The 128244-nt window shown below is 43.5% G+C and overlaps 7 protein-coding genes across 9 annotated transcripts; 5 read left to right on the forward strand and 2 right to left on the reverse strand.

The window, feature by feature from the left end:
• The first annotated feature begins 331 nt into the window (after positions 1–331).
• On the forward strand, positions 332–3567 carry LOC133919882 (soluble inorganic pyrophosphatase 6, chloroplastic-like). Its single transcript, XM_062364431.1, has 5 exons — positions 332–906; positions 2370–2470; positions 2559–2740; positions 3125–3223; positions 3307–3567. The coding sequence occupies exons 1-5, from the start codon at positions 524–526 to the stop codon at positions 3397–3399; spliced, it is 858 nt and encodes a 285-aa protein (XP_062220415.1). The 5' UTR covers positions 332–523; the 3' UTR covers positions 3400–3567.
• Positions 3568–10981: 7414 nt separating this feature from the next.
• Positions 10982–24530, reverse strand: LOC133919884 (uncharacterized). The gene is made up of 19 exons (XM_062364432.1): positions 22901–24530; positions 20752–20837; positions 20294–20662; positions 20115–20198; positions 19591–20034; positions 18959–19025; positions 17400–17595; positions 17136–17239; positions 16787–16996; positions 16255–16508; positions 15947–16171; positions 15656–15877; positions 15529–15582; positions 15279–15344; positions 15050–15187; positions 14826–14879; positions 13407–13466; positions 12163–12522; positions 10982–12085 (listed from the first exon to the last, which is right to left on the reverse strand). The coding sequence occupies exons 1-19, from the start codon at positions 24234–24236 to the stop codon at positions 11921–11923; spliced, it is 4494 nt and encodes a 1497-aa protein (XP_062220416.1). The 5' UTR covers positions 24237–24530; the 3' UTR covers positions 10982–11920.
• An 11974-nt stretch (positions 24531–36504) lies between these two features.
• LOC133919885 (auxin-induced protein 15A-like) lies at positions 36505–37231 on the forward strand. Its single transcript, XM_062364433.1, has one exon. It carries the CDS (start codon positions 36677–36679, stop codon positions 37034–37036), a length of 360 nt encoding a protein of 119 aa, XP_062220417.1. The 5' UTR covers positions 36505–36676; the 3' UTR covers positions 37037–37231.
• An 18868-nt stretch (positions 37232–56099) lies between these two features.
• On the forward strand, positions 56100–56930 carry LOC133919886 (auxin-induced protein 15A-like). The gene has a single exon (XM_062364434.1). The coding sequence runs from the start codon at positions 56325–56327 to the stop codon at positions 56685–56687; it is 363 nt and encodes a 120-aa protein (XP_062220418.1). The 5' UTR covers positions 56100–56324; the 3' UTR covers positions 56688–56930.
• Positions 56931–62753: 5823 nt separating this feature from the next.
• LOC133917730 (lysM domain-containing GPI-anchored protein LYP6-like) lies at positions 62754–66261 on the reverse strand. The gene is made up of 5 exons (XM_062361593.1): positions 65422–66261; positions 64188–64305; positions 63926–64087; positions 63811–63842; positions 62754–63279 (listed from the first exon to the last, which is right to left on the reverse strand). Exons 1-5 carry the CDS (start codon positions 66098–66100, stop codon positions 63005–63007), a joined length of 1266 nt encoding a protein of 421 aa, XP_062217577.1. The 5' UTR covers positions 66101–66261; the 3' UTR covers positions 62754–63004.
• Positions 66262–94910: 28649 nt separating this feature from the next.
• LOC133919890 (uncharacterized) lies at positions 94911–99561 on the forward strand. 2 transcript variants are annotated; one of them, XM_062364438.1, is made up of 3 exons: positions 94911–95437; positions 98275–98349; positions 99180–99561. In XM_062364438.1, exons 1-2 carry the CDS (start codon positions 95042–95044, stop codon positions 98320–98322), a joined length of 444 nt encoding a protein of 147 aa, XP_062220422.1. In that variant the 5' UTR covers positions 94911–95041; the 3' UTR covers positions 98323–98349; positions 99180–99561. The 2 variants fall into 2 exon arrangements, with proteins under 2 accessions (XP_062220422.1, XP_062220423.1); XM_062364439.1 differs by lacking the exon at positions 98275–98349 and having other exon boundaries at positions 94915–95437.
• Positions 99562–108471: 8910 nt separating this feature from the next.
• LOC133919887 (mitogen-activated protein kinase kinase kinase 1a-like) lies at positions 108472–113706 on the forward strand. Of its 2 annotated transcripts, XR_009909977.1 has the most exons (10): positions 108472–109621; positions 110323–110407; positions 110539–110601; positions 110824–110981; positions 111351–111426; positions 111510–111569; positions 112136–112240; positions 112687–112897; positions 113039–113128; positions 113227–113706. XR_009909977.1 is itself a non-coding variant. In XM_062364436.1 (9 exons), the coding sequence occupies exons 1-8, from the start codon at positions 108777–108779 to the stop codon at positions 112855–112857; spliced, it is 1563 nt and encodes a 520-aa protein (XP_062220420.1). In that variant the 5' UTR covers positions 108472–108776; the 3' UTR covers positions 112858–112897; positions 113039–113706. The 2 variants fall into 2 exon arrangements, 1 of the variants encoding a protein (XP_062220420.1); XM_062364436.1 differs by having other exon boundaries at positions 113039–113706.
• Positions 113707–128244: the final 14538 nt, after the last annotated feature.

A 128244-nucleotide genomic window follows, 5' to 3' on the forward strand; every position in this document is an offset into this window, starting at 1 on the left:
AAACCCGAAGCCCATTCCATTGAATCCCGAGGTCCATTCCACCACAGGCCCTGAAAGCCTCTCATGACATTGTCGGCCTCCACCAGCGCAACCGCTACACCTGACCACGCGGGCCCTGCCTGCCACGCCCAGGGCGCCGTTGCCAGGCCACCCAACCGCACGCCATAGCCGCACCGTCGCAGATCTAGATTTGGCCACAACTGCTCATGTGTCGGGAGCAATACAGAGATTAATTTTACACCCGATAAATATTTCGGAGCAAGTTAGATTTGTTGTCTCGGATTTCTTAGCTAGTTCTCGCTCTATCCCGTCTTAACCCGACGGGTTGCCACACCTACCAATCTCTACTGTCCACGAGTGCGTTCTGCCACAGCAGGTGGGCCCCACCTGGTCAGCCACCACGAGAGGGTAGCCCCAGAAATCCTTCGCTTCGTCATCCGCAGTCCCGACTCCCAGTGGCCGCCGCCACCTCTTCCTCCTCCCGCTCCGCCTTCACAACCACCAACCCCGGCGACCCGCGCAGATGGCGACGGCGGCCACGGCATCCGCGACGGCGGTGACCTGCTTCACCCGCCTTGCGGGCGCGGGCCTCCGGCGCAGCCGCCTGCCCACCCACGTCCGCTTCCAGCGCCGGGGTCTCACCACCACCGCGCTCCTCAGGACCGCCGAGCTCCGGCCCAAGGAGCAGGGCCAGTCCGAGACCCTCGACTACCGCGTGTTCCTCGTCGACGGCGGGGGCCGGAAGGTGTCGCCGTGGCACGACGTGCCGCTGCGCGCCGGCGATGGGGTGTTCCACTTCGTCGTCGAGATCCCCAAGGAGAGCAGCGCCAAGATGGAGGTTGCCACCGACGAGGCATTTACGCCCATCAAGCAGGACACCAAGAAGGGCAACCTCCGATACTACCCGTAAGGACTGTGAACCGAGGAAAAATTGGTTTACAAATGTGTAGTTCACGTCTCCTCCTCTTTTCTCTCTCGCATCGTTCCTGTCAAAATTGCAACATAAAACATGTAGATCGAGGACAAAATATCAGTCGAGTTCATCGGAAACAATACAATCCTGTAGTTTCGTTGGAAAGTTAGCATTCTTAGAATACACTAGCGGTCCTTGAACTTGCCCCCACGATGTCATTCAAGTCCCTGAACTCTTAAAGTGCTGATATGGGTCCCTAAACTTGATATGTGTTCCTAAACTTATTAAGTGTCACTCGAGGAGGTCCAAATCACCCTAATCAGCATAAACACACAGTCTAGATCCAACATGGGCAGGTACACACTGATTAGGGAGATTTGGACATCGAGCGACACACTTAACAGGATCCAGATCTGTATTTTAAGAGTTTATGGACCTAGATGACACTAGCGGACTGGTTTAAGGACTGTTGTTGCGCTTTACTCTTCTAAGAATTTAGAATGGAGTAGATTAGAGACTGGTAATACTTTTGCTTAATGTATTCGGTAAAAAAATTGTTTCTTAATGTTGTTCGCAAGAAGGAGAAAATTTTCCTGTTTATAGGATGGCAATTTGAGGGAAATGCGTATATCATACAGAAAAGGAGGACACTGTGCCCATAAAATGCAATTGGTGAAATTGCACTTTGTGAAGAAAAACTTTTGCAGTGCATCCTTAATGAGAGAATGGTAGTTGTTTCCATGCAGAGAAACGTATGCTTTTTTATTCTTTATGGCAGACTGTTGATTCCAAATCTTAGTGGTTATTTGGATGAAGAATTTTAGAATCAGTTTAGTTAAAACATGTTTTATTGCGAGTTTTAATAAAATTGGTTTTATTTTGTTAGTCCGTTAGGATCCTAAATAGTGAATGCCTTGTTTGGTGGAAAGTGGGTGTTAATAGTCCCTTGTTCAGTTTTGTGAATAACAACTGAAAATGATTTTTCATAAAACTCATTATTTTGAGTTTTGGGGAAAATAAGAAATAATTATCCACGTTTTATATTTAAACATATAAGGGTTTTGACAGTTAGTTGCAAAGTTTATTTAGTGAAAACCAGTTTTTGTGAAACTAACAATCCAAACAACCTTTAGTGTTCTTCATGGAACTCCTTTACAACTGGATGCTGCATTGATTCAACTCTTAATATTTTAATCTCTATTGAAGTATTTTAGGTGTTTTTCTTGATTCAAACAGTCTTAGGCTGTTCTATTATGCTTCAACTCGACTCCTTTCCGTTATTTTGGGATAGTACACATACTTATTAAAATGATCCATTTTTGAACTTTATAGTTGATATCAAGCTTCAACTGAGAAACTTGCACTCTTTTTAGCATTTAGCAATGCAGTTGAGTGTACACTGTTATTGGCCCTGTCAACATTGCATGGCTCTATTTGACAATATCTTTTACATCAGGTACAATATTAATTGGAACTATGGGTTATTTCCTCAAACATGGGAGGACCCAACTTCTGCAAATTCCGATGTTGAAGGAGCATTTGGAGATAATGATCCTGGTAGTGAATGTTTCCATTTGTTATTTTTGACAAGCATGGTTTTTTATGTTGACTCTAAATCTTTCTTTCATATTGCCTTCTTTTCCAGTTGATGTTGTTGAGATTGGTGAAAGTCGTGCTAATATTGGGGATGTTCTTAAGGTGAAACCATTGGCAGCTTTAGCAATGATTGATGAGGGGGAGCTTGACTGGAAAATAGTGGCCATTTCATTGGATGACCCCAGAGCATCTCTTGTGAATGATGTGGATGATGTTGAGAAACATTTTCCGGTATGGCTGCTGTCCTTGTCTCTCATTTAGCATTTGTCCTTGGTTCTCCTTTTGGTTTCCATTGCCAATCTCCTGGGTGGTAAGTGGGACATTTTCTTGTTATGTCACTGTTGTTACCTTTTACCGGGACCTCTAGGTAAATAGTTTAAAAGCAAATCCTAGCAAATTTACTTTACATTCATGGCACTGTAAAATAGGTAATAATACCTGTATAATGATAAATCTGGATATGGTCTTGAAGCTTTTTCCTGGGTGGTTGTTTGGTTTCTCTTGAAAAACCATAATAGCATCCAGATCAATTGCAGTCTGTGCTACAAAATTTGCTGGTGCAATTAATTTCCACTTCTCACATTTGTTTTGAACATCTTTACAATAACTACTCAGGGGACACTGACTGCCATCAGAGATTGGTTCAGAGACTACAAGATACCGGATGGAAAGCCTGCCAACAGATTTGGCCTTGGCAACAAGCCCACAAGCAAGGTAAGCCTGAACTCCACTTCTTCAGTTAGCCTGAAGCACAGGGGATATTTTTGCAATCTCATGGTATCCTTTGTCTGAACTAGGAATATGCCCTGAAGGTCATACTGGAGACCAACGAATCATGGGAGAAATTGGTGAAAAGGAATATCCCTGCTGGAGAGCTCTCGTTAGCCTAATCTTTGGTCCAGGGGAAGCCACCTCATTCTTTGAATCGCTGTATTAAGCATGTCTTTTTATGTGCTATAAGCATGCTTCTTCATTTGCAGACCTTTCTGCGAACTGTGTAACAGGAATAATCTTGTGGAGTGAATAATGATTCTGGAGCGAGTTCACCAGAACGAGAAGGAATGTTCTTGAGCGATGATCTTGTAACAGCAAGTTTTCCAAAATGGAAAAAAATCATTTTTAGGTAGTTGGAACGATTAAGCTGAGCTAAGTCAGTTTCAAGATATTAGTCATTTACCACAACGTTATACAGCATTGTAGTGCTGGATTCATACACTTCAGAATTAACATCACATTTACAGAAGTTGCCAAATCTTCCAAGATCTAAGAGACTTTGGAGCGCAAGAATTCCACATGAGTTTTGCATGGAACATTTAGGGCCTGTTTGGTTGCTCCTCTCGCCATCATGCCTGAGCAAAAATCTTGCCTGCACAGGCATGAGGGACTTGCCTGATCAAGTAGGGTGTAGGAGAGGGGGTGTTTGGTTGGAACAAATGCCTGAGTAACGAGTGCTTGTCGACGGCGATAGAGGAGAGAGTGGGAGAGAGAATGGAGGAGCCTGAGAGGTGGCGCGAACGGGCTCGGGAGGGCACCACCACCTTCAGCATGTGACGATGAACTTGGCCATGGGCTCCTCGGTTGACAGACCAGATTGAAACTCAGACGGTAGCGAGGAATGGTGGCTCGGTGGTGCATTGCTCTAGTGGAGGTCCTGATCGGTAACGGGTCAGAGCGAAATGGAGGTGCGTCCTAGCTTTAGTGGGTCGTGGGGGAGCTCCTCGCGGTCTTGGCTTGGGCAGGGAGGTGCTGGAGTGGGCTGGCAACGTCGAGGTGCTCCATGGCGGGCAGTGGAGCTCGACGGCGAGGAATTCGTTGACCATGGCTCTGTTCATAGGGGAGATGGGCTAGCAAAACATTAAAAGGGTACGCAAAGAAGCTTAGAAGGTGTGTGTCGAAGGGATTTGCCGAAGACTCACGGATTCGGGAGAAGTTGACAGTGGAAGGGAGCTCGGTCGGCGGCCAGACTTGAGGTAGATGGCACTCGATCTCGGTCCCCATGGCAAGCAAGACGGAGCTGGGGCCGGGAATAGAACTAAGACCTCTGGAGGAATCTTTCTGTGTTTACGGCTTCGACGGGGAGGGATGGTGGGAGAGAGGACGATGACTTAGGCGCGAGCATGAGTGAGACGCGTGAGCTCAGGTGCTTGATTTCAAACGCATGAGCCTGAGCTTGGTGTCTGAGCAGGCGTGGACCTCAGGGCACCAACCAAACGCTTCTAGGGAGCTCCCAGGCATCCACTCAGGCTAAGCAAAGTCGATGAGTGGAGTAACCAAACACTCCCTTAACTCGTGTGAGGTTCTGAAGAAATTCAGTCCAAAGGGACCAAAACAGGGCCTAAACATAGAGAAACTGTAGCAATAGTGACGCAATCTTGAACCTGAAGTACCTGACACAATCATAAATGATTCCACTTGATTGCGATGCAACGAGCAATGTAGGATGTACAGTTACAGCAGGTCCTGGTCACTTGGCAGCCGATTGCAGATAGGTTCGATCGACCGGTCCACATATGCCCCTCTCACCAACTTGTGCCTGCAGAATGTACGTTGGTCAGTAACAGCTCTGTTCATGGCAGTGATTGAACAAAGCCAAAGTGATAATGTTTGCGGTCACTTATAAGTTATTCCATATATTTGGTTATGACATGCCAAAATTAGAAAAAGTATATTTTAAAAAAGGGATAAATGCAAAAACCCCCCCAAAAGTCACTTGGATTTTGACTTTCCCCCCCAAAAGTTGTTTTGTTGCAAAAAACCCCCCAAATGTTTGATTTTGTTGCAAAAACACCCCCAAAAATTCAAATTTTTTTTAAAAAAATCACAAAAAATTCTAAAAAAAACTAGAGACAATTATAAGAACTTTTGTGAAATTTGTTTTAAAAAATAATATCCTTTGCATCATATTTCATGGAGAGTAAGTTTGAAAAAAAAGAAAAACTTGCAACTCATTTATTAATTCGAGTTAAATGCATAGTTAATTATTTACTAATCCAAAAATCATGAAACAAAATTTTCTAGTCTTCTTACATGATCCTCTATCTTGTAAAAATACATGAAATCTTGAATTAGTTATTGTAACGTGCAGAATTGAGTAAATGTGTTACAGATAGATTAATTCATAACTAATCCATAACACCCCAAAAATTAGTGAAACCACTTTTATTAGTTTACTTAAACAATTATTTGTGTAGGAAAAATAATGGTAGACATGAAAAAGTTAAAATAACATGAGTTAATAAATGAGTTGCACATTTATCTTTTTTTTTCCAAACTTCCTCTCCATGAAATATGATGCAAAGGATATTATTTTTGAAAACAAATTTCACAGAAGGTCTTAGAATTGTCTTTAGTTTTTTTTAGAATTTTTGAATGATTTTTTTAGTTTTTTAAATTTTTAGGGGGTTTTTTGCAACAAAGTCAAACTTTTAGGGGGTTTTTTGCAACAAAATAACTTTTGGGGGGGAAAGTCAAAATCCAAGTGACTTTTGGGGGGGGTTTTGCAGTTTTCCCTTTAAAAAAAGAACACCAAAAGTGCCTCAAATCCCCAGCCAAATCCCTAAAGAGAAGGTCATGGCCGCGTCTAGAAAAAGGCTTTGAGATGTGACGAGGGACAACGCAACGGACATCGGAAGTGAGACAGGACGGGCAGTGATCTGATGATCTGATCCGTGCGTGCTTTTGCGCGTAAAAGACGGTGCTTGCCTCCATGGCTGTGTCGTACACAGGCTGCTGCGTTTTTTCTCGACGCGCTGTAGCGATGGCTTTCGGCCGCGTGCGACGACTTGGGGTCGCGTCGCACGCTGCCGGCCTGACCTGTGCGGTGTTTCTATCTTTAAAAGATGGTAATTATTATTGAGATGACATATAGTTCATCTTAAATCTATTAATGTAAAGTAGAGTGACGAATAAGATGTCACCCTAAGGTCACTGGATGGTAAAAAAGAACTAGCCGGATTGGCTTGCTACACTACGCCTATTTATATTACAGTGCAAATGGAGGTACAAAGTAAAAAGTTACATGTATAACTAATTGAATAGTAGCACAACATATAGGTGTATTATCTAAAATTATTTTATAGAAAATAGGTAGCACAGCAAGGATTAATAGAAATACTAAATTCAAAAATTCGTTCGAATCATTGTACTGATCAAACAAAGTGGTGCATGCACACTTTTTTTTTTTCTTAACAGTCAACTGACGCATGTTATCATTGTTGATGTTTCTCTCCAGTAAAATGTTGGGTTCAGAACTGGATTTCAATTCTAGAGGAAGAAAACACAAATGAATAAATCACATGAAGGATCAGGAAACTGCATCCGCCTCATCCTCTCATACGCATCAAGCATCATTTAGCACAGGCAACAAATCCAAATTACACAATAATTGAAGCCTTGCAAGAGTGGTTCGGAGCTCTAGGCAACTCCATTCAGGGAGAATTTTCTTGACCTAACAACTTAGTTTACAATTCAATCCAAATATCCATATGAGTTGATCTCTGTATGATTGTAGCTCATTTTACACTTGAAGTTGTTGCTGAAGTTAAACAGGTCAAACCCATGAGAACCTTATCTACCGATCAACAGGCAAGCCAAACATCTTTAGGAATATTTTTTGGATTAACCTTTTAAGCAACTAAGAAAAATATGCATCATTTTTTGTATTGCATTTCTGTAACATAACAAAAACTATCAAATGAATTTAGAATATTGTAAGTTGACAGGCTGAACTCACCCAAATTTTTCTTAATACAAATTGAGATTCCTTTCCGGTTCTAAAAAAGAGGAAGAAGCTTGCAAAACAATGGAAGGAGGGTGAGTAAACCTAGTGGTTAAGTCTGGGGTGGAAAATTTACAGGAAAAACAACATTTTGATCAGGAAATACTTACAATTGACAAATAAGTATTATTACATGTTGACAGAAGCATGACATATACAAATAATAAGTATCATCCAAAGGGAATAACTACAAAAATCACTGTCAGCGACAGAACTGTGAGACTTAGTGTAGAAAAAAAATGGAAGCATGAATTTCAATATTCTTGCATCCTCAGTGGATTGGATTGGCCTAAAGAAGTATCATTTTGATCAAGATGAGTATTATTACATATTGACAGAAGCATGACATATACAAATAATAAGTATCATTCAAAGGGAATAACTATAAAAATTACTGTCAGCAACAGAACTGTGAAACTTAGTGTAGAAAAAAAATATTGAAGCATGAATTTTAATATTCTTGGATCCTCAATGGACATGTATTTCTTTCAACAGAAATATATATTGTAAAGATGTAAATCTGCTTCAGATGGTTGGATGCTAACCTGGTGACTCTCAAAAAATCCCAAACAGGCAGTAGTTTTGCAGGTTCCAATAAGGCATTAACCTGACGCACACAATCTCACATATGAAAAGAACTATAGTTGACAGTTCACACTACTTCAATTGCTTCAGGACTCAAAAGTAGTAATGAATTGTGGCAAAGAAGAAGGACATCCCAGTTTCAAGCGGAATTTAGATGCTACGGTCTTCAGAATTATGGTAATGTCTTGATAGATTAAAGACATTGATTCAGGGCAAACCATCAGGCAGGGATTTTACTATGCAGTATGTTGTGAACACGTCTAGCACTAAAAATGGACAGCTGAAGTTGGAGTGAGATCATATGTTATGTACATGTATCTTAAGCACTGTCAAGCTTAATGCCTAGCAATACATGTGGATTTTCCCCCCCTTATTTTGACACAGAAGGGGAAATGTAAATGTTATGTACAGCTGAAGTTGGCATGAGGAAAATGGAGGCTAACCTTTTATGCTTCTTCAGGCTATTTCTTTGGAGCTAGCTACGGAGGCCGAACTTCACGGAGGCTACGCAGGAAGAGTCTCCAGAGCAGCTACGGAGGCCCAACCTTTTATGCTTCTTTATGCTTCTTCCAGCTACTCGGCTTGATGGCGCCTACGCGGCAGGAGCTCCCAGGCCGGGTCGATGAAGGGCTTCCGTCGGCGTGCAGCTGCTCGGCGCGGGCGTGCAGCTGCTCGGCTTGATGCAGCAGGAACTCCCACCGGGTCGACGAACGCCAGCATCAGCTGCTCGGCTTGATGCGGCAGGAGCTCCCACCGGGTGGACGAACGCCGGCATCAGCTACTCGGTTTGATGCGGCAGGAGCTCCCACCGGGTCGACGAACGCCGGCGTCAGCTGCTCGGCTTGATGCGGCAGGAGCTCCCAACGGGTGGACGAACGCCAGCATCAGCTGCTCGGTTTGATGCGGCAGGAGCTCCCACCGGGTCGACGAACGCCTGCCTACAGATACTCGGCTTGATGCGGTAGGAGCTCCCCGAAGTTCTTCCGTTGGCGTTGCTTCCGCTGGCGTGCAGCTGCTCGGCTTCCAGATCGATGAACGGCTTCCCCCGGCGTCCAGTTGCACGGCTTAATGCCGTCTACACGGGGAAAACTCGGAGGTCGGGTCGATGAAGGTGGACGGCAGAGTTGGTCCGGTGGGGAGGGGGGGATGGAGAAGAAGAGTGTGGAAGCTCAGGTGGGGAGGGGCTCTCTGCTTTTTTTTTTCTTTTTTGCTGCCTTGGAATCGCTGGTGGGGAAAATATCTGGTTGGAAGCGTCGGTGCGGGAACACGTGCTAGCAATCCATGCTGGTCTTTCCATCCGACGGTTTGTTGCGCGACGTACAGCGATAAACAGTTAACTACATGAATTGGAACGCTGAGAGGCCGAGGATTCTTGGCCTGATAATATATGTTATAGATGCCCCGTGCCCCGAAGGTTCAGTCGGTAGGTATTTCTGTTTCTGCCGGGTACGTGGATTGAGCCCTTGCCTTTGTACGGCCAAAAATGGGCAGAGAAAGTGCGGCTTGTTTTCCGGTCTCTTGACTGTTCCTCGCCTGTTATGGCACGCGGATGCTGCCGTGTACTCGTACTGATAACGAGCTTTATTTGTACGGACAAAGTCTGAGCTTTTCGTTACGTACACAGGCTGCCGGCATGACAATCAACCGTGAGAGAGCGCCAAGATGCAAGCTGCTGGCTAGGACGATATCTCCCTTCGGGACGTTTATAGTCATCAGTTACGTACACTGTTCTATGAGGACAGGGAAACATTTCATGTCGGAAAACGAGTGTTCCACGATCGGAAGGACAGGAGGAGGTCGTGTATGTCCTTAGAAGGTGAGCAATGCTATACTACAGCGTACAAAGGCCTAACGTACAAGTAAAAAAGACACGTTTACGAGAATCTGAGGAAAATTAATTCGCATCGCACGCAAAGTACATCGCCTGTCTAAAAATTGTTGGGCCTGGCAAGAATATCTGATTCAATCACAGGAGCCGACGCTATACGGTGAAAAGTCTGCATGCAGTTGACTGTGAGTAGTACAGTAATGGCCCTCTGTTGAGTCTATTGCAATCTCAGCACTCAGCAGCGTAGTAGCATCCAACCATCTAAAAAGAACTAATAACAACAATCACCGCAGCTTGCACACGCAACTGTTAACAACAATCGCCAGCGCAGAACTTACAACAATAAAATATGGTACCTTCAAGTCCTGACGATGAACAATTAAAAATAGGGATAAATGCAAAACCCCCCCCAAAAGTCACTTGAATTTTGACTTTCCCCCCCAAAAGTTGTTTTGTTGCAAAAAACCCCCCAAATGTTTGATTTTGTTCCAAAAACACCCCCAAAAATTCAAAAAATTTTTAAAAAAATCACAAAAAATTCTTAAAAAAACTAGAGACAATTATAAGACCTTTTGTGCAATTTGTTTTCAAAAATAATATCCTTTGCATCATATTTCATGGAGAGTAAGTTTGAAAAAAAAGAAAAACGTGCAACTCATTTGTTAATTCGAGTTAAATGCATAGTTAATTATTTACTAATCCAAAAATCATGAAACAAAATTTTTTAGTCTTCTTAGATGATCCTCTATCTTGTAAAAATATATGAAATCTTGAAATAGTTATTGTAACGTGCAGGATTGAGTAAATGTGTTGCAGATAGATTAATTCATAACTAATCCATAACACCCCCAAAATTAGTGAAACCACTTTTATTAGTTTACTTAAACAATTATTTGTGTAGAAAAAATAATGGTAGACATGACAAAGTTAAAATAACATGAGTTAATAAATGAGCTACACATTTTTCTTTTTTTTCCAAACTTCCTCTCCATTAAATATGATGCAAAGGATATTATTTTTGAAAACAAATTTCACAGAAGGTCTTAGAATTGTCTCTAGTTTTTTTTAGATTTTTTTTATGATTTTTTTATTCTTTTGAATTTTTAGGGGGTTTTTTGCAACAAAGTCAAACTTTTGGGGGGTTTTTTGCAACAAAACAACTTTTGGGGGGGAAAGTCAAAATTCAAGTGACTTTTGGGGGGTTTTTTGCAGTTTTCCCTTAAAAATATGTACTAAACACGTGCTTTCCAGTTCAATCAAAACAAATGAAAATACGAACCAATACAGTCTGAACAATTGTTTGAATTGCCTGTGCGGCTACTGCCGACAGTACGCAATCAACATTGCACATAAAAATGCTTAACCAAGGTTACAATCTGGACGGCAAGCAGAAAAGGCCTGTCTCAGATCAATATCTTTGAATCCACATGTAAGATCAAAAATTAACTACCATACCTTACTCAACCTAAGAATTTACAGGTAAACTTCCCCATTGCTGTTATCTTGACATCTACAAAATCAGATAATCTTTTGAACATGTAAAGAGACCACTATTTCCCAAAAGAAAAGAAAAAGAAACTCTCAGCAATCTGCTAGATAATGCCTCAGCCTGTACGATACCGCTTATCACTAGCAGAACTAGCTACCAAACAGTAGTAGCTGGACCTTAATTTTGGGCAGTCTCCATCCCTACCACTAACATGGATCAAGCAAACGCTTCTGTCCAAATGCTGTGGTCAACACCACTGCAGTTTGTCGTGACCCATGCTAATAGACCAAGTAACTTTTCTTGTGCAACCAAAAAGGATTGGTATTTTTTTCCTTCTGCATAACTAAACTAACATTTGGAAATGGAAAGAATGTACAGAGCAATTTTACAAAACCTGCGCCCTAAACAACATTCCATATATACTGTTGACAGGCTCTCTTTTGTATAGCCCAGGCAGGTGAATCCACCCATATTGCCATTCGTCCAAGTTACCTGGGCAGGGGCTAACCTTCTTGTTGAGCGGTGCCACACCATACATTCATTCAAAATAACTCAGTCTGCACCATTGTACAACTTGGGTCCAAAAAGATCACTGCTTGTCTGTAATCCTTGCGGCAATAGCACTGGCCGACCCCGCATGCCGCTCGTGGTTTTCAGATGTGAAGACCAAGCTTGCAAATGTTTTTTTGGCCTTCCAATGAGAGAAATGAACCAGCTTGATCTCAACTGATCCTATCCACCAGGCTCTTGTGGATTATGGGCCTGTGTATTTCTATTCGATGGCTTCTCTTTAGATAAAGAGTCCCGAGGAACATAAACATATCCCTTAGGAAGGCGTTGGTTCTGTGTCGAAGCTTGATCAGATGTCATAACAAGCTCCTTTTGAAACGATTCCCTCTGTTGCATAGTTATGTGCTCCAAAGATTAGCATGGTGTGGGAAAAAAATAAAAACCTGAAAAGAAAAGGTACACACCTTATCTTTTGTCTTCTCTCCTCCTAGTTTTTGTGAGGCAGTAGCTAGTCTCTGCGGAAGTTGCTTACCAGCATGTGATCCCCTCTCACCCAACTTGCGTTTGAATGATATCAATGTTCTCGAGCTATCAGCAGTGTTTCTCTCAGCATCTCTGTTATTCAAAGAAAACCTTATGGTCTTTTTCCCAGAAATAGTACTATCCACTGTGACATCATCAGATCTTTGCACGGTTCCACTGTATGATTTGTTATTAACTGAAGTAGTGGCAGATTCTGAACTTGCTCCAGATGCAAGATAGGAGAAAACAACAGTGTCCTTTGTTTTGGCAAGTATGTCATGATCACACAGAACGGTCTCTCTCTGACATAATACACAACACAGTATTAGGCCATGAAGTCAGATAGAAGTATGTTGACTGAAACATCAAGTTCAATCTGATAAAAAAAAACATAATTTAACATATCCCAGTTCAACCAGTAAGTTCAGATTAACAGTTATCACTAGCTTTAGTTTCCAGAGTCCAGACCCTGCATGATTGAGCACAGGAAACAACAACACGCAGCAACCACCTCCTGAACCATACATAACATCAAAACCTGTCTGGATTTACTGTATATAGTTATAAAATGATGTAATGACCAATCCAAAACTGACCCAACGACCAGTTATGTTTATTTTAAACAATGAACCATTAATGACTGCGGAATTAGCTGCATTGTTATAAAAAGAAGCATGTGCCAGATATTGCAAACCTCACAAGGTGCCAGCTACTAGATGCTGAGAATCTAGTAGTGGTATCAGGATGTCAGTAGCTGGGTTACGAAAATAAATTGGGTAAATGTGAATTTGATTGTCATAATCGTTGTGGGTATTGGGGCAAAGACAAAAGGAAAGCCGGCAGGAGAGGATGCCGCTACTTCCTTTTGTCCTTACTCCAATTCTCCCTAATTAAACTAAGCACCTCTGATTAGTCAAAGGTTCAAAGGGTGGTTGATAGTTATCCCATTCCGTGTTCTTCACAACATGAAATAAATATATAAAAACACCACACAAGGAGAAGGTTGCTAATTGTCAAATAAAACAAAACAAGGAGAAAAATGAATACACTATATCCCAATGGGGTATTTCTAATTCAAGCACGAGTGTCATATATGACTGTTATGTAAAGGTGGATAGGTAAAAGTAGCATGCTGATGTAGTTTTTGAGGCACCACATAAGTAGTAGAATTTCCAGCTAAACATACCTTCACCTTCTCTCTCTTAATTATCCTCTCACACAACAGACGCAACTTTTCCAATTGAACCTGCAAAAAGATGAAATAATTTAAAAGAATTAAAAGAAAACAAAAGGGTGTCCTCTGAAAAACAAAAGTTTTACTAATGACACTTAGTTATTTACACCTAACATATATGTCCCACAAGTGAGCAAAGTGTATCGATATGCAAGAATCATGCAGACAGTAAACAGAAATGAACTGATTTACATGATGCACCGCCCCCAAAAGGTACATATATACAGCCTACACATTTTATATGTCACTGCACTCCATGATAAAATAAGAAAAGATAGTAAAAAAGGAATAAGTAATTCCACAGTAACCAATAGTTCCCAGGCTGGCAACAAGAACAGATCAAGATTCAGAGAAATGATTTAACAGCTATATTCAGCTAAATAGTATACTAATGTAAAATACAGCACAACACTGATTCGATGTTAGAAAGTTACAAGAAGCACATTGAATCCAAGGCTCCAACACATCCTTCAATGAGTGAATTAAAATAGACAGTTGTCCTTTAGCTAAATTCATCATGATGACCACAGGAGGGATCCTACTCCTGGCTCTATTTTTCATATAAATATGGAATTTGTCTTACGTATGTTGTGTATATTGTGTTTTCCACCTTGTGTAGGGTGCTTCGTGTAAATGTCACCTTGTACATCTAGCTCCTTGGGCTCTTTGCAATACAAGCTTGCTCATTTAGTGACAGACATAATTCATGTCTATCAATTTATTTTGTGCATCTACTATTTACTTCTTAAATAACTAAGTAATAAATACCAAAGAAACACTGATATGTCATGATGGCAAGAATACGGCACTCGTGGTGACACAAACCACTCTGCACAACAATTACTAGCCAGCAAAAGCAAACAAACTTTTAGGATTATCCTTCTTGGCCAAGAAAAAGTTCAGCAACCTGTCGCAACTTTTGACTAGTATCTACAAAAATGCTTCTATGAGTAATGACTGATAAGATCTGCCAGATACAGTGCAGAGGTAGTAACCCAAACTATATGCAGCTTATTCGACAAGATATAAGCAAACTAAACAGTTTTTACCACGTATCTAAGCATAATCGATAGGTTTCGGACTCATCTACATATAATTGATATTTCAAACACAGCATAACAAAGTCATTGTTTGGAGCAAATATTAAAAAGGATAAATAGCTGGAAAACTGGAATAGCCATAATCGTTTTAGTGATTAAAATAAAGCAGAACGTCGGCAAGATATTGGTTTTCAAACATTCGGAGTACTTGAAACATTCTACAGTAATTTAGAAAAACACTGCATTACAGTTCTAGTAGTTGAGGAAGATATTCTATGTTACCAAACACACAGGGAAAGCAAAATGAAGTATGTAAATCAGAAATACTGACCCTCATCCGTTTCATGGTCTTGAGCTCCTCAGGTCCATATTGCTGCGCGTCAACCTGTGTAGAAATTTCCAAAAGGACGCTAAGATACAGAAAGAAATTATACCAACACAAGACTGGCATGCAGAATATACATGCCACCTTTTGGTCCATGTGAGGAGCAAAATAAGCATATATTACAAATCAAGAGATCTATTACTCAAAGTAGCTCTGCTGCTACACCTTACCACTTTCTGTTGTACACTGTGTTTGCCACAATATGCTTTGTGCTGTGATGTAGTACCAAACCCTTTTGTGTTCATGTAGAAACCAGAGTTTCTAGCACAAGTAGGATGAAAAGTAATGTGGCAGTCCCCACTATCACACTGCATATTGGAAGAGACAAATTTAGCAAGATCATAAATGCTTAGTTTTCCCAAGTCTAGATTACATAAGCAGGAAAGGATGATGATGTACCCTTAAACACATGCCGACACGGCGGAGGCAGACACAACAAGTATCTTTTCCATCTACAAGGCTTTTCTGATAGAAGCATCAAACAACCAAAAAGATGAGATGGTACAAGTTGCTATTCCTAACAAATAACACTCAGAAACAGATGGAGTTTATCATTAAATGAACAACAAAAACGATTGCAAAGGTTCTATTTATTCTGGAAAATTAAAACTGCAAGTAAACTGAAATCATGGACGGAGGAGATACATACCATTCCTTCTACTGGATTATCTTGTCCCCTCACATACTTGGTGCCCAACAACCACTGCGAAAATATTTGAAAATTATAGGACTTCACAAGAAAGACATTTAAACAGAAGGTGATTGCATCTAATTACCTCGGCACAAAAAGCATGAACCCACTGTGCATCTGCAGTCTTTCTAAAAGCACCAGATGTGCCATGACACACACCACACCGTGCAAAGGGTACCTTCCTGCCATTACAATCCGATTGATCACTAATGGTAGCAGCTTCTGATGAAACATCTTCACAAAATTCACAATTCCAGGGGCCAACAGAATTGTACAGATTTCTGTAGCAATCTATGTGGACAGCAGCCTGCGGAACAGGTCATAATTAATTACGCGATATACTAAGACTTGAAAACTAAAACTAAATCCAAAGCACCTTGCATCTGGAGCAGACAAATATTCGGTTCAACACAGTCTCAGTTCGCATGCATACATCACAGTAGAGTGGATTTTCTTTTGAGGAAATTGGCATATGAAAACTCCCGAAATTGTTGTCAGGTGATACTTTGCTGTTGGATGACTTTGGTGGATCCTTAGTCCGTGGCAACGAAGAAGTCCGCTGGCCAACTCTTGCAGATCCAGCAGCAAGTTTTGGAGAACTCTACAAGCACGAGAAAGGTGAGATCCAGACATCTGCAACACGTACTAGTTTCTCAATTGATTACTCGAAACACAGGAACAAACCTCTTGATTAACAGGTGCCGCATTCTCCTTTACATCTTTTCTCATGGTTGAAGTGCGTGAGGAGGATGCCACAGCAGCTGCAGCTGCAGCTAGTACAGCTTGTGCTTCCTTATGTCGCTTTTCTTTTCTCCCACGTTTCTTAGCTTCTCTAACATCACGAAGAAACTGATGTACAAGAATAAGGTCCCATTTCCTTTTACTGAAAGCATCCAGCTCGCGAGAAAGATTCTGGACAACTTTTGCTATCAATTTTTCTGCAAGAATGCAGAAGAAAATGATATCAGGAAACTAAGAAATGACAACTTCATTCATGGGACAACTCCGTGCACAATATTGAAGAAACTGGGGAAAATGAGGAAACAACAACTTCATTCATGGGACAGTTTCTTGCACGATATTGAAGAAAAGAGAAGCAGTAGAACAAAAATGAGTAATACAGGAGTCAACAATGTTTTATCATTTATCATTCTTTACACCCATATATACAAGTGCATGGAATGTACAGAACAAAAAGAAAAAGAAATAGTCTTACCATATCTGTGCTTCAGAACAAAAGCATTGTCAAGCAGCCTAGCTTGTAAGTATACCATCTCTCCTTCTACTTCATCATCAGGTGAATGCTCAAGAATTTTCAAGGATCTTGAGTTCAAAACTTGATCTGTGGCAGTTGTTTCAGTTGTATCCTCAAGTTTTACCAAGGAATCAACAGATGCTTTCTCATGAGATGGATATGATGGTTCCTCTACAAAAAGTTGGACAGAGAAAGTAAGATCAGTTAAAGCTTGACATGCAAACATCTTATTTGCAACATTAAGAAACAAAAGTTGTAAATTGCTGATAACTAATAAGTAATTAACTGAGAGAAACTACCAAGAACTTACCATGATAATATGGTGCCTCACTATTCTGCTTGAAAGTAATGTCCCAATGATGAGCCATCTTTTTCTTTATTAACGGATGAATATAAGAACGTGAATCATCAAAGCTGCATACAGCAAAAACGGGGTGAACAACTGCTTCCAGAAGTGCCTTATTAGTTCATGCATAAAAAAAATTGCTTTGAGACAGAAAAAAAAATTGAAGCAGATAGGTGAAAACAACAGCAGAGGAAACAATATTCAATCACTTATATGTGTGCAACTTACTTGAAAAAAGGTTGTCCATGAAAGCAATTTGGATCACAGTCGCGTGGAGTACCGATGCCATTTTCAACTGAATTTACCCCATTTTTAGCATTAAAACCCTGAGAAAAACTATGATCCGGTGAAGATACTCCTTCCTCCAATTCTGATCCAAGTTCAGCCTCTGTCAAATCATTAATTTTCCTTCCAAGTAATACACCTGTTCATAATATATTGCAAGAATCAGGGGAAGAAACCCACAAAACTTGTGTAAATAACTCTCAGAAAATGGATGAAGATATAGCAAGTAAGAACTAATATATAATGCACATGAGTTCAATTTTACACGACCAAGAGTTAGATCAATGTGATCCATCACAATGTGGAAATTTCTATATCGTTGATCAGCAATGCTTCAATTTCACCAATTGCTAGTGTATTATATCATTTGAGGTTTGAGCCCACAAAAAAGAGTGAAATCATGATTACTAAGAGGGCTATCAAACCATGATCATTTACACCTACATCTTCAGAGCCATCTTAATATTCACAACAGAGAAATGGGTAAGTGAAGGAGGCTGTCGAAGCAGCATGAACAGATTTACTATTTGCAATGGCTTCAGCTGTTAAATTTCAAATTCATCAGTTCCCAAGGCCCTCAAGTATTTAAGTGGGTGGGTCAACCAAGTAAAACAACGTGAGCAAATGAACACCTATTTGTATTCTGTATTAAATCATTTGAGCCCATAAAAGAAATCAAGTTATAGGGAGCCATCTAATTACGTTCAACTTGACCCTCATACAAGATAAGCTATTGGCTTCAGCTGAAAGATTACAAATTCAATAATTCCATGGCTTTAAACCCTGTGGTGAGTTGGCCCACCAAGCAAGGCACACTACCATGCCTAAGGAGAAACTTGCATCTCTATTTTACATTATGAAATATTGTTAGAAACAGGAATTTAAAGTTCCTGTGCATAACAGTATTGAATGATATATGAGGAAATGGCAACTGTTAGCATCGGTACAATGATTTCTCCTGAACCGGAAAAGGGTAATGAGTTTCCACAGAGCAATTGCATCCCAGCAACTGGGAACAATCAGTCTTGTCTAATGCAGAATGATTATGCCACAATCCATTCAAATTAGGAAGACACTGATAATAGCATTTAACCCACACTTCCTTGCAATAAGTCATATCATGCAGCTCAAACTGGGGGGGGGGGGGTCAAACCCTTTTAAAAAACAAATTGGGTATAAGGATTCCAACTTAAGCTAATAAAATCCACAGAGTTAGCAGCCATTGCGTAATGAGAAAAATAGCCAAGCTAGTACAAGAAGTTTTTTCCCCGGCCGCATTTGAGATTTCTGTGCATTTTGAATGAGCAGGTCTAGGTATTCTTTCTTATAAAAATGGTTGTTTGGCAATTCATTTGTTTTATTTGATTTTCTAAATAAAAATAACCCAGAACTTCCAGCAACTAGTACGATATAGCAAAGCAGGATTATCTAAAAAAATCTAGAGATAATTGAAAAAACAATGAGATAAAAAGTCAGAAGGAATAGTTCACAAAGGATTTTACCTGGATTTTCATTTGGTATCTCCGTGGAAGTACTAAATTCTTTATTTCCAGAGGAGGTGTTCAGTATCTGTCACAAGGATGTGAATCAAATTGCATCCATGATGAAAGATTACTTCACTAGGACCATAAAACAATGACAGCACAGCACACCTCCTCAGACAAGGTATACTGGCGGGCCACAAGTGGAGAAAACTGGGAGACAGATGATGCTAATGGTGACAGCACTAAAAGCCAACAGTTCACTATATGGTCAGTTAAACTATTTGCCATGGGGAAAAAAAATAAGACACCTTAAAAGAGACAGGAAAGAGGTAGGAGGGGTTTCCATCACAAGCGGCTGAAGGTTCCATGGCAGAATCATGGCAAGTCGTCCTTCTAATAGGCATATGTCATTTTCAGACAATATGATTGGCCATTTAGGAAAAAGTAATACCATTTAAGGTATCTGACTTGGAATTTAACGAAAAAAATCCCAATGGTACAAAAGAAATATATCTTCCCCCTTAAAATTTCTATGTATAACGAAAAATAAGGAAACTATCATCCATGCATAAAAAACTTCAGGCTCAACGCCAGTTCCAAGGCAAGAAACAAACAAAACTTTACATAACACTCGAAGTACTATTTATTACCAATTTTCCCTGTTCTTCTGAAACATCCTTGCTGCCGATTGGGGAAAACTCAGATTCTTTTTCAAATTCTTCAGCAGGAGAGCGCTCAAGATTAGCCCCTTCTTTAACCATATTTTTGTTCCCATTTTGGAAAATGATCGCACCAGTTGCACATGTTGCGCTTTTATCTTTGAGAACCTTATTGTTGCTTTTGGATCTTGTTGGTGAGGGTTTGATTACAGCAGAATCCAACGCATCAACAAGTGCACCTTTGTCATCATCTGGAACCAATGGACATTTCACATCAACAGTTTGTGTGGCATCAGATCCATCTGGCTTGTCATCTTGCACCACCACTGAACTCCCTTTAAGAGCACTTCCTTGGCCAGCATGCATATGCGCAGAATTTTGGAGCCACTTGATGATTTTCAGCTTCAAACCATGGGAAAAGGTGGTAGTTTCACCCTGGCAATCAGAGAATTAGCAAAATAGCTCATAAATAAAGTTCACATAGTAAACATATAAAACGTATCTGCATCAAGTACCACGAGAGCAGCTTCCAAGGATTCCGAAGAAATACCAACTTCAGATGCTATATCATCAACACTAACATCTCCACTGTCAATTGGCTGCAAAAACAGCGCAAAGATCAACGTTTTTGCTTTACAATGGTTAGGGGGTAAATTCATGTGCTCTAACTAGACTTTATATGAGGAACAGTTACCTTTCTCAGCACTGCAGCAATATCACCAGAACTTCTCATATGATCCCCACCAACAGAGGGAGTATCTGTTTCCCAGCTTCCGATTGGTTGAGCATTTGCATTTCTAACCGTATGAGGCAAATCACCTTGTTCGATAGTCTCTACTCTGATCAGGTTACCAGAGCTAGAAGTACTGGTTTCCGTTTCACAGTTCATGAATTTGTCCTTGTTTTTCCGTGTGAATCTTAGTTTTGGAATTTTTCCAGTGATGAGATTTGTATTATTTGGCCTGGATTCTGTAGGACTCTGTTCAGAAGCATTGTTACTATTCTCTAAGGAGCTGATGTATCCAACTGCAGAATGCTTTGAGCAAAATGCTCTCAACTCAACCTACAAAATGGAAGTGAAAAAAAAGACAAGTGAGCAACTTTGACCTCAGTAAGGCAAATGGCAACCATCAGAAAACAAAAAAGTCTAACATTAGGATGTCCAGAATTCCCCCATATCTCCATTTGATGCTTTGAATCTCTTGCACATATAGGATGAAATGCCGTACGGCATGTCCCTGAAAACCACATGAAACTTAGTAAAATGCATGGATAGTATTGAGTACTAGTATTCCTTTGCATTATGCATTAAGTTAAAGAAAAATGCCGGTACTAATTTTTAGAATAACATGAGCTGAAGGAAGAATGTGAAAGAACTTGAAACCGAACATGCTTCTGTCCTAAAGTCTATGATTAACTGTTGAGATATAATCCACCGGTTATTCTATCTTGCGCAATTTTTTCAGAAACTGTCTTGTATACAAATATCCAATAAAGCTCCAGGTACTGGAATATTTATGAGAATATTTTTCAAGAAAAAAAGGCTGAATACCAAAGACTTGTGACATCAGGTTGAAACTATTGTTCGACGATATGCCCATCGGAATGATAATATAATTGTTAACAGAACCAATGAAGCATCATTCAAGAAAGCATTAATTTATTCAATGGTTTCCACAATCAAATAATGAACATTGGCAGAAGATGCAAGCACAAATAATTAAGTTAGCCAGCAGCTAAATATCAACAAAATAGTCCATGAATTAGTTTTCTGATGATAAACGCAGGAGGCATTTCCTCAGGGAGCACTGGAGCACAGTATTTAGAAGCAAATTAAACTATTCGACACATATGTAATATCATATCTTTGTTGTTCTCATCAGAATACTGTTCACTAGTAAGAATTATTGTATGTTCCACTCAGCGGATTACAGGGTATATATAACTTGCTTAATGTAACTGATAACTACAGAAGGACAACCAACACTAAGACAACTGCGTAAGTAACATAGAAGCAAAGCACTTTTCATGTTGTGTGTTCAAGACAGTCATGAGTAAACAAGAGTTACAAGATTCTTATTGTTGTGAGGACACAAAGAACAAATAATCTATCACAAAGCTAATAAAGTCAATCAACACAAAACAAGATTCCTTTTGCGTAGGCCATGACAAAATATCATATGTAAAGAACTTGTTCACTGAGCCAAGAAAAAATTAAAATCCACACGACCGGGTGTTCGAATACAAGAAAAGAAAAGGTGAATCAGAAACTGAGAAAAAAATCCAGCAGTCCTGCATTAAAAAAAACAGTTTTCGCTACTGACATATTTTATTCTGACTTCAGCCGATTCTACAATTTTTTACACTTGATTCAGCTTTGAACTAAACAACCGGTTACACAATATCAGTTACTGCATTATTCTTGGCACGTTATTTAATTTTAAAGTAACATATTTTAAATGGATGCGTACGCATGTGGGTCGTAACTCATATATAAGGCATAAGGGTGATAAAACTTGCTTGGTTAAAGAAGTCACATCATAGATTCTCCACAAATATTGCAGGATTGTTCGAATTTATTGTGTTGCTAGAAATCGAGAGAACTGTTGTCTGCCATTTTGCTTTCCAAAACAAAATCTGATTCTGTCAAACTTTCGTAGGGTTTACAGATATGAAAATACCTGTAACTAGTTCCATCACCATACTACAAAGTGAACAAGGAATCAACTAATTATCTCACACTACATGCCCCTTAAAAAAAGGAATAGTTTTCGAGGTCATCCATTCAGAAGAGGATGTTCCTATGGAAGCTTATCGTATATAAAGGGGCCATACGGCAAACCTATTTTAGCAAGAATTTTGTGCTCCAGCATAGTATTGATGTGCTATGGATGAATGCCACATTTCACCAAAAACAGCATACTGCATCTTATTTTGGAAAAATTGCCCCTACAGGGGTGCCATAATGGATTCCATAATTTAATCGACAAAATTAGCAGGCTGAAGTTATTAGGTATCATGTGGCTGGTAAATAAAATTTGAAGTCACAAAATTGAAGAAAGACAGTTGATAAGCACCAAAAAATACAAAGTCCAATACCAAAACTGAAGTAGACAAGTGCATCTACAGAAATTTTGCATTTCCTAAAATAACGGTAGGATACATTTTCCTAGATAGTGATAGCACATAAACTGCACTTCTAATGCAATATTTTCTGCACTTGATCGTCTAATAAACATAAGAACTATATGTCAATCGTTCACAATTTGTCTATATGGAGACGTGGAGTGAAAACACATACCATGGCTACATCGAACGCATGCACCATGCTTAACCTTGCAAATACTGCACATCAACTGCATCCGATTCTCTTGGACATTTCTGAGATTAGTTACAGGCTCCATTGATTCCATGTCCTCCACAACAACCTCTGGAGTCCAGAGACTACAAAACAAGTGCACAAATTTTAGGTGGCCAACACCTGCATTTTGCGTAGGCTCCACTTTAACACGTTTAAGAGCGCCTTTGTCCTTTGGGCATAGAACACAACGCACTGACTGGGTGCTGCCGGCATCTTTATTCAATGACCCTGTCGACTCCAAATATGTACACCAAGCACACAACCATTGCCCATCTGGCACAGCATGCAAACCATAACACTTCTGGTGCACTGACACCTTGCAGTTGCTGCAGTTAACTATCCTATTGGACATCATGGCACTCTCTCCTAGACAGCAAACATCGCAACTTGAAGACACCTCAGCTCCCAAGCGTGGAAGAAGAACAAGCTGCTCTAACCCAGCATCCACACCCAAAAGCTTTCTCTTCTTGTTGGGTCGCTCTGAAGTGAGCACAAACCGACCCTTTGCGCATAGCAACCAATTAAGTGAAGTTCCTTCCTCCTCAACACATTGTGCTGACACAATGCCACCGCTGCTCCCAGCTTCATACACTTCAAATGCTCGCTCTCCCAGTTGTACAGACACTTCATGTATTCCCTGTTCTCTGCCTTGCCTATTTAACTCTTTGTCACTGACCATCTGCTGCACAACCACGTCATGTATGTCCTGCTCCACGCTTTGTTCGCTCCTCTCTTTCTGATTAACCAGATGCACATTTTGCTCACCACGCTCTCTCTTACTGATCACTTCTTCACCGCCCACACCCAAATATGAGCTTGTTTCAGTGACAGCAACGTCAAATGTCTCAACCTTGTTCATTAGTTCCTTGCCACTGCCCAGAAATGGTATTAGCATACATGAGTCGAGCTTGCTGTAGCCGAATGGGAACTTTGGCCTTAACATTTCTACATCATCCAAGGTTACTGGACGGAAATACGCCTCGAACTGCTCCCACGCGCCAGCCTTTGCAGGGCGCGCTACAGCTTCCTGCGGCGGATGCTCCGCGGCAGCCGCTCCCGGAGGAGGCTGAGCCTTCTTATGCTTCTTCCGCCCGTCCCCCGGCCCTGCCCAGCTCACAAGCCGCGCGGGCAGCGTGGGATTCCTAGGCGGCACCTCCTCGCCCTCGAACGGCGTCCGCAGGGCCAGCGCCTTCGTGGCCTGCTCGTAAAGGTCAACCCCGAAGCCAGGGGCCGCCCCCTCGGGCGAGACCTCGGCGCGGGCCATGTCCCCGCTCATAACGCCTCGTCCGGGGAGGGGCGCATCCCCGCCGGAGCCCCCGGCGGAGGCGGCGTTGTCGGGGGAGGCCTCCGGCGAGGTGCGACGGCGGCGGGCGGGGCGGAGCTAGGGTTAGGGTTTCGTCTCGAGCGGCCGAAACCGAGCCCGTGTTTCGCTTCCGCGCGTTCCCTTTCCTCGCGATTTTTCCCGGCCCGAATTTTTCGCGTGGGTTTCGGATCCGATGGGAGCACGGTGGTGGGAGGAGGGAGAGAGATCCGCGTCAGGGCACGGGTTCCGTTTTGTAAAGTGATGCTGGTAGCACGTAGCATATGCTCCTTGCTTGGCTGGTTGTTAAAACTGGCAGATCACACTGATGCTAGCAACATGGGCTGCCCTTGGTACCATTACCGGTTCGGGCCGGGCTGGCCCAGGCTGATAGAACAACGTACATTATACAGTAATGAATGCCTTGGTACACTTTGCTTTTTACTATATGATGATGCGAAAGTTTATTTTTTGCATCTCGAGCTAGAAAATGTCTTGGCACCGAAACACTTCTTCGACAATAGGTAGGCGTTGTCGGGGTAGATGGGGCTGACTAGCATCCAACCTGCTTAGACGGCGGAGCTAAAGTGAGAAGGAACAGGAAGCGAGAAGAATGAGATGGAAGAGAGGAAGGAATGAGAGGAGGGGGTTAGGGAAGGAAACATATAAAAGAGGATGAGATGTTGCGACTCACGAGAGCAGCGAAGAGGTGGAGCAATGAGTTCATACAAGGGCACGCCCACTTGACATATAGGATAAATCCTTACGACAATTCCGATTCCTCTCTTATCACACAAGATCTTGAGCGGTGCCATGATCCCCTAGGTCACTGAGATCTTATCTCTCGTCATCGTACTCTCTTCTCATGCTATCACGCCATCACTACTGTGTCGTCTGCTCCATTATTATCGTGTCTTCCACGTTCATTACATCACAAAAGCGGTGTCCTCTCCGTGTGTTGGGAAGCAATATTGCCTTCCACTATCTGTAGAGGGCAACCTATCGTTGCCCGGTTGCTCCATCAGTATCGTACAGGACATGTCATTACCGAGGTGCTTGGTGAATACTGGAAAATGAATGAGCGAGCAATGGCAGGGTGCATCTGGAAAAGGGCATGTCACTACTAGGGAAAAAAGAGGGTAGATTGATCGAGACCAAATGGAGGCAGCAACTTGATAAAGAGATGCAGACGCAGATGCCGTGGCATGATCTGGCTAAGGAGGTATGTGTCTTGCTCAATGGCCATCAAGGGCCTCACCCCTTAGCTCTGGTATGAATGACATGTTGCATGTGATTTGTAGGAATTTTCCTTCCCTAGTTAAACTGCTTGGTGGGTGATTAGTTTAAACATTGCTCGTTCTAGATTTAGTTTGGGTCAATTACAGTATAAGTTGTTGATAGCCGGAAACTGAGTATTCTTGCCGACAGCTGTAATATTTCTACCTCTACTACTTAAAAAGTCACTATTGTATGTTTCTTTGCACTGTGTACTTCTTGCTTCATGCGTCTACATGTGGAGCTGTTGTGTTCCGCTCCCCATTTTCCACCGGTGTGCCTACAGGTGTGGGCCACTTGTCTCGCCTCCGCTCCTCTCGCCTCGACTCCCATTCCTCACCTCCGCAGCCTCCCAACTCGCACGACCACCGCCTTCCATTCCTCGCCTCTGTAGCCTCCAAAATCGCCTCACAAAACGGCCCCGCATCCTCCCCCACCCCGTCCTCATCTCCCCTAACCCTCGTGCCGCCGTATCCGGCAAGCTCCCCGGACGCATTCCCCCTCGAGACCCTGCCCGTGGAGAAAGAGGATGCGGCGGCCGGCAGTGCTCGTGAGGGAAGAGACGGAGATGGAGAGGGAGGCGTGGAGGCTGCTGCGGAGGGTGGTCGTTAGCTACTGCAGTGCGTTGTTGGCGACAATGGTGTCAGAGGACCCCGAGTGCACGGAGAGGCTCAACTACGACCAGGTCTTCATCAGGGACTTTGTGCCATCCGCGCTCGCCTTCCTCATGCGTGGCAAGATCGAGATCATCCGCAACTTCCTCCTCCACACCCTCCAGCTGCAGGTGAGCGTCTCCACCGCCGCCATGTTGTCAGCATGCCGCCGCTGCTATCCTCTACCTCTCATGCCTTTGATCCCCATTCTGTGTGCCGCTGCCGCCTCCACTCTTTGGTTGTCTACTGCACCACGCCACCATCTCATCCTCCTTTGGTCACAGACACCTCCTCCTTGGACTGCGTTGTCGCCTCCAATCGTCGCGGTGCTGACTCCACCTCTACGTCCTTCCCTTCTGCATTCCTTTCCTCTTCAATGGCTCCAAGAGTACGCATGCCTTGATGGTAGCTGTGGCACAGAGCACACGGCTGAAACACGATAGGAGGCATGCACACCATGTGCTCGACAGTTTGCCTCTGAAAAGACAGGTTGTAGGTAAGTAAGGTATTCATAATCTGGTGATTCAGCATTTCACTTATATTGACTATGATTTTTTCAAATCAGCAGATTGAAGCTTATTCAATATGTTCCTAAGGTCTATTCTAGCATGCAATAGTCATATTAAGTGCTCAGTGTTAGCCTTTCTCACTCTGGCATATCTGAATTATTCAGGTGTCTTGGATAGTGCAGGAGTACCCCTTGGTTAATAGGGAAGGCTATCGATTGCAGTGATTCATGTGATCCGGAGTATTTGTAAGGAAGTATGTACACATAGATGCAATTGATTTTATTATGGATATAACTGTAAGTGGGATATTCATTAATTGCTATTGCAGTCTTTGCTTGATATCATGTAGTATGTGAGAGTGGGCGAGAAGGGTTGACATCAGTTGAATTCTGAAATGATTATTGTTGGATGTGGAACAAGTTAGTCTTTCTCTACTACACTGTAGGTTGATTTTTATTCTGGGTAGTGTGTTTTGATGTATACAGGGCTACCACAGCTTCCACAGTTGTAAAGCGCATGTATTGTTGTTGCTTGTATATGCAGACATGTGCTCGTTTTGTATTTTCTCTGTTCAAAATAAATAAAGAAGTCAATTACAGAGCATGGCTTAATGGGAGGGACATTCTAGGTGATATCTCAGTACCTATTTCTCGTTTTCCATTTTTAAACTTTCTCGGTGTATGTGGGGGCAGAGTACAACCGTTCATGGGCTTATGGCTCCATTGGCTAAAGTTTAAAATGGAAGTTATCATCTGTAATTCAGATAACAATTCAAATGTGTCCACTCCCAAAGACCCCCTTTTTTCATTATTTAATTTTAAGCTAATGGTTGTTAATCACATTTGTTGTAAATCTTTCTGGCCTCACAATGCGTAACCAGGCCAATAGGAGGAATCGACAAGTGGCTGTGTTTCCTCCCAATATCCTTCCACAAATAAGTTCCATGGTTCAGATTCTCATACTGAATTCAGCTATGCTATTCTTTTCTCTCCTTTGCCTTCGGGTGGCTTGTCTCGTCCAGAAGTTGCACAAAAGAATCGGACACATCTAAAATGAAGAAATATTTTATCAGAATAGAAAAGCAGAATTAAAATAAAAGGCATTGATGAAGAGTACACTTGGCGTGACTTGGTTTCCCATGTGGTTGGATTAGAAATTGCAGGTTTATACTAACGAGATTAAATAGTTAATTATGATTTAGTAATTCACTACATGATTTAATTAATGGTCAGGCTATCACAACAATGACATACTTCTCGTCTTAAGCTTGATTGTATCATGAGGCAAAGATATCGGTATATATGTATATCAAGATTAAGCCGGTACAATCTTATATATGTTCAAGAGTCAATATGTAATGCTAGTTACTGTTATTGACTTATGGTTTGAAAAGGGTTCTCGGGTCACGGTCATTTACCTATGAACTTAACGGGTTGTAACACTAATTTGAATTGGATACATACGTGGGCTATATGGATAATAACATGTGAAGGATTAAAGTAATAATGAGCCTCCAACATGGCAGTCCAAGCTCTATATAAGTGGAGGTGTATGGGGGCTTTGGGCATGCAAACTCCACCACCCTGAAACATAGGCCACCACCTCCACCTCACCTCTCCACGAAATCTAGCCAGGCGCGCAATGCTAGCACGTCGGCGTATGACATTCTGCCCTTGGACTTGTGGATATTGTAGAAATGTTGCTGCTGTTATTGCGGTGCTAATTGATGGTAAGGGTGCGAGGAGGAGATGTCTGGTTTGTGACGAGATCGACTACTTTCTCGACACTGATGCGTGCAACATTAGACTGAGTTGCTTCAACTCTTCTTCGACTCCTCTGCGCGTCTAGTGGTAACAATCTATAATTCTTTGCTCGCACGATTTCCTAATTAAACAATATTTTTTTATATTAGTGTAGTCTACCCGTTCATCAAAACTAAGTTCAACGAGTTCTACATCAACATAATCATAGTGCCACACTGAAGCTAACAGAAGTGCTCACGAGGTTGATCGATCAACATGTTCGTCAGTGATGGAGCAAACTAGCTAGCGCACGGGAACCAGGAGCTTATTGCGATGCCCATCCATACCAGCCGCACGTCCAAGGAGCTATGATGGTGGCCAGCGACGAGCAACGTCCACGACGGCGCAAGAAATAGAGCAACGACAAGCATCTACGCACAATGGGCATACACACACGTGCACTACCTATACATTCATTTAGCCTGTGCAAGAGAGGATGGCTTCGCTCACCAAGGTCAGCGATGGACAGTCGGAGACAGAGATGAAGAGGTAGAGGAAGAAGACGACAAAGATGACACAGATATGCCACCAACAACGATCACGAACTCGCGTGCCCGGGTTCACACCTTGGTGCCCTTCTTGTTCCGATGAAACCAATGCTCCTCTACTTGGTCGAGTCAACAATAGAGGGCCAGGCATCAATCAAGGATGCGAGACACACAAGTAGGTGCGGAGAGATAATCACCGGAATAGTGGGGGAAGTAGGCGGTCGTTTCACGGACGAGCTCTGGGTCCCTGCCACAGAGCTTCTCCCAGACCTACACAATGGTGAGGTGAGCTCGGCTATGAAGAAGATGCTGTAGAGAAGGACATGGTGCACACTAACTCATCGGCGGTGCAATTGATCGTCGGCGGCGCCGAGGGTGGAGAAGTGGAATTCCCCTCCATGGGTTGTTGTGGTGGTGTGGCAAAGATGGGTGAAAGACTGCAATGTCTCGGAATATAGAGGTGGTGTCTAGGGCATCCTGACTTGCCACTTGTCTTGAGTTGAAGTTGAGGCGCGGTCGATTGTTTGGGCATAGTTTTTCCATCGGTTGGGTTGAGTGGATGGCATGATGGGGTTTTGTGGCTTGGCCTTGGACGAGCTCAGGATGAGAAAGGCGCGAAACTATGGGGCGCTCTACGGGTTGTGTCACTTATCATGGGGAAAACTTGGGGCCAGGTTATTTTCCTGACGAATCTTGCAGTAGGTTTCAGAATGCTCCGTTAAATTGTGACATGATGTGCGTGAGCGACTAGCAGAGAGAGGAGCTCGCTGGGCCAAGGCGTCAGCATGCTCGCGAGCGGGACGATGACGGTAGTGCTCTGCTTTTTGTTCGAAGGAAGAAAGAGGAGAAATAAGGTGCCAGGGTCCCACATCTCAGCGACTGAAGGAGAAAAGGGATAGGTCCAGTTTGGTTAATGAGCTGGAGTGCATTATTGAGCTGGTACGTGGGCCTTATACCGTTTTGGTCTAGGGTTGCTACAGAGGCCCATCAACCTACTGCGCGTGCCAGTCGGATTGTAGAAAACAACCGAACAGCATAGCCGAATTGGCTAATCCACCAAACGGGAGGACGACCAACGTATGCGTGTGTAGGGCCGGAAACGAGCCAAGCCGAGCCTGGCTCGGCTCGTAGAAGCTCAATGAATTGTAAAGCTCAGTTGGATTTGTGAACCGAGCAAAAATATTAGCTCGCCTCGGCTCAACTCGTTTGCTGGCTTGCAAGTGCTCACGAGCTTGCTAGACTCGCTAGGAGCAGGGATGTCATCCTCGACAGTACCCCAGAGCTCGGGGATGTGGCGGTGAGGGATGCGAGGAAGCAACCGGTGGAGCTGAGGAAGATGATGGCGAGCTAAACGCCGCAGGAGACGAGGCGTGGCTGGCAGTGTTCATCTGCCCGATCTCGCTGGAGCTCACGGTGGATTCGGTGACACTATGCACGAGACAGACGTACGAGCGACTCACCAGCTAGCTCAAACTCGACTCGATTCAGAAACAAGCCAGTAAAGTGGTTCAGGCTCGGCTCGTTTGGATAATGAGCTGGCTCGAGCTAGCTCGTGAGCCTCCAGCTTTTGTCCAGCCCTATGCACACGCACCATGCCCTGTTCGTCCGTACGGCTCCGCACCAAGCAATGGCGAACCGAGCGGGAGAAAAAAAATGAGAAAAGCACATGGCGCGCAGCCGTTTTGGCTTGAGGTCGCAAGGTTCCCCCGGTTAGGCTAGGAAGCGAAGCCCGCACCACGGATGGACGTACTGGACCGTGCGCGGTTGGGTGGGTGCAGGTTCGCGATGCGTTGCGCTGGGACGTGGAATCACGCAACGCGACCACTCGGTCGGGGGATTATGCCATCGGAGGTGCGGGTGCGGGCTGGCTCTCTGGGGAAAAAAGGCTTCGGTGCATGTTGTGTGTGCCCTAGCCGTCGGCGTGGCTCGGGTTTGACTGTTCGGGCGCAGAACAGACTGTTTTTTAAGGGTGTTTTTTGCCTCTTTCTCAAGGGGGTTAGCATGCTAGGTTGTGAATAAGTGTTGCGAAAAAGGCTAAAAATGAGACACGTGACTGGAATCTTGTAGATTGGATTTTAGATATCTGATCGGTATGGGTTTTTGGTGGCTCATCCATGTCCTGGGAAATGGGGTTAGCATGGCATTAGCCTTAGTATTATCATCCATTCATCCTTAGCGCCTACGAGTAATATTTTCTTCTTCCGATATTTTATTCCTTTTTTGGTGATAGCATAAATGATTTTGCAAAACCCACTTATGAACTATATGTATATTTTCAAGCTAGTTGCACCTCAAAAGAGGTCTTCGGGGCAAATCTACGTGTTAACCAAAATATTAACTTATGCGTTTGCTATCATATAAAGTTTGTAACAAGATTGTGCTCTGTTTTATAAAGGATGATTGAAATCTACATCTACCTAGAAAGCAAGAAGTAGAAAAATAGAACAATATTATCATGTGATCACGGTCAGAACATCAATAGGCTTACATAGCCTAGATCATCAGGATTTAAATATGAAGAAGCAAAGCCCTAATTCAAAATGACAGTCTACTCATGATGGCATGGTTTCCATGAGAAAGACAACCATTATACGCATCTATCTTTTCTCACAAACCTAGCTAGTTACGTATCTGAAGTAGAAGGGTGCAAGATATATTCTATGGTCCATCTCATTCGATGAACTTGAAGAACGTACATAGCCTCAGAAATGTTAGCACAGGATGAGAGTGATTTTCTTGTGAGAACTTCTCTGCTTGTACTTACATATCTATGAACCTCATAAATGTTAGCACAGGAACATCTCAGAAAAAGAGAGAGAACTGCATGCACTTCCATGCATCGGTCAGTATAGTGGTTTATATCCACAAGGAAATATATGTGGATCAGCATCGATACACATACAATATACATTATCAACTCATAAGAAACAACTAGAAGCAGACACCAAACCTGGTCCTCAACCCCCAGGAGGAACCAAGTCCAGAGGATTACTCCAACTATGAATGGTAAGGAAAATGGATTACAGTGGACTAGCGGTGAGATCACTGATCCCCTGCTTAGTTTGGTTGCACAAGGTAATGGTAAGAAATAGATTACAATGTTTGGTTGCAGCTCAGAGACAGAAAGACATTCTTCAAGTGCATAAGATACTCTGCTTCTCTTAAATTAGTGCTAACTAAAAATGATCATGTAAGCAGGTCAAGTCATTTTAAACTGATCATGTATCAATTATGAAAGAAATTCAAAAGGATCATGCATGTTTACATTTGAATGCCCTCACAGAACTACTAGAATATAACTGTGAGCTATCTTAAGAACATATTAACTCTAAAGTAGTGCACCATATTTCAGAAATGCTACTTGAACCTGAGTAAGGGCTGATTACAACATTTGCATACTCCAAAGCTGGAGTAACAATTTTTAAAGCTCCAAGAGCAAGGGATGACAGCAACATTTTCGTGCATCAAAGCTGAAGCTTGAGGTCCAAACATCCTGAATTGTGGCACCTTCTTTTTCTTCCTAGCTTCCAATCACTTCTTATTTGCTTCTTCTGCAAAAAGCAAAACAAATTACAATATGGTATGATATGTCATACTTTCATACAAACAAATGAAAGGAAATGACATATGGTGTGCTAGTACAGTCCTCACAAAAAAAAGATAGGAAACAATAGACAGATGAAGGGTATTATAATCTCAAAAAGAAAAGAGCTCAGCATGATTTTCACATTTGACAAAAAGACAAGGGACAATAGTCAAATGGGAAAAAATACATAATTAAATAACGGGCCAGTGTCTATTAGAATGCAGGTGTACTTCAGGTCTACTGCCAAGTTTGATTCAACACATTTCTTTCTTCTTGTTTTTTTTTTGTCATTGACCGCCATGTGGCGATCTCCTAACATATAGTCTTCCTTGCGATTTTAAGCATGTGATCTCCTAGCACATAGTGACTTACACAAGCTTTCACTGCAGAACAGGCTCTGCATTACCCAGAAGAAGGGCATACAAATTTCACTAGCAATCTGCACTCCAAACTTATTCAGCTTGGATGAGGCATCATATTCCTATTGCTCCAATGAGCTACAAGAGATGCATTGCGTGTTGCAACTAGGGAAATAAAAAAAATTCAATAGCAGCACTGCATGAGGATAAACAACAGTTAATCATCAGTGAAGAACTTCAACGGTATTCAAGTAATCTAGCATTTCTTTCACTTCCTCGGATTAAGCGAGTTCTCATAGCATAACATTGTCAGCACCAGATCCAACACTGGACTAATAGTTTCTTGGAAAACAAAAGGTAATTTGTGAGAGATCGTATGAATATCTAACATTATGATAGTTCCAAACATTAAGACACGCTGACCAGTGACCACAATCTGGGGCTACAAAATCTTAACCACTTGAATGACTTACAAATTGGAAGTCATTCATTCCACTAGAACTGACTGTTGGATTTACCGATGTGTGTCTTGCAGAGTGGCAGTACGAGGCAATGTAAGTGCAATTATACCCAATTAACATGACAGCTACATTGCCAGCATCCATCTACTCGCTACAACCAGGAGGAAATACATCTATCGATTCTACCCAATACATCAATAATCGATAGATGCTAATAGTCCAATCTAGAGAGTTGTAAGAGGTGCGGAGGAAGAGATCGTACTGGAGTTCTCACTCAGGAGCAAGGGCGCCGTCAGGGGTGGAGAGGAAATCCTTGGTAGTGCGAAGGGCACGGAGGTGGTCGAGGCGAGCAGCGACATCCTTGTGCAGAGGAGATCCTTGGCGGTGCTGAGGGCTCGTAGGTGGTCGCGGTGAGCATCGGTGTCGTCATAAAGATACTTACGTTGTAGCATTGATTTGGATAAAAATGGATCTAGGTTAGCAGCGGATTGGAGATTTGAGAGAGATGAGAAAGGGGGGAAACAATGGCGAGATTATATCGATGATGAGGCAGCGCGTCGCCAGGGCAGAGCTCTCATGTGAGGAAGGTGGAGGTGCAGGTGAGCGGAGGCGATGAGATGAAACAACGATACCCGATGAGGAGAGCGGAGGTGATGCGATTACAGACGGGGAGGGGTGCAATCGGTTATGAATAAGCCAGTATCTAATTACGTGGTAATCGGTTACAAGCTAAGTCAAACCAAACAGTTGTAATGATACCTCTTAGCCCTCTGCAATGCGTTTACGTTACAATCGCTTAACCAAATACCACCTTAATAGTAACAAACGGATAGACTTCGTCTGTGCGCTATCTAGCGACCAATCCACCGTCTCATCTGCCGACCCCACCCCCACTCAATCAATCTCCGGTCATCATTCCCCCACTTGCCAGGATTGTTTCTACCACAAGCCACTCCATCGGTGGACCACCGTAAAGACGACTCACCTAGCCGTGCACCCCTTCTCCTCCATCCACAACCATCCATCCGTCCATCAAATACACACTTAATTCTGTAGCTAGCTCCAATAATATAAAAAATCAGAATAAATTTTACAAACCTACAATTATTCGTACCTTATAACGTAAAACTATAATTTCTAAAACTTATTTTACAAAACTACAACTACTTATGCTCTTAATAACATAAAATTATAATTTTTTTGGCTTGGTCACACCCGTCAGCCACACATTACTTATTTCCGCTATTTTGCCAAAAATGTGTGGCTGACGGATAATAATAGGCCAAAAATTGTAGTTTTGTGTTACTAATGGCATAAGTAGTTGTACTTTTATAAAATAAGTATAAGAAATTGTAGTATGTGTTATAAAGGTATAAATAGTTGTAGGTTTATGAAATTTATGAAAAAAACAAATACCTTCAAAGCAAGACTTTCTCACAAGTGAAAGAAAAACTATAAGACTCTTACTTCTATTCAGGACAAATTAAAGTCAAACATCAATTTCTAAATGAGTCACATTCTAAATACAGAACAACTTTCAAACTAGATTTTAGAGGGATAAATAGAAAGATGCTAGCCCATTTAGCGAACAATATCTGTCGTCGTACAACATTATAAGACACAAAAATGCTATAGTAGCGGAGGTGATGAACATAATACCGTTTAATATAACCTTTCACAAACTTATTATAGGGGATAAACATAAGCATGACAGAGATGAAAAATACAACACCTATTCTTTTATTCTTGTTTCGCTAAATAAGTCTAGCTTGTGGTCAATATAGCCCCAGATATAAAAGTATGGACAAACAATACTCGTATGTGGGTAATTGGCTTAGGTGTATTGGACAAAAAAACAAAAGAATAATATTTTTGTTGATGAAACAATTTTATATTGGAATGTATGGTTATGCCACAATGATATAACTTTTAACACAAGACACGTATTTATTTTTCACATGCACTATTTAGAGCTACATATTGGCTTAAGCATTAGATCTTATTGTAGAAAGAGTGAGACCGAGGAGTTATGCACATGGCGTGCCAACGACCGGAGACAGAAACTATAGAGAGCTTCGCTATGAATAGGTGACGAGTTACTAACAGGCTTTGTGGTGGTTTAATTCACAATGATTGTGTAGCAGATCAGCTTTATGCTTTTCATTCTGCATTAATGAACTAGGGTGTGCACATTAAATGGGCAGAGGCCAGTTTTCATTTTTCTAAAATATCTGTAGCTAGCTATCCCCGCTCCACCATTTTCACATCACCGCCACCACCACAACTAACGGGCACGCACGACAAATCCGACGTGATCGCGCGGGGAAGGAAATTCTATGAGACCCGGTCTCACAGAAAGACCTCCTCTTTGTGTATGCCACGTGTCTCTCTTCTTCCTCTCAGTTGCACGTGACAGTCATCAGATCAAGAAAGGACGATATAGATCAGGATCTCATAGGGATTTTTTGATGAAGTGTCTTTTAAAATTTTCTTCCGTTGCGCGGTGCACGTCTGACATTGGCACGAGACCAATAAGCTCATCTGTCGGTTCACGGTGGATCTAGAAGCATAATACGATCTGACTCACGGGAAGCTGAGCTGAGGAGCAAAGAGCCCGCCTTCCGTAACAAAGGGCGTACATACACCCGCAACTTTCACCGTTTAAATGATCGTCATATATTACTAACATGAATCTTAATAGGATGAATCTTATCTAAATAAAAAATTATCTTATATATCTATTATTTAATATATATATATATATATATATATATATATATATATATATATCGTTGAGTGAATCATATCCGTCGCTTTCCATACGGTGCAAAAGGAGGGCAGAATCCCTCCATATATTTTTTTTTTCTACAAAGCAAGCTCCTTGACGAGCCCGACAACAACTAAGTCCTATCAAAATAAAACGAGATCCTCTTACGGTAGGCCAAGTAACGTTCGAGGATAATTGGGCTTTTTTGAGATATTGGATCATAAATGAACGGACAATATCTGATGCTACAGTAGTATATGAACAGTAGAACCGATACAATATTTCGATAACAAATAAAATATGCCACTCTGCGACGGCAAATCATTGTAGCCCTTCTCACGACGTCAGAGGATCCGGTTACTATAAACCTTGCATCGCACCACACCGAGGGATTAAAAACTAGTTGGCCTCCAGCGCGAGTCCTAACTTGTACTTGCACCGGTTGCGCCGTGCAAGAAGCCAAGAAGCTAGGCGCAGCGACGGCGGCGAATCGTTGCACTACTTGCACCAGCAGCCATGCAGGGGGAGGAGAAGAAGGGGAAGGTAAAGAAGGGGTGGCTGGCGGTGCGGGTCGGGGCGGAGGGCGGCGACGACGCCGGGTCCCGGCGGTTCGTCATCCCCATCGCGTACCTGTACCACCCGCTGTTCCGGCGGCTGCTGGAGGCGGCGCGCGACGCCTACGGCTACGACTACTCGGCGGGGCCGCTGCGGCTGCCGTGCTCCGTCGACGAGTTCCTCCGGCTGCGCGCGCTCATCGAGCGGGAGACGCAGGCTGCCGCGGGCGGGTTAGCCTCCTCGTCGCACCGCGTGCACGCCGGCGGCGGGCACCACCACCACTCCCTCTCCCCGTGCACCCGCGCGAAGGCCAGCTCGTGATCGGGCCCGCATGATCGATTCGAGCGTGGCTTTCGTGCGTGCACCGCGACCGTGAGGAGAGGCAGTAGCCAGTAGGTGCTTATGGTTTTGGTTTTGGCTCCCGCTTTTTGCTTCTGATTTTGCAGATGCATGTACTATACTAGAATTAACAGATCGATCAGTTGAATTAACAATCCATACAGCTCTTCACATGTTCATATATGTTCCTGAATCTTCGCTTCATCAGATAATTAGTTACGCAAAGGAATACTGATTCGGTGGACCAGAGAAGTGTTGACCCACAACATTTGGACAGAAGCGTTTGCTTGATCCATGTTATTTGTAGGGATGGAGACAGTGCCCAAAATTATGGTCCAGTTACGATGTCCGGCAGCTAGTTGCTGAGGCACTAGCTGATTGGTGGAATTGGTTTTGTGGTGCGAAGGAAACAAGTCATAGTTGTGGATGTTATACGATCTTCACTTTCAAACATTTCCTTCCGCAGACTGATTGTCATAGATAAACTAATTGTTTGGTAGCATATGATGTCACAAATAGCTTCTGTACAATTACGTAACGAGCAAGATATTTTTAGATGAGATATGAATGCACAGGGACTATTCTCAGTTCAATCTATGTATAACTAAATGCTTTCTCGACCCATCATTGTTACCGTTAAATGTTTGTGAAAGCTCAAGATTAAGATTTTCTTATGGTATTTAGAAAGAGGTGTTCTTTTGACCAAAGATAATATAGTCAAAAGAAACTGGGATGGAAACCTAAAGTACTATTTTTGCAACCATAATGAATCTATTAATCCCTTTCTTTTTCAAATGTCACTTTGCCAGAACCTTATGGCAAATTATTTCTATTGCCTTATGTATTAAAAAACCTAGCAGATGAGCTATATTATTGATAGCTGGCTAAGAGAAAAATGAGCGAGAGCAAAGAAAAAGATTTTAGTGGGGGTAGCTGCTATATGTTGATCAATATGGCTCTTGAAATGATATTGTATTTAATCATAATACTAACATATCTTTAATGTAGAGAATTTTTAGGATTTATTGGTTGTGTTTTTGAAAGTTGTTTCAAAGGAATGATCAAAGGGATGACATTTTGAAGGCATGCCAAGCTTTGGAGGTGGTATCTATGAAAATGTTTGCCAAGAATAGGTGACAGCTTAATTATATGATATACGGATAATTTTTATATATCTTATGTTTTCCTTTACCTTCCATTTTTTTGCCTATTATCCATATTGAGACTATGTAATAATGAATAATTAGTCATATGCATCGAAGGATGCAAAAGGGCAGAACTGTTTTTTCGTTTATTAAAAAAAGATAATAACAGTGAGGAAGTTTATCCTGTAAGTTCTTAGGTTGAGAAAGGCATGGTAGTTAATGTTTCTAACTTATATGTTGGATCCAGAGATACTGATCTGAGACTGGCCTTTTCTGCTTGCCGTCCAGATTGTAACCTGGGTTAAGCATTATTATGTGCAGTGCTGATTGCGTACTGCCGTCAGTAGCCGCACCGGCAATTTAAACATTTGTCAGATTGTAGCGGTTCATATTTTCATTTGTTTTGATTGAACTGGACAGCTCGTGCGTGGTACATATTTTCACTTGTTCATTGTCAGGAGGATTTGAAGGTGCCACATGTTTTCACTTGTAAATTCTGCGGTTGCGATTGTTGTTAATAGTTGCCTGTGGAAGCATGTGGAGATTGTTGTTATTACTTGTTCTTTGTGGATGGCTGGATGCTACTGCGCTGCTCAGAGCTAGCAATCTGTAAGAGTACGATACCTGTATTACTCAGGTTTATTTTCTATGCTTATACCTTGTTTGTTTTAGCGGGAGATTATAAAAAACAGTTTATAGATTATAAAAAAAATAGATTGTTATAATTTGAATTGTAAAAGCTATTAACTATTTGACAATCTGAATTTTGAGTGGGTAGATTGCTGCTTTTGGATGTCAATAGTCTATAATACCCTTGGCTGTTTTGAGTGACATGTTTATTTTGAAATAGGAAAATATACTAATAAAATTTAAAAGATACATAATTCATGTAAAACTGAATATTGTGTCCATAAATACGAAAAATGCATAAATCAAATTTAAGAGATACATAGTTCATACAAACTTGAGTATTTGTCTATACAAATAGCCTCTCACAATCATCCTACTCTCTCATAACTACTTTTTAAACTACTGTGATAATAAATTACAAGTGGCCAATAAATTTACATGTATACATATTCCTAGGTTATGTATAAAAACATCTATAACAACAAAGAAAAACACATTCAGTCCCATGATCTTACCATAAATACATTAAAAGCATGCCAAGAGAAATACGACTTATGCTATCTCTTTGACAAAATTTGGAATTGTCACCCGTTTGTTGTTCCTTAGCATTTGAAGACGCACACATCGGCAAAGGGATACACAGGGTAGTGACCATCACACCATACCAGTGGATAAACAACTGCTGCCAACATATCTCAACAGTCACAACACAAAGTCGACTGGAGCAAAACAGAAGCACCACAACACCTCCACGACGACACACGATGACAAGACCAAAGATGGCCTTACTGAAGATGACGTAGATGGGGTGTGCATCGGCAGATGTTTCGACTACCACATTAACTGTTGTGTCGCCTGCCAAGCTGGCAGAGGGGCGAGGCGCCTTGTACGCCTGGGCACCCGAGCCACGATGGCTTGGAGTGCCAGAGTGGGCCACCGCAACGGGACGGGGAGTAGTGTTGAGACAAGACGCACTGTCTAGAAGAGAAGCAGCGTTGTGAACATCCTTCGCACCGGGGAACGAGCCCTCCTCATCGACTATCCATTCCGACTCACCCGTCGGAGCTTGTAATGCGTCCTAGAATACGATGGCGGCGTCGACCTCAGACGCCTCTATGTTAAGATCCAGTATATCCATCAGCATCGGATCCGCGCACTTTCAACAGCGGTGGCTCGGTTTCTAGCAACGATAGTTAGGGTTACACAGAAGCAAGCAGTGGGAGGTGTTAGATGCGGTCGGGCGGGGTCAGGGGTGAAAAAAGAATAGCACTCCCGTAAACACCCAAACATCAGGTTTGTCCTTAATTATTTGCACAATCAGGAAGAGCAGATTCTTAATTGAGTTGAAGATTCTAATGTTGCGCTCCTTCTAAATTTTCCGGGTAATTAGGATAACGAGAGATTGTAAACGCATCTTTTTACTTGTATCAATTTGGTCCATAGGATAGAGTTGTTCCGCTTAGAGGACAGTAAAATATGCAGTCATTTTCTAACAACAACTCCTTGTCCTCATAAAATATTCTAGTAGCTGATGAACACGTCTAAAAAAAGATCGCAATTAAAGGCGCTGTTTCGGAAGCTTCGTCTTAATTGTGATGCCAGTAGCTTTGTGTACATGCACGAAGAGACATTAACGTCGCCGTACAAATGAAGCACGTCATCTGAACGAGTACACGGCGGTACAGCGCGCCGTCCCGGGCGAAGAACGATCAAAATTCAGGACAACGTAGCTGTCCATCGGTACGAATCTCTGCGTCCGTTTTTTGGCCGTAACAAAGGCAAGGAGGGCTCGATACAGTCCATCCACGTACCCGGCAGAAACAGAATAATATCTATGTATCGAACCTTCGGAGCACAGCAAAGGTAGGTCGGCAGCCGTCCGACGCCACTCCCACCCAAGCCGTTAGCGTCGTCGCACGCGGCCGAAAGCCACCACTACAAGCCCGTTGAGAAGAAGAAGAAGAAGAAGAAGAAAAAGGCAGCACGTACACCGGTTGTGTACGACGCAGCAAAGCACCGTCGCAAAAGCGCCTACAGATCACTGCCCGACCTACCTCACTGCCACTGCCGCGCTGTCGGTCGTCATATGTGTAGGATGGGCGTGAGTGGATCTACAGTTCGCTTCAAGCCTATCCTATATATTTCGAGGCCTTTTCTAGACGCGACCATGGTCCATGACTTTTTTCCAGAGATTTGGCTGGGGATTTGGGGCACGGCCGCCCGGCTCATGGGAGCCTCAAGGCTAGCCAAAGGCTCAAAAAAGCGCAAGCGAAGGCCAGACGCCGGTACGTCCTGGATCTCTCTGGCTTTCTTTGTTGGCATCTCATCAACTAGTACGCAGCTGGGACCAATGAACAGTACCGGTCAATAGCCTCGCCAGGAGGAGTAGCTGCTTTTGCCATTTGGAAGGAATATTTGCTCGTCCCGCACAGCTGCTGCGAGGATGGTGGCTTTCGACCGATCGTGCCGAGTCATCGTCTTGCTCGTCCTCGCGTGTGGCTCCGTCGCCTTCAGCGCAAAAGCGGGATAGCCTCGCAGATTTTGGTGCCCCGCGCAGCGCTTGCGCCTACGGTTTTGCCCCCATCATCCACACCTCTACGCTGTGCGACCGTGCAATTATTTTCCAGACACGCTGCTGTTCGAACAGGCGTTCGTCCTGATGATTCGGACGCAACAGCTAACGATGCTGAACAGGCGTTCGTCCTGATGATTCGGACGCAACAGTTAACGATGCTAAACAGTAAGATAGCTTACGCTAATACTCGTTGCAATATTTTATTACTATAACTTTTAATTAATTGTAATTCATATAGACTCTGTATTTAGTCATTTGATTTTTATGATAATTTGATTTTTTTAATACTATATTTGATAGGGTTTGTCTAGTTGTCTGTTGATAGATTTTGTAGTCTAAAATTTGTTAAATTTTCAACCAATAGAAAGTTGACATGTGACAAAAGAAAAATCTGAGATATTAAACGAATTTCTTAAACATGCTGACTATTAGCGTAACAGGTTAAAAAAAACAAAATCCAATAATAATGAGATTAAAAACTCCATCATCACAAGTGTAGCAGACATGCTAAAAAGAAGTTAACAGACATAGCTATGAGTCCACCCACTTTGCCTTCAATTTCTCACAGCAACCGTACAAACGATTCCACCATTAGAGCCTAAAGTATAGCGAATATATAGTCCCAACAAACAGAATATCCGAACATGTTAATCACAAAATTATGATTACATGGTGAGCAAGATCAAATAATCACATTAAAGAAAAATCAAATATACCAACAAATGAGGAACATATATGCAGACTCATATTTAACGATATAATTGGTAGATCCAAATATGGTAATCACAAAAGGAAGACCAACAACATCAAACAAAATAGATTGGTACCAACTATGAAGCAGATCAGATAAAAAAAGAAACAAAGTACGATTCTTGCAAGCACTGTGGTGGAACAAAACGCAACATATCAACATGTGAATTAAAAAATATTAATTCTTAGTTACACTTATGTTTGCATGTTGTCACTGAACAACAAGCCATTGACAATTTAAACTTGAATGTTCTTAATGTCATCTTGAGATAACTTATTCACTAACGTAGCACTGACATTCCGCAGTTCCATATAGTTGATTAAAAAACATTGTAATCAACACTATATAAACAAAATCATGAGAATAAATAGATGATAGCATAGTAATAACCATAATTCAATAAACTTACATATTGTTTTCTTTCATATGGATAATCAATCTTCAACCTGTAAAAAATCAGCACATATAAGGCCATCGCATGCATGACTGAAACACAGTAACTATATTCATAGTTTATAAATTTTATGAGACAAACGAATAGATATAGCTATAAAAGAGAAAGAAAAATATAGAGAAATATAAGTAAAGAGAAAGAGAGATAAATTAGAGACAATGATAGGAGTAGAGAGATTAATATAGAAAGAGAGGGATAGAAATATCTAGAGACAACGATAGAAAAAATAGCCTAGAAGATATAGAGATAGAGAGAGATACGTAGATACAGATAGAGAAATAAATAGAGAAGGGGTAGAAAGAAAGAGTGGATGAGAGAGAGTGAAAAGAGAGAGAGAGAGAGAAAATAAGAGAGAAATAGATAAATAGGGAGAGAAATGTAGAGGAAGAGAGAGAGATAGAGAAGCAGAAAGAGAAATAGAGTAATAGAGAGAGATACACACAAAGTGTAACACCATGTGTTTAGCTTAAGGTATAATTGCAGAATTAGCTCCAAATTAAAAAATTTTTAAGGACAACTAAGTATGTGGGAACAGGTGCAGGGATGTGTATGTATACCCGTACATCCACACTCATACATGTTGAAGGTGCTAAGTTCAGTAGATGTTCCAAGATTTATCAATGCTAGTTAAAACATGAGCACTGCATTAGGTTGCTTGGCATGCATCAATGGTTTTATGGTTCTTTGGGTGGGGTTTGAATTGAATGTCTCTCAATCCAAACTCACTCTTAGATTCTGATCAGCTCCAATTCAAATCCAAATTCAGGGATTCCAACTATTACCAAAAGCTAGAGGACCAGATTAAGTCAACCTCAATTAAATCGAAGTTGATCTTAATCCAAAGCCATATTGCAAATTCAAATTCTCCAATTGAAGTTATTCCAATTCAATCCAACCCAATTCGCTTGAATCATACAATTCCAATTCTCAATTCAAATACAATTGCATTAATACACATCAAAGTTCACAATTCAAAATACATCAGTTCCACATATCACACCGATCTCTCTCTTATCAAATCTCACCTCTCGCTCTCCCCTATGGTCACCGACCAGCCCATCCCGAGCATCAGTCGTCTGTGCCCGATCACCTCAATCAACTCACCGGCCACCACCTACTCCCTCTCTCCCCGTTCTCTCATGGCCGGCACCGTCCAACCCAGCCACCCATGCCCCTCCCTGTTTCGCCATGCCGGCCTGCCGGGGTCCTTCCGCCTACAAATGGCCCGGCACCCTCACCGGTGCCCCCTCTGCTCTCCATCCCCCCCCCCTGCACGACCCCAGCACAAACACCGCACACACCAGCATCACAGCCCTCCCCACGCCACGCAGAACCCACACCAACCAAACAGCAGCCGGAGCCACCGACACGCCGTCGCCGTCCTTCACCAGTGAGCCCCTCTTCCATCACCCTCTGCCTCCCGGCGTGATGTCCGTCGCCGAGCTCTCGGCGTGCTGCCCGTCGCGGGGCTCCCGGGGCCGCCCCGTCGCGGAGCTTCCGGGCGCCGCCCTGCCGCCGAGCCTCGGGACGTGCCGCCCAGCCGCAGGCCCGCCGCCCAATGGCGTGCCGCTGTGGCCGCCGTCGCCGAGAACTCCGGACGCCCTTTCTCCTTGCGCTGGCCCGACGCCGTGGCTGCCCTGCCCGCCGCCACCGAGGGTCGCCACCGACCGACTCTCTCTCTTCCGCCGGCCAACCGCCGCTCCACGCCGTCTCGCCGAGCTCGCTAGACCCGGGCCTCGTCGCCGGCGAGCTCCACCGGTGGATCCCCGTCGTCGGCCATCTCTCTCCCCTCCGGCGCCGGTCTTCTTCTCCCCCTCGCCGGCTCTCCCTCTCCCTCGTTCTCCCCGGCTCTCTCTCTCTCTCTCTCTGGGAACCAACGCACGGGAAAAGAAGGGAGGACCGGCCACCTCGTCTTTATCCCTTGGCCGGATTGCCCTTGGGCAGTGGGCCCCTTCCCCGGTTGGGTGGCCGGTCCACAGCCCTTGGTCCACGGTGGACCGGCCGGGCGGCTCACCACCGGCCCACAGACCAAGTCTATGGCCTAGGGTCCACGGTGAACCCTCCCTTCACAGCTTCTTCGGTCCACAGAATTGCGAACCGAGTCCACGGAATAGTAGCATTATCTGATTTTTAGGATTTCCCTTCCGACAAATATTCGGAACGCCATAGCTCATCCATTTCAACTCCGATTTCGGCGATTCTTTCGCCGAAATTCATCTAAAATCGAGCTCCACACGTCTATCATGTTTTAATGCCTATTAGAGATTATTTGGTTTTTCGTTGGTGTTGTTCGATTCATCGTTAGTCTAGCACGTTATTGATCGTAGTCGTAATTGCAGAACACCCAGAATTCTGCGAGTTCTGCGCAGGAAGTGTCAAGAGCGAAGGAGATCCGGATTTTAACCAAGACTTCGAGGAAAACTCCGGAGAAGGCAAGTCCTATTTCCTTGACCATACTGAACCTATGGTTTTCAATTAATCTATATGACCAACTAAAATGTGACTTATATCGCATGTGCTATATATCGCGTTTTATTTTAAAAAAAACTGCTGATAGTAGTTAATCCTATCCAACAATTGCCATGCCTGAAATATCGTCCAGAACACATATCACCCTAGGATTACCTGTTGTTAATTATAATAACAATAGATGACGTCTTGATAACTAGCATGCTTAAGATTGAATACGTCTTCTCGGAGACGTCGCTTTTTAAAACTGAATCTCCTCAGAGATGACGATTTACCATTCCCAATTATTAAATCATATGCCATGATCCTTGATGGTTGTGAATTCCGTGTTGATTGTGAAACCCTTGAAGTGGTGTAGGATATGGTGGGTGGTGTGTAAAAATGGGTGAAAACTGTTTTGGCGGGGGCAGGTAGAGTAGTCCTCCGGGGAGGATGCTCTTGGGGGCTTGAGTTATCATGGGGATATTCAGTGCCAATGGAGATGCTTGCTCGGCCGTTTAAGGACCGAGTCTTGCACCGTCATGCTTAGCCACCCCGTGCAACCATGCATCCTGTATTGGCAGGACTTGACTTCTCCCTTCACCAGACTGGGTTGGGCATAATACCAGGAGACTGAGAGCAACGAGCAGTCAAGTGACTATCATGTCGGCTGTTTGGAGGTTTCAGGTACCGGCTTAGGCTTAAAAAGGGATGCTGGCCTTCGGAACATACAGCTCTGGTCCTTGACGTGCGTCGTGGAAAAGCCCGGCAGGGAAGGTGTTGGAAAGCTCTCGATATGATTCGCTCCTCCCCTTGCAACGGATGGAGGCTGAGCATATCGCATGGGTAAAACTGTACAACCTCTGCAGAGTGTAAACCTATTCAAATAGCCGTATCCGCGGTCATGGACATGCAAAGGTATGGTCACGCTTGACTAGACTCAGGGTACGTGTGTCTTGATGAGTGAGTGTGTAGACTAGATGTCCGTATGATGAAGCTCATGGCTTAACCCGCCAGAAGCTGCGTGATGCTAGAAGTGTACCAAGTGTGAAAAGGGACTGCGGAGTGAGGTGTAGCCCCTCCCAGGACCAAAAGCCCCAGATACAGCTTTCTACTATTTTGAACCATTTCAACCGTTTTAAGATTAATGGTAGATGAAGCAAAATGTATACCTGCATAAAACTGCTTTACGCTAAAACTAAAGCCGTGAAGCCTTATCCTTGAATTACCCCATATGCATCTATCAACATCTTGAAAGTAGTGTAGGGCTTGCTGAGTACCTTGTGTACTCATTCTTGCTGTCATTCAGATGAAGAAACAAATCCTGACTTCGTTGGAGGTGAAGCCGGGGATGAAGAGTAGTTTCGCAAGTCGCGTCCGCACCCTTGCTGCTTGTGGCTTGTGCTTTTGCTTCTGCTGTGTACTTTTGCTGGCCGCTGGGCCAGATTTGTAAAATTGCAGTGGTTTGTAATCTTTTGTACTCTGTATCCATTATATCTATGTACGAAGTTTGATTGTGATACTACGACTGTTATACTGTGCGTATCAGCTACTTGATCCAGGGACTGATACAGGCGGCACAGGAGATCCCGGTAAGTGGGGTCTTACACAAAGAAAGAGAGAAAGATATAGAGAGAGATATACAAGAGAGAGGGAGAGAGATGCACAGAGAAAGAGAGAGAGATGGAGAGGTATATATAAAGAACTACACATAAATAGAGAGTTAGAGACATAGGTAAAGACAGGTAGATAGAAAGAGAGAGGGATAGAAGAAGAGAGATACAGAGAAAAAGAGAGAGGTAAATAGAGAGCTATATATAGAGAGAGAATAAGAGAGAAATAGATAAATAGAGAGAGAAATGTAGAGGAAGATAGAGATAGAGTAATACAGAGATATGCATGAAGAAAGAGAGAAAGATATAGAGGGAGAGAGATACACATAGAGAGGGAGAGAGATACATATAGAAAGAGAGAGAGACAGAGGTATATGTAAAGAGCTACATATAAATAAAGAGTTAAAGACATAGGTAGAGAGAGGGACAGAAGAAGAGAGATACATAGAGAAAACGAGAGAAATATGAAGAAAAATAAATAGAAAGCTACACATAAACAGAGAGTTAGATATAGAGACATAGATAGAGGTAGAGATAAAAATGTAATCTAACAAAAATATAAATGTGCTATAATACGAATATGACCTAATAAAAATATAGACAAACATGCACTACTATTCATAATACTGACATGTGAATTTTGTCTAGTAGTTAGCAAAATAAATGTACTTGAGCATATTCAGATAATGCTTAAGCATGCTTATGCATTCAATTCAACAACATACCTTATTATTGAATATAAGTTACATACAAATCAAGTGTGCTTGAAGCTAAACTGGATACGGTGATTCACATTTAACAAATTCAGAGAATACCCTTTATTTAGTTTTTTAAGAGGGAATTCCTAATAAACATTTAGCATAACTAAAGTATAAAACAGAATAAAACATGTGAGAGCTAAGTATAGCAGAATAAAACATGACAGTAGCACATACATGCCATATACAATTCAAGCTCGTCAATGTCAAAAATTACAGAATGCATACATGTTAACGTAGAGTATTTATAGATGTTTCAAATAATTGAGACCATATATTATTTATTAGAGGAGAAAGGATAAAAAATACTAGCCAAACAAGACAATAGCTAGACACAAACTCGACGGAAAGCAGAGACATGCATCAATCTCGACTCTTCTTTTACAAGCCTTGGGTTGAAAAGAAGAAAAGTGCTAGAATGGACATCGAAATCATTTAAGGGGAATTGCCACAAATTCTGATCAAGCGGTCAATAGAATGCACAAAATCAATCAATGATTTTGAATGAAAAATATCTCCAATTAGTAACCTCTAATCTCTATGTTAAACATCCTAAGAATAAAAAGATCAATGGCCTAATGTAAGAAGCTGAACACACACAAACTGATGTTCCTCAACTCAGAAACATGCCTCGCGGGTGAATCAGTAAAAATATTTTTAGATAATATGCAACATCAAAGACTACCTTAAAAATATCACTCCACTCTCATTTAGCTGAAAGAAAGAATTTATTCAGCTTGCACTAAGCGCTCCAAAATGTGCGTTCTTCCTGCTAACTCAGGAAGAAGTACCAAACAAGTTTAGACTCAGCGAAACAATAAAAAAGTAGCAACAAACAGATTTATAAAGTGGATTACAACACCCTAACCAGCACCCCCATCCACATCCTCCCCCCCCCCCTCCACGGGCAATCAAAAACATATATATGTGATGAAGAACCTAAACAATACGGAAAGAACATATCGCTACTCATCGGGAAATGCACCCTCCAATGCAACTGATCTGCAAAAATAGCTCACTGTACTACCAAAATACCTATACGAAAAATAGGAACAGTAACAAAAAGACAAATAAGGGGGATTTGGCATAAACCTTCGTGAATATGGAAACGCTACTCACTCGAATAGGATCTAAGCTACTCAATATCTCCACCGGGATCCCTTCTCCAACATGACCCAACCCTAAAAACACAAAAATGACCTGCAATCAAACCCTAACCCACCGGGAATAATGGGAAAATGAACAAATCATCCATCACATTGAATAGATCGGGGATAAAAGACACAAATTTATCAAATCAAACCTTCAAATTGCCAATTTACAACAGGGGCATGGCGCATGACGAGGGGGAAAGGGATTGAGAAGTGCATCATTGAAGAGGTGGAGATGCGGAAACACTCGAGGGAGCGAGAGAGCTGCTAAGTGGGACAGAGATGCACTAGTTACCGAGAGGGGAAGAGAGAGAGGGGCGTTAGTTTGTTGTCCCCATTAACATGTCTCCATACTTTCTAACGAGTTACGGGTGCAATCCAAAATCCAATAACGCAAATTTTCCATCAGACTTCAATCAAGCTTACACAAATTACAAAGCACATCAAAGAACCACAAATTAGACATATTTAAAAGCAAGAAATCTATCAATAGATAAATAGCAAATTTTTATTTGATATGGATCCTTCTTTTCTATTCTAACCACAATTTCAATTATTATTATTTTATTTTATTTGGACAATTTATTTCTTTATTTAGATATTTTGCTTCCCAAATCATATGAAAATCGAACAGCTAAATTTTCATAATTTTTAATTCAAATTTAGCTATTTATTAATCATATTTGATATACACTTTTTACCTTAATCTAGATTGTTAGATGTTTATAAGACTAGATAATTTTTTTAATTAATGTGGTACTTTCGTGATTTTAAAAACAAATGTGATGGCTCTTTTCACTCAAATAATAATACGATAGATAGATCACAGGCCGGGTACGAACAGCTTCGCGTTCTTGGCCGTGTTCGAAAGACGATGACACGGCGAGACTCATCTGTGGCAGGTAGTGTTCATGGATGGACAGGCGCGGTCGTTTGCAAGCGTGGTGTTCATCCATTCGAGATGGATGGGACGGGAGCCGTGCACCGTAGGGAAGGAGATGCCGGCCTGCCGGTAGCTTTCTTTCGCTTGCAAGGTACACGCTGAACTGCTAGGCTTGCGTGGAGAAGTAGATGCTTCGCGCGCTAGCTTGAGATTTTCTTGACTGGCTGATGTATCGACTTGAATCCCCGCCGCTTTCCACCGGAGAGTTTAACTTCAGCTTTGCATGGAGTTAATCACTGAGCTTTTGCTCGTACGGCACTTGATCGCGCGCTTCGTCGGTGATCATTTGAGGGCTGCGAAGTTAATCACGCGAAGTTTCTGCTCATGATTTTTTTTCCTTTCTACTGGAAGTTAATCGTGCGGTTTCTTGTAGGAAAAGGATTGGATCTGGACCTCATGTCCTGATTGGCTGCGCGAAAAGCTCACGCGTTTTTTTTTAGGGAAAGTTCACGCGGTTAGGAACACACGAAGTTGATTGCGGGTCTTTCCCACTTACTACATGGCAGGCTTACTTTATCAATTATGCGGTGATGGAGCGAACCAAGCAAGTACTAAAGCAGCCGTACCATCATTCAGTTCGCAACTAACTCAAAGTTATCTGATCGATGTGGTTCGTTTTTAAAGAAGATATCTTATTAATATAATATGTGCATAAAATAATGGTCTAAAGTAACTAGAATATCACCATAACAACAACTACAGGACAGCGAGACTTGGGTGGTTAATGTAGGTAATCTACTCTGCCCATCAAGAATTAAATCTCGAATTTGCTGCAGGTGTGTCTCGGCAAGACTGAAATTCTATTTCAGTGGTAGTCGATATAACAGCGGGACAAAAAACTAACAAATAAATTGCATATTCATAGAACATGCATGTAGGACGCATTCGAGAAATAAGGTGAAATGTGTCTTAGTTTACTTGTGATGAGTGATTGATATTGTTATTTATTTGGTTTGATGATCTTCGATTTTGTATGAGTTTTGATGTGATTTGAATTGATTTAGGATTTTATTTGAGCATATTGATTATGAACTAATTAAAATTGGAGTTGGAGATATGTGTTTGCTTGTCTTATGCTGTGCAGGTGATGGATGCAACTTGACGGTCGACGACGGGATGATCAGAGCCAAGCGGAGTGCTTGGTGCTAGATGATCAAAGGGGCCGGACAGAGTCAAGAGTGATCTTAGCTAAACATGTGGAGCTCAAACAAAACATTGAAGGCGGATGGAGACAGCGTGTTAACAAAGTCAAGCGACGGGGATGTCGGTGCAAGTGACAAGACGGTCTGAGGGATCAGGAGCGGGAGAGACTTACCGGCGATCAGGATCGCATGATGGAGTACATGCGTCAACATCGAAGCGCTTGCTTAAGAGTTTAAGCAAGACGACGAGTCACGCTTTGAGAATCGTGCAGTTGGTTTCGTGGTTTGGCCTCAAAAACATGGGAGGAATGGAGGAGTACGTAGCACCATCGCGAAGTTTGCATTGAGGCGAAGCTAAGTCGTGAAGCTGCTGCAACCGTCCGATGAATGGAGAAGAAAATGGACCAAAATGCTCTCTATGGTAGGTATGAGTGTACTACAATAGAGGAGTATTTAGGAAAAAGCTTGGAAACTTAGGAGTCAAATTTCCTATATCTATAAATAGAGGGGTAGGACTATAAGAGAGTTCAAACCAGCCATTTGAGCCCCTTGTGCCACCCATATGAGAGCCTTGTGTTAGGGTTTTATTAGAGAAAAAGATGAGTGCTTAGGCTATGTACTAGGTGAGAGTTTTGTGAGAAAATATCTTTGTAATCCGTCTAAAATAGGGTTGATCTTTGCTGTAATGAAGTTTATTTTTCTTTATGTTATTGTGCTCACCTTCTTCTAGTTTCCCTCTATTACTTCCTTTGCAAGTTTGCAAGTTTTTGATATTTCTTTGTGATTTTCGTTTTGATTTTGAGCTGAATTTTCAGTATCCTGTGAGATTATTCTTCTTGTTGCTAGAGATATAAGAATTCACATATGAGTGTACACTCATTGGTCTTAAGTACTTTTGCCTCTGGATCATCAACTTGAAGATGTTCCTTGTTTGGTGATATTTTCTTTGAGCTGTAGTTTTTCACTTTCACAGAATTATTCTTCTTGATGTTATTGGCTTAAACACTCACATACTCATGTATTTGAGCGGTTCTTGAATTTCCTTGCCACTAGACTATCATCTTTAAAAGTTACGAGTTATTATGCACAAAGACACATGAAATGATGTTGAATGGAATCTATGGTTCATATTATATCTGTGAAATCATGATGATTCTTTTGCTTCCGCTCGAACGTTTTGAGATGTGTTAGGTGAAAAATAGAAAAATATCATCTATTTCGAAAGAAATTTATTAAAATAACTATTCACCCCTCTCATCATCATTTTTGATCCTACGTTATCACTCGTCACAAGGGGAAAAAAAAGAAAACTAAGGACTCGTTTGGTTTATAGCCTACGCACGCCCAACCAAAATTAGCACACCAATGCTCGTGAGGGCCAATACTTGGTTCGGCGCCCATGGCTCCCAGCTACAACTATATCCGCGTCAGTGTGAATTTTCCAAATCCGTGACGGTCAAATCCTTCGCTCAAGATTTGGCGCGCCGATGGTTTAGTGGGGCGCGCTAGGGCTGAATCCAAAAAGCCCCTAAGAACGCGCAGGTGGAAAAGGTGGGCCTACACAGTAGTGATGTGAACATTCTCCTCGTCACGTTGCACGATGCTAAGCTTCAACCTGCCATCACATGCCGTGGTAAGCCGTCGATCAGCAGCTGCCGTACGGTAATCCAACAGTAGATAATCGCGGGCGCGGGCGCGAGGTTTGCTTTTCCCGACGCGGGCGCGTACCAACACTCAGCCAATGTCGCGCGTCCCGGCTGCTTGCAGAAAACAACCGAACCCACCAGTCCGGAGGGCGGCCGACGACCGAGGCGCGCACCATGGAGCGGAGCGTTTCTACTTTCTACCAGCCGCCGAGCCCGAGAGCGGCAGCGGCAGAGAGAAACGTGAAAAGCGAAGCCCGGGGAGCGAAGCGCGCACGCTCGCTCGCTGTCAAGGCCTCGACCGGCCGGGGCCTCCGGGATCTGGTGCGCGACCGCGACGGCCACGCACGCGTCCATCGTGCCGTGCGTGACATCGCGTTCGCCTTATCTCCTAGTACTACAGCTAACACGGATGGACGTACTGGACCCCGGCCGTGCGCGGTCTCTCGGTTGGGTGGCCCGGCCGGTACCGGTGTGGGTGCAGGCTTGCGTCGCGCCGCGGTGGAGCGTGGAATCACGCAACGCGCCCACTCGGCCGGGGGCGTCTGCGCGGCCTGGTTTTGGCTGTTCGGGTGTAGAACGGCCGGTTTTTTTAAGGGGTTTCTGCCTTTTCTCGGGGGGTTTAGCCGGCTATAAGAAAAGTGGAGTGAATGGAAAAGATAAAGAGAGAAATGTTATGGAATCGTGTATATTGGATTTGAGATCGGCATGTGTTCTTGGTGGTTCATCCATATCCTGAGGAAGTAGAGGGGATCAGCCTCAGCCTACTTATATGCTTAGTGCGCAAGGTTTTTTTTCTTCAAAATAAAGTATGTCATTTTCGCAAATATCATAAATAATTTGTAACATTCACCTATGCTTTGTGAGCATATATGCGAGCTTGTTACAGCAGGGTCTTGCGAGCAAATCTATGGATGACCAAGCTCATCCTCATCATAGTGGTTTACAGCACGAAGAGATGCTAAAATATAATTATTATATAAGTTTGTTGTTATATAAACACTACAGCATAATAGTTTATTACACGTGGATTTTAAATTCTATCACAGACAGCTATATGTTATTTTTAAATTCTACAATATCACATATTGATATATTATTCAGAATATCCATCGTACATTATTCAGAATTTGAACATATATATTTACATATCACATAGGTTAAAAACATTATACATATGCACATCATACATTATTCAGAACACATAAATCTAATTACTATATATAATCCCTAGCTATACACATTTTGATTCCAAAATGACGAGATGCTTGACATCATTGATATCGTCTTTCAGAAGGATGATGTGCTTGATATTATTGGAAATGTCGTCTTACAGAAGGACGAGATGATTGACATCATTGGTCGATGCCGGCTTCTAGAAGGATTAAATAGTTGATATCATCTCAGCCTCCTATGTTTTAGCATAATGTCAACACAAGCATAATCTTCAATGATCATCTCGCTATCATCTAGATCAAACTCTATCCTGACTAACTCAGTCATGTGCCAGAACCAAACTGAATGGCTATCAAATTGACGATCATGGTTAAGTAAGAAATGCGTGTTTAAACCAGTTTCCAGTTCACAAAAATGTCTACATTATAACGAACAACAATAGAAAAATTTTCATCTACAAAAACAAAATGTAAAACGTGATTCGCAGCAAAAACATGGTCCACTGAGAGGTTCTTCAAAACAGCTAAGAACACGAAGTTCACACGATCGAAATCGACATCAAGCATTCACATCGTGGAAGCAGGCATAGGAACAACCCCATCCTACCAACACCTAACAGCAGTGAAGAGAGACATTGTAGATCTGCGATAGAAACACTACATTACCCTCGATTACACAGATCGAAACAAACACTAAAGAATCCTAACAAAATCACGTTGAAAACATACTTTACTCACCTCAGTACAAGGAAGGGGATTCAACGCTCAGATCTGGCTCCTTCGACACGAAAAAAAAAATCCTAGCTAACCATCATGAAATGAGCTCTTGGATGACAACGAGTAGAGCGAGAAAGATTAACACTCATCGTCGCTTTATATGGAGGGGAGACTAGCGGATTGTGTGTACGGGAAGCCAAAGAGTAAGGGAAAATGAGCAAATTGTGTGTATGGGAAGCCAGAAGAGCTAAAAGAGACGAGCGACCAAATTTAAAATAGTATATGTGCTTTTAAATACATATAGATTTTAAAAACTCCATCTATATCCATCATACAGACACAGACAAATTTTATAAAAAAAATCATCTATGTCCATCATCACATATGAGTTTTTCTAAATGACATCTGTGTATGTATGATAGTGATAGATGGATTTATAAAAATCGTATATGAGTTCAGCACATTCAGACGATGATCTTATTACAGAAACGTATATTTTAACAACTGTAAGGTATTTTGTTAACGAAGAATTTAAAAAATCGTTTGTAATAATATATTTGCTTTTATTAATTCTATGATAATGAACGTTTGTATAAAGGATGCAGTATGTCCTATTTTATAGATGAATAATTCAAATCTACATCCCACTAGAAAGGAAGAGATAGAAAACTCTAAAACAACATCTTGCAATCGAGATCAGGACATCGGTAATAAGCTCGCATAGAGCTAGTGCCTAGATCATCTCGATATAAATATGAATCAGTAAAACTCCAATCCAAAATGACGGTCTGATCATGATGTCCGTGAGAGAGATCCATTAGGCATCTTTTTTTTTTCTTAAATGAAATCCTAGCTAGTTACGTATTTTGTCAGAAGTAGAAGAATATAGGAGAGATATTCTGTGCTCCATCTCATCTATTATATTATTACTTAAGTGTTAAAAGAAACTAACATGTTCGCTTTTAAGGTCTCAAAATTACTAATATAATACTAATAAAAAAAATCTAGATCACTTAATGTTATAAACATCTAACTATCTAAATTAAATAAAAGAGTCCATATCAAATACATTTAATAAATAGTTAATTTTGAAATTAAAAATTATGAAAAATTAATCTATATGATTTGGAAAAAAAATATAAATAAAGAGTCTAAATAAAATAAATAATAATTAAAGCTGAGGTTAAAATAGAAAAAAAGATCCACGAGAAATATAGTCTAAAAAATCAAATTAGTATAAAAATTAAATACATAAATAAAAAGTCTACGTAAAATACGGCTAATCAAAAGTTATCATTACAAATTATAACAATAAAATTAACCACGCTAATAACGTAGGTCTCGTTACTAGTTGAATGAACACAGGAGCCTACGTAACCAAAAAGTAGAAGCAGGTACATTGTAGCGCTGATCCGATCGAGCTCGCTAGCGGCCGATCCACAATCTCGTCCGCCGATCCCCGCTCACTCAAATCTCCACTCCAGCCATCGTGGGGCAGCAGCAGCACACAGCGCAGCAGTCAACTGAAGCGGCAAGTCACTTGCCGGGATCGATTCCACCGCAAGCCACTCCGCCCTCGGGCCACGGAGGGAGGCGACCAGAGGACCCGGCCGTGCACGGGCGGTGGTGCTCCCGTTCTCCTCCTTCCTCCTTCCTCCACAGCCACCCGTCTATCCAAATGCCCGCTCCTCACCGTCACCACCACAACTGGTGCGCGCGCACGACAAATCCGACGCGATCGCGCGGTGCGCGCCTGACGCTGACACGAGGCCGATGACCCCGGCTGTCAGTTTCCGGCGGGTCCAGAAGCACAATGCGATCTGTCTCACGCGGAGCTGAGCTTAGGAGCAAGGAGGCCGACTTCCGTGACAAAGGACGTACGTACACTCGCCACTTCCACTGGCTCCATAGCCAGCTCCCCCAGGAGCGAGCCGGCGGAGTCCTATAAAAACCGCCGCGAGTGCCACGAAACCTCGCATCGCACCACACCACGCGGAGGGATTAAAAACTAGTTGGCCTCCAGCGCGAGCACTAACTTGTACTTGCACCGGTTGCGCCGTGCAAGAAGCCAAGAAGCTAGGCGCAGCGACGGCGGCGAATCGTTGCAGTGCTTGCACCAGCCGCCATGCAGGGGGAGGAGAAAAAGGGGAAGGTGAAGAAGGGGTGGCTGGCTGTGCGGGTCGGGGCGGAGGGCGGCGACGACAGCGGGTCCCGGCGGTTCGTCATCCCCATCGCGTACCTGTACCACCCGCTGTTCCGGCGGCTGCTGGAGGCGGCGCGCGACGCCTACGGCTACGACTACTCGGCGGGGCCGCTGCGGCTGCCGTGCTCCGTCGACGAGTTCCTCCGGCTGCGCGCGCTCATCGAGCGGGAGACGCAGGCTGCCGCGGGCGGGTCGGCCTCCTCCTCGTCGCACCGCGTGCACGCCGGCGGCGGGCACCACCACCACTCCCTCTCCCCGTGCACCCGCGCTAAGGTCAGCTCGTGATCAGGCCCGCCTGATCGAGTCGAGCTCGGCTTTCGTGCGTGCACCGCGACCGTGAGGAGTCCATGTCCATCGATCGAGCCGGAGGTGTAGAGAGGGAGAGAGGAGAGGCAGTAGCTAGTAGGCGCTTATGGTTTTGGTTTTGGCTCCCGCCTTTTACTTCTGATTTTGCAGATGCATGTACTATACTACAATTAACAGATCGATCAGTTGAATTAACAATCCACACAGCTCTTCACATGTTCATATATGTTGCTGAATCTTCGCTTCAGATAATTAGTTACGCAAATTAAGGAATACCGATTCGGTGGACCAGAGGAGTGTGGGATGACAAGTCGTCAAGCAAGAGCGCAGAACATCACGAGAGGAATAAGGCGCCCATCTCAAATTGGGGCGGCATGCCTTTCAGTGCATTCAGATATCTTTTCCTTTTCCCCTTCTAGTCCATGCACTGAATCTCACTACTAATCATGGCTTCTTGGATTTGGATCCTGACTTGTGGGGGCAATCCTAACTAGCTAGTGTGTCCTCGAGGAACTTCCGGTTTGGTGTTTCTTTCTTCCGGTCGATTATTCGTGTCGTGTCGTGTCGTCTCGTCTCGTCCATGGCGGGTTTGGGGTTGAGTCTGGGACGAGGTGAGGCCAGGGGACACCACGCGTCTCGGCATCGGTGGTCTGGGCCTCTTCAGGCGTAGGATACCTTTCTGCCTGTACGAAAATTGACACTCTGATCCCTACCACTCCGTGTTTAACGTGTGGTTTTAGGCCATCGATCATTGAGGAGCTAGGCCACGCGTAGATAAATGGTAGGCACTAGGCACACGCACCATGCATGCATCCTGGCGACATCTGACGAACACAGCTCAGTTCTAAGGAGATCGATCACCAGTTCTCTTCTAATTTTAGCTCCGTGGACACATGTAACTTATGAAAGATCGCGGAAATCTTGAAGCGCAACGACGCTCAGTGCAGATCCAACTGTATTGTGCGTAGGAGCTTGTGCCTTTAAGGGCATCTTTTTCCTTTCCCGCACAACAATTGGTTACCCAACATCAATAGAAATTAATTTGGATTTTGATCTTCAGAATGGTGGCGGGTTATATATATATATATTTTTTTCTCCTAGTAATTTTATCTATTTTTGCTTCAATATTGATAAACTTGTGAACCACCTATTGCAAAAAAAGAAGAAGAAAAGAACGCCTTCTGAAGCACCTTGAGCCATGGAAGAATGATAATTTAACTCACGCAAGTAGTCCACTATGAGCAATTATCCAGACGTCACTGTGCAAGTTGAGTTTTGGTACAGTCAAAAGCTGAGATGAACAGAATTCTCTAGCTCTCTACAACTATTCTTACAACTGATCACATTGTCAACCAATACATTCCCGTACTAATCCAGCTGCACTGATCAAGCACAAAGTTTCATTTTGTGTTGCGTGTAGCTAGAGAATACTAAACAATGATCGGACGAGATTTACTAGCACAAAAATCACCCGAAGTGCAGAGCTCACTCTCTGGTTCCCCAATCTTTTAACTCAGCTTTCACCTCCTACAGTTAAAGAACCCAGGCCCGGCTCGCCCGTTCGTTACTTTGTTGTGCTCTTTAAGCTTTTGAGCATTTGCTTTAGCCAAAGAGATCAGATAATGGCCGCATTTTGGTGCCACTACTACGTGGTTCTGATCAGGAGATAATGATCTTTCACTGCTCGGGGAACGAAGTAATGCAGGCTAAAGTCATCGACACAGGTGACAGCACGAGCTGCTTGTTTAGTTGCCTCTACTGCCGAAGCCCGGCCGGCATAGCCGGATGCCATTGGGCGGCTAGTCTTAATCCGGGAGGCGAATGTTCTGGCAATTGCATTTGTGTTTTGAATGATATCTCTGCGAACATTTAGCTCATCGGAGAAAAGAAAATGGACTGAAGTGCTTGAATATGTTAAATATTGTACGGAACTCGTCACTGCTCTTGAACAATCGGTATGATTCTGGGGTGGCAGGTATTTAACCCATGATCGGTCGAGCTGAATTGTTCATCAAGTACATTATTAAACCGTACCTGTACATGTACTGTTGTAAAGGCAATACAGCAAAAAGAAAAAAGGGATAGAAAATATTTGCCTTATTAAATCGTCGTCACAGCAAACTAGGCTGATTAGTATAGGTTGTTTGGTTTCAGATGTGGGACCGGGTGGTGGATCATTCCATTCTAACTCCGAATCTAGTTTTCTTATTTGGTTTAAAGAGTGTGATTCGTTTGATCCATCACCGTTTTATTTCTCGTTAAAACATATCTAGTGTAAATACGAGAAATGAAGTATTGCACTAAAATTCATAAGACAATCTCACGAAGGATCATCACATCTATGATCAATTTACTCCTTGAACCAAGCGCACCCTACATGTAGCCTGTCGTTGAACTTGCACAGGGATCCTTTGGAATTTGAGGTCACGTGTACGTGTTTTCTGCTACTGTGTGTGACAAAAAATTGATCGAGAAACAAGACGCAAATTGACAGTACAAGGCGTTTGTCAATCGATCGATGAAGCAAAGTACTAGCAGTGCAGCACGAAACTGTAGGTGTCCGTGTAAAGGGCATGTGCGGCAGGGAGGGCATGTGAATTGACGCATCGAGCTTGCATTGCCATAAGCGATTAGCGGGTACAAAATCGCATGTGAGAAAATCTATTATATTATTATTTGAGATATAGAATGAACCACCATGTTTATTTTTTAAAATTATAAACTTACCAGTTAATTAAAAAATAATCTAGAATGCTCATTGTTATGAACATCCAACTATCTAGATTAAACTAAATAGCTCATATCAAATACGATTAATAAATAACTAAATTCGAAAACTAAAAGGTGCATATCAAATACAATTAATAAATAACTAAATTCGAAATTAAAAATTATAAAAAATTATTCAATTTCCACATGGTTTAGGAAGCAAAATATCTAAATAAAGAGTCTAAATAAAATATAATAAATAATAATTAAAATTGGGGTTAGAATAGAAAAGGTAAAGATTTATATCGAATATAGTCTTATAAAAAATCAAATTATTATAAAAACATAATACCTAAATAAAGAGTCCATGTAAAAATATAATTAACCAATAGCTAAAATTTCTAATGAAAAATTCAAAATTCTTAATAAGATAATAGATTAAGAAGCAACATATAGCTCATGTTCATCATATCAAGCAGGCAGCAGGCAATACACTGCTAGTAGGTAAGGCAAAATATCTAAATAAAGAGTTCAAATAAATAATAATTAAAATTGGGTTAGAATAGAAAAAATAAGGATCCATATCAAATATAGTGTTATAAAAAATCAAAATATTATAAAAATTAAATATCTAAATAAAGAGTCCATGTAAAATATAATTAATCAATAGCTAAAATTTATAATAAAAAATAAAAAATAAAATTATTAATAAGATAATAAATTAAGAAGCACTATATAGCTCATGGTTGTCACATCAAGTAGAAAGTACATAAGGCATTGTATGCAGGTAAAGCAAAACTATTCTGATTTTGGTTAGATTGCTTATATGTGATGCACGATTTTGACAGTTAATCAAAACATATACAAATTGAATGAATAAATGTATACGATTCGGGTACAAGTTTGGAGCATAATAATTTTCTTTTTACTAACATAATTTTTATTTATTCTTATAATTTTTATTCGCTTTGTAGCTAAATGATACTAAACTCATAAAAAAACTATAACAACTAATTTTTAATCAAAGATTATTATAATAAAATATTACAGTGAGACTAACTATAGTATAAGTGTGTACTACCTTACTAGTTCCAAGTATCAAAACAATACTGATGACAAGGTTTAGCTACAGTCCGTAGCCTTTTAGTCCGTAAACGAAGACTAAATGGCTTCACCTTCTTGATTAGTACTATGTCCATTCTAAAATGTGTCTTGTTTTAGTAAGTTGATTTTATTTTGAATAGATATCATTTTAGGTTTTCTAGTTGATGTTTATCTAAAGAGATTATGTTAAAAGTCATTAGAAGTTGGAGTTGAAAGTGAATAAGCAGGGCAGATGATGCTACTAATTGAAAGCATCAGGAGCAGGAGCAATCAAGAGTAGCAAATATATCAAAAATGGAAGAATTGATTATCACATTGTTTTGTTTGTTGGAGGCTAAAACAACATTTTAAAAATGAATGATGGAGTAGATCACTACCATCACCAGATTTGGATAGTGACCACTGTGCAAGCGACACCTTAATGTTATAAACACACTCACTAAGAGCATCTCTAGTAGACTAGTCAAATTACACATTGTATATCGCAAAACGTTATTCTAAAAGATTCTCCTTCTATATCTCTTCCCACTCTAACATAACATTTATATTTCACCCTCTATATTCCACTCTCCTATATTTTATTAACTTTTTTAACTAATCTAATCCAATCCAACTAAATCTGTGCATCTGTGCACACATGAACGAATACATGTTGAGTATGCATGTTTTCCATATGAAATACATATTGAGAGCATAAGACCTCTACGCAAAGATTTACATCAAAATAGAGCTATGCTCTCTGCCTCTCTCCAATCTCCACCAGCCTCTTGGCTCCTGTTCGTCAGTCAACACTCACCTCCCCCTCCACCTCCTACTCGTTACCGTCAGAGCTCGCCTCCCCCTCCGCCTCCTGCTCGTCACCCTCTGCTCTGCTCCACCTCGCCTCCTAACCTCCTCCCATCCCCTCCTCTCCCCGCTTCATGGGAGCGCGAGCTCCCTAGGGTGTCTCTACCGCCGCCACCATGTTCGAGCTCTGGGCGGCTCTAGGATCTAAGCGGCGGCGGAGGCTCAGATCTGGGTGGTGGCAGCTCAGATTTGGGCGGCAGCAGCTAAAGTCTTCGCAGCGGCAGCTTGGATTTGGGCGGTGGCCGGTGAAAGGGGATGGGCGGTGGAATCCGGATGGTGGTGCGAGTGCACGGGGAGAAAGCAGTTGGGGATGGTGTGAGAATGCACGTCAGATTTGGTGTGCGGGAGACTAAGGATAGAGACCGCTTCAAAATAGCGAGCGTCGTGAAGTGTCTGTTGGAGAGTATTTTTTGCGAATTTTAGCTAGAGCTTGGAATAGAGTGTGGAATGAAAAGTCTGTTGAAGATGCTTAAAACGTGCTTATCACTCTTTACAAGGAGCAATTCCTGATAGCTAGCACTCCATCTTAGCAGTAGCGTTATTCTGCAGAAAGCAGGCCCGGTGCCGTCGGATATTCTTTGCGTGTATCGGATTTTTATTCCGATTCGAATTGCCGATGGATCGTTATCAGAGCGTTTTCGGCACAGTGATGCTTGGGAGCGGCGCATCTTGGGCCTGTGAGTCAACAGCCAGCCACTAGTTGCAACCTGGCCAGATGCTCGAAAAAAGTGCCAAGGCATCCCACTTCTGGCTGATATGGTCCTGCTCCTATGGATGTGCAATGAATGTATCGTGCATTGGAGTTCTGGTCAGGGGCGTCTTTGAAAGTATGCAGATCAGCAGATCACAATGTGATGCTCCAGCCAAGTAGTTACATAGTCACATGCATGATGAAAATGTGCTGCGCCTGCGAGCTTGGACACCTTATCTTAGGGTTTGTCTCGTTTGTCCGTAAATATTTTGGTCCGTTTGTTTAAACAATCTATAATTTTGTTGCTCGTTGGTAATGAAATTCAGAGATGTCTCATTCTGGAAGATGAAAATGTGCTCAGCTGAAAGCCTGAGAATTGCATTCTAAGACCTGATGACACATTTTCTCCTTTTCTTCCTCCTTTAGTCTCTAGGAATTGGGTTCGATGAAGAATTCACAGTGAAGCTGTTGAGCCCGCACCGAGGAACTTATATCCTGAAGCCGGCAAAGGAGTTCAGCAAAAGTACCATATCCAGGGCTGCCGCATGTGATCAAAGACAAAGGGGCACGGATCCTCTGCCGTAATGACACGCTCGCTGCATGCGGGCCCAGCCCCGCATGTCAGTGGCAGGGAGGAACGGCAGAGGATCCTGCTCCAAGACAAAGAGTAGGATAAAAATGCAGTTCTTGGATGTTCTGTTGGGAAGAGCTCAACCTACCACTTTTCACATCACAGCAGGGTCATATCTATCTTTGTACAAAAGCTGCAAAGATATCTTCAGAATGCTTCTTAGGCACAATAGCTGGGGAATTTTGCGAAATAAAGTCGATCAGAACTCAGAGGTAAATGATACCCCTTAGCAAGATTGCTGCTTCAAAAGCATTGCCGTCATCGTACCGCTCACTTGCCAGCCTAAATGAGGCTTCCATTTTACTACATGGCGATTCACATATGCAAGTAGAAAACTAGGCAAGAAATGAAAAAGGGTAGAACTTGACGTGGTATGTGCATCGAAGGAGCTGCCGAAACGCTTCCAGCTGGGCCGCCATTTGCTTGAGAGACTTTTGGGAGTGTGAAGGACCCTCCTTGCACCGACGAGTCTGGTGCAGGAATGACACCACCGGCTTCTGCAGGTGCCGGTGCTGATAACGGAGGAAGATATGTCGAATCATGGTTCACTGTGGTAGGTGGATCGGTGAGTGCAGGAAATTGATGTGGTCCTGCGTGGAAGAACAGTAGAATATATCTTTTTTTAACCGAACAATGGAATGTATCAAAGTAAAGCTGGATATGATGACCAAATTAAAGAACTGAGATAGCACATAATCACGAGCAGAACAATAAGAAACACATGGCAACCATGAGCTGAACACATATCAGATAATTTGCTCATTTCCCGGTGCATTATTGAACGATCTGATCTTTTTTCAAGTAGTGAAAGCCTAATATGTATTCATTCAGAAGGTATGATGCCGGTTACTTTAACAACAGTAGATTTATCAGGGGGGAGCGAAACAGAAATTGTGAACATCTAGATGCAAATGTTTAAATTTTGTGCAGGAACACTTGCTACTTTGAATCTACGGATAGATTACGATGATACAGTTTGCATTTTGCAATGGATGCCATCACAAGGCAGTGACAGATGAATAGTCTTCAGGTGCTAACAGTTCATGCAGATTCTAGATCAAATGAATGGAATGTATCACTGTCTTAGCAGCCAATTCTGCAGAGACAGCAACAATAATTACCTGGGCATCTTGATTGAAGACCTGTGCTTAGCCTGCAAAGAAAAAGTAAGATGTAATAATCTTGATTCTATTAAGCGGGAATAAATTTGAAAAAAATGGGCAACATATTGCTTACGAAGTAGAAATAGTTCCGTTAACAAAACCTCCGTAGCTGCAAGAAGAAACATTGCAGCCTGCACTGGTGGGATGGGTGCTCACATTGCCAAGCATCGCATTGCTGTTAGGACACTGCATGCGTGGACATGATCCTGATAATGAAGCTGGTGTGCAATACAAACTGTGACAGAACAGAAACAAGGATAATGATCCAAAAATTAATTCCAGCAGTAATACTAAGATGAACAGAAAAGAACGAAAAGATACTAGCTATAATTTACTTGAGACTGACTGGTCCACAACTACACTGCACACAGTTGCCAGCAGTAAGCACATATGTCCCATTTGCTACAATCAACCCATGGTCTGAAGCAGATTTTGGAAATGTAGATGCACACGCTAGACACAGAAATAAATAACAATCATCAGTAAAATTGTTGGAGAAGGCTGATGTTTAGAAAAGAAGAAAACAAAAAGGAAAGCTTGAATATCTTCGCAGAATCAGTTCAACAAAAGGAAGTGCTCATAAAAATAGATATTTACTTAATAATTTATCATTCACCAGAATGTGGTGCTTATGCTATTTTACTGGGTACACATTTCCAAAAGTCAAAGCCTGAATAACAAGGAACGACTGAACATGTCAAACATTCAGAGTATTGTGCTACTTATGCTAGCTTACAGATTAATCAATTCCAAAACTAAACTTGCTAAAATTGCTGACGGTAGGATACTGCGCCTTCATTTTGAAAATGGAGTATTATATATAAGACAAATCATATGTTGGGAGTAACTAATCTTCTACAACCTAGCTGCTGCAAGCTGAGTTTTCTCGACCGTACGATACTGACAATGGAATTGCAGATAACTGTCCATCATATGATTCTGTTCTTGCTGATTCTTACTGAAAGGTGAAGTGTTTCAGGTTGTAGTTTTGCTACTTGTAATGTTCGTGGACAATGTTTTAGACTTTTAGTTACAATGAACTGAAAAAGGCTCCAGAAAAAGGTTTTGCTCTGCGGCAAAATAATCTGACATAACAATTTTGGACTCTTGTATGGATCAGCTAAAGACAAGAAGAAAAGCAACTAACGCTACTATTCATGCCCCGGATCAACTAAATAATAACTTAAGCAACTATTGTCCACTTACTACTTTACTCGTTAATTGGTTATTCAAAACATAACACACTCGCCAAACAACTACTAATCAATGCATCGAATAACAGCTTCATCTATCCAGTTATTAGCTCCAGAATTGCATCCATCTGGAACTATCTAATACCAACTCTGTTGTGTCCGACAATGCCATCAAAAGAACTTCCAGAGGGACCAGACGCACATTGTTGTACGAGGACATTCAGATAACTTCATACTACATTCCTTTCAAACACCAAGTACATACTGCGCAGGCGTTTAGACCACCGTAGATCGGATGAACAGAATCAGTAAGACGATCTTAGTTGCCTATTTCACCACTCATGAGTTTTTCTTTGAATCTATGATTAGTATGTACCTGGCAATGGGATCGCGAGAATGTCGCCCGGCGCGGCGGCGGGACTCCCCATGGCATTTACATTCATGATATCCGTGACAGTGGTCTCGTAGCTTGCGGCGATGGCGGGCACGGTATCCCCGATCTGCACGACGTAGGAGAGGTACTGGGCGGGCAGGTTGTTGTCGGAGGAGTTGAAGCAGACGCATGGCAGCGGTATGACCAGCTTCTGGCCGGCGTCGAGCGGCGCTTCGGGGTCGGTGGATGCGAGTCCGTTCTCGTTGCGGATCTGGTCGGCGGATACGAGCCCCGCGAAGACGACGTCGGCTACGGTGGCGAGCGTCTCGGCTGGGCGCGCGGCGTAGCGGACGGAGATCGACTTGCGGACGCCGTCGGCACAGGCGCAGCGGGTGGGCACGCGCACGAAGAGACCCATGGGCAGGATGCGGTGCGCCGCCCCGGGGGCCTCGAAGTCGAGCGCGTTGGCGGCCAGCAGCGCCGCCGGGTCGGCGCCGAAGTGCGCGGCCACCTCGGACACCTTCATGTCGGCGTAGAGCGTGTAGCCCAGAAGCGCCGGGCACGAGTCCGACCCGGAGCACGGCTCGATCGTCGTCTTCGCCTCCGCGCCGTGCGGCGCCGCTGATACAGCCATTACGAACAACACAGCCGCCGCCGCCAGGAAGCCACTCAGCTCCTCCATTCCCGAGAGAGGCTGAGGGTTCAGGCGCCTTCACGAGTTCACGGAGCGCGAGCTTGAGCTGTGGAGCGCGTGACTACTCTGTGGGCAAGAGCAGAGAAGCGTGGTATGTGGAGCTGGTCTGGGGCCCGCACGTCAGCGCGACATTGCAAAGGTTGCGTCGGTGCCCGGGCGAGCAATGGCGGGAGGAGGGTGCTGTTCGCTTTTGGCAGCGCTGGGAATCTGTGCCAAGCTAGGGGAAGAGGGAAAGGTAGCAGAGGCCGCGAGTCTTTCCCGCGGAGACACATCAGCTTCCAGCCTGCATCAATGATAGGTGGGACCTTAAAATTCCGGGCCAGCGCCTCAGTGACTGCGTGCGGTTTTTGCTCCGATGAGATGGCGGGAGTCGTTTTGTTTTTTGAAAAGAGGACGGAGCCACGCAACGGTCGGCGAGCAGGGGAGGCTGGGAGGGAGAGAAGAAAGGTCAGGTGTGGTGGCCCGCCGGCCCGTATGGGGTGCAACCGTGCAAGTGTACGGCGGTGACAGCGGCTAGGCTGAGGCCGGGCTGCGTGGGGCGCGGCAGGCCGGAGGAGAGGAGGACACCTTGACTGCCGTGCCCACTGACCATCACGAGTTCAGGATCTCTTGCGGCCGAGCAGTGATCTCTGCGGATTTCAAACCGTCCTCCCTTGTGCTCTACAATTTGGACCGTTAAGTGTTTCGATCGCGTTGTTTCTGCCAGCGCTAGTTAGGCCTTTAAATTGCAGCGGAACGGCCTTTGTAAGGGAGCCCAAATGAGGACACCTGTGGAGTATGATCTACTTTCATCCATTCCTCCTACAGTCTCACCTGATATCCATCCATCTATAGATTATTTTATCTATTTTATAATTTTTTCATCTAATATTTTAATACGAATTTTAATTCGTCTACAAGAGGTAGTGGAAATGTCCCTTCAGTGGAGTGGGCCTGTCAGGGAACGGAAGATGTGGGTCTCGAATCTCCAGCTGGGGTACCCCGTGCCGTGCCGAAATTGAGAGGTTTGTATGCGCTCTGCGTCGTCCTGCGAGTGCGGAATAAGTGGAGATGCAGCCAGAGCCATGCAGGTACGTGGGCAGTGGGCTGGAGTGGGCTGGGCTGAGGAGAACACTTTTGAACTATTTTTTTGAAAAATCATTGACGCAGCTAACACCTAGAAACTCTCTTATGTGCAGCAGTCAAAGATCACTCCAGTTTTACACTCCGTTTTGGATGAAGCTCGCCTAGAAGAGTCCTGACGATATTTTGCCCCGAAACAATGGCAGAAGCACTGACGATATCTTTCCCGAAACAATGGCAGACACGCTATCATTTATTAAAAAAAAAAGAACGTAAATTTTTACATTAATAGAACAACTGCTAAGCAAAATCAACACAAAACAAAGGCTTAAAAAATAACTATAAACAAGTAAAGTTAGTACATAAGAAATGATATATACATACAATCAGTGGCGGATCCACGGGGGGCTCTGGGGCTCAAGCCCCCCCCCCCTACGCTGTGCTGCCCCTGAGGAGGAGAGGAAGAAAGAAGGAGGGCTGGAGGAGGAAGGAGGAGGGTTGGAGGAGGAAGAAGGAGATCAGCCCCCCCTTCCACTCAGACCTGGCTCCGCCACTGCATACAACACCGAGCCGGTTTAGAGGTTTGTCGTTATTGATGTACGTTCGTACCTCTTAAAATTATTGGTACCAGTACACAACCTGTGATAATTAAGTTTGTACGAAGCGTGCTTCAGTGTACGTTGCACTGGCCGGTCGTGCCATCGGAGTATCCTTAACCATATTTATTTTATTTCTTTTCCTTCTTAATTCTCCTCTCTATTCGTATTCTCTTTATTTTCGCTCATCTTCAACAGCTTCTTTTTTTAAAGAATTTATTAAGAAAAATAAAAGAAAATTTCATCCTAAAAAAATGATCATAAAAATTCATTCGTGAAAAAATCGTAAAAAAATCGTTAAAACGCTAAAATAAAAAAAACCTTTATAAAGATATTCTTATCCGTCAAGAGAATTCCTTGTATTCTCTTACATGTTTGACCCGTAGCTTCTGGACCGGGTGCATGCATCATCTGCATCCTATGGCTAGACGTGCGCACTGCGCTGCAGGTGCCAGATGGGATCAGATGCTACGCACCTGCAGCGGCGAAAAGACCAGACGTGAGAAAGAAGCTACGATACGAGGACGCGACATCAAAGTATAACATTTTTTCTTTGGACGTATTCGGAGCCACGAATGACACCGAAGTCCGAGCATCCTGTTGGTTTGTAATTCCAGGCGACATTGAAGATGCTCTAGAGGAGCGGTGTGTATAGTATACGTGCATACGGAGTACATCGGAATCGGATTCTTCCATATCCGGTCTCAATACTGTGCATATTTTTTAGAAAAAATAGTCTAGCTGTGCACATTTATACACGAAAAATGTAAAAAGGCTATAGTGCGAGTGAAACAAGGTTTCAGCCGATCCCAACGCGGTTTCCGGCGTCGTTTTCGGTGCCGCGACACGTCCAATTAGCACACTGCTGCAGCCTGTAGATTTCGATGACAGGTCCAATTAGGACACTGCTGCAGCCTGTAGGTTTCGGGGACATGCAAGGCAAGGGCGGCATGCACGGTTGGAGTGCAAGGGAGAGGCTGTTTAGAAACATCTTTATAACAATCTATACATACTTCCGTTAGTTGTAAATGTAGGTTATTTTAGTTTCTTCAATTATTTTTAAATATAAATTATTTTTAAATTTTTATATATTTTTTTACCCTTATTTAATAAATACTATAAATCTCATAAATGAATGAGTTATCTTTTTTATTACAGAATAAATAAAAAGTAATAATATTATTTGATCTACTTTCTTAATCCTTATATACAAGTCTAAAATGACCCATATTTATAATCGAATGGACTATTATTTATAATAGTCTAATAGCTAAGTTAATAAAAAAGAGCATACACGGGTTATTTGCAATCGTTTGATTTGGTATGCGTCCCGTCGATCGGAGGGGCACTGCGGCAGCATCCCAATCAAATCGCCCCCGACTGGTCCGCGTCTTGTCCGAGGGCGAGCGATGCGGCCAGGGAGGGTACTGTGCCTGATGCTCCGTTACTATTTGGATGCCTCGCTCGTGACTATTCCATAGCTCGTCTTCCTTGCTGGACAGATTGAGAGGCATGCATGCATGATGCATCTAGCACATCAAACCGACCGGCCGGTCCTCGGATCCAAATAAAATATATACAGCCATGCGCCCACCTCTTTAAATCACTAGAAGCTCTCCTTGCACATATATAACATGCAGACGTTCGATTCCACATATAGAACATCGATATTGACTTCGAGAAAAAAAATGTAATCATCTTCATAGAACAGACCCAATGCATGGAAGAGTATATATATATTTATAAAAGCTTGAGTAGACTGCTTTTTATACTAATTCTCAACGGTGACACATCTGGTGGCACTTTTAAAACTTTAACTTTAGATTGAAAACAAGCATGTATGATATATGTCTTAAAATAATATATTTTAATCACATTTATATATCATAGCTGAAATAAGTGATCAAAATTGTATTCTATGGACCGTATTATGTTCACATGGACAACTATATGCGAGAGGGGAGCAGTTCCTTGTGCTACAGTAAAATAAAAAAAGGGGTGTGCTTTTTCTCACTCGATTGAAAAACGAATTGAGTCCGTTGATCATTTCCCACCGTAAACAGATCAAGATCTAAGCGTCCAACCACCATCTTCTACCTCCTGGCATGCTTTCTGTCTCTCATGTTTTCTCTCGTGCATGTGCTCGTTGACGCGCTTGCCCCCTCCTACCCCTACCTGCTCCTGTCCACGACGGCATCCCCGCCGCTGAGTTCACCTCCCCCTTCACGCTAACCCATCAACACGTGATGCCCCCACCATAGCCCCACCCATCGGTGGTCTTCCCACCGTCCTTGGTCGGCGGCTCCCGTTGTCCCACCGTCTCACCCACCACCACCGTTTGTCCTGGCTGTCTCCATCGGGCTTTCTTCTAAGTCTGAAATACATAGAATCCAAAAAAAAAACATAAACCCTAAAACCCATCGCAACTTACTCACCGGTGCCACGTGTTCACACGGTCTATTGAAATCGATTAAGATTTCAATCGACCGACGTATAGTAAATACTAAATACGAATAAAAAATGCTAGTTACATTCAGCAACTTGATGAGCCCTATACTTTTGGGAAAACGAAGCCCTATCGAGTCAGCGACTGGTCTAGAAATCTGAAATACAAGTACGGAATACATATGTGCGCGCACCGCGCACGCACGACCTCAGGAAAAACTGGGCAAGAATTGCTGTGCACCCAACATGGTACCCTAATAGTATAAGCATCTGACTGCCTCCTGCAAGCATTGCGTCGAGGCGACAGCCATGAGCACTGATCCACGGCTTCGTTGCAAACTGGGAGGCATCCAAACATCTCTCGGTCAAATGAACACACACAGGCGCCATACGTACGGTCATATATATACATGCAGGTTTTAACTTGTGAGGTACACACACTGACACACGTACCGTTTCGTATCTCTCGTCTCGACCCGTTTTTTACCTTGCTGTGGCAGATGAGCAGGGAGGAGACCGTACTAAAATGGATAAAAAGAAACCTGCATTGGGCAAACTGAAAAGGTCAAGCGATCGACTTTCTGTGAGACGTTTCTACGGTGGTACTAAGGATCTAGCTAGGACATCCACACCAAGTGTGCATCACTTTGTCTCGTCTGATGGCAGGATGTATACGCAACCCTATTGCCCATTTTGAACTGACGATGAAGATGGAAGCGAAGTGTAAGTACGTACTGATGTATCGGTGTGCACGACTGCCCATGATGTGCTCTATCACATCCGAAGGTGGCCCACGCCTCGTTGTGCCAATCCCTTCAATGCCATGCAAGAGATTTTTTTAAAAATGAGATTTACTCAGGTTTTATTAAAAACCAATATAGAGTCCTACAGCAGACGACTAACTATAAAAGAAAAAGGAAATAAGCTGAGGAAACCAGCAAACATATCATTAGTCTAGAACAAAGAACAGATAGACCAACAACTCACCCATGAGTAGAAAGAACAAAGAAAACCGAAACTACCCCAAACACACCCAGCTTGCCGATCACAAGAAAAAATTCTAAAGTTCCACTATATCAGACACTAGCTTCTGGTTCATCTTAAAGGCTGAGATCCACTTGAGAACATCAGACAAAGTTGCCATCCTGCCTTCTGGTTTAAGCAAATCTTCCATTTCCGCAAATATAAAATCCCAGAAAAAAGCACATCAATGAAAAGTACTGAAAATTTCCTTTCTATCGCCATCTTATTACAAGCTCGCCAAACTGCTCATGCTAAACTTGCAAAAAGAAAGACGAGCCTTTAAAATTCTAACTAAGCCAATTAGACAAAAGATCCTCCATAGACTTGTGCTGGGTCGACCAATCAAAACACTCCATGTGACAGCACCAACCAAAACAGGCTAAAGGACACTAAAACAAAATATGATTAGTTGTTTCAATATGTCCACACAAGCAACAATGCTCACTTCCTTTCTAACCTCTTTTTTTTTTTCAAAGAAGCAGCATATTGCAATCTATGTTGTGTAGCCTACCAAAAAAAAAATCTTAATCTTCAAAGGCAACTTGCTCTCCCAAATCTTACAAGCATCCTTTCTGATAATGCCTCCCCCCTCTACCCAAAGTGATGAATTTGTAGAGAGATCTAGTTGAAAACTTTCTAAATCTATCCAAAGCCCAGAACACTTCATTCTCATTGTCATTCAAGATCACTCCTTGAAGCTTCACATATAACTCTTGTAGCTTTCCTTATTCCAACTGATTTAAAGTTCTTCTAAACTCAATATTCCAATTATTATCCATGGCACAATCCTCCATAAGTATATCTAGGTCCCCACAGAGTTTAAACAGCTCAGGATACTGAATATAAATAGAAGCATCACTAAGCTTAGTATCTTTTCAGAACAAAATCTTGTCTCCCCTATTGACTTTATAATAAGCCCTCATTTAAACAGGTGTTTAACTTTATGCAAACCGTGCCATGCAAGAGTTACCGTGCTCCCGAAAGCCAATTTCTTCAGGCCCTAGCTCTTCCTCTCTCCTGTAACCTCGATCCCTAATATACCCTACAGAAACATAAAACGAAAGCAACACGCACAAAACAAATGGAGTACAATACAGAGTCCAAGCCAATACAATTACTGATACCTAGGGAAGGAACACGAACACAAGAGCAGTCTAACTGTCTAGTTGAGATGGGGTTAGCTCATGCATGGAGGCTGGAGCAATAGAGGAGCTAGAGGCCCATAGGCCCGACTGCATGCATGTGTGTACGTGCGGCTGTAACCACAGAGAGCACCGCACCGGAGGCTAGCGAGGCTATACTCTCTGAACCTGAGCTCGAGCGCATTTAAGGAGGGCATGCAGCAGCAGGGCAATGCATGTCAGGGCTCCCCTCTTTTCTCTCCTGTCACACTCAAGAAGGACCTCACCTCTCGTCCTGGTTGATCAGTAGTGCGCTGTTGTTGGAAGTGACATGGGAAAAGAAATTTGCCACCGCACGATCGATGCCCTTGCCTGCCTGGCGCCGCGCAATTATATATGCATGCCCGCATCGCTCCTACCTAGCCGCTCTCAAATAATGATGGCATAATCATGCAGCAAAATATGAACTGATAGCCTAGTCCGACCGTCTGTCTCTCATTAAGTCGTCATTTCGTCGAGTAAACAAAGGAAGAAGATGGTATAACATATGCAAAGAACTAGCAGCCTGTTGGCTAAATCAGACAACCTTCGCGTTGACGATCTCCAGGCTCCAAATTGTACGTATCTGCAGCCTGGAGCTAGCTGCAAGCGGGAGGTTTAGAACTGCGAAAGGAAATGAGCCTGCTGCTCAACCATGTATAGGAACTAAGAATTTATGTGCTCAGGTTATTAGATGGCTTACCGAGATCCTTTGGCTGCCATCGACACTACCGAGATCTAGATGGACGGATGCTGCATGGTTAAAGGGATTGAAGCCTGGTCCGAAATCTCCGGTCGACAACTCCGGGGCAAGGGGAAGATATCAATCGATCACGACCGGAGACCCCGAGCCAGACAACAATCCCCTTAACCTAATCCAAGCATGAAGATGTACGTGGAATCTTGAGCACTGTCTACGCCACTACTTGATGTAACTAACTAGCTAGCTAGATGCACCAAGACGCCATGGATACGCCGGCTTGCGAGGAATGAAGCCTGGTCCGACGCCTCTATCCAGCATCCGGCCGGCAACGATCGGCATTCGGTAAGCTAGGACGCGGATCGGATGCCTCGAGCCAGCCAACATTCCCCACATGCCCCCATGACCAACGAACAAGCTAGATGTGTACGTATACAAGACAATGCGAAATGGATGGGCAGATACATAGAAGAAGCTTGGAAGCTAGAGAGGGAAGCGGGATTCTGGAATGGATGGAGGAGTTGCATATGGTAGGGATCGAGGAGGAAGAAGGGTGAGAGCTTTTTAAGAGGAGAAGCAGCTTGCAGGGAAGGGGCCGGTAGTGAGGACAACTGAGGAGGGTGTGTGAGGACTGGAGAGCACTAATGGCAATTTATGGAGACATGCCCCATTTGGCACAGGGGATGCCCTAACGCCTATTAACTGCCTTCTTCCTCTTTAATGTTGCCCGATCAAGGCGCCAATGGGCAATCTTTGCACTGCACCTCTCACTTTCCTGGCTCAAGGGGGGGAGAAAGGTGGAGTAACAAGTGACTCCAGTAGTGCTTTAAATTCCCACAGGAATGCCTCGTGAAGTGCACCACTCCTCTCCTTCTCACTTCTCTCTTCAGGTAAAAGCCTGCGCGGAATGTCTTTGACATGCTTGTGGAGAAAATCGCGAGCTCATGTCATAATTGAAACTCCAAAATGTATATATGTGTGGGTAGTCCATATGCATATACTGGTGTTCAAACAGGTTAATATATCGTCACACGATTTTCGTGATGCTTAATGTACTCCATATCAGTAGATCAAAACATGTGCCAGTTCAAATTAATGGAAGGCTTAATGTATTCTAGCTCCTTGCTGTTCACGATCATTTTCTTTAGAATAGCATTGAAGTGCTACCTTCACGAATGTTACGTTCTGCTGCTTGTTTTTACTTAAAAATTTATCTCGAGGCCATTTGCTCTCGAGAAATGCACCAATTCGGCAGTGCAATTAAGGCTGTGGAATGTCTGCGAAAAGCTTGTAAGAACGGAGACCTCATAATTACCGCGCCAAATATATCCAAGAAGCTAGTCCTGTTTCGTGCTTGCTATCCTGCATTTTACTGCCCCAAAAACTAAAGGTGTTCTACAGTTGTACTAGTAGCTCAAACTTCCAAAATATTTCTTCCCGGGGAGAATCAAGTGTAGGAATGAGACATCGGTGACTTGACAAGAGCTAGCTAAGAATCCGAGTGACCTTCAGGGCAAGCTAGCTAGCTTGGGTAGGAAAAGCAGTGGTAACTGCATCACCTAATGTCAACGTCTTCCATGGGGTAAAAATGTGGGATGCAGAAGCACTCACCCATTTTTGTTCGAATTTCCTTCATTGCCATTTTACATGTGTCTATGGAAAGAGTTAGTATGTACCTCATACTTCGCAGAAAAGATAAAAGAATATGTGGATTACTGTACATGTTCTGCAGAATTCAAAATTTGAAAAGTTGATGTTTGCTAGAGACTTGCCGCGTGCATGATCTGAATTCTGGAACAGCAGGCTACGCTCCTACTCTGAATCAAACGGTCGAGATGTGTAGTAGTTTATGCATGTGTGTACCGGCCGGTTGTTCCCGATGAACCTCACAGGATTGACCATCCGTAGCTGACTAGCTGTGCCCGCTGCGTACAGTGACTTTGGTCCGCCACGTACCCCGACAGAGTTCGCGATGATCACACCATCATCACCTGTTGATTTGCTCCGGCCCCTCTCTCTGGCACGAGCCACATGAGCGGAGTACTGGTAGTAGTAGCTTGCAGCTACTCCTGCTAGCTAGCTCGGCTCGTCCAGTCCAGCTGCTCACGCTCTGCCTCCGCCTCTTACCTTTCTGCCTCCTTAAATAGGAGCGAGAAACATGAACGCGCCCATGCGGCCATGAGCTAGCTAGAGACCGAGTAGAATGACTAGAATCTGGAGAGAACTAGCTAGAGACCATGTAGTGTGTGCGTGCACGCTTTCTGCCTACTTTTGCTTCTTCTTGTTTTCAAGGCAGCTGAGTCAAAGACTGAAAGCATGTGTGATTGCAATACAAGCAGGGGAACCTTCAATTCTTTGGTCTAAAGACCGAAAGCGTTGCGTGTACATGCTGTGATGTCTAGGTTTTGGAGCTGTCCAAGCTTTTTGCTTCAGAATGACAGCTTCGTTGACTCAAGTACGCACATACTATTAGCACAATTCTTGAATCAAATCATCAGATTGGCAGTTCTAGCGCATGAACACACAATGCCGAAGCGCGAGAACATACTGAGTCGGGGATACCAATAGTGATCAACGAGGTGATGTGGTGCAGAGTGTTGGCATATGTGAGGATCCCGTAGGCGATGTAGTGGCGGTGGTCTTCACCCATTACTGTGCACGTGATGATCGGTGTAAATGCGAATATGAGGGGGGTGGGGGGCAAAAACTAGCATGAATGTGTCGGGTTGGCGTCTGACACCCTTCCGTATTTATATTGCACGGTATGGGATGAGACTGTAACTCAATCGTAATGCGTCTCCCCCTTATCTCTGGATCTGTTAGGATATGTTATATGATAGGCAGCCGAGATCAATTCCAACATATACACTCTTCATCTTGAAAACAGAAAACAAGTAAAAAATAGAAGTATCATTGGTTAACATTTATGCTCAGATTAACCCCTCCAATCAGCGCATGTAAACTTACTCTAGTTTCTTTCGATCAAAAGGGTGAAAAAACAACACAAGATAGTACCATGGTTAGCTCTGCGAAACGGAACTTGATGCAGTTACACGTTTGTTTCTTGCAAAAAGGAGACGAGTTAGATCCCGGATTTCCTCAGTCCTGACATCAACACAGGAGCGCAGGATAACCGCAGCCTTGCATAACTATTTTTTGGCATTCAGGCAGGCGGAACAATAAAAACGAGGGAGCAGAGAAGACACAGCGTAAAGCTTGCAGGCACGCAGGCACGCAGTGGACTCCGACTGGGGCGTTCGTATCTTGCCCACCGTGCTGGGCAACCGCGCTGGCCGCCCCGAGCGCGGTTCGTCGGTGGAACACACGCCCGCGACCCGTGGGCGATGCGAGGAAAGCCGAGCCCAAGCGCGGTTCTCCCGTGGAACACGCATCCTGGCCATCCGTCCCCGACGGCCCGACGGGTGCCGCACTGCCGCCCGCCCCTCCTCCTCCGCGCGCGCGGGGGGGATGCACCTGCCAGTGTCGGCGAGAACGGAGGGGCCGGCCCGTCAGGGGCCCCGAGGCGCGCGCGCGCCCGCGATTCGAGGCAAGGCACGGCACAGGGCGCCCGTTCTTTGGCAGGAGCGGGCCAGTGGACCGGCTAGCTGTATGCTGTGCACCTGTGCTCTATGCGCCTGTGCCGGTGCCGGATTCCATCTCCATGTCCTCGAATCCCTTGCAGCTGGTGATATGGCCTTTGACTTAACTTTGTTTCTTATTCTTTAACAAAAAAGGAATACGTGAAAGTTAAGTTAAAATGTGTTTTAATTTATCTGTGATGATTGATTAAAAAGGCTGTTGATATGATTTTGTGATTTTAGGATTGTACAAGCATGTATACGTATTATAATTATGATTATAACTAATTAAAGTTGCAAAAAAATAGAATTGGTGTTTTTGTCTCTAAGTTAGCAAAATTTACACTTGTCGGATGATCCGGCACTGGAAAATTTATACACGCTGGATGGTACGGCACTCAGGAAGATTTCACGTCGGAGGGCTTTGACTCATAAGACGAAATCCATTGCAACACCGGATGGTCCGGCGATGGTCAATAGTGCACGCTGGACTAATATTTCTAAAGACGTTGCAAAACTTGTCTGGTGAATATGTAAACGTCGGATGGTCAGACGATTGCAGATGTGCTCACTGGAGAGTTTACCGGAGCAATTGTTCTAGAGAGTTTGCAAAATGGGGAGGCTATTGCATTTGTACTCACCAGATGGTCCGGCAATAGAGGAGTGTACACCAGATATTTCATCGGAGGATTTTCGAGGAAGTTTTTACTGGAATTAGAATTAAAGTGTTGGATGGTTCGGTGCTCAGGAGTGTACACCGGATCATCCAGTGTTCACGATTTTTCTAGGATGTTCTTTAAATTAAGTCTCGGTGTATAGAATACGGAGGTCCCATGTTCTGAGAACCCACACCGTCTAATACCAGTTGGTAGAAGATTCTTTTCCATATTAGAGTCCAACCGCGCGACCAGTCTGCATCTTCGCGACCAAAATCCTTACCACATAAGAGATTCCCGCGACTAGCCTTCGCTGGTCGCGGGATAGGTACACATCAAACCAGCCTATTTTTATTAAATACATTCCATTCAAGTGTTTTTCTTCCTTAGTCACTTCTCCCTAGTGGACAGGTCATGGCCGATGCAGTGGTGTCGTGCCCTCTCCCGTAGAGTTAAACATTACGGGACAGGCTCGCAGGCGTGTCAGACTGCTTAACAGGTGTGCATACGAGACCGATGATGGATGGGGCATGCTAGCTGATCGGGCTGACGTAGGCGTGGAGGTGTCCAGCGGATGGAATGGGCCCAGCTGCTTCAGCAGAATAAAAAGGGGTATGTGCGCCGCCCATTTTAAATAGCCTAGGGGTGAAAGGTTTAGCTAAGATATGGGTTAGCAGAAAATGACCCACTTGTAAGATCTCCTTCTGTCTAGTATATAAAGAGAGGGAGACTCAGTTTGTAAGGGGAGGGATGGATAACATGTTCACAAATACTGATAACAAAATACACAGAATGTAGAGTTGTTATCCTTCTGGAGGTCTAAACCTGGATAACTCATGTGTTCTTTAGTTCATCACAAACACACGCACACTGCAAGCGTCATTCACGCGCCCATCAACCGGTACACCTTGGAATCATTGTCAGAAATTAACCCTCAACAGTTGGCGCGCAAGGTAGCAGGCATGTTTCTACGTTTCGGTAAGTGTTGGAGATTAGATTGGAATACCCATGGTTGGATCCACAGTAACCGCTGAGTCTTATTTTGAGGACTCCGGTCACCGCGAGGTGTTCATCATGGGGTACGACCCAAATGAGCCTGGTATGCCCAAGGTATGGGACACCGAATCGGAGTCTGAAGGCTCTGAGGCTCAACAGGAAGTTTGCATGACAGGTCATGTAACGGGGGGAAGCGAAGGCTTCCGTATTCCGTGTGCCAATGATAATCCCCAAGCCACGGACCCATGGGAACTAGACTGACGCTAGACACAGGGACGCTATGACACAGCCCCAACCACCACAGCGTCGTTCGGAGGAACTGCCGTAGAGGATGCGTACTTTGGCATCGTCATCACCAGGGTCGTTATGCTGCACGAATGCTGGGGGCTCCCCCTTCGCGACATGACACCACTCTGTGCTCCGCAGCTCGACTATGAGGCCATGACGCTTGCATAGAGTCTGCGGACCATGTGAATACTTCCTAGTCGCCCACTGGTAGTAGTACTGGGGGGTTCGCCATTAGCGTCATGCTTGCGTGACCTCGTCGTCCTGGTTGAGACCGTCTGACGCAAAACTGCGGTGGCAAGCACCACGTTCGTCGGTAGGACTGGTGATGGTCGCGATCGCCAAGAACCACGACAGGCCCCACGATAGGAAAGATCCAATCCTCCCTTGGTAACGAGGAGCGCTCGGAGACCCTCACGCGTATCGGGACAGCCAACCCTCTGACCTATGCAACTCATTACGCCAATGTGACCTCTAAAGCATGATCCGGAGCCATCAGCCAGGCAAAATTCCCAAGAAGGTAAGAGGGTACCCTGAAACTAATCGGGTGTGTGGTCTTTTGGGTCGGATCATCTCGATGATAGGAAAAAGGGTCTTCTACTCTTCAAATTTCTAATAGAAAGAACTTCCAGCATAGACTAGGAATGGGGGCAGCCTTCCAGGATCTCAATAGGTGGCTCCTTTTTTCCCCTCCTGTACTGATCACTCCTCGACCAGACAAGGAGTTGTTGCCCTATTTGCAGCTACCCGCACAGGTCGTGGGAGCAATATTGGTCATCAAGCGGTGAGGATTTTCTACGACCAGAGACAAACAGGCATAGGACCACACATGTCGATAGGCCGTGCATGTTGATTGGACTAGGGCTGGAGCGATCTCAACCCCACACGGTTATGATACCTTCAGGAACACATTTCAATTAAATTTTTAGACCACCAAACAATGTTACGGAGTATGAGAGCCTCTTATCTGGAATACGAGCAGCATCCGCAAGAGGGGTAAGACGCCCACTAGCGATGAGGGACTCATTACTAGCTGTAAATGGGGTGCGGAGGGTTTCCTATGCTTTGACCAGACGCTGGCGACATATATCTCCAAAGTGCGAAAGCTAGAGCCACGCTCCTTTGGTTTTGAAGTCTAGCATGTCCCTAGCAAGGACAACTTCATAGCCGATGAGTTGGTCTGTCTAACCTCTTCTTACGCCCGTGTCTCGGTTAGAGTCTTTGAAAAAAGATTCACACGACCACCCACTGCAGTCTTGGACCAACGTGGAAGGGTTGCTCTGCTTGGAAATGGAACACCAGAGGCAACACCTCCTTCGGTGCTGTCCAGCTCAGGTTGCCATCATGTTGTCGCCCTGCTCGATTCGAGTATGGTCTGAATGGATCAGATCTTGGACTACCTTCAGAATCAAGCAGCCCCTGATGATGATGGGTCTGCACAAAGGGTCACGTGGCCGGACCACAAGTACTCCTGGGTAGGGCATACCTCTACCGTTAAAGGAGCAACGACCTTTTATTGAAATACATCGACTAGGAAGGGGAGAGCACAGTGTTCCCCGACATACTCGGAGGCATATGTGGTGGACGCGCTTCATATCACATTCTAGTCGGGAAAGCATTTCGATAAGTATTCTATTGGCCTAGGACGCTTCAAGATGCTCACGAGCCTGTGAAACGGTGTGGGTCATGTCACAACCATGACCGATATGACAAATTATCAGCCTAAGCATAGCAAACCGTACCACTCTCTTATTCTTGCACTGTCTGGGGGCTCGTTATCATGGGACCGTTCCCTAAAGGCCACATGCGGTTTTGAATTCCTATTTGTGGAAGTAGGCAAGTTCACTAAGAGGATCGAGACCAAGGTTGTCATGAATTCTCCAACACTGCACCAATTAAGTTCATACGAGCAGTGGTAGTACAATTTGGTTGTCCAAACCGTATAATTACAAACAAACGGGGCTCAGTTCGTCAGTCAGAGAACACACATCGCCTCGTACGACCAACTACTCATGTGACGAGCAGGAAGCGCGGCGAGAGGACAATACAAACCTGAGCGAAGAGTCCCACGAACGTGCTTAAAATTTGGGCAGCCCGATACCAATAGAGCTTCAAGCTCTACCATGATCACAGGGTGTGAAAGCAGACACTGGTCATAGGCGACCTCGACCTCAGACGAGTCTAGGAATAGGGCAGATCATGACAAGCTCTTCCACAAGGGTGAAGGGTCCTACAAAGTGACATGTTTTTCCTGACCTAGCATGGTCGATGTAGCTAGAGGTCGGCCACAAGTTACACAAACTTGCAGAACATGGGTCCTATGTGTAAGGCTGCTCGAAGATGAGCCTAATTTTCTATTTATTAGGATGTTCCGGACGAGTGTGGAACTTGGCTTGTATGTTTTTCTGATTCATAGGCTTGACTGCCTGGTCAACCATTTTTTGGTTGACCAGACAGTCAGGGGCTAGAGCTTTTAGGATCTATAGTCTGTTTTTGTGCAGCCTACAGGTTTGGTTCTACCTAAACGATCATATTATTGGAGTGGGATTCAACATTGCTACTCGCGCAGTATCAAAGGTTTGGGCATCCAGGGGATGACGACCACGGGGCCACGAGTCCTAATTCGGGTCAAGTGCTAGTCGCTCCTGAAGGGCTCATCGTGTAAAGGGTCATCCTAAGCTCCAGGAACCTCGCTAGGAGCACCACGAACCTACCCGCCATTCGAACACAGAAAAATTTTACACAAAGACTGGTCCTTTCATTACGAAGCGACCATCCGGGCAGCTCCTGGGGACTAGATCAAAATACTCTACTCAGTACACGCGAAAAAAACATATGGCAGTGGATCAAACCAAGCAGACTAAAGATGGGAGCGAACAGCGGGCGGATATGAGTTTGCGAATTCATGGAGCTCCTCGGTGGTCTTCGTGGCACCGCAAAGCCTTCAGAGACTATCAGGATGATGTCTGTATCCGAAATGTGCTCGTGGACACAGGCTAGGGCAAGACACGCGCCGGTGGCTCCAACATCTTGCAAATGGTCGCCCACCATCACGTGTAGTCTGTCCGCCTCCTCGGAGACCGCCAAAAAAATCAGTGAACGTGACCAGTCATGGTGCCTCCAGGTGTTGGGCAAACCTGAACACCGGCGGACCGTAGCAGCAAGTCAAAAGGTGTAAAAGCTCGGCTGAGACTATCATAGAAATATTCTCGTCGCTGGTCGCTCCCTGGCCATTTGCTCCAGGTCTCTCCGCGCCACGAGCAACTCCTCCCGGCAAGCTGGTCGATAAAACAAGACGCATATCACACAGAAGCCAGCTGATTGGGTCTAACCCGGCTAGCCTAGGACTAACATGTGGCTAGGTGGTGGTAGGACCGACGCACCTCAAAGATCACCATGTAAGTTCTCTTGCTCGACCGCAAATCCCAGCTCACACTCGACAACCGCTTCCCGAATACGCTGGTCAACAGAATCTTCAATAAGCATTGTCAGGAGTTTGGGGTGAGGAAGTGGGTTGATCAGTTCTGGCCATGCCTCTTCTAGCCGGCACTGGTCGCGAGCGTTGTCAGTAGGTGAGGTTGGGGGCTTGGAGCGGGAGGGATTTTTAGTCATTTCAGGGCTTCTCTGACCAGGGCGGCAACAACAAATTCATCAGAGAAATAAAAAAGTTTCACCCAAATATAATACATAACCTAAATTATAGGTTAATATTTACTCCTCGGTGGCCTCCAACCGGAGATGGATCCCACATAGTATACCGCCCTTTGGCACTCCTCGTGCAGTCTCTCCTCGGCTACGGGCTCGGCTACCACAACCCCCTCCCGAATGAGGTTGAGGTTGAAGTTGGGATCGCGGATCGCACTAGAGGACGTACCCCACCTCATCCCTCACCGCCTGCGTAACATCCTCGGCACACCTCACCGCCAGAATATCTGGGAGATTGGAATACTTTTCCAAGAGAACCTTGGTGGCATAGGCCCATACCTGGGTTGTGCGCAGGTCCTTCGACTCAATGATCTACAGCTCAAGGCTCCTCAGGGGCTCCTTGAATGCCTTAAAAACATCTTAGAGAATGCTACGAGTGGTGCTCTCATCCTCCCTGAGCAGGGTGTGTTCGGCGGTGAGCATGGCTTTTTATCGTTGGAGCTCATCACACTTCTGCTGGAGCATGAGCTGCACCTCCTTTTCTTAGGCCAGTTGCATCTCTAGTTCAGTGCACCTACTGGCCACCGCTTCCTTATCATCAATCAACTTGCAGATAAAGGCCGGGAAGCGGGTGGCATGGGAGAGCAGGTTGGAGGCCGAAACAGCCTCCATGACTGGCTTAGCAAGCGCGAGAGCCGCGATCAATGCTCCTGAGGTCAAAGCTCCTACAAGCTGGGGGCCGAAACATGTTGCTGAGGTACTGGTGGAGGTGGGCGAGGTCGATGACCTATGGCGATAATAGATTTATGAAATCAGGAAAACAAATAAAACTTGAGTTATCTACGCCTAACGGGAAACCTTACCGTGGTGGCGGAGTGCTGAGCACAAGCCTGGACCTTGTAAAGCCACTGCGTCAGCTGGTCGGGGAGAACAGTCCAGCAGTTAAGCCACCGAAGCTTGGCGCCCCGCGAGCATGTTTGGATGCCTCTGCAGTAGATGGGGCCTCCACTGGTCTCGTCCCCCCTTGCATCAATGTTGGGAAAATCGCAGCGTGACCGCTCCCGGTCTAGTTGGAACGAGACTGGTCAGAGTGTGACTTGTCGAAGCATGCCTGGTTAGGGCGAGTCTGGTCGGGGCGATGCTGGTGGACCCTCTGTAGACCGGCGCCACTCATAGAACCACTGCCCACGACAGCTACCCGACCCTGAGCAGTCTGGTCGCCATCACGACCAGATGGGTGGCCGCCCGGAGTCGCGTTGGGCGGTGGAGAAGGCATGTTGGCAGCAAGATCAACTTCTCGAGTGGTGTCCGTGATCTCATCGATTATCGAACACAAGGCATCATCCTCAGAAGTACCATGCGGCGACGCAAACCATGAAACCCTCACCCAGAAGAAGACTTAAAGATCGAAGTTCTGAGAAAAGGTCAAACGTACCAATCAAAGTCGAGCCCTATCCGACGGAGAGAGGTTGCACAGTGGAGGAGCGTCTCGTGACGGGCCATCCTTCCTTAGGGCTGCCGCCATGAGGAATTTGACCCGCGTCTCAACGGACTCGTTAGAGAGAACTGGATAAGAGGGATACTTAAGACACCGCACGAATAAACAAAGAGTACCATGGAAGTGATTGCAATGGTACCTAGAGAGCTCTCCCTGGTGATGTCGTCACTCCCAGTATACATATATGTCGGATGTGCTCTTTTCCGTAAAGGGCACAACTGATGCTTGATGATGTCTCGGTCAACCTGGCATTCGTGGGGTTTTTGACCTAGGCTGCGAAGCTCAACAGCTCCGGAGTTGTTACGGGGGAGTTCCCCTAGATCTTAAAGACCTTTGTCAGTCTGTTCGGCACACAGATGTTGTCCAAGGAATACTCCATCTTGAGATAGAATCATTCTTCGCTCCAGCTCAACCACGACGACTTAAGGCCCATCTCAAGGTAGGAGTCCGTGATGCTATTGCGAAGGTGGAATTCGTAGCTCCCGATGGCTGGCCCGATCTGCAACTTGTCCGTGTAAAAAATACCTGAAGAGATCGAGACATGGCTCGACCCCAATGAAATTATCGCACATATGAGCAAAGACGCTAGACATGATGATGGAATTGGGATTGCGGTGAAGGTGGTAGATATCGTAAAAGGAGATGGTGATGATGAAGAATTTAGAAAAGGACAGCACAAGGCCGGCCAAAAAAAAGTGGCAAACGTCATGATCTCCGCCTTGCGGGGAGCAGGCACGTCCTCCCCCGGACAGTACCCCGAAGAAAGGCGGCGAGGGAGCAGACAGTTGTCGTACATCTATTTCAGCTTACTTGGACTTGGGAAAGTTTAGCTCTTTACCATTGTGCGGTGACATTGGGAGCGGCTGGGGTGGTTGCGGGAACACGAGTGCAGATGGAGACGATGGGCTCTGAGTGCAAGGGCTTGGATGCGGTAGGGGATGGCGAAAGGATTCATGAGCAAGTGTTGGCTTTCCAATTTATAGGGCCAACACGATATCCCAACCGTTACGCGGAGCTCAACCGTCTCAAAATTCAAAAGGCCATACTTTGGGGGCCAAAATTCCCTCAGGTCCGACGGAGATCAATGTCTCTCTCTCGGATGATGTCCCCCCCTCTCTCCCTCAAAGTTTAAAACCTTCCCTTGGGATGCAATTTTGTGGGCCCACCACAAAAGTGGACTGCGTTGATGGCCACTCCCTGGGTGGACTCGTGTTGATCTAGGGCCCAGGTGGTGCGACCAGGTCCATTTGCAATCATGTGGTGAACCACTCAAACCACCATATCCACGAGGGAGCTTGTGGGCTACTGCCGTTGTATAGAATACGAGGGTCCCCTCTTCTGAGGGCCTACACCAGCTAATACTAGTTAGCAGAATATTTTTTTCAGGCTAGGGTCCCACCGTGCGACCAGTTTGTATCTTCGCGGCCAATATCCTTACCACATTAGGGATTCTCATGACTAGCCTGTGCTGGTTGCAAGACATGTACACATCAAACCAGTCTATTCTCATTAAATGCATTCCACTCAAGTGTTTTCCTTCCCTAGTCACTCCTCCCAGTGGGCAGGTCGTGGTCGGAGCAATGGTACCATGCCCCATCCCATAGCATTAAACGTCACGGGACGGACTCACAAGCATGTCAGACTGCTTCACAAGCGCACGGCTGACCGGGGTGATGTAGGTGTGGAGATGTCTAGCGGATGGGATGATCTTAGCTGCTTCCTCAGAACAAAAGGGGGCACGTGCGCCACCCATTTTAAATAGCCTAGGGGTGGGAGGTTGAGCTAAGGTGTGGGTCACCAGAAAAGGGCTCACTTGTAAGGTCTCATTCTCTTTGGTATATAGAGAGAGGAGGACTCGGTTTATAAGGGGAGGGATGGATAACTAGTTCACAAATATTGATGATAAAATACACATGACGTAGGGCTGTTATCCTTCAAAATGCCTGAACTTGAATAACCCCCGTGTTCTTTAGTTCATCACAAACACACGCACACCGCAAGAGTCGTTCATGCACCTATTGACCAGTACAACCCATAATCATTGTCAGGAATTAACTCTCGACATTGAGAATTCTAATTTTTAACTAACTTGAGATGAAGTTGGAGACATATTTATGCTTTTCTAGTCATGTGCGGTGATAGATGTAACTTAACGGTCGATAGTAGGATTATTGGGGCCAAACGGGGTGCTTGATGTCGGACGATCAAGGAGGTCGAATGGAGTCAAGGATAACCATAACTGTACATGTGGAGTTCGAGCAAAGCGTGAGAAGGCGGAAGAAGATAGCATATTGACAAAGTCAAGCGAAAGGGATGCCGATGCAAGTGACAATGTAGTTCGAGGGATCAGGAGCAGAAGAGACTTGCTGGCTGTTGAGATTGCAAGACGAAGTATACGAGTCGACATTGGATCGTTTGCTTAAGGTTTATGAAAGTGGCGGTGAGTCACGTTTTGAGCAGCGTGCGAGATAGGTTCGTGGTTTGACCTCAAAATTGTGGGGAAGTGTGAAGTACATGTGACATCATCGTAAAGCTTATGTCGAGACAAAGCTAAGTTATGATGGTAGGTAAGAGTGTATTGGAAGAGATGAATATTTTGAGAACAATATAGTAAACTTACGGGTTAAGAAACCTAGGCTATAAATAGAGCGGGATGGCTACTTGAGCCATTTGAACCATCATTTTAGAGTTGTGTGCTAGGGTTTTAGGAGAGGGAGAGAGGAGTGCTTAGCTTATGTATTAGATGTATGTAAAAACACTTGATAATCCTCCGAAAATAGGGCGTTACTCTACAAGAAATGAAATTTATATTTTCTGTTGTGTTTGTGTTCATCACATTCTAGTTCTCTCTATTGGTTCCCTTCCTGGTTTGCAAGTTTCTCGATTTACATTGCAATTTTTGTTTTTGTTTGAAATCTGAAAATTTTCACCTTATTAAAGTTATTCTTCTTATTGTTAAAGACATAAAATTCAAATTCAGAATTAGTCTTGAGTTCTCTTTTATCTAAATCATCAATTTGAAGAGTTGTATTCACCCGATGACTATCTCTTTAGATTTAAGTTTCTTTCTCAAATTGTAAGTATTTGTGTGCGATGACGTATAGATTGATTTTCAAAATAGTCTTAATATTCAATTACATCCATAAGAGTCATATTTTTAAAAAAAATATATTTTGTTAAATATATATTTTTAAAGTTTTTCTTCCGTATGTTATTATTCTGGATCGTACCGAACAAGGCACCATGCTCGTGTGGCCATGATACCGAGTTACTGACTCGTCTGCGTAAATTTCTGTGTTGGCACTATAAGGCTAACTCCAACAGCTACCTTAAAATTCCGCACTCTATAACACTATTGCAGTATACATTATCACTATTACAGGATTATTATTTCCAACCATCCCCAACAGATACTCTGTACATTAATCCTATCTTCTCTCCTATATTTTTTTCGGTTAACCGTCCACTCCCACCTCTCCTCCAACCACCGCCGCCTCCCTCCCTCATCCCTGCTCCTCCCTCCCTCATCCCTTCCCCAAGTATCTATTGCATGCGTTCTCGGGTAGGAGGGAGCAACCAGACCGCGTGAGCCCTGCGAGCGCGGTGGCCGGGAGCTACCCCAACAGTAGGTTCCCCGCGAGGTTGAGGGTGGTGAGGTTGCCGAGGCCAGCGAGCGCCGAGGCGGGGATCTACCCCGAGACGGCGCAGGCGAAGATGTCGAGGGACTGGAAGGTGGGTGCGAGCCTTGCGTCGAGCCAAGCTGGGATGGAACTGGGGAGCCCGAACCCCGCCGCGTTGAAGGCCTCGAGCCACGCGAGGTTGCGCAGCCCGTCACCGACTTGAGCTTGCCGTCGGCCGCGGCGCGGAGGAGGTCGTGCTGCAACCCATTCGAAAGATCTCCGGCACCGTGAAGCTGCCCTGGCCGAGGTGAGGAACGAGTAGCAATCCCCCTCCTCCCGATGACCCCGAACATCTAGCTGGATGGAGCACCTGAGCTGAAGGTGTCGTGTGTACGGCGTGGCGACGCTGCCGTGGAGGAGGCGGGCAAAGATGGTGCGCCTCGAGGACGAGTTCCGCGTACTATGTTGCGGCTCCTCTGTTTCGTCCGCAAAGAAGCCGCCCCTCTCTTCTCCTTTTAACGCCACCGCATTTCTGTACCACTGGATTCCGGCTCCGTTGGGGGTCGATACAAGGGCTACAGTGAGTACTGTAGCACTGAAATTTGCGGTTTTACCGAATTCGTTGAAGTTGACCTAATACTATTTTTGTTGCCTTGCGTAGTAGTAAGTGGTACGAGTATTAGTGAATTCAGTCACACGTCTTGTTAAGAAGCTACTCGTACTACAGTTTTAGGATTCGTTTGTTTCCCCTTGTTCGCTGCCGTGAGTGATGTTCCAGTTTTTGGTCCGTGCATGCGTTTTGGACATTGAGACCGAGCCACTGGCGCTTCCAGGCGCTCACTTCCTGAGTCAAACACACAGAGCCTCCTCGAGATCTGTAAATTAAGATGCGTTTTGGACGGCTGAAATAAACCAACATGGGACACGCAACCGGCCTGCACTGCACCAGCATGCTGGAACTGGACGGGAAGTCCCGATCGTACGGCTGCTTTTCGCGAGTAACGCGCGGCAAGAAAGCAACGGTTTTAACTCTTGTGCCTGGCTGCCATCTGTAATTTATTCTTGTCCCTGATTTTTCTCGAAATTTATAACTTTGAATCCTTTCTTCTCAAGAAAACTCATTATTTATGATCGAAAGGTAAGATAATTTTCTATTTGTTATTTTATGAAATTGATTTTTTATTTGTTACTGTTTTTAATTTTTATTTTCTTCTACATCATCGTCATAATTTAATCTATAAAAAAACACATTTAACTTTGAGGAGCAGGACATTTTAACTCTTGTGCCTATGTGGCTGCCATCTGTAACTTATGATTTGTTTGTTTGTTGTTATTGAATTTTTCTGAAAAGCTATGCTTTTGACTTATCTAAAAAGTTGTTTTTGAAATAGCATATTGTCTTTTACAATAAATTTTTAACTTCTATCATATAGCTTATCAGAAAAACGTCTCTCGGCGAGCTTCTCAGTTTTAGTTCATTTTACTCAGAAGCAAACTTCTAACTTCTCCAGAACCTTATTTATTTTGGCTTCTGGCTTCTGACTTCTGGCAGTAGCAGAAGCAGAAAACAAATAAGACCTTATTCTTGTCCTTGGTTTCCCTCAAAATTTATAACTTTGGATCCTTTCTTCTTAGAGAAAAATTATTATTTGCCATCGAAAGATAAGGTAATTTTTCTATCTGCTATTTTATGAAATGGACTTTTTTATTTATCATTGCTTCTATTTTTTATTCCTTTCTACGCCATCGTTGTCATTTAATCCATAGAAAAGATATATTTACCTTTGGGAAATAGGACGGTGGCTCAGGTGCAGCCATCTATAGCTAATCAAAGTTTAGAGCTTTTTAGAGTAAAATGTGATGTACTATAGAGTTGTAGAAAATTTCTTTATGGTTTCATAGGGTTTTTAAATGCTAAATTTGGATGACTACATTATGAGATATGAATTTCTGAAGTCGTATTGTTTACCGATCATTAGTGGAGCTGCATGGTTACATTTGTGACTATGATTAGGTATAGCAAAATACAATATTAATTATCGTGTGAATATCAAAGTTGTAGAAAAAATTTGTGTAGATAATTTTAGTGTGCTTATTTGTTGTGTTTCTTTTTATAGAAAAATAGATATAAAAATAACAAGGTGGTGTTGGACTGCAGTGGATACTTCCTCTCTAAGGATAAATACATCTTTTTTATAGGTCAAATGAATGACAAATGGCGAAAAATAAAAAATTAGTAGCAATAGCAAATAAGGAAATTCACTTTGTACAATAGTAAATAGGAATCACCTTAATTATCTTTTGATAATAAATAAGAATTTTTCTCTTCTTCTTACTGCATCTACTCCATGAATCTTGCTATTGGAAGATCCTGCCGTGTAGAGATTGTGGCAACACACTATCGAACAGTATAACCTCTCATGGCCGTCGTCCGAGACTCCGAGTACTATATATGTAGCTAAGGATGTTTTTGGCTCGGTGTATGAGGTTAGATGGGATGATATTTGATTGGAGGACTCAGATTGGATGGATCATCCACCTCCAGAGAATATTAGCAATTTTAATTTTAAGACCTCAAGGAAATTCCTAAAAATCTAGAAAAATCACTAATATTCCTCTCACGTGGTGTAATAATTTCTAAAATTATTTGCAATCCTAAGTTATTTGTTGAAAAAGTGAGTTTCTTTGTAATGCTTTATGTATATGTATTTTTATCATTTCATGTGATATTCTCTTTTTAATTCAAACAAATTGAAATATAAAAAAAATCATCCAAACGCTTATGTAATGCATATAAATATGAATGTACATAATTAACTCAACTCATCCTATCATCTCACTAAACAGAAAACTGGCTCATCATATCATCCAATTAAACAGAAAAGTCTTATCCCTTTAAAAAAAATGATCCTATCTTATCTAACCTTATGTTTAACCAAATACACCGTAAATGGAGCATTCACCTGTCCCGTTTCATATTACCCTGTGACACCATACATTGCAAGCTGAGAGAACTGACTCATCGATCAGTGAAGTGTTAGTTTCTGCGAGGTTAGCAAATTGCACGGGTACGGGTGTCGAGGACGAAACCAGAGAGCGAGACAGGGTCACGTGCCACGGGCAGGACGCCCTGGGCGTGTCAGCCGGCCGGGACGTGCGTGCTGGTGCGGTGTGCCGCGTGTGGCATGGCAATTGTGGGGAAATGATGGCGCAGGTGATTAGATGGGGGCTCGACCATCGTCGACGCCATTCAGTCCGCTTCGGTCGTCTCCAACAACATAAGCCAGCGGGCTGAGGACGGCGGTGCACGCTTGCGCTCCCGGGCAGGCGGGGCGGCTCGCAATCGCACGCGCCGGTGCACCCTCCGAACGGGCGGCGCGGAGGAGGTGCGGGGAAGGGCGTCCGCGGCAGACGGGACGTCGCTGGGCAAGGAGGGGGCGGCCGTGCGGGAACCCATGATTAATCTCGTGATTAAGGGGTTAAGGGTTAAAGCAGTGATTAGAGGGTTTAATCCTATAATTTGGGGATATAGATATAGAAAAAAGGGAGGATCGTTATATTTTATATATATATATATAATATGAGTTGGTTCTCGTGTCAACTTTTCCTCTTTTCTCCTCACATCTAATAAAAACCTCTAATTTAAATAATTTATCTACTTTTGTCATCTATCCTTATCCTCTAGTCTCTTTGTCTTGTTATCGGATACAAATATGTGACTCGTTTAAATAATAAAAAACAAATACATAATTAGAAGTAAAATTAATGGATAATCTCCTCATTCTTTTTCGGATTACATTTAAAATTAAACTATGACATCACTCCCGATGTATTCGTTCAACTGCACTCGCATAACGCATCCACATTTTTATAACTTAAGTTTGTGCTTGTGTCACATCTCAAAACCCGTGATTATGTAATTAAGCATAATTATACTTCATAGGCGTCATGCTTAATTTTGAGCCATTTTGTTCTAGAGCACTAGAACGCTTCGTTTTGAGTTAATAGGATGAGAAAAAAATTCAAGAGAGAAAGCATCGAAACTTGTATTAGAAACATCTTGTCTCTCTAGCAAATAGGGCCCACATGGGTGGGCCAACCAACCCATCTCTCAATGGGGCAGCAGCCCCACCCACTCCCTCACTCTCTCGCGTGCTCCCTCTCCTTCCAACTGGCCAAGAGTAGGGAGCTTTCCCTCCCTCTCTAGCTCTCTCTCTTTCTTTTCGGATTCCTCCCTCAAGAAGCGAAACCGATGTATGTATGTGGTACCCAGATCACTAGCTCATTAACTTCTCATCCATCCAAGTATTTTGCGCATACCCGAAGGATTGGAGCCGTTCTTGACATCTTTTGGTGTTCTTGGGGTTTGAAGCTAATTAAATGATTTGGATCAGTTTGAGTCAGGGAATCGTGTGGTTGTGTTGTTAGATGAAGTCTAGAACCTATAAGTTAGTGTAAAGCTCTTGTACCTTTGAATTGGTGAGCTATGCAATCGAATGGACCAAAGTTTCCATGCGAAAAATACTCTCTGTAGCAACTCGGATGTTCCGAGTTCAACCTAAAAGTTCCAAGTAGCCCTGAGAAATCCCCATTGAATTATCCTCAGGAATAGTGAAGATTTAGGATGCAAATTGAGTATAGAACCCTTTGTATAGTACGTATGCATGTTTATATGGGTAGATTTAACATGCGAGTTAAATCAACCGAGGAAAATCATTGCGAAGCTCAAGTCTGCCTAACCTAGAGGTTCTGGGTTAGAACCCGGAAGTTCTAGATACCTCGAGTTTGGTTTAACAGAGCCCCATCGCTCGAAGCCTCACCCGAAAAATCCGACCACCTGAAGGTATAGCTTGAAAGTTCTGGGATAAATGGAGCAAAGCCAAACAGAGAGCCCTCACGCGAAAAGCTAACTTTGATATTTCGGCCTAACCCAGAAGTTCCAACTTGACCTAGAACTTCCGAGTTAATTCAAAAATTGCTAACCGAGGAACCATGCCCAGAGGTCAACCTGGAAGTTCCGAACCCGGAGGTTCCGAGTTGAACCTGGAACTTCCGGATTCTGTCTGAGTTTCTGAAGTTGTTTAGATTGCAAACTTCGTTATTCTTCAGCATGTCTTGCACTTTTAACTTAACGTTATGCATCATGTGGCATATTTCATTGCATCTTTTTCATGATCATCATTGCACACGTTCTTCTTTAATGAACAAAGGACACGAGTGTGACGCGAGCGCAACCGAGGGCGGTCTGAAATTCTATGAGTATTGCACAGGTAGTATCAGGCAGGCACCAGAGCAGTAAGGCAAGTATCGGAGCATATTGCACCCCTTATTTTGGATCGTATGATGCCTAATTGATAAATCGTGCTCTATGTATGTTATGCATGTTGAGTTAGTTGATGTTAGGAAATCAGGTAGCGCCTAATTGTTACATTTATCCCTATCTTGTATCGATGATCTCCACCCTTGTCGCCTGGGTAAATCATGAGAATGTCTTAGCTTAAAGTGGCAAGAGATGCTTAGCAATGCATATGTCTTTGGTAGAAGTCGAGCGGTGGAACGTACCATCGTTCACGAGGATAGGTCTTGATTACTTTCACCATGAGAACAATGATGGGTTGAGGAGTGATGAAAATGAAACAAGATGTGGGCGTTGCTAGAAGTAGGTTGGGAGAGGAACCCGTATGCTATAGACTATTTGCATCGTTTAGCACCGTCTATCGATGCTGTTTTCTTTAGCACTTTTCGTACTAACCATATATCAATCTAATGGTAAGATAAGCTGATTATCATACGTTATGCTAATGACTGTCGCACGTTCTTATGATGCGCAAGAGAAAAAGAGAAGGAGAAGTAAGATGACAGAGAGCTAGAGGTGTCCGGGATACGCTTGTGGTAACCCCGGTGCTATAGGGCATGTGCAAGTGGGTAGTTATGGGTATGAGAAAGATCGACACGAGTATCCCTTTGTGCGGGACCATGTGGTCATGCGAGACGAATGGTCCTCGAGTCGTGTGAGTAAAGATGTACCACTTGCAGGGTGTAAAAACAATTCGAATTACCGCGTTCTCGGTCATGAGTATACTTCTATCTATCTGTATTGGTCGTAGAGTCATGAATATTGGATGATATGATATGGTATGTTGGGATGTAGTTGAGATAGTTCTATTCTCAGATATATTTATGATGGTTTCAATTAAATATATGTTTATGTCACTGATTACAAGGTAAACGAGTATAGGTGGTCATATATAGATACTTACACATTTTTGTCAAAAAATTGCTTTCTCATATGAATCTACTTAACCTCGTGGCATTTTCTTGCTAATCATCCAAATGTATAATTTTTGGAGTCGGGTTATTTATATATATTTATTATAGATTAAGTCTTGCGAGTACCTTTATACTCATACTGCTCTTTTAGATTCTACTGACGATGAGGAGCTAGTGTTTGGCTATTTCACGTCTGTCAATGTTAGTGGTAGACATGAGTAAGGAACTACTTGGGCGACATTATTTTATGGTAAAGTTTAAGAGCATATGACTCCACTTATCTTTTATTGTTCATAGCTTTTTTCTTCCCGTTAGGTAGTTTCTTTTATTGTTAGGAGTTGATCTATTTTATTATCCTCCTAGCTCTTTTTTAATATAAATTATTGTAAATTTGTTAATACTTAAGAACTTATAATATAATGCTAATTACTTACTTTTTATCAAGCTTTGTTATGATGGTATATGTTGAAAATACGTGTGTTTTGATTTTGGATATAAAACACATGCCAGTAGTACTGAAATAATATTTTAGTTAATTATTGTAGTCGTGATTATATAAATAATCAACTTAATGATTAATAAAAATACTATTTGAATAATTTCTCCAAGCTTAATGTTATCGCGTGTAATACTTGTATTTCCGTTGCATAGTATGAGCACTTAGCTAGTTAATAACTGATTGATGGGTGGTTTGTAAATTAAGTGCGACGGTCGACGGATGTGTAATATCATTGGAGCACACGCGTCATCTGATCTAAGCGGATGGAAGGTTGAGATTGCTGATATCAGCCCCGTGACGTGTTTCAACGTAACACAGACTACAAGCCAACTAAGGATGGCAACGTGGCCGATCTTTGTCAGGAATGCTTATCCGAAAGTTTTCTTCTATCCCTATTTTTACGAAATTTTTTATAAAGATCAAATCTCTAATGAAATGTAAAATTAAATTATAACTAATTATTTCTATATATTAATTATGTGTTCATAGTATAAATAAATAATTTATTGATATATATAAGAGTAATTAATACAAGATGAGTTAAATATAGTAGATTAAATAAAATATATAAGAGTAATTTTTTTTACGTAATATAATATTTGTGTATTTATATATTAATATATATAATAAAAAATATCAGAAATATAGTAAGAAGCAGGGACGAGAAGCACCTTCCCATTCCTGTCCAGTTCACATATCAAATTTTTCTATACCTATTTCCTAATAAGAAAATTCCTCGCAGGTTAGAGCCAACTGACGTGTTTTCGGTTTGCCCCTGGGCCGAGCCCAACTGAATGAAACCCAACCCAGTGCCCGAAGTGTCGCGCCACCACGAAATCTTGGGCGAGTGAGCGACTAGGAAGGCGGCGGCGGCGCCGGCGGAGAGAAGAGACGAGATGCTCAAGTTCCTGTCCAAGGTGGTGGTGGAGTACTGCCCACTGGACCCGCGGAAGGCAGCGGCGGTGGAGCTGCTGGCGCAGTGCAACGGCCGCAAGGCCAAGGACTCCAACCCGACCTGCTCCGTCGAGCTCCGCCGCCTCCCCTCCCCGCCTCACTTAGAGGATCCCAAATCGCAGCAGCCTCTCCCGCCCCCGCGGGTCGTCGTCACCTACCTCAACGGCGCCGAGGAGGCCATCGTCGCGGCCGACGGCGTCACCGCGCAGGGCATCAGGGACCAGATCCTCGCCCGTGGGCGGCTCATCGACACCGAGCATATGTTCCGCGATGGAGGGGAGAAGTGGCCCATTGTCATCCCCGAGGAGGAGCTCGGCATGTCGTTCCCGGGCATCAAGGTGGCCCTTTTGCCCTTTTTTTGCTTTTGTACTTGCCTTTTCTTTCGTCGAGCACCTTGCGCGCGTGGGCGTTTGTTGATGGATGCGTTAAGCTCGCTAGAACAATTCGTGCACATTGTGCGTGTTAGCATCATACATGTTTTTTTAACGGAATATAGTTTCCTTTAAACCAAAGACTCAGCGATGTTGCTGGCCACCAGATCCTCTACGCTGGTAATGCATCCCAACGCTGCTAATAAGCTAGTGCAAACATCCCAGCGCTGCTATTGCATGCACTACCTTATTATAGCCTCTTGGGTAGAAATTAACCGAACAACAACAACAACAAAGCTTTTGTTCCAAGCAAGATGGATAGGTTAAAGATGAAACCCTAAGATCCAATTAAAAAGATGATACAAAACAACAATAATAATAAATGCACTAGTAATAGTAAAAAATAAAAGTAATAACGTTACCAGAGAACTTATGCATAAGTTGTGGTTCTAGCATGTAGATTGCTAACTTTCACGTGCTTCTACCCGTGGATAGTTCTTTGGAGATATTCTATTCCTTCAAGTCTCTCTTCATAGACTCTTCTCATATTTGGTTTGGTCGAATCCCGCCTCTCTTCACATTATCACCGCTTCTCAGTATCCCGCTATGCACATGTGATTCTGGAGGCCTTTGTTGAATAAGTCCAAACCATCTTAACTGATGTTGGACAAGCTTCTTTTCAATTGGCACTACCCCTACTCTATCACACATGTCATTATTTCAGATCCGATCCTTTCTGTATGACCACCAATCCATCGCAACATGTGTATCTCTGCTACACTTAACTATTGGACATGTCGTCTTTTAGTTGGCCAATATTCGGCATCCTACAACATCACGGGTCGAATTGCCGTCCTATAGAACTTATCTTTTAGCTTTTGTGGCACCCTCTTGTCACAGAGTATGTTAGAAGCTTAGCGCCATTTCATCTATCCGGTTTGATTCTATGACTAACATCTTCATTGGTATCACCATCCCTTTGTAGTGTGATCCCAAATATCAAAAGTTATCTTTCTTAGGAACCACCTCTCCACCAAGACTAACATCTTCTCCCTCATGCCTAGTATCACCGAAATCGCACTTCATATACTCGGTGAATTGAACTCTCCAACTAGCATATCAGACCTCCAACTGGAGCCAGGTTGTATGTTGAAGTCTCCAGTGCACTCTTCAACAACATGGAGTCGGTTTCAGGCACCACATGTCCCATAGCTCTATCAATGTCTGCTTTAATCCCAGCCATGCATGCCATTACTTCAGCCTAAAAGCGTCAAGCAGGTGAGGAATGCGACCTGTTGCTGCTGTGATCACTTTGCCACTGTCGTCCTGGATTACATAGGCCCATCCTCCATCACCCCTTATTTAGTTTGCTCAACTGCTCTTCCTTTCGTCAAACACCTTAGAGAAAAATCCAAATCCCCCTTGAACTTTGCCTCTAACATCATTCTTCAAATTTCACGCTGAATTATGAAACTAGATATTTTTCACCATAAACTTTACAATACCATTTAAATAACACCCTAACCGGTTTTGGAGGGTGGTTTTGCCTGTGTGGTAGGTATGCATGGGCGGTTTTGCTATGAGGGCATGCTAACATGGTTGATCTGGTCTAGCTCACCATCCACCTACACAAATGTGACAACGCATACCCTAGCCTCACCTATCATTCTCTCTTTGGAGGATGGGGAAGCGACATGACCGAGTCAACGCATGGCAAAACCACTTGACAAAAATGAAGAATAAACACAATATTAAGTGGCATGTCAGCCCACGTGACAAAAAACCGCTCATACAGATCTGCCATGTAGGCAAAACCACCCTCCAAAACTGGTTAGTGTGTTATTTGAATGTTATTATAAAGTTTATGGTGAAAAATATCTTGTTTCATAGATCAGGTTGAAATTTGAAGACCAAGGCAAAGTTCAAGGGGTGATTTGGACTTTTCCTAACGCCTTATATGTGTACCCAGTTTGTTTGTGGCTGGAATCTTTAGTCCATATGCCTACTACAAAAAAGTTTGCGGACAGAAATTGGGTAATATGCTGGGATTTCTTAGTGTTTCATTACCACAAAAACTTAAAGAATGACTATTTAGTAGGTTGCTCAAGTATAACTACCGTTGAGGGAACAGTTAATGTGTACCGCAACAAGTACGAGCTTTCAAAATAGTTTGATTTTAGTGTAGATCCTTTTCGAATGCTCAAAATAGTTTGATTTTACTGTATGCCTCTTTAAAAATCTTTACATCCAGGATAGGATCTAAACTAATCATTTCATTATAGACTTAATAGTGTTCTTAAGGTCCTAACTATAATTTCTATCTATATGTTGTTTTTAGGCCTACTCTCAAACTTCTGGGGCCTAGTAGGATCAGCCTGAATTTCTTTGCCCTATAGATAACCATGGTAAAATCTTATTCAATTTTTTGCTTGCATCTACCAACCAATGAGAGGATGGCTTCAAAAATCTAGTTATTTCATTATGCTAAGATGTTCAGATAGACCAGCTAATGGTTATTATGATCTCCATGAGAAAAAAGAGCTTCTGGTTATTTCTCTTCACTTTGCTGGCCTACTATAAGGTCTTTGTTTATTTCTTGAACATGAGTTTTCCATAGATTTATGATGTTGACTCATCCCTGAAATACAAAATTGTTTATACCCCGTCCTCCAACTGTTTAAACCAGATCAAATCTGACCCAATGGCAGTATTAATGATGGATTTATGATGATGTGGGCATATACGCTGTCCACATATATTGCCGTTGCTGACCTTGAGGGCCAATTTGGCTGGCGTGCATGCAGGGGTGGGCACAAACAAGGTGGCTCCGGGGCATGCAACCGTGGCAATAGCCATGGCTTGGTAGGAGGGAGTGACAGGTGGGGTTAATGAGATGACCTGGGGGTATTTTTGTTGGCCAGGATGCCACATCAATTGACCGAAACCATGTCAGCATGAAATCTTGTTACGTGGAAAAAACCCACAATGAATACCACTGCTTGGGTTGTATTTGACTTAATTTAAACGGTTTTGAAGCTAAAGATGAAAATTATTAGACTCCAATGATAGTTTAGAGATGTATCTGGACTTTTTTCCTTTTTGTAATGGTCAATTTTTTTACTATACGTGTATACAGAACACATACTTTGATTTCTTCTACATCACACAATATTATTTCTGCTAATTATTTCTCATACTTGTGGTGCTAGGGCTTTGATTTTGCTGCCAATGCTATATGGATTTTGCACGCTTAATTGCTTTGTTATGAAATTATTTTGTACATATTTGGATCCTTTAACAAAACTGTTTGGAATAACTAAGTGAAATTCACTGTACATTTATCTTTTCTTCCATGGGCATTTTGGGGGACCTCTGTATATACCTTGTGTATTTTGGGCCTCTGTTGTTGCCAATTCAGTTAGAACTAAAATTTATTGAGTGCAAAGTGTTATTTTCCCAATATTGTCTGAAATATTGTTAACTTTAAACTAAGACAAGTGCAGTGAACAATCGATGTCGTTGTGTTCCCATTATTTGTTGCAATGTTGTTTGCACAAAACTTCTGTTGTATTGAAGTCTGTTGTGTTTACTGTGAATGACATGCTTAATGGACATGGCCTGCTTTATGTTCCATATTTCCTTGCACGTATTTTCATTATGTTCTCAGTTGTTATTGACCAGATTATTATCTTTTTTTTTTACTTGACAGCCGAAGAAAGCTGAGGAGAAGCCCCGGGCCCAGTGACCAAGCAGAGCTTTTCGTTCGATGTAGCATGATTTAACTAAGGACATATGTACTCGCACAAACGTTCCACCATCATGTTCTGGAAAACTTTCCTGATCCTGTACCACTTCGAACGTGTTTGTTGACTAGGTGGTCTGGTTCAGTTTTTGGTTTTCTCACTGAATACAGTTCAGTGTTAGAAGTATGCTTTCAGTTGTTGCTTTGTACTCTGTATAAATATCATTACAGTTGTCAGATATGTTGTGAACAAATTTGTATAGCAAACCTTATACTGTTGTAGTGTTGTAGCAAACTACAATGCTCTGCCATCGATATCAAACTCATGTTTCTTTGGACATGTTTCCAATATGTTCTCAGTTGTTATTCACAAGATTACTATCTGCTTTTTAATGACAACTAAAGGAAGCCCAGGAGAAGCTTATTTGGATGGACAACTTAACTGCTCCACCGTTTATTTGTTTTTAGCCTCCTGTTGATGGGTCGTCAAAGCCGGATTTGGGGCTGATGAACCTTTATGATTGTCAGTTTGGCCACTGGCCAAGCCACATACTCCAAGTTTCCACTCGTACGAACATATTCCTCCATTCTTTTCTTTTTTTCTCTCGGCATAAGGAGCTTGGCGATTACACGTCCATCCGTGCTGCCGCTACCGGAGAGACAAATCTGGGCTGTGCCTTGGAAGAAACAGCGAAAAACCCTGCACGTCGAGGGCGTAATTTGGTCTTAGGTAGTGCAATTTTCACGCCTCTCTAGGAGTTTTCTAGTTTGTTTTTCAGTACGATTTTAGCTTTAGATTTTAAAAAGCTGAAGCTAAAATAAAAAGTTAGATGATACAATTTGTTTTTCAAAATCTAACATCTTCTCTACCACAGTCTATAAGCTATTTTTTACCAGTTTTTTTTTCCAGATTGACTATAGAAAAAATAAAAGTACCCACGCAAGCACCCTGTAATTATCCACCAATACTATTATGTTTTTTCAAAATGTTATTTTTTCCCGTCCTCCTAATCGGTACCTCCCAGCCGCCCGCCCCCTCCAGGCTATCCCTCCGGCCGGCGTCCCGCCACCCCCTCCAGCTGACGCTCCTCGGCTCGCCCCCTCCGGTTGACGCCTCTCCAACTAGCCGGCGCCCCCTTCGGCCGGCGGCCCTCCAGCCAGCCAGCCGGCGCTGCCTCCCAGGCTGCATAATCCTCCGGTAGCAGTCCATGTTCAGCACACTGTCAACCTGTCCACAAATATCTCGCAAATTTTTTTTAGGAGTTTTGTGAGCTCGTGATTTTGATCGAGTGGTCAATAGGAACTATAATATGTGTGTTACAAATTCGTAATGTTCAAGTTGAACTGAGCTTGATAAGTTCAACATATAATCCAGTATGATTATATGCTGAATGAAGTAACTGACCTAGATGGACGGTGTTATATGTCATAACAGGCATAGTTCAGTATGCATAACGGACTATCGATGCCTCACAAAATGAGATGTATTTGTTCATATTTATAAGATAGATGGGTGGTGCATTGAAGACATTAGGGTGATCTATTCTAGGAGGCATGTGGGTCAGGTTGTGTTGGATTTCTGGCCAAGCTTTGCGATTGCTTATTCAGCAATGACAGGACATCCTGAGGAGGAAAATGTTCTGAAAATGACGCGCCAATTCTACGGGGTTAGGAGAGGGACAAGGATAGGATAAAGAAAAGTATGATGCATGGGCGCCAGGGAATGGAATGACAGTTTATAGGATTGCTTGTGTGCGACCTATTCATGAATTGTAATATTTTTTACATACATTCAATCGACATACAGACATTACTCAACCATAGTAAATATCCAATCCATCCTAAAATCTAAGATGATAAACAACCCTTAGTTATTTACAATACGCAATCTAGATGTTGCTTTTTACAATTTAAAGATAAAACAAACACGAATAAGTTTATTCATCTTGATTATTCATATTTGCTGCTAATACCCGATTTGGACGCAGCTCGTCTAACATAACTTATCTTGGAATTTCACTGTTAGGTTATTCGCAGGAATCCATATGAGCGTTCTGCTGATATCTGCAACCTTGGGTGCACTGTCTTGGAGATGTTTATCCAGAGACCTCCTTATCCTTACGAGAATTGGGTCAGTGGCCTCGCAAAACAATTCAGTTTTTTCTGCGCTCAAACTTGCATGCCAAGAATACTGCTCCAGAAATTGCTTTTGTGCGCTCGTGCACATGCACATGTTTCAGTAGTTCTTTTGCGCATGCCCAGAAAACTTTTGTAACTGACTGACTTCAATCGATTAGGTATCAGTTTTCTACCAAATTGGTCATGGTCAACTTCCTCCGATCCCAAGCTCATTTTCTCTGACGGCTCTTGATGTCATAGACAAGTGTCTTCGGGTAAATCCAGATGACCGGCCCTCTGCTGACGAACTGCTGACTCATCCATTTGCTTTTTTCCTTGACCGGAGAGACTCCTCGGGGTATTTTTTTTTTATAAAGGTAAGAGAATACCGAATCTTCGGTGTGTCTCGGGTTCGAGCCTAGTGACCGTTTCCGGTAGAAAATATTAGTGCCTCCGGTAGAAAATATATCTCTCTGACGAACAAAATACGGTGAGAGACAACTTACAAAAGTGACTCAAGTTTGAAGGAGAAATAGAGAGTAAAGTAATATCAAGATGTGTTTCTATGAACTAAACTCCTCTTTTACTGTGTACATATAGTCTGTATTTCTAGTATCTTACAGAGGATAAGTGTTTATACACACCCCTGCAAGGGGTAGAAATACAAATTGTCATTAAACAACTGGACTTAGGGCCAGCCTGGTAATACACGGCTTATGCCCAGGTAAATCTGGATCTACCTTGATGATATCATCTGATCATGGCACAACAGTAGCAGCAAGTGAAGTGATCGCAATTGGATGTCTGTTGCGCCGTCGCTCTGCACAAGGTGTCAGGTCTATCGCTGAATAAATCAGTATTAAATGCAGGCCATCTTATGGTAGGCAGAAGGCGGCTGACGGGTCCTCCTCTGGTTGATCTTTCTAAAGGCCTAGTAGCTCCCCCAGGATTCAGGGGTCAGTGGCCTCCTGGGATCTGCAGACTCCGGAGCTGAGGCTCCAAGGCAACTTTGGAGCTTAGGGACTCCGGAGGGGTCCTAAGCCTACATGCCCATGGACACATGCTAAAAGAGCCGAGGGCTTCGGGGGTTCTTCATGATAACCCCCCAATAATAGCCTCTCGTGAGGGCGGGCAGCAGAGCGGGTGACCCTGCGGTCTTAGGAGCAGGGTCTCCGACGATCCTCGGCTTCGCCAGGGGCCCTGGTCCTCTAAGTTGATATGGATCACGCAAGTGCTAGTCCAATATATGGGGGCCGAATGCCCATGTCGCTTGCGAGAGAAGGCATTGAATGCAGCTGGTAGTTAGTGGTATAGTTATGCCATGCCAGGCGGTAGTAGGACACATGGCACCATGGCATTAGAGGGTTGTGGAGAGTGGTTCAGTTTTCCTATGACCGTGGGGGAACGAACGGGATGGGGCGTGCGCACATGCCCTAAGGGAGGCAGCACACCCCATCCTGGGTCTACAAAGTAGGGGTCTTGGCCGAGTGACGTCCTTATCTGGCACCATTGTTCTTTTTTGCCCTCGTTCTTGAGCCCGCTCCTGTCAAGCCCAGCACTCCCAGCCTCCATCGCCGGTGAGTCCATTTTTGACGTATTCCTAAGGACGCCATGACTTGCTCGAGCACCTGCGGTAGAGTGGGTTCCCCTACTGGGGGCTGCGCGGACCCCGGGAGCCCTGGCGCCATGTTGGTAGCCTCAAGCATCGCCGCCCATCGGGCGGAGACAGCGTCTGCAACCGCCGATGAACCGGCAGCATGCGGGGCCACTGATGCGCACAAGCTGACGAGATCCATGTTGTTTGTGAATCCTCCACCGCTGCCTAGATCGGCGTCAGGTGTGCCTGCAGTTCCTCCAGCTGAGCTCGAAGGGCCACCACGTGCGCTTGCTAGCCGACCGTCACATCCCAAAACCCGTAAGCATGTCATTAAGCATGATCATGCATCATGTTAATCATAAGCTTTGTTTAGTACTTGTTATTTTTCCTATGGTGGTTTTAACTTCTGCTAGTGTTTTGAAAATAATCGACGTTAGAATTTTCGTTAGTTTAAGTCTCGCTTAGAAGTGAATCGCTGCACAAGTTCTTATAAAAGTTTAGCAGGAGTTTTTAGCTCCTCTCTCTTCAAAGTCTATCAAGAACATACATGAGGTCATGCTCCAAGCCGGCGATGGGCATGGCCGGAGCAAGAAATAGGTAGATAGTAGCTGATCGGTAGGAATGCATAACGCCTCAGTCTGATCAGATTCACACAGGCACCACGTGGTATGCTACGTCAGCGTCAAGATCCCCTTTGAACTGGTATAAACTTAATTGACACGATTTGACAATATTAATGGTCTAAAAATATATTTTTAGAGTTTGTGAACCTAAATAACACAGCATGATAAGTTCAATAACTACTACTGTATTTTACACTTTTTATTTTAAAGTAAGTGGATACCGAACCTTTGGTGTGCCTCGGGTTCAAGCTTAGGTGACTGTCTCACTACCGCAGGCACTAACGAGCTAAGCTGCTTAGTTATCCCTATTCATTTGATGCGTCATTGGGTCCAGGTTCATGTTGTCACGTTCATATTTAGGGTCTGTTTATTTTGACTTTTATTTTTAGGCTTTTTTAAGAGTCACGTTTTTGGCTTGTCTGAAAAGCTATTTTCAAAAATAGGTTGTTGGATTTTAAAATAATTTTTTTGGCTTATTAGCACACAGTTTCTCAGAATAACATCTCTCAACGAGCTTCTTAATTTTAGCTAATTTTTCTCAGAAATGAGCTTCTGACTTTTCTAGAAATCACTTCTCTATAGTTTTGTTTGTTCCAACTTCTGGTAGCAGCAGAAGCAGAACCAGAAGCATAAAACAAACAAGGCCTTAGGACCTGTCTGTTTGGACTTTTGCTTTTAGACTTTTCTGAAAAGATATGTTTTGTGCTGTCTGAAAAGCTATTTTTGAAAATAGTTTGTTAGTTTCTATAATAAATATTTTGTTTATCAAAACATATATTCTCAAAAAATTGTCTCTCAACGAGTTTTTCAGCTTTAGATAATTTTCCTTAAAAGTAAACTTCCGACTTCTTCATAAACCCATTTATTCTTGTAGCTTTTAAAAATAATAAAAACAGAACAAGAAGCAGAAAATAACAAAGCTTTAGTGGTGAAAGAACTAGTTGCTTCACCCATGTTCCTTTCTAGAAGTTCAGAATCATCGTCACATTGTCTGGAGAAGGGGAAGTCGGTCGCGCTGGATTCATGAATGAGATAAACTGCTTAAGGTTAGCCGCACGAGTGTTTGTACATGCCCTTCACTGTATGTAAATATATAGGAGTACAACTACACGTGACACGACATCCATCGTTGACGATTGCTGTTGGGTTTGACGATACACAAATATCGTTGACCATGACTGGGTGGAGCGACCACACGGTACGGTTCTGACCTCCATCTGATATTTTCGTCGACGACCATCTATGCCTGATTTTTTTTTCTCAGTCGCTTCGCTGATGTGCAGCGCCAGGACGCTCCAATCGGGATACTGCTAGTCAGTGCACGCGTGAGCGTCCGCGTAAACCACCCAGACAACCCCAAATTTCCTTTTTTTGGAATTTTTTTCCTCCCATCTTTTTTTAAAAAAAGTTTTCTGTTAAAACTTTTCAGATTTTAAGAAAAAAAATTGAGAAAAAGTTTAGCTCACAACTTTTGAGAAAAAAGTGAGGAAAAATTTTCAGAAAAAAATTTAACAAGAAATGTTTATATCATGCTAGTAGACAGGCTCTATGGGCCGCCTCGGTCGGCACATGAATTGGGCTGCTTACGTGTAACCGCAGAACAGGAATTTCACTCTAATCCATACGACCTAATGCTCTGGGTTGTCGATATAATAGGTAAGCAGTGTCTATGGCGAGCCCCACACTATCATATGTCAACCGACAGACGAATACCCTCAAGACCATTGTCGGTGTATCGGGAACCAGGGGTCCCTAAGTCCCGAGACCGGACCGGCCGTCCGTCACGTATCACCATCCCGCGAGGTCCCCCCTGCAGGATGAGAAAAATCTAAGTTCCGGGAGAAGGTGCTCGGGGCCACAGCCTCTGGTTCCCGAGCACCCCAGTTCCCCGATGACCCACAGAGTCCAAGTACCGGGAAGAAAGTGCTCGGAAGGGTTCCCCCTCGCCCCCAAGTACCATAGTCCCCCGATGGGCCGAACAACCAAGTGCTCGGGAGAGAGTGCTCGGGGCTGCACGTGGCAGTCCCCGAGGACTCGGTTCCCCGAAGGGTCTAAAGGAGAGCTCGGGAGAGAGTGCTTGGGGCTGCACGTGGCAGCCCCCGAGAACTCGGTTCCCCGAGAGGTCCTACAAAAGTGCTCGGGAGAGAGTGCTCGGGGCTGCACGTGGCAGCCCCCGAGGACTCAGTTCCCCGAGAGGTCCTACAAAAGTGCTCGGGAGAGAGTGCTCGGGGCTGCACGTGGCAGCTCCCGAGGACTCGGTTCCCCGAAGGGTCCTACAGGAGTGCTCGGGAGAGAGTGCTCGGGGCTGCACGTGGCAGCTCCCGAGCACTCGGTTCCCCGAAGGTTCGCGCAAGATCGCCTGACGCCCCGACGACCCGAAGGAACCCGTCGGCGGGGTGTCAGCCAGTCAAAGGTCCAATGCCGCATTTAATGGGCACGCGCGGCCTGACATCCTGACATCCTGACATTCTCAGCTGCCCATGCCATGGTATCAGTCCCTGCCATACTTTGGCAGGGGGGCATGGGTCCATTAATTGCACAAGTCCCATCCCGTATCATCCGGAGTACCTCAGGATAACGTTGCCAGGATCAAAGCGTTCCGCCTGCCACCCTGCCCTGACAGAAGAACAAGACAGGGTGGGCGCACCGGGCGCCTCTGTGGCCGCCCGGTGGGCCCTCTCAACGGCGCCGGAGGACGTCCACAGTGGCAGGTGGTCGGATGCGCGCCGCCTTTTTCCACCGCCCCTGTCACTTCGCCGAGACGGAATGATGACGCCTTTCTCCGTGGCGCCTTGGCACTCGCACCCCCTCTTTCCCATTTGGGGTAAGCCGAGGTCTGCGTGTGTATAAAAGGAAAGAGAGCGAAGCCAAGAAACAACTAAGCTAGACAGAACGAGATCAAGAGAAGAGACCACAAGAGACGAAGAACATCACAAGCAAGCTCGAGCAGAGCTAGAGCACGGGAGCCTCAAGCTCTCTGTAGACAATACACCCTTGTAACCAGACACATCCTTGAAGAATTCCCTTCAAAGAAAGATATTGCACTCACACAGGAGTAGGGTATTGCGCCCCCGTGCGGCCCGAACCTGTCTAAACCCCGGTGCATTTATCTCTTTTTTGCACTAGGTCGATCATCCCACACCACCGGCCGTTGCATTTATTTTCGTTTCCATTTATTTCCCCGACGAGCTCGTTCAGGATCATCCCCCTGGCCGAATCCTTAAAAAGGGGTCTCTCGGGATCCCTGCGACATGAGTTCATCCTCCGACAACCATGATTTCACCTTGCGTCCGGGATAGAGGTTTTTCTCAGGACAGGTATATACCTAACCGGTTAAATCATATTTAATGTTACCCACTCAAGTATTTTTTTATTCCCAAACACTCCCTTCGACGAGCAAGGTCGTAGGTAAGCGTGATAGTGTAGTGACCTGTCCTGTAAAATTTAATACTATAGGATGACCTCAGAGACGAGCTGATGGCGTTCGGTGATGAGACGGGGCATGCAGGACGACTAGAGCAAGACACACATGCCTATCATTCGTCATGACGAGATATGAGTAGTTGGCTTCGTCATATGTAGGTCTGCTATAGAGTTCGACACGACACATTTTGTATGTGCATATTTTCTCATGTTATATAAAGAGGGAGGATCTGACTTGTAGGATATAAAAAACATATTCCATAATGAGTTCATCCAATTCATAAAAAAATACATAGAACATAGGATTATTATCTCATGAGAGACTTAAGCCTACATAAAATTCTTGTATTCTTGAGACCATTAGATCCAACCTCAAGAAACGTTGATCAACACACATATCAACTGGTATACCTGGATTCATTATCAAGGATTATCCCCCAGTAAGGTCCTGGTAATACAGTTAGGGATGAATGTTTTCTATATTTTTTTTTGGCCGTGTTTGGATTTTCGGGGCTTACGTGGAAACATGACGGAAACAATTTTATTGTTTTTTCGACCGTATTGTCAGCATCCCATTTTTAATCAGAAATTTTCCATCTGGATTTCCCTTTTTCCAATTGAGATAAAATTTCACAAATCACAATAAAACCCACAAGTGAAGCCGAGCAAGACAACCCAAACTTCACTCAGACCCCAGTGGCCAAGTCTCAATTGTCTATCGACATGCTGATGTCGTCCAAGCTAATGCGCTTATGTCGTCTTCAACCCTAGTCTTTGTGTGACTATATATTATGTCGAGTACTCGAGTTGCAATATGGTGATTATTTTTTATTTAAGACTTATGTCATTATGTGGTCTATTTGTGTTTGGTATGAATTATTTTTATTGGTATGAATTAATTATGTGTCGCGTCAATATTTGAAGTCATAGTTTTACGGATCGATGCTCCCGATTTGAATTATCGGTTCCCGAACGATACATGGGTGTTTTCGTTCGGATTGGTTCATTTTTTATATCCGATATTTTCGAGTTCGTACCCGATATTGTCAATTTTTCCATTTGATTTTATTTTTAAGAGAAAATATGAAAATAAAAATGGTTAGATGATTTTTGCGACAGTTAGGACTCCTTTAGAACAAGGATTTTTGAAGGAATTTTGTAGAATTTGAATCCTATAGAATTTTTTCCTATATGGCCCTTTAGAACAAAGGATTAAATATGGCAGAATCCTATGAAATGCCTCAACTGATAGGAATTTTGGAGGAAATCCTTTAACCACTTAGAAAGTTTCTTTATGTCTTTGTCTCTCCTCAAATTCCTATATTTTTTCTACACTCCATTTAAACAGTTATTTCTACTGTTTTTCTTATTTTTCATTCCTAAAAATTTAAGAAGCTAGCCAACCTCAATCCGGCCTTACGGTCCGTTTTCATCCGTAGATACAGTGCACCCATCCTCCGGACGCGTAGGCCGTGCCAACGTGCAACCGCGAGACCGGTCGGTCGCTAGCTCCCATTCCGCCGCTCACGACCACAGACACGCGGCGCCACCCCACCTTTCCCCTCCCCTCCAGCCATTCCCCAACGCGACGACCACACCCGCACCGGGTCATAGCGCGCGGCACCTCGCAAGGTCGCAGCACCGCTCGGCGCTCGCACCAGCGCAAACCCCTCCCTTGTCAAAGTCCACTCCGCACGCGCCGGCGCGTTTCGGTGCGCCTGCTTGCTCTGCCCCGCTCCCCACGCAAGGCCAAGCCCCGCCGCCAACGCGCCGGAGCGGAGCGGAGGTGCCCGAGCCCATCCCATGGCGGCGCCGCAGCGCCCGCGCCCGCGCCCCCGGCCGCAGCTCGCGCGCACCAACGCGATGAAACACTCCTACCCGGCCGAGGACGAAGGCCCCGCGGCCGAGCTCGGCTCCGAGTTCGCGTCGCAGACCAGCTTCCGCATCCGCTGCGGCCGCGGCGCGGGCGCGGAGGTCGCCGACCTCTTCCGCAAGCTCGGCCTCTCGGGCCCCGAGGACTTCACCATCCCCCCAGCCATCTACGCCGCCGCCATGGCGTACCTCCCCGATCTCTCCCGCCGGCGCCGAGAGTCGCTGGAGGCGTCCCTGGGACGGGGTGCGGGCGCCGAGGGGTCCGCATCACCGGAGCTTCCAGATGTTTCTGGACGGGACGTCGTGGTCGCAGCGAGGCTGGATACAGCCGAGCTGAGGGAGGAACCTGTGTTAGCTACCAAAGTAGTCAAAGCAGAGGTTGTTGAAGTTTCTGCACGATCCTACGAAGGGGATGGAGCTGAATCGAGCAGCAGAGTTGTCGAATTGGAGGTGGCTGAAGCTTCCAGACGAGAGGTTGCCACCGTGGTGAAGGCGGGGAATGCAGACAAAGAGAAAACCAGGCTATCGAGCAGCAGAGTCAATGCGGTCAAGGTGGATCCGCTGCGAGTGGAGAGGAGAAAACCTGTGGTTGTGGAGGCGATAAGGGAGACAACCGGTGTCGTGGTTCAAGTTGTAGCAGAGTCCACTTCTTGTGACATTGAGCATTTGATCTCACCGTCGCCACACAGGCGGTTTAAGAGAACCATCACGTCTTGGCTCAAGGGAGGGCATCTTGGGAGCGGATCGTTTGGGTCTGTGTATGAGGCGATCAGCGAGTGAGTTTGGATTCCCCTACTTTGTTATAATTAACTAATTTGTTTTATTGTGCTATTATTTATGTCATTATATGTTTTTTTTGAGTTACTACAATGAAGAGGACAAAGGAAGAACGGCTATAGTTTTGGTCTATGTGGAATAGAATTTTGGAATTAGTACATGCTGCTGAAATTGCAGTTATGATTTAGTGTATCGGTTATCAAGGTCATTGATAAATGTGCATAGTTTGGATCTTGCGGTGCTAAATAACAAATTTTCCATCTATTGCAATCAATACATGCTTCTCTTTTTAGGTGCGGTAATTGTTGATCAAACGAAAGAGGATCAGACATTAGTTTGCCGTTGACTGAGTCAACTCTTATTTGTTGGATTGCAGTCTATCCTTGCATTTTATGCAAAGTTTGATGTCCCATCTGAGCTTTCACGCAATAAGGTTTCTCTGTGCCAAAAACAATATATTAGATTCAGAAAATCAATGTTTTCCCTGGTTGTCTGTGATACAATTTCTTGATGTTGTCAGGCATTATCACTTTGTCATTTTCTTAGGAACTGAACAATATTAGACTTCACAAAATTTGTATGATCATTGCAATTAGTTAGGCTAGTTAGCATAAAAAAAAAATCCAAGCAGTTTCAGGGAATCACACCATTTTCTGCAACATATTGTTTCACTGACTGATTTCTAACATTTCTTTTACAGTGACGGTTTTTTCTTTGCTGTCAAGGAGGTATCCTTACTTGACCAAGGACTGAATGCAAAACAACGCATTTGTCAGCTCGAGCATGTGAGTTATGGGTTATGCATGCTTGAAAATTATGTTGGTTAACCTGCTCCAAACATTATGTTGCTCAAGCAGACATTGATTTTTCTCGATTTCCACTGAGACTAGTCAATCATTTTATTTTACTATTTCAGGAGATATCCCTCTTGAGTCGCTTGGAGCACGAAAATATAGTTCGGTATTTTGGAACAGATAAGGTGCTCCTCTCATTGCTTGCGGCTCTTAATTAACTACTACAAGCATGCACTTTTTGTTATTTTCTGATGTCTGATGAGATTTGCTCCATGGGGAGATTGCTCTATTGTATTCCATTTTATGCTGTTTTTACATTGCATCCTATCTCCAATCATATGGCATTGTCCAACATGAACTGCAGTTTTTCCTTTTTGGTTTATGTTTGTGAGATGAATGTCTTGCAGGAAGATGGGAAGCTATATATTTTTCTTGAACTTGTTACTCAAGGCTCTTTGGCAGCTTTATATCAAAAATACCGTTTACAAGATTCACAAGTCTCAGCATACACAAGGCAAATTCTGAATGGTTTGAGCTATCTACATCAGCGCAATGTGCTGCACAGGTGAGTTAGTAGAATGCTCTATCAATTTGATTGTCTACTTCAGTTTTTTTCTATGTTCAAATATTTGCTGATTCAAGATGTCAAGCTGATGGTTTTCTATCGTTATGAGACTTGTTTTGTGAGCAATTACAGGCTTAGACTTATTTTTCTTTCTCTAATGTTCTGGGGTTCTGTTAGTGTGTATCCAAGGTTTATTCTGCTTGCCCTGTCCATTTGTTTATTTCTGTGTTGTCTCTTTCTTTCTGACTTTCTGTACTGGACATATGGCTTTCTTAAAGTAGGGCCATGAGTATTACCTTCAGTCTAAAAAGTATTTGCGCATCTTCATTCTTTCCGACTATTGACCATGTTCTTTCCTTATATTACCAGAGATATCAAATGTGCCAATATACTAGTTGATGCAAATGGATTGGTTAAATTGGCAGATTTTGGACTTGCAAAGGAGGTACTATTTCACTCTAACAAACACCCTGTGAATTATCACTGTACTCCATATTGTGTTGACCCTTTTTAATCTGCACGTCCAAGATGTCAATTTTGAGTCAGGCAAGATCTAGCAAGGGAACTGTGTACTGGATGGCCCCTGAGGTTAGTCTTTGCAGTTGTGTTGTGGTGCTATTTCTACAGCTTACTGATCATTCAATATCATGTTATGTTCTTTTTTTAAAACAATTATGTTCTTAGTTCTTACATGTCAAAAGGATGAAAAGTTTAAAGCATATTTTGTATGTCTGATCTACTGTGTTCATCTTAGTTTACTTTTCTAGCATTGCATTGAATATTTTCTTATGGTCCCAATCAATGCGGAATATGAGTCTAATAGTTCAAGTGGAGATCGCCAACCATCCAGGGAGTTCAAACTAAAATGATGCCTGTTTCGGTGGTTTAGTAACTTGACAATGGCAAGCCCATACTTCATGAATCAGTTTTTCAGAAATCAAACCAGTAGCCGTAAATTGTAACTTAAAAAAGATTTAGATATTAAGCATTGTTACAAATGGAGAGATGGGACTTCAAACTGATAATTTATCTGTCACGGAAAGTTACTAGATAAATTTTGGTGTTACAAGTTGCAACCAATATCTGCATAACATTTTACTTCTGTCCTTATTGTACCAAGTGTGACCATTTTCTGATGGATTTTTCTCATTCAGGTTGCCAAGGCTAAGCCACATGGACCTCCAGCAGATATATGGAGTCTTGGCTGCACAGTTTTGGAGATGCTGACTGGCAGAGTTCCGTACCCTGATATGGAATGGGTTAGTGACAATGTCATCTTAGTTTTTACTGGACTAGCAGCAACAATTCTCTAAATTTATGTATAAAATATTTTTTGATGGTGTATATAAAATACTAAAAGAAATGTAATTTAAAAGTTTTAAACTCTGCTACACAGGAGAAGCACATATCACTAAACTTAGAAAAGAGAGAAGATTCGTGACTACCTTCCCAGATTGATGATTTTGTTGTTTACATATGTTTGCGAATGCAAATCTCATACACCATAGTGAACACACACAAACAAAGAAGGAGAGTAATCTTGTTCATGACTAATTCGAAGTTTTCATAAGTAACATCAGAAATGCATACACTTAGCACATCTGTGTTCTCCATATTTGCACCTTTTACTACTGCCTGATCTTCTCATTATCCAAGGATGTATACTGTTACTGTCTATGATGCAGTATTTTCTTTTGACTTGTAGACATACGCCTTGCTTAAAATTGGTAGGGGAATTCCACCAGAAATTCCCAATACACTATCAGAAGATGCACACGATTTCATAATGAGGTGCGTCCAAGCAAATCCAGATGACCGGCCATCTGCTGCTCAGTTGTTGGAGCACCCTTTTGTACAGAGACCACTGCAACATTAAGGCGCCTGATTTGCTAACAAATTTGCTTCTAAATAAGCTGGTAAGCCTTCCACCCTTCTCTTATACAGACAAGGTTCGGTTAAGCATATAACACTTCTTGGATCTGCTCCAGCTCATCAATAAACAAAATATTTAGCTGATTTGCAGATATTAATGGAATTGTGGTTGCTGCATTTTATAGATATAAAATACTTGCGGAAAGCTTTTGCTGATACTGAGGACGACCCTTAGCCTGAATACCGAGGATGACCCCACAATCCGAAGGGCAAAGGTGTTCCTTGCTCACTGTGCCATGTTCACACTCATGTGAGATATCTGAAATTGCTTTTTTAAGTACATCGAGACATTTAGCTAGAGGTAACTCTGCAGGCTGCAGAGTGGGTCAAGCCATGTTTGGTTTAAAATGAGCATTGAGGATGGCTGATAGGATGCGATTCTTGGAGCTTGTCCAGTTTTTACTCCATGCCCCTATGAACCTCATCACCCTCAGGGTGGAATTCTATGACGCTCTGCCCAAAATGGATTGGCTAAAATTATGAATGCCAGTTCGCCAGAATTATGAACTCATATGGCCTGTCAACACATTAGTTATGTGTTTGAAGAAAAACAAGGCAAATGGTTTAAAATGAGCATTGAGGCATCTAGCTGAAGCATTACAGATTCACCTTGAACAAGAGTGGCTCCATTTTATCTGGCGCCTCAATTGCTTATTATTAGGGTGATTTGGACCTCAAGTGGTAAAGTTAACAAGTTTATGTGCATTTTAATAGTTTGGAGAGACAAGTTCAAGGACCTTTATTGTATTTTACTCTTTTATGATTGAAACCGATTGCTTTGATGACTGATGGACGTCCAGAATCCCCGTGTCAACGTCTGATCAAGGATACTGAAATCAACTGATCGTCTTGTGTTTGTGTATGTTGCATTCCTTCTGGTGACTGTACGGATGATGGGAAATCACACTGGGCTAACAGCTGCAACTGCATGCACTAATCTACAACACAACAACTTTTCTGATCCACATAGTTGGTGTTTCATCCTGTGGACAAGCAAAGAACCGACTTTACAACGAAGACCCCTTACTGCCAAACTATCATTCCCTGTGGTGCTTGTTGCCTGCAAAATTTGCATCTTCTGCATTCTTGCAGTCCTCAGCTCAGTCCGTTCAAGAAGCTGCTTCCATGCTCATCATAACCATAACCAAACGATGGACCGGACGGGTATCGCGCCGAACAGCTGGAACATGAGGTGGGGGGAGGCGGGACGTGAGGTAGAAGCGTATGAGGCAGGTGGAGAGGAGGAGAGCTTGAAGCGTGAGGGGGCAGGCTAACGGGGTGGACGGGGAGTCTGTGCAGGCGGAGAGGACGGTGAGGTGTGACCGGAACCGGTCCTAAGATTTTGGTGACTCGGGGTGAACTAAAAATGAACCCTCTATTGAATTGAAACATTAAACAATTAATTAATATATAAGTTTTAAAGATAATATTCGGTCTATTAAAGAAATTATTTTTATAAACACTTAAAGTGTACCTATGAACAACGCTCACCTCAAATATTTTCTAGAAATGATCTTAAAAAAATTCTTCTAATATTTCTAGATGCAAAGTCATTGATGATGGCATCAACATCAATCTTATTCAGCAATTTCTTTCCAGTACATAACGTTGCCAAATCATTTAACCTTTCTTGAGACATTATGGGCCTCAAATAATTCTACAATAATTTTATTTTTTAAAATTTTCTTTCAACTAATGCCACAATCATAGGAACAATAAATAAGATTCGATAAGCAATAGAAATATTAGGAGAAAAAGATGGAATATAAATAGGTGAATTCGGATCTACAAATGGCGAACTCTAATCACCAAGTCGCCGAGTTACCGATTATGGCCCTTACGTCTTAGCGCTGAGTCATTGTGTCCATTGCTGAATTCGATCGCCGTCGAACAAAGCAGGCAGGACTGCACAAGAGGAAGTGGTCTCATTGACGTCTCTATGCATGAGAGGATTTCTAATTTGAGCTGTTGCTAACCTGCTACGAAGGAACCAAAGTAGCAAAGCTACTTCTTTTAGGCTAGCCAAAGGTCAAAGCCCATGCACAATCATGTAACTGCGGCTGCCAGTCGATTGGAATTTAAATTGTTGTGCTTTGTTGGGTCACAACATATATGGGAGGAGGCCCCTAGGTTTTGGAATATGGGAGGGGGTTAGGTTTGGGGGGCTTGGAGCGGCTGCCTTGTTTGCCCCCTCCAGGGCCGGCCCTAAGCGTGGATGTCGTTGGGGGCGGGGGTGACAAGGGAGGAGAGCATGGCAGAGAGCACTGCGGCAGCTGCCGGCATGTTGCCCTGATGTGTCACGCACGCGATGGCAGACGTCCATGAGACGACGTCCCATGGTGGGGCTCTGGGTTTGAGCACAAAGGTGGGGGAGGGTGAGAGACGGAGCGGCAGCCACCACTATGAGCTTATGGCTAAGAAGCGTTCTGCTGGCATGCCAATGCTATGCCTTTGCCTTTCTCAGGCTCCACATGGCCATGCTTCCTAAATTTTGGAGTGTGAATCAAGTGACAGTTGCAGGTGAGGATTAGGGTTCGTGGAGGGGGTTTTCAGGGTTGCCAGTGTGTTTCCTGAGCTTAGAGGGGTGCCTAGGGAAGCAGACCGACCCGGCGGAGGAGGCGGAGGCGGGGGCGAGGCGACAAGGCGGCGGGCTAGGGTGGGGCAAGGATGTCTCAGCACGCCAAGTTAGCGTGGTGGGGGCTGAGGTAGCAGATCAGGCAATGGCCCAAAGATGGTTGGAGGCAGGCAGGGGTGGGGGTGAACGCGAACTTGATTGAGGGGCGGGGGATTGCGAGCGCGAGGGAGTCATCTGGAGATTGAAGATGGTTGTGAGGCATCCAACGCTCACAACCTGTCATACTCGGTTTTATGAAGAAACAAAACTAGATGTAAACTATATGTATGTCAGGATCAAGTTTGATACATGTAACGACTTCATCAGTGTATCACATACAGTACCATTATTACAACGTTTAACTTAAATAAATAGAAATGACATCAAGGTCTTAACCAAAGCACAGTAGCAAAACATAGCGAAGCTCCAATCTTTCACTGTCAATCGATCAGGGGTCCACCATCCTAACAATCTTCATCTTTGTCCGTGAAGTAGTCTAGTTCTACTTTTTTGTCTGAGCAATATTTCAAAGTACATTTGTATGGAAATAGCAAGTGTGAGTACATATCGTACTCTGTAAGTGTGAAAAATAAATGACATGCAAGCTTAGATAAAGGAACATGCTATAACAAGTATTGCATAAATGTCAACTGTGCTAATGCAAGAGTTATAAAAATATCCTATTTAACTAGGTGAATCAACATTAAACTTCCACTTCTAGAAACATCTACACATGTTTCTCAACCACCTAAAATCTACATTAAGCTTCCAAACCAACCAACTTGATATCCATCACAGGTAACAAAGAAACATCAATTATTACCCATCACAGGTAACCAAACATCCAATTGTTACCCATCACAGTTAACCAACCACCAACTTAACCAAAACTAAAACCCAAACCAACTAATCATATGAAGGGATCATACCACTCTTAACTGTGAGCACGGCTGATATATCAGTTTTACACTCTGCAGAGATCATCCAACTTTACTCACAAGTCATAATTCCCGTATACCCGTGTGATCACATCACTTACACACTTTCGCTGTGTGCAGCTAGGTTTCACTACAAGGCCGCTACAAAGTATCCTCTCAATAAGAATAAGCCCGCTGAGGTTTCACTGCCGTCAAAGTGGCATCACATCACCTAGAAGCCCTCTCTTGCGCCTTGTAGCTCCATAGAGAATCACTCTTTTTTCTTCCTACATTACCATTGGCTCATTCTATGTTGAGGATTCACTAATTAATTGGCCAGGCTATACTCATATAAGCCTCATGCTTGAACTGTTAATTGGGGTTACCTATTCCACAAACCGGTCCTTAAGAATCTGAGCAGACACTACCACCAACCATAGTGCTTCACACACCATCATCATCTAACCTTCTGCTCAGCATCCATATGTTCCATATTGCTACAATAATTATCAGAATTCTTAACTCTTAGTTGCATAGAACATTAGTCATGTTTAATCAACAACCCATCCATAATCTTGTGCGAAGCTAAGCATAAGCTACCCCAACATAACCACAATTGATAACTAGGGCGATAAGGAAAATATAGAATATGGTACTATAAGTAAATGAGATTCAGAATTAATAGCATGCATGTATGAATTAAATAAACACATTTAAAAAACTAGGATCAGAATATTTAAGGACACTTGCTTCTTCCAACTTGCTGCTCAGACTCTTCAAAGACTTAGTCCTGAAAATTCTCGAACTACTCCTCGTCTGCTCTCGATACACACTGAAAAGCACACAACAAAACTATCTAAAAATAGTACACCAAAAAATATCTAACATGTAAAAAAAGTACTAAAAGATAGTACACGCTGCTACAAACATGAGAGCGTGAAAATCGTCTAAATCGGAGCTAGAACGAGAAAGTTATGCTAAAAACAAGTTTAAGGTTAAATCCGAGAAAGAAAAAAAATATATTTTGAATAAAACAGAAATGATAGGGGCCTTTTGTAAAAATAGAGGGACCTTTTTATAAATAATAAAGTTTATGGACTAAACTATAAAAGATAGGGTTTTTTAGTAAATATAGAAAAAGTTAGGGGCTTAAGTGCAAAATTGCCAATTTTCTGAATTAAAACAAATAGGTAAATGACTAGGTAAAAGCCTTACTGATGTGGCTTGACACGTCGGCGAAAAGGTTGAGGTGGCGATGGCGTTGACTGGGTTTAAGAAGATACGTGGCAGCGCATGACTGGATGACAAAGGGGAACTGATCTAATCTCAGCCATCCATCTCGAATCTAATGGCCAAGGAAGAGGGGCGGTGCTCTGGAACCGAACGACGGCGGAGGGGCTTCGGCACTATGGCGGAAGGGGATTGCACGGCGGTGGACTCGTCGAAGAGGAGCAAAGACCTCGTCGCTGGCCTCGGATCTCGGCAGCGAGTGGAGGAGGAGCTTTGGAAGGGTGAGGGGGTTCTGTTTAGGGCTTACCTCGGGCGGCACATCAGAGGAAGGAGGTCGACGGTGGTGGCATATGGGCTCTTGTCGGGAAACATGCTTCGATGGCAGGAATGCGAAAGCGAGCGCATGGGAGTGCTCAGCGGATGTCGACGAAGCTCACAAGTGGGTTAGCGATGGCAAAGTGCAGTGAATTTTGGCCGGTGATGAGCACGGCCGAGCGGCAATGGTGTTGGCGGTGGCGGGCTTGGGTTTGGGAGGCTTGGTCTGGGAAAAAGATCAAGGGGGAGGGGGCGAACTTATATAGAGGGGAAAATGCGTAGGGAGTTTGGATTCGGCAGGGGTTTGTTGGGATACGGCTTGAAGAGGTGGCAAAGGTTGTTGTCGGCTCGAACTGGAGACGAGCGGTGCGAGGAGGAAGGAGACGGCTCGGGAGGCACAAACCGAGGGAAAATAGCTTTCAGCTGGGTGCCAACAGAGAGAGAGGAGGCGGAGCGGTTGGAATGGGCCTGGCCTTCGGCTGGCCTAGGCGGGGAGGTAGGGAAAAAGAGAGGGGGAAGACGGGCTCGGCCCGGGAAGAAAGGAAAGGTGGGTTGCAGGGAAAAAGGAAGTAAAAGAGAAAAGAGAAGGGGAAACTTCAGCCCAAGGAAGAAGAATTGATTTTTTTTCTTTGATGAAGGCATTTGCAAACTTTTCCAAAATTTAAACGGCGTGCCACTGAGCTTTCAAAATTTATTTTTTCACACAATAAAACCTAATGCTTCTATTCCAGCATTAATGCAACAAAATAAAATAAATATAGCCTAAATTAATTATTTAATTTAGAAAATAAATTTACACCTAGGGTTTTGAGATAAAGATTCAACACCCTACACTAAAAAAAATAATTTTTTTTACTATTTCAAAAAGTTGAAAATTAGGGTGTTACAAATCTACCCCTTAGAATTAATCTCCCTCGAGATTCAGAGAAAAGCTGCAAGAACTCAACTTTCAGATATGATTCTCTTTCTCATGTCGCTTCTTCTTCGGAATAGTGACTCCATTGCACCTTACATATACGGATCCTTCTCTTCCTAGTAACTCACTCTGACGTCTCTAGAATCTTGATAGGATGCTGTATGTAGGTGAGATCCTCTTCAATTTCTAGTTCTTCTAAGGGTATTTGCTCTTCGGAAACTCATAGGTATTTCTTCAATTGTGATACATGGCAGACATCATGAACATTTGCTAACTGAGGCTGTAGCTCCAATTGATATGCTACTTCTCCTCATCTTACCAGCACCTTAAAAGGGCCTATGAACCTGGGTGCAAGTTTTCCTTTGACTTTAAATCTACGGAAACCTTTGATCTGTGAAACTCAGAGATATACAAAGTCATTCGCTTCAAAAATCAACTCATTCCAGAACAATGGTGTTCTACATTTTCTTCCATACAAAACTTTAAACGGTGATATCTTCAAACTAACCTGATAGCTATTGTTTCATAGAACTCTGCATAGGGAAGATTTTTTATCCCAGCTAGTCTTGTTTTTCAAAGCACAAGCTATCAACATATCTTCCAAAATTTGGTTTACTCTCTCAATTTGACCATCAGTCTGCGGCTAATATACTGAACTAAAGTTTAACTGGGTATCTAATGACTCATGTAGCTTTTGCCAAAACCTGGAGGTGAACTGGCTTCCTCTATCAGACACTATCCTCTTGGGTACTCTATGCAAACATACAATTATGATGATATACAAGTCAGAAAGTCTAGGTCTTGTGTATGTGGTCTTGACTGGGATGAAATGAGCAACCTTTGTCAAATGATCTACTATAACCCAAATAGAGTCATAACTAGATTGAGTTCTATGCAATCCAAGGATAAAATCTATACTGATTTCTTCCCATTTCCACTCTAGTACTTTCAAAGGCTGAAGTAATCCAGCGGGTCTCTCGTGTTCAGCTTTGACTCGCTGACATATATCACATACCGCTATATACTCTGCAATATCTCTCTTCATGTCATACCACCAATAATGATTTTTAAGATCTTGATACATCTTGGTGCTTCTGAGGTGAATAGAATACGCAAACTCATGCAATTCTCGAAGTATAGTCTCCTTGATGGGTTTGATATCTGGGACACAGATATGCTTCTCAAACCATACCGTGCCATTCTCATCTTTGGTAAATCCTAGGGCTTTACCCTCCTTAATATGTTGCTTGATTTCTGAAATCTTCTCATCCACGTGTTGTCTTTTACGAATATCTTGTTCCAGAGTTGAATCAACTTCCATTATCATGGCTTCTGTGTTGTTTACTAATCCGAGATTGAGCTTTTCAAACTCTTTGTATAACTTGAGTTATCTGTCTTGCACGGACATCCTACTGAGATGAACCTTTTTGCTTAAGGCATCGACAACTATATTCACCTTTCCAGGATGATAATTGATTCCCAAGTCATAATCCTTGATAGACTCTAACCATCTATGCCGCCTGAGGTTGAGATCAGACTGAGTAAAGATATACTAAACTCTTATGATCTGAATAGATCTCACGCCTTTATCCAATTAAGTAGTGTCTCCATATCTTGAGTGCATGTACACATCGATTAACTCTAAATCATGTGTCGGGTAATTCTGCTCATGCTTTCTCAATTGCCTTGATGCATATGCAATAACATGGCCTTCCTGCATAAGAACACATCACAATCCTTTATGAGAGGCGTCACAATAGATGGAAAATGGCTTTTGTGTATCTGGCATGACTAATATTAGTGCAGATATTAATTTTTTCTTCAACTCTTCAAAACTTGCTTCACAAGCAGGGGTCCATTTAAATGTCTTATCATTCTCAAATAACTCTATGATGGGCTTTGCAATCTTGAAGAAGCCTTCTATGAAATGACGATAGTAACCTACTAATCCAAGGAAACTACGGATCTCGGAGACATTCTAGGGAGGCTTCCAATTCAACACATCATTCACCTTATTTGGATCAACTGTTATTCCTCCAGCGGAGATGACATGACCGAACGAAATATTTGCTCAACTTAGCATACAACTGATTATCCCTAAGCTTCTGTAGAACCAATCGTAGATAGTCTGCATGTTCCTCTTCATTCTTGGAGAACACTGGGATATCGTCAATCAAGACTACCACAAACTTATCCAAGTACTCCATGAATAACTTGTTCATCAGATACATGAAGTAGGCAGGGGTGTTGGTCAATCCGAAAGACATAACTGTATAGTCATATAATCCATATCGAGTAATGAAAGTGGTTTTAGGGATATCTGATGCTCGAATCTTCAACTGATGATATCCTGAACAAAGATCGATTTTGGAGAACACACATGCTCCTCTAAGCTGATCCAGTAAGTCTTTGATCATGCTCCTCTAAGCTGATCCAGTAAGTCTTTGATCCTAGGAAGCGGGTACTTATTCTCAATAGTTACTTCATTCAAGGCTCGATAATCTACACACATTCTTTGGGTACTATCCTTTTTGGGTACAAAAATTACCGGTGCACCCTATGGTGACGAACTAGGTCGGATATAACCTTTTGTTTAACAACTCTTGCAATTATTCCTTAAGTTATGCTAGTTGATTAGCAGCCATTCTATATGACCTTTTAGATATAGGAGCCGTACCAGGTACTAGTTCTATAACAAACTCGATGTCATGGTCAGGTGGCATACCTGGCAAATCTTCTAGAAATACATTTGAATACTCGCATACGACTCGAATGCTCTCAATTGGGTTCCATCAGCTTGATTGACTATTCCTTTAACTATTGTCGGTACTTCTATAACGTATTCCACTTCATTTCCTTCTTTAAAGGTCAGACAAATGGCTTTTCTGGCAGAGTCGATGATTCTATTGAATTTGGTTAACCAATCCATCCCTAAAATGACATCTATCCATTCAGATTCCAAAACGATAAAGTTTACAGGAAATTCTACCCCCTTATTTTAATACTAAGGTTAGGGCATACATGCCTTGCTTTCGTTTCTCTGCATGGGGAGCTAACAATTATTCTATGCTTCATAAGAGATATAGATAGATTGTATCTTACCACATACTTGGTTGATATAAAAGAATGTGATATTCCAGAATCAAATAATACTGTAGCGGGGTTTGAGCCGATGAGAAACATACCGATCACGATATATGATGCATTCTGAGCTTCGTCAACTGCCACAGAGTTCACACGACCTCTAGCAACATTCTGCTTTGCTTGGCTATAGAGCTGATTCCCATTGCAATTCTGCTGCTGGTTTACACCTTGGGTGGGTGGCTGACTTTGATGTTTCTAAGGACACTGGTAGGCGAAGTTTCCCTCTACTCCACACTGGAAACACGTCTTTCCTTTGGTTGAAGCTTGAGTGTTGTTGTAAGTGTTGTTGTTCCTTTGAGGGATATTGTCACGTCCCGAAATCCGTAATTGTGTGTTTTAATCCTAAAACATTTAATTTCAGCTTCATGTTCCAGTTTGGGTCACTGGAGCACCTCACTTTGAATCAATGAGGTGGGAGAAGGAAAAATTAAGAGAAATAAAGGAGCTAGAAGCAAGTCTGGATTTTCCTCTAGGTAAATGGGGCCCACTTGGGTGAAAAATATCTCTCTATAGGTGGGCAACAACACTCTCTCTCCCCCTAAAAAGCTTGCCCATACGTACTACTCACCCACTCCACCAGATAAGGCTTTTTGAGGAAGCAAGTTGGAGTTGGCTGTCTCTCACTCTCTCTCTTAGGCTCCCTTTTCCCCCTTTGGATCCCTACCTCTGGGAGCAAGATCAAGGTACGTATGTGGTACTCACGTGACCACCAGCTCAAGGATTACTCATCCATCCAATTCATTTTCAGTTTCCCCGAAAGAATTCGAGCTGGTTCTGAACTTGTTTGGTGTTCTTTGGGTGAAGCAAGGAAGCAACAGTTTTTCCTCTCTTCTCCAAGCCATTTTCCGTCGTTTCTTCCTTCAACTGGCGGTCACCAACCTCAGCAAAGGACCTTGGGTGAGTCTGCTAGGCTCCCATGGCAAGTATGCTCATTTTTGGTTGGATAGATCTTGAATCTGGAACTAGGGTGACAAAGTTCTTCAGTTTGGGAACAAATGAGGATTTATGTGGATTTGAGTTAGGAATCATGTTGCTAGACGGTTGAGCAAAGTCTAGACCTTGTACACCCTTCTAGGCATTTTTACCTTTGATTTAGAGAGACTCCCAGGTTAGTTTAGCCTAGTTTTTCCCTTCGTAATGGCTGCTATTATGGAGCTGCGGAGGCTGATTTACTGTAGCGCTCGAGTACTGTTCACCCGAGCACAAGCGTACTCTTCACCGAGCACCCCGGGTACTGTTCACCCGAGCACCATTCACCGAGTACCCGAGCAGTCCCCCCGGTACTGTTCACCCGAGCACCCCAGGTACTATTCACCGATCACCCGAGCACCGGGGGTACTGTTTACCCCCGAGCACTGTCCACCCGAGCACCCGAGCACTCTTCACCCCGAGCACCCGAGCACGGTTCACCCCGAGCACCCGAGCACGGTTCACCCCCGAGCACTCCCGGGTACTGTTCACCCGAACACCCGAGCACCCCGAGCACTCCCGGGTACTGTTCACCCGAACACCCGAGATACTGTTCACCGAGCTCCCCGGTTACTGTTCACCCGAGCACCCCGGGTACCGTTCACCCCGAGCACCCCTGGTACTGTTCACCCGAGCACTCTGGGTACTGTTTATCCCGAGTACCAAGTGAGTACTGTTCATCCCGGGCACCCCGAGCACGGTTTATCAGGCTTTCTTGATAGCTGATCGCTTGTAAAATTCGTAGTTAATTCGTACGAACTCCAAACTTTATGAGATCACTTGTAAAATTCTGGTTTGGATAATGTGATCTGGGAAAAATATTGTCATGTATTGTGGATCATATTTTTCTTATATGGTCGCATTTCATACATGCTCATTACATTGCACGCGTTGCTCTCTATAGTGAACGCCGATCCGTCGATCCCGGAGGCCGTGGGCGATCGTGAGGCGTCCCACCTTTCTGATCCAGGGCAGCAAGGCAAGCATCGTTCATATTGCACCGTGTCTACTTGAAAATTTAATATGTTATCTACGCTTATGTATACATTGCATGTGTCGGGTACCGAGTTGGGTAGAACCTATACCGATGCATTATCCCATTTCGGTCACGTGTCATGTGTTGTTCCTAGGAGCCTAGTGGTGTCGTCGCGGTCTAATTTTAGTTTGCTATGCTTAGTGGTACTTAGGCTTTCCGGTAGAAGTCGACGACGGCGTCCACCGTTGTCGCGAGCCTAGGGCTTATTACTTGTTCACATTTATGGTTGTATTGATGATGAGTCGGTTTAGTGAGTGGTGAGTTGAGACGAGGTGTGGGCGGTGTTAGGGGTGTCATCTGCTCACGAGGAGTCCTCAGGCAGTTCGGGGAGGGAACCCGGACACCGTAGACCGCTTGCACCGGTTAAGCACCGACCGTCGGTGTAGTCGGCTTTAGCACATACCTTACTCACCACATGCTGATATAATGGTAGGCGAGCCGATTACCTTCGCAGACGTGGTCATGTGGGCCTCGTCATAGACGGTGTGAGTCCGGTTTGAGTCCGGGCTTTTAGCGGTATTAGTTTGCTCGGGGAGTAGTTCTAATACCGCCGTGCCGAGCTATGGTTGATCCACATGGTTGGGCCTGGTTGGGAAAGGTTGTCACGGGTACCCCCTTGTGTGCATCTTAGCGGGTGGCACAAGCCGTATGGTCCATGTGTCGTGTGGGTCCAGGAGTATCCCCCTGCAGGGTGTATAATCAGTTCGAACTGCCGCGCTCTCGGTCATGAGCATCGCTATCGCTTATCTCCACCGAGCGACCATGTTTTGGTCGTAGAGTTTCGATGTGGGTTGTGGCATGGTTGGATTGGGGTGGTTTGGTCGGTATGTGGTTGGTGGTTTGGTGGGAATGGTTTGCTTTGATACACTTGTTGTTCATATGTCTGTTCTGATCAGTTGGTTGGCAGGGTTTGAGTCAGTGGTTGGTTAAGTCAGTTGCTTACACCTAGAGTCTAGGTTGCTTACTGCTTAATGAACTTAAACATGTCTTAATCCTTGCTACAGCTTCAAATGCATGATCCTTGGAGTCGAGAATATATATACTCATACTGTGTAAGTCTTGCTAGTACCTTCGTACTAAGGGGTGCTGCCCTTAAGTTGCTTTCAGGTTCGCAGGTTGGCGAGGAAGAGGCTGTGTTCGGCTACTTTGTGCCTGCCGATCAGGGTGGCGGGCAGGAGTAGCACCTTCTACTCCGAACTCCGGCGCTTGTGGTATGGAGCCTAAGGGCATACGGCTCCATATTCTTTTGTTGTATAGGTTTATCTTCCGCTGCGTAGTTGTTGTTATTCCTCTTTTGTTGTAAATTGTGGAAGCAGTTGCATGTTTAATAATGGTAATCCAGTTTAATTATTTGCTCTCTATTAAACTGTGTTGTGATATTTGAGTTGGAAGGCATGTGTTCCGATCCTGGGCACAAAACACGTGCCGGGACTACCAGAATGGCATTCTGGTTAATCGTCGAGGTTGTGATTATGAATAATGATCCTCCTGATGATTAATTAGAATACTATTTGGACGGTTCCTCACAGATCTGATTTGAAGTGCAGGATGCTTGAAAGTTAGAGCGCTGGTACTGTCCTACATTCCTGGATGAGTCTTGACCGGTTGACTGGGTCTTAGACTGATTGTACAGGTAACAAGAGCGATTCATGGATTCAGACTTGGAAGAGTCATAATGGAGCCTAGTGTTCCCACTTGACTGACCTAGGCGGTCCATCTTGAGCTTGCACTCAATCTTGTTTCTTTTGTGCTCCAAGATGAGAGCACGATCTATAAGGGCCTGGAAGTTTTTGAAATCATGAGAAGCCAGAGAAATATTGTAGTCCATCATTCAGTCCTTCTAAGAAACTGTCTTGCTTTTTCTCATCGGTATCCACGTCCTCAGGTGTATACCATGACAGCTAAGTGAATTTAGTGACATACTCACTCATGGTCATTCCTCCTTGCTTGAGTGATAGAAATTCCTTTCTCTTGATCTTGATTGCTACTTGGGGTACATGATGAGCACAGAAAGCATTCTTGAACTCTTGCCAGTTGATACTGTCAGATTCTTCATAAGCAGAGACATAAGCATTCCATCAATCTACAACGGGTCCCATCCACTGGTGTGAAGCAAACAGGACTTTCTTCCTGTTGTTGCACTGAGTGAATTGAAGCTTCTTCTCGATGACCTTGAGCCAACCATCAGCGTCCATAGGTTCAATAGCACAAGAGAATGTAGGTGGCTTAGTCCTTTGGGATTCTCCAAGCTTTTCTTTGGGTTGCTGTGGTGGTGCAGGAGTGACGGCGGAGGGATTCTACTGTATCTGGGCTATTGTCTGGGTCACTCCTTGTAAAATCTAAGTCTGCACTACTAGAAGCCGCTCAAGGGAAGGCTACGACGATGGAGGTAGATTGTCATTGCCTTCTCCATCACTAGCATTAGCGTTGGTGCGACCAACACGGTTGGCATTCCTTGGGTTCACCATTTGACATAGGCGTGAGAAGATGAGGGAAAGAGGAAACATGTAGACAACAGTAGCAAGAATGGACAGAGATAGACAAAGATAGTTCCCCAAACTAACTAACTAATATATTAATACTATTAAAACGATACATTCGTGAAGAAACTCTTCACAATACATCACACACTTAAACAAGGATCCAAATCATTACATAGCACAACACCAAAAGCCCACTACTAAGCATCATATTTAACTAGGTGAATCATCATTAAACTTCCACTTCTAGAAACATCTACACATGTTTTCCAACTACCTGAAATCCATATCACGCTTACAAACCAACCAACTTGATACCCATCGCATGTATCAAGTTCTTTGAAGTGCCTAAAGGGATCCATAAGGACCTTGATTATTATCACGCTCACAAACCAACCAACTTGATACCCATCTACACATCTTTCTTTGAAGTGCCTAAAGGAATCCTAAAGGAACTCGATTATTATCGTTCTCGTTTCTTTTGCAATTTGATGGGCACAAGGAAAAGTATAGACTTGCAAAATGGAGCATTTTCTACACGCCTGAGGATCAAAGAGGATTGGGTATCCTCAACTTAGAACTGCAAAATAAATTCTTGCTTAGTAAATAGTTATTTAGATTAATAAATGAAGAAGGAGTTTGGCAAGATTTATTACGAAAAAAATATTTGAGAAGCAAAAAAAAAAATTTGCTCAAGTGGAGTATAGGCCTGGAGATTCCCAGTGTTGGACTGGCCTCATGGCAGCCAAACATGATTTCCTTGGGCTAGGCTCTTTTTATTTGAAAATGGATCTCAAATAAGATTTTGGGAGGATGTTTGGTTAGGATAAACACCTCTGAAGCAGCAATATCCTTCTTTATTTCATATTGCCAGCACTTCGTGCCGAAATGTGCCACAAATTAAATTAAAAGACCGCTTGGAATTAGACCATAAGGGAATTTCTATATACACCGGGGATTTCTAATAGGAGGTCTCATGTTTTGAGTTATGAGGAATGCCGTAGGTGGCTGGAAACAAGTGTTCGTGACAAGGTTTTTGAGGGGGATAGAGAGGGTTATTTTGGTGATTGAGTCTTTTAATACAGGAAGAATACAACGATTGTAGATGTTTTTAAGACACGACCCTTAAATATTGCATTCAGAAGAACATTGGTTTGAAATAATATGATAGAATGGAATGACTTGCTTCTTAAGTTTGTGAACGTTCAACTTAATGATAGTCGTGATACCTCTAAATATTGCATTCAGAAGAACATTAGTTAGAAATAATCTGATAGAATGGAATGACTTGCTTTTTAAGTTGGTGAATGTTCAACTTAATGATAGTCGTGATAAGTTTTACTGGTCTTTACATCAACATGGAAGATTCACGGTTCGATAGATGTATAAAGCTTTGATTAGTGATTTAGTCATTCCAAATAGCTTATATCTTTGGGAACTAAAACTTCCACTAAAGATCAAAGTGTTCTTATTGTTTCTCTTCAATGGAAAGACTCTAACTAAAGATAATCTAGCATCATTTGTTGTTACTGTTATCATAAGGAAACAATACAACATCTATTTTTTGAATATCAATTTACCAAATTTATTTGGCGAACAGTTCAAGTTACGTTTGGCTTTAATCCACCAACAAGTGTCTCCAATATATTTGGTAGCTAGCTTAATGGCATGAGTCAAAAACTTAAAAACCACAATTTGGTTAGAGCTAGC

Source organism: Phragmites australis, chromosome 5, assembly GCF_958298935.1.
Source record: "Phragmites australis chromosome 5, lpPhrAust1.1, whole genome shotgun sequence".
Taxonomy (NCBI): domain Eukaryota; kingdom Viridiplantae; phylum Streptophyta; class Magnoliopsida; order Poales; family Poaceae; genus Phragmites; species Phragmites australis.

What these genes read in the sequence shown, in the direction of transcription:
- LOC133919882 (XM_062364431.1), top strand. Translation starts at nt 524, where the DNA reads ATGGCGACGGCGGCCACGGCATCCGCGACGGCGGTGACCTGCTTCACC. An exon ending in ATGTTGAGAAACATTTTCCG is followed by an intron (nt 2,741 to 3,124) that starts GTATGGCTGCTG and finishes ATAACTACTCAG; the next exon opens with GGGACACTGACTGCCATCAG. An exon ending in GCAACAAGCCCACAAGCAAG is followed by an intron (nt 3,224 to 3,306) that starts GTAAGCCTGAAC and finishes TGTCTGAACTAG; the next exon opens with GAATATGCCCTGAAGGTCAT.
- LOC133919890 (XM_062364438.1), top strand. Translation starts at nt 95,042, where the DNA reads ATGCTCAAGTTCCTGTCCAAGGTGGTGGTGGAGTACTGCCCACTGGAC. An exon ending in TGTCGTTCCCGGGCATCAAG is followed by an intron (nt 95,438 to 98,274) that starts GTGGCCCTTTTG and finishes GCGTGCATGCAG; the next exon opens with GGGTGGGCACAAACAAGGTG.
- LOC133917730 (XM_062361593.1), bottom strand. Translation starts at nt 66,100, where the DNA reads ATGGAGGAGCTGAGTGGCTTCCTGGCGGCGGCGGCTGTGTTGTTCGTA. An exon ending in TCTCGCGATCCCATTGCCAG is followed by an intron (nt 64,306 to 65,421) that starts GTACATACTAAT and finishes TTCTGTGTCTAG; the next exon opens with CGTGTGCATCTACATTTCCA. An exon ending in AACGGAACTATTTCTACTTC is followed by an intron (nt 63,843 to 63,925) that starts GTAAGCAATATG and finishes TTTTCTTTGCAG; the next exon opens with GCTAAGCACAGGTCTTCAAT.
- LOC133919884 (XM_062364432.1), bottom strand. Translation starts at nt 24,236, where the DNA reads ATGAGCGGGGACATGGCCCGCGCCGAGGTCTCGCCCGAGGGGGCGGCC. An exon ending in CCTTGGAAGCTGCTCTCGTG is followed by an intron (nt 20,035 to 20,114) that starts GTACTTGATGCA and finishes TCTGATTGCCAG; the next exon opens with GGTGAAACTACCACCTTTTC. An exon ending in TGTTCTGAAGCACAGATATG is followed by an intron (nt 16,509 to 16,786) that starts GTAAGACTATTT and finishes GCATTCTTGCAG; the next exon opens with AAAAATTGATAGCAAAAGTT.
- LOC133919887 (XM_062364436.1), top strand. Translation starts at nt 108,777, where the DNA reads ATGGCGGCGCCGCAGCGCCCGCGCCCGCGCCCCCGGCCGCAGCTCGCG. An exon ending in GTGTATGAGGCGATCAGCGA is followed by an intron (nt 109,622 to 110,322) that starts GTGAGTTTGGAT and finishes TTTCTTTTACAG; the next exon opens with TGACGGTTTTTTCTTTGCTG. An exon ending in CGTACCCTGATATGGAATGG is followed by an intron (nt 112,241 to 112,686) that starts GTTAGTGACAAT and finishes TTTGACTTGTAG; the next exon opens with ACATACGCCTTGCTTAAAAT.
- LOC133919886 (XM_062364434.1), top strand. Translation starts at nt 56,325, where the DNA reads ATGCAGGGGGAGGAGAAAAAGGGGAAGGTGAAGAAGGGGTGGCTGGCT.
- LOC133919885 (XM_062364433.1), top strand. Translation starts at nt 36,677, where the DNA reads ATGCAGGGGGAGGAGAAGAAGGGGAAGGTAAAGAAGGGGTGGCTGGCG.